This window comes from Glycine soja, chromosome 18 (genome assembly GCF_004193775.1).
Source record: "Glycine soja cultivar W05 chromosome 18, ASM419377v2, whole genome shotgun sequence".
Taxonomy (NCBI): Eukaryota; Viridiplantae; Streptophyta; class Magnoliopsida; order Fabales; family Fabaceae; genus Glycine; species Glycine soja.
This window is the reverse complement of record NC_041019.1, coordinates 50,433,715-50,577,893: the sequence shown is the minus strand read 5'-3', so window position 1 is coordinate 50,577,893 and position 144,179 is coordinate 50,433,715. Positions and strand designations below refer to the sequence as shown.

Here is a 144,179-nt window from a genome sequence, read left to right as displayed (position 1 = left end):
CAACAACGACCACAACAATGATTGGGGTGGTGGCAACAATAATAGCAAAGAAATGGTGATGGTGATGGTGGGTGGAATAGTGGTAGTAGCGATGGCAACAACGATAGAAGTGGCGATGAAAATGGTGGTAGCAACAATGGTGGTGTGATGGTCATGGAGGTGGAAAGGTGAGGTGCGATGGTAGTGGTTGAATAATGGAATGGTGATCGGGCAATAGTGGTAGTGGCAATGCAATGGTTGTAACAACCATGCCTTTTGGGTTTTTCATTTAAATAAAATAAATAAATAGATCAATAAATTAATTAGGTCATCAATTCCCTCGTTATATAAATTAACTTTTAACCCAGATTAACTTTTACAAAAACATCTTCTATTCTTTTTTTTCTTCTCATGCACAAGAACCCTAACAGAGCAACCGAAGGAGGAGTTCTAGAGAGCACTAGAAACGTCACTATTGTTAACGAAGAACGCTTGAGCGACTACATCGAGATAAGGGATGAATTACTCACGCTTGGGTATTAGAATGAACATGTATATGAATCTCTAGAGGATCAATTTTAGGTTGTTTTTATAAATTTTTAATTCATGAACCCTTTTCAATTGAATATTTCATATGCTAAATTGAGTGTGATATCTATTATCATAAACTTCTATGATTTTGTTTGTTTAGTATATATTGACATAATATTTTTATTGAAGCTGGTGAATTGTCAAATTGTTATTACTTGATTTTTGTGTATATTAACGTTTATGATTTTTTTTTTTTTTGTTTTAAGCTTGTGCATTTACCACTATTTTCAAATTGTTAGTAAAATGATCACTTGAATTCAAGGTTTGGCCCAAACCATTGTATTCGCTTGGCTTGCAATCAAAATTTACTGTACCAGTTTGCTGAAATACAATATATTTCTCGCTTATGAAACTGACCACATACGGTTCTTTTGTATATATATATATATATATATATATATATATTCTAAAAACATATACAATAATATTAATAAATAAAATAAAGTTATAAAAGTTATTGCTTAATAGTGATTATTTTTGCTACATTTTAAATTAATTGTTGTAGAAGTTCTTTTTAATTGAAAATAATATAGTTCGATTTAATTTATACATGTTTTGCGCCATGTAAATATTACTACTAAGTGATATGTGTATGATTATTGAGATGTGAAATTGTTTTATTGAGATTATGAAATTGTGATTGAGATTATGTGTAAGTGGTAACCATTTGGTATGTAATGAATTGTGAATTACACGGGTGTTGAGATGTTGTATGTATTGAGTTGTGAGCTATGAATTATACAATTACACAATTGTAAGACCCTTTAAGGAAGACGAGTTAATACGCGATGAGTTGTGATGGGCTCCACGGTGGGAACCCGACGAGTTTAATCACTTGGGGCACGATGAGTTAAAATAATTTTAAAAAATAATTGAGATTTTGTAAACAATTGAGTAGTTGTGTGTATTACATAATTCATATGTAGAGTCTGTGTGTTAAAATATTTTATAGGTTAAACGTGAATCAGGAGGGAGAGGCTCAAATGAACTCCTCGGAGTCTAGGCCTTGGGGGCAAATACACTCGGTTTAAGTGCTTCTTTAAGCATGTGTTGATCCCACATGGTTGGAGCATTCTCGCAGTGACCCTAACTGGTCTCCCTATGATTTCACTTAGTGAGAGTGACTTGACTTATCCATTGTGAGGCATGTCCCGTCATGTACTCCTATGCGTCCGACGAGATTTTTTACTAAAAAATGGTATCACATTACATGTAGACAAATGTGATAACTCATTTCCGATGAAAAGTCTCGTCAGAAAAAGTCTCGTCAGACGCCTAGGAGTACATGCAATACTTAAATTAATCTCGGTGAAAAACCTCATTGCATGTAATACTTATTTAAATGTGTTTTAAAAATTTCAATTAATTTTGTATTCTTATCCTTTTATTATATATATGTGTGGGGGGGGGGGGGCGGTGGGAGGGGGTAAAGGGTGTCACAGTGGTAGAGGTGACAATGACAATGGTGTGGTGGCGGTGATGGAGGCAGGGGCAAAGGCGATGGTGGTGATTAGAATGTGTTTTTAAAAATTAAAAATCAAATTCCGCATTCTTATTAAAATCATATACACTTATTAAAACTAAACTTTTTAAAATTTTCAATTAATTCTGCATTCTTATCCTTTTATTATTTTATTATATATATATGTGTGTGGGGGGGGGGGGTGGGGGGGGGGAGGGGGTAAAGGGTGTTACAGTGGTAGAGGTGACAATGACGATGGTGTGGTGGCGGTGATGGAAGCATGGGCAAAGGCGATGATAATGGTTGTGATTAGCATGCGTTTTTAAAAATTAAAAATCAAATTTACATAACTTTTTTTTTATAATAATTTTAAAACTATTTTATAATTGAGTTAAAAACCAATTCTGTTTCATTTTTACAGATCATATTTTTGTTTTGAAAATTATATTTGAGAACTGAAAATAAAAAAACTCACAATCATCCCAAATAAAGTTAAACTGTTCAATTGATGTTAAAATTATACTATCATATTTCAAATGCATGTTTGGAGTGTATTTAAATTTTGAAAATAATATATATATATATATATATATATATATATATATTTAAAACTAATTTTTGATGATATTTGGTTACAACTTATAAAATCGTTTGACTGATATTAAAAACATAAATGGAGATATATCATGCATTTAAGGAGTGTGAAGTTCATTATTTCATAAGAGAAGATTATTCAAATGAAAAGGAATGTGAGAGACTGAAACAATAAGAGTACATATACACTTATTAAATTTACTTACATATGAGGATACAAGGGATTATAAACCTTTAGTACGTAATGTATTTTCTTTCAGTTATATAATATATTTTTATCAACAAAGTTCGAATTTTGAAACCTTGCATAAATTTTTTTAGCCTAATTCCAGTCAAAGGAATGTAATGTTGGTAACAATTTTTAGAAGAAGGGGGTAAGCCCCCCCCCCCCCCACACACACACACACACATGGACTTTTGTTTACTTGGTCGTGTCTACGTACGTTGTAATTTTTGTTCACCAACACGAAACGCGTTGTCTGCCTCGTACACTTCATCAAAGACGACTTAGTTGGTAAAATCTGCTGTCTTAAATTGTCGATCGATCTCAGTATGAATGAGCTGTAAACAAAGTTTTCCTGCAAAGTCAATTTCTGGAGACGAATTTACAATGTTTTCCATTTAACAAATGGATATGCAATCTTTTAAGAGGCAAAAATCGCCGCAGCTTCTGAAAGCAGGAAGATAATAAATTAATAAGTACTCGTGGGTTGAATTAATTGTGCAATAAAACTACCACTTTGTCTATGAATGGTGTACGTGCCCTTGTCTTCTCTTTTACAGCACACTTTTTCTCCGCAACCAATTACAAAAGAATATTAATATATGGACCATGCATACCTTATTTGTCGACTTAACTTAAAAGTTAAAAGATGATCACACCACTGGCAATTAGACTATACACCAGAAGAGAATTTAATGTAAAAAGTGTAACCACCAAATACCCGTGTTGACAATATTTTTTGTTAAACTATAATAGAAGTTTGTCAACTCATGCATTTAATTTGCTATTGAAAATTGGTTTCTGTTGTAGCTAGGATTGCTAATTAGGCTTCAATGTATAATGTATACTTAAAAATTCTTTATATATATATATATCATACCTTAATTAGTAACTATAAAATCATATTTATCCTGTAATTCCTATATATAAGTGCTAGCCGAGCCTTTGTAGAGATGTAAATTGATTCTTGAGCTCTCCTATTACTATGTTTGTTAGATTAGACTTCTAATCCGTACGAAACTATAAATCGTGTATCGCGTGTATATCTAGAAAGGATTCTTGTTCAAATTTTTCAATCAGTTTTATAATTTCAACATCTAAGAGTTGACATTATATGTAATACTATATGAAATTTCTTCTATATTTCTCTGACTTTTTATCCTTTTCATATATATACATCTTAAAATACATCTCCAGGTCAAAATGAGCGACATTTTACTCTCCATTTTTTAGGTTTTGAAATACATTTTCCTTTTCCAATCCGATAGGTGCTTCTTTGAAAGTGCTTAATCTTTTTAGTTTGTCGTGTAGCTTTCTCGTTGGCTCAACGGTTGGTGTTCAAGAAAATTTTCTTTTGTCAATCTTAAAAAAGATTTTAAATAAATAATTGGCACTTTAATCGCGTTTTCCAATCGTACGAAATGTAGAGAGTGAGAGTGTATCTCGGACAAGGTATTTTTGTGTGCAACAATCTCTATTCAGTCTTTAGTCTCTAATGCCACAAGCTTCTTACACGGTTTCTCATGCAATTTTTCTGGATAGTTTCTGACTGGATTGCACTTTCATATTGTGGAAATAACTTGTAAGTATTAAACGAAAATAATATAAATAGAAATATACGCGGACAAAACACGATATTTGACCGTGGATTAATCAATAATAATTAAATATATGTTTAATATTATATTGTAGTTGAATAATAAAATCATAAAAATCAAGTTAGATAAAATCATAAACAACGTAAACCAATCAAATTATATATTTTGTAAGATAAAACTGGTTGATTATCATTTTAATTAGAGTTTATTTGGATATAAAGTTATAAGTTCTTTTGAGAATTTCTCAACTAAATTTTTTTTTATATTTTTAGTAGAGAAATTCTTAAAAATACTTATGACTTATATTCACAGAGATTCTGACTCTTAAAATCTTTATATTTATAATAGAGAAACTGTTAAAAATACTTGGCAGCAAAACTCTTGTTAAAATATTAAGTTGTAATAGTGGTTATACCTAATTATTTCACTCCCCTAATTAAAAAAAACTAATTATATCACATCACTTCTTTTGAAAAGGAGTTTCCTTTAATTATTTAATTTTATTCTTTCTTACATCACTTAATGATTTATCCCATTAAAAGGGGTACAGATAGTTTGAAAATAATGTGACTGAACATTCTGTACGAGTTTGTAACCATCTTTTCCAAAGGATTTTTTAGGTATAGAAGAAATCAGCCTTCCGAACAATTTGATACAAGCCCAACTCACAATAGAAAAACAGAATGAGGATCATAGAGTTTCCAACCAAAGCAGCAAATAAGCCCACCAAAAGTGTACCTAAATTAAATGAGCCCATAAAGAAAAGTATTAGGCTGCTGTTTCCAAAGCATTATCACTACTGTTTCATGCATTTCCTATTGTGTTATGAATGCATGAAGCAATAATTGAAGTCTAGGAAGTTTTACCCAAAGTATTAAAGTACATCACACCGAAGAGCTCACCAAAAAAGAAAAAAAACACGGAAGGGTTATATGCAATCACTGATCAAGGTAGCTAGTCATCATTTAATTAATGCGATATAATACACTAATAAAAAGGGGAAGGATATCCGCATGAGATAGATTAGCAATAAGATATTATTCGCTTCAAGAAATTTATAAATTTAGAAGTGCAGTCATTTCTCTTGTTTTTCCATTCTTCTTAATCTAGAAGAAATATATCAATTTGGCTTATGGTCTTGGAAATTTTGGAAGATTTTCTTGAATTTGTAGTTGCTACATATCATAGGATATTTAGGTGAGTCCCAATAAGTAAGGACCATCTAGAAACAACGTTCTTCTAAGAAATTGAAGTTACTAAATGATCCAGAAAATTCATACAAACTGCATCAGATTAGTTTGAATTCACACTCTAGCTATTAATACATCTGCAATCTCCATAAGTCTATCTTGAACCAACACTAATATAGATATATATATATACACACACAGCATTGCACATGAAAATTGAAATTGCTTATTACCTCCACAAACAATTTTCGTATTCCATGAAATGGTATTCTAAAATATTCTCAAGCATCAATTATTACAGAATATGCATTATCTACCGATATATAAATCTGAGTATTGATAAACAAAAAGTGCAGCTGGTGGATGAAGCATACCAAATACACATCCAAGCACATATTAAGAATACGATACAACCCAAATTCTAATACATGACAGCAAATAGAGTAAGCCAAATTACCCCATTACAGAATGACGTGTATATTATGTGTCAATGCCATGTGACTGGTCATAGAAGGGGACATTATGTGACAATGTATCCTTCAACACAAAATCACCCTCATTCCAAAGTTTACCTGACTCACTCCACATTTGAAATCTCTACCATACAAAACCGCAATTTTCCAAATCAAATTCCAAATACATAATGGTATTCGTACCCGCTGACAAGGTAGTACAACTGTTCAACACAACACATTTAAATATATAAACACCTTTTAGGCGGCAACGATGTACTAGAGCAAATTATCTCAAAGAATAATATGACATATAAGAGATTCAACCAACAAGTTACTATGAATATTTCATACTGATGTCATGCTTACAAAAGAATATGAGATTCAAAATTCATATATACCTAGTGCAACATTGTTGTTGTGCACGTCTATATACATTCCACGTATAACTTTTTTTTTGAAAGGCTACATTCCATGTACATAATCGGTCACTATAAAAGTAGTGAAACTTAAATTTTAGATGCAAAAACAACGAAATGAAGGACGAGAAAACGAATAAAACGAGGAACAAATTGATGGCCAAAGTATAACTTTATATATGGACATTATATTGCATTTCCCCTATAACATATGCATGAACCAAATACTAAAGAACCGACCGTACCGGAGCTAAAAATTCACTAAGGGACCACTGAATCAGTTACGGAAAGAGATAAAAGAGAGGTTCTAGGCCTCTATCGCGCGCCTTTGGCATGCACATGGCGGTCTCTTCCAATAACTTCTTTTCAGCAAAAGTGAATGCGAGTCCTTTGATTCTTGAAAATATCCTTAAGCCATGCAAATGGCCAAGCCAAAACTATCTTAATCTTTTTTCATCACTATTATTCACGGCAGAAGAGGACAACAGGATACATGCATGAGGTAAAATGGCAGTGCTCCTTTGATCTTGTATTCTGATTCAAAAGCTTATAAATGTTGTTTAAGTAAAAGCTTATATTTAAGATAGAGATAAAACACTATGCATTTACACATCCAATCATAATCACAAACTATTATGTGTATCATTGATTTTCAGGTGAAAAAATATTTTTAATATAAAAAAATTGCTGGATCAAGATCTTTGTTTTTATTTTGATCATTTTACTGTTATCCATTGAATTTACATTGAAATGTATGTACAACATTTCTAACTCCATTCCAAACATGTATATTATACACGATAAGTTTATTTATTTTTACAATAATTATTTTAAAAATTATATAAATATAATATGTGATTGGATTACAGAGTAAATCTAGTAATTATTTTACATTGTTAATGCCTAGTGTATATATAACTATTTTCTAAAGCCATATGATCTGCATCAACGTCTATTTTATATATTTTAATTCATAAGGGTCAATTTGGTAGTCAAATTAAATAGGATAGAATAACTCTCGTCATGTTTTTAATCAAATGTTGGAAGTTCTCTTATTTACATAATTAACTATCTAATTTGATAAAAAAAAATATTACCTGATTTGATGGAAAAAAAGTAATATTGTCATTTACACAGAGTTATTGATTTTTTTTAAGAAAATATTTTGCAATAAAATTTATTTTATTCTCTCTTAAATTTTAACTTTAATTGCTATAAAGTTTAGTTTTCTTTGCCAATATGGTAGATTTGTATAGGATTGTTGTGCAAATGCTTCTTATTGATGTGCGGGACTATACTCGATCCCTTCACACATATTACAATGAAGATGCATAAGACTGCAAATTAAGGTGAACTAACAATATTTATAATGTATGATTATTTAATGAGTTATTTATCTTAAATTTATGAGTATTATAATGTCACAGATTTAAAAATTTTACATAAGAATTGACTTCAATACTAAAATTATTAAAATGAGTATTTAATTTGAGTCATGCTAATTTTTGAAATTGAAAAATAATTATTTAATTAATAAGAATAAATTAAACAATGACTATTTATATAAACAACACTCACTTAGGCAAGCGCTCTCAAATAATTTGTTCCTATAATAAAAATTTGTTAAGTAATTCATGAAGCACTCATTAAAAATATCCTAAGAGTGTCTGCAATTAAGAATAGCTCAACATTTCGTGATAATTGTAAAAATAATAATGATAAAAATAACATCAATAGGTACCATGACACCTGTGATGATAATACCATAAGTGTAAACATGAGTCTTTTGAAAAAAAAAATGAAAAGATTAATTAATCTTTTTATAACTAAAAAAATTTATGTAAATTAAAAATTAATTCAACTCTTTTATTTAAACACATTTTATTTTAAAAATCTACATATAAAAACCAAAAGATGAAAATATGCAATGCTCAAACAGACCCTATTGTCCAAGAAGGATAAGAAAAAATAGAAACAACCATTTACTTTGCCTGTTGGATAATGTGTCAATCAGCTTCCACCTGGAAAAGTTATGTGAACTAGCAGATGCAAATAAAGCATTAGTTCCATCCAAATTCCTTTAGTTTATGTGGTCCACCACACGCATGATCTTTGGATAAGTGGCATCTTGATTCGCAGATTAGCTTCAAAATGGCCAACCTCTCTACCTTATATATTTGCGTTGTTATCCTAATCCTACCCTTACCAGATCTTTTCACTTCCACCTAATCAAATCCAAATCCCGGTTGTTTTCGGTTGCTTACTTCATCATTAAAAGTATAATTTCTAAATGAAAATGATATCTAAAGCCTTACCATCTTGAAAAGTTGCTTTGCTCAATATTTTGTGGGTCCGAAATCGTCCAATAAGATGGCTAAGAATCTGGATTATGCTATAGATGAAACTAAAAGAACTGAGAATGTACGGTTAAAATGAGCTGTCGAAAAGAGAAACTCAAATTAAAATATTTATGATACAACAACTTATTGGAATCAATTAGCGAATATTTATATTTATACAAAAATATTTTACTAAAGTCACATAAAAAACTTTTATCATTCTTTTTTCTTATATTGATTAGTTTTTGAAATCGAATTCTACTTTAAAAGATATATATATATATATATATATATATATATATATATATATAAAATAGTAGGAACGTACGTACTACGTAGGAAAAGATACATGCATGCCTCCACTCTTTCGGAAAATAGTAATAATATAATTAACGCTAAAAGGTGCTGATAACGGAGGACAAGATGCTGCGTAAGCATACGTTAAGTTGAAACAAATATAATTTATCAAATGGAGTAAACCATTGCGTTCGATTCTTTTCTATCCATTAACAACTAACGCCACCGTGTTTTTTAAGATCTGTGCTCATTAAGAAAAACAAAGCAACTTGCTGAAACCTTTTATCCACATACATATATGGTTAGTTAACCTTAATCCCCATTGCTCAAGCAGATATTAAATATTCTTTGTGAGCACTGAGCAGCCCTCATATGTTTATGTACTGAAAGATCAATATTACTTGTTAGTGATAAAGACTACGTAAGGGATAAGAATGAACATAGCTGCAGGAATATTCTTGGTTTTTTTTAGTACTGCACAATTAATTCTGTATTTATGTCTCTCTTTAGTCTTTTTCGGCTTTCCATCATGCATATATCTAATATTTACTTTAAATTTATTGGTATCTTTTTTTTTTTACTCTTCCTGAATTTTATATTTCATACATTCTTTTAATTAAAAAATGTCTGACAAAATTACTTCTTTAATTCGATAACATAAGGAAACAAATTTACGCGTCGTCAATTATTTTTTCAAAGCAATTTCTAGGAAGTTGACATAACCATGGGAAATGGCTTTATTAAAAGTTCAAGTTATGCAAATTTAATTAAACTACATATGGTTATAAGTTGCATGAAGAGTCTAGTATACTTAAACTGTCAGATATAGAGTGCATTTAATTAAATACACTTATATAATAAGCTTTTATTAAATGAGGCTTTATTCATAAACTTAACTATAAAACTTACTGTTGTAAAAAAATATAAAACTTAATGAACTAAAATAAAAACAACACATTTTACTTAATTTCTTCATAAAATTACACATTAAAATATAATAAAAAATTAAAAAAGGTAATGAATAATTTTTATAAGCAAAAAAAAGAATTTTAAATATTCCCATTATGTATGAGTAATTTTACCATTTCTTAATAAACTTCCGCTATAATTTTGAAAACAATAGTATACTTCTTTTTTGAAGAAAAACATAATAGTATATTTTTTCAATTGTGTATAAACGTTAAATTACAATAACCAGTTTCCTAAAATCAAATTGATTAAAAGACAGATTCTAAAGTATGTAAGAAAACAAATACGAAGTGTTCCAGTTGATTAAAATTTTAAATAAAAAGTGCTATTATAATGTTTTTTTTTTCCTTTTCCAGAGATATTTCAGCGTGTTTTAAAAAGTATAAATTAAATAATTTATATATTTTCATTTTCTAATATCTAATTATGATCATTTTTAGTTAGTTTAAAATATATTATTTTTATCAAGAAAACCATAAGAAATGCCCCAAGGTCTCATCCCCCTCTCCATTGTATAGTCCAATATTAACGTAAATGATTAGGGTAGAAATAAGTCAAATCAGGTACCTAAACCTAACATGCTTCAAAATTTTGTGGCCAAGCTTGGCATGGCCTATCTTCATAGCTTGTTTATTGAGGTTTAAAATTAGTCAATGAACATTTTCTTAAATAAATTAGTAGGGTTACAGGCTACAGAATCTATCACTCAATAGACCAATAAATTTATAAATAATAAATTATCACTAAACATATCAGTGAACTTATAGCTAACGTACCGCGGTACTATCACAGTAAAAACCCTTAAAATTCACAGAAACGTATTATATGTTATAGATATTGAAAATTTAAAACTAGCTCAAATTAAAAACTTAATGTTTTTGTTGTTAATATAATAATATAAATATTATACATGTCTAAATATGTTTAAGATTTCTAATGAATTAATAAATTTTATTTTAGTTTCTTAATATATTTTTTATTTTATGTTAAGTCTCTAATAAAATAAAAAATTATTAATTTTTTATTTTTTTTATTTTTTTTAATCCTTCTAATATTTTTAATTTTGTCCCTAAAATATGAACATCATTGTTATTAATCCATATTAAATATTTATCAAAGGAGCTAATACAAAATGAACAAAATATTATAAAAATAGATATATTTAAAGAATTAAGACAAAATAAGAATTAAAAATAAAATTTTATTTTATTAAGAACTCAACAAAAAAAATTATTAGTGACTTAATAAAATTTATTAATTTACCAGAGACTCAATATAATTAAGTTTATTATATATTAATTATTAATATTTCAATTATAAATTATATTATTTCTAAATAAGTCCGTCTATTAAGCCCTCTGGACTTTTCCATAAGCCCATAGTTTAGCCTACTTTCCTATAAATTTTTTTGTTAAAAAAAGTCTGAATTCTTCACTGAATAGATTAAGTCAAATCAGATTTATCTTTAAATAATCTAGGTTGTAAGTAAGTTTTGACGAGGAAGAGCATATTGTATTTTCTTTCCTAAATGTAATAAATAGAAATAAAAAAATTCTAAAAATATTATATGCATTTTGGTGGAGATTTTATCAATTTGGTGCATTCCACAAAATAATTTTTCAATTCATGAAAATTGACTGTAAAAAGAAAAATATAAGGGGTATGACATACAACAATAAGCTTTACGATTAAATTTTTGTATAGGGTTTAACTTCGGTTAATTATTTTATCAATTTTAGCTAAAAAATTAACTTTTAAATATTAATTGGTATTAGTTTCCATTTTGTTTTTTAAGTAACGCTAATGCTTGAGACATATACTTTGACGCTTGAGTCTTGAGCAGTCCACTATTCTCTCATAGTCTCATGACTTTCACCTAACGCGGCTAGCCCCTATGCCAAAAGCGCAGTCAGATACTTTTCAATTTATTTATTTTTTATATTACCTTATGTCTTTCTTTATAGTTATGGAATAATTTGGAGAATTTTTCTTTCGGTGTCCTTTTTCAATAGAAAATACATAAAATATACCATTTGCTTTTCCATCTCATTTCGATCTATTATTTTCTTTCTTTTTCATACATCACTAACTATATTCACTGTTTTGTTTTTTCACATTTTCTTTTCTTTTCTTCTAAACCCACCTTATGTGAACATTTCTGATTATCTTTCAAAAAAAAATAAAGAAAAATTGTAAATAACTTTATGCGAAAAGAAAATCCGTGACCGAGTAGCAAGACTAGTGACACACACGTACCTCCTTTAGGCTGGGCAGAATTTAAAACATTTATGTTTTCAGTACAAGGATATATATATTATATATAAATCAAAGTCGTTTTTAGGTCCCACTAGCTGCATCAAAATCTTCTTAAACTTTCATGTCCAACTCTCAATCATTTCTTTATTCCCATCAATCACTTCACTCACCCATAGTCACGCAGCCATTTTTCAGTTACCCAAATCACAAACCTCTCTCCCGAGATCCCTTTTCCACCACCGTCCATTTCCTTCACTTTCTCCTCGTATAAATGCCATGCAAACCCCAAACATTAGTTGTGAGAAAAAAAACACGCACACACACCTATACAGACAAGTGAAGAATATATCCCAATTACACAACACAAGTGTCTCTATAGCAATGACACTCTCTATAAGCCCAACCACCCAACCACACACTTCACCTTGTTCCGTCTCCAAACCCAACGTTAACCCAACTTTCTCACACGCCACCACCCCAAGCTTACCCTTCAACAAGTCCCAACTCGCTTGGGATCGCATCAAGCATGACTCAGTGCAATGCAACTCGCCCAAGCTCGGCCACAAGTGGACACAATACCAAGGAATCAACCAATGGGATGGTTTGCTAGACCCTCTCGACGACAACCTACGCATGGAAATCCTAAGATACGGCCAATTCGTCGAATCCACCTATCGCGCATTCGACTTCGACACCAATTCTCCCACTTACGCCACATGTCGCTACCCGAAAACATCGCTACTCGCTCGAACCGGACCGAGAAAATCCGGTTACCGAGTAACGAAGAACTTACATGCAACATGTGGGGTAGAATTACCCAACTGGGTTTCCTCTTTGTCTCAGCTGCCACGTGTTCAATCTAGTTGGATTGGTTACGTGGCAGTATGCGAAGACAGGGAGGAAATCGCACGTCTGGGGAGACGCGATGTGGTAATTGCTCTAAGGGGAACTGCCACGTGTCTCGAGTGGTTGGAGAATCTTCGTGTAACCTTGACGAAATTGCCCAGCCATATGGGCTGTGGATACGAAGACTGCATGGTGGAAAACGGTTTTTTGAGTCTCTATGTCTCCAAAACGGGCGCGTGTCCGAGTTTGCAAGACATGGTTCGCGAAGAGGTGGCGAGAGTGATCGAATCGTACGGCGATGAGCCACTCAGCATAACTATAACCGGGCACAGCCTTGGAGCCGCACTCGCGATTCTCAGCGCGTACGATATAACCGCCACGTTGAAGAACGCGCCGATGGTCACTGTGGTTTCCTTCGGTGCGCCCCGCGTGGGCAACGAAAAGTTCAGGAGTCAGTTGGAGAAGAGTGGGACCCGCATACTAAGAATCGTAAACTCCGATGATGTCATCACAAAAGTTCCTGGACTCGTGGTTCGAGATGATGACGTGGCGTGCAGTGGCGGTGTCCACGCGGCGGGATTCCAGAGTTGGTTCCGTAAGGTTGTTGATGACATGCAGCTTGTGTACGCTGACGTTGGACAAGAGTTGAGAGTGAGTAGCAGGGAATCGCAGTATCTGAAGAAAGGAGATGTCGCCACGTGTCATGATCTCAAGACGTATCTTCATCTGGTGAATGGTTTTGTTAGTTCCTCGTGTCCGTACACGACCAAAACGACACAGTATCCAGCGGAAGCTTGGCTATGATTTTTATTTTGGTCTTTTAAATCACGACGCTGTGTATAACTCTCACAGTATCAGCCTATTTTAACTGTGAATAATTAATTATGACTAATTTAATATCTATTCTTTCTCAAGAGCATGAAAAGTTACGTAACTGTCTCTATTTCTTCTCGCCTACTAAGCACAGCGTTAGTATGATTTTGCTCAGATTAATGAAATAAGGTAGAATGGAAATTAAAGAATGAAGTGAATCAATTGTTATAAAGTAATTTTAAGTTAACTAATGATTTTTAGTTAAAATATAAGATATACAGTTATATTTAATATTTAATATTGGATATGAGAGTTAGTTACTCATAATAATGGTATAAGACTCAAATATCTGTGATTTAGAAAGAAAAAAATGGAATCATACTCTATTTTATTTAGTTGAATTTAAACCTTCACATGCGTCTTCCAGCTGCATTAGTCACTCACTCTCAAATCTCATCGGATTATGATTTCCATAAAGAGACATTGTACAGAGTACTGCACTACTGTCTACTATTTATCACTATGACATGATGCACAGAAAATTTGATGCAAACTTGTTTGTTTTTTCTCCTTCATGGTCACTGTATACGACTTTATTTGTGGCACGTACAATTTCAAGTCAATGTAACACTTGTTAGTGCCTATCATATATTCTTGAGTCAATTAATTTACTGCATTGGTATTCAAGTTAATGATATAATTTGAGTTTTGATAGAGTTAGAATATGACCTTTTCTGTATTATTCCTCTTATTTATAATGTTGTTGTGCATGAGATGGGTAATTCTCTGTCTGATGAGTTAGTGAGATAGGTAATTACCTATCATTTATTAAGGATAGTTGTGATATGTTAAGTTGTGCTGGTATTATCTTTTCTCGGATAGCACAACAACACTTGTCATTTTATTTCAAGTAACGACTGATGAAAATTCATTTCATTACATAAAATCTTAATTATAAAATAATAACTTTATTTCAATCCATGTCATATAATCATATTCCTCAGTGAGATATATCCAACTTCAACCCAATTTTAATTTATAGATTACTTAATTATCTCATTTCTTTGAAGAAAAATATATCTTTCAGACTGAAGCACCGATTTGGCTGCATCATGGATTGTATGTTAATTTTGATCACTCCTGTTTGTCTTTTACTTTGTTTACACTTCTTTAAATTTCTCTCTTTTTTTTCCTTGTTATGTGTGGAGTGGCTAAAAATATTAACCACGTGTATAACATGTAATATAAGAGTGGTGTAAAAACAATGATATGGCAAATAATTTTTTATCCCCGATGGAGAAGAAGTTGACCCAATTGTAAAAGTGTTAAACAGGGTCATCTTGGAGTGCGAAGATAACTTATATTTGACTCAATATACTTTTTATGCTTTTTTATTTTGTTTTTCATCAACAAAAAGACTATATATGTCTTTTATTTTCTTAACAATTTTAATGTGCTCGTTCAAAATATTTATAGAAAAAAGTTATTCCCATTTGCACGTTAATCACGATTCGATACATCTATAACGCATTTAACTATTGGAATTTATGTTTATTTTGAGATGATTGATGGCCAAATATTTGTAAATGTTCTTAACATAGATTGTGACTTGAGAAATATAACCTCCTCTGGAAAAATACTCATGGACAAATTTTAATTTACTATTTGCTTTCTGTTGGTTTTAAATTGTTTAGATTGAGTTGCATAATCAGTTCTGGTAAAACGAATTGAAATTCTGTAATTAGTTAAATTTTTATTTTATTAATTTTAAAACCATTATTTTCCATCCTTATTTTTTAAAAATATCCAAATTCCAGTCATTAAAACTAACACTTTTTCTCCCTCTATAAAGTTTTAAGTTTGTATATTTCAAAAAAATTAACTACACAGCAAGCAGTCTTTATATTTATGAATGAAAGTTACTATTAATTAATTAATTCCAATGGGGTCGGTACTGGTGATTGGACTGATGGTATAAGCCAAGTTCCTTGTTTGTTATGCAAGTTATGATTGGTCACAGTAATGGAATTGACCTGGGAATGATAGTGACAAAATTAAGTGAGAAGGTAATGATGATAATGCTGAAAGAGGTCCAGAGGAGGGTAACGTATACAATAGGTTTGAGCTAAACTCATAAAAAAATATGGATATCTGCTTTTCAATTTGAATGCAGTTTGAAGTTAATGACTTTTATTAACTGAACACAATTAATAAACATTTTTAAATAAAACAGATTTAATATATTAAGTGTCAACATTTAATATATCGTTTGGTTCCGTAACAAATCAAATTATCATCATTAGAAATGATATACATGTACTTGACGAAATCATGGACTTGACGTTACGAATTACCAATAATAGTCTGGAAAAAGGGAGGAAAAGAATGAACATGCAGCCGTACGACCCATCTACGCATAAACAATTTGCACGCCATAGAAACCCTTAGTATTTATTATTATTGTTTTTTTTTACTTGCATGACCTTTTCTTTTATCTCTTTCTTCATATTTTTTTCACATCTTTAGTTTTTTTTTTCTCTTTTATGTTTTTAACTCTCTTCTTTTCACTACATCCCAAAAATTGAGTATATGTGTAACATTTTCTATTTTCCTCACAGTGATATAACCGACTCTTCAAATTGGGATGTTTCTCTAAATTAATATATATATATATATATATATATAGAGAGAGAGAGAGAGAGAGAGAGAGAACTTCTAACTTTGATTAGTTAGTGTGTATGTCTCTTTGTGTGTTGATTGTTACTAATAGCCATTGTTTCCATATATAATTAAGCAGACTCTCTTTCGCTTTAAACTAATCAAGAAAATCAAACAAAATAAATTCACAATATGCCAAAGAAGTAGATATGTCACCAACTCTCTTTTTGGGTATGATCATAAATATAAAAATATAAATTTCTTTCAATGATGTTTATGTTGTTTTCATGTTATATTTTCCTTTTGTCCAATTATTTAAGTTGAACATTTTAGCAAATGAATAAATACCAGCGTGTTTTAGATTTTCTTTTATGGCAAAAGAATATATGAGAAAGGGTACGTAGGTGCAACGAACATTGTTTTTTTTTTTTTTCCTTTTGTTTGAAAGAGTTATAACAATGAAATCCATTTACATTCATATAATGATGAGTTCTATTTTTTTGGAAAGATCGTTGAGGGTACTCTTGACAGAAAAATTGCTAATTAAACACCGTACCTGAATCATACATGGGATATGCAACGAACATTGCTTGTTTCTTTTTGAAAGAGCATTTACCATCAAACATCAAATAAGTTCATGAGATTTTTCTTTTTATTCTATTTGTTGGAAAGATCAATGCATGAGTGTTTGACATTCTAGGCAATGAAAAAGGTGGGGAGTAATCATCTACTGCAAAAGAAATGAAACGCAGATAAAGAGTTATTCTATTGACTTTTACCGAGATAAAGACAAATAAATTGAATATACATTAGAACAAAACGATCCAAAGATTATACAGATATAAAATTTTATGATTAAAGCTGATAACTCAAAAAAAAATAAGTAATACTAATATTATTTAAATTAACTCTTTTCTTCTTATTTTCTCTTTATTCTTTATATATATAAAAAAAACACATTAAACGAGTAAACTCGCAAGAGTTTGAAGAAAGGAAAGGATTGGAATTAAACGCGGACGGTTGAGTGGGTGTGTATCTAGAGTCATTATGGGAGGAAATCTTAGCACAAGTTATTGAAGTTGCTCCATAGAAGGATAAAATTCACCCAAGAAATGATGCAGAGTCATATTCAAGGAATAAAAACAATGTGTAACATGCCACAATTGATAGACAGATATGGGATAAGATGACTTTCAAAAAGAAGTGGCTAAATTTTGCTGTACCAAAATATTTTCAGTGGACTTGGTCGTACAATATTCCATTGTGCATATTCTTCCCCTCAATCATTGTCAGAATATCGTGGCACTTATTACCGGCCAATTGAACAGAAGATAATTTTGTTATAGGCAATACATTTATATGCTTTTGATTCATGCAAATTTGTATCTTTTTTTTTTAATTTTGATTTCTGCAAAAGAAATTATTTATTTTTAGTCTTTATAAATTTGTATTTTTTTAATTTTAGTTTTCATTTTTTCATTTTTAATCTCTTTAAATTTTTGTTTTTCTAATTTTAGTTCATATAAGTGCAAACATACGGAAATGAAAAAAAATAAAAACCTTAAAAAGATTAAAATTAAAAAAATAAATAAAAACTTATAGAAATCAAAATTAAAAAATATAAACTTATCAAACTAAAAATAATAAAAACACTTACAGGAGAACCAACATTAAAAAATAAATTTATAGAAATAAAAAATATATTTAATCCTCAATAATAATTTTAGCGTTTGTTTTGAAAAGCATATATATATATAAAAGAACTACTAGTAATAAAGTACATTAATAACCAATGTAGAGTCTTCATAATCCATGTTATCCTACTAATCCATCCTTGTCCAAAGCAAATTCTAATATTTTCAAATTTTAAAAATTAAACTTAATGTATTTTGAAGAATTCAAGTATATTTTAATTGTCTCAAATTGGTTTGATGCTTTTTTAAAATTTACACTTTTCATAACAATTATATATTAATAATAAAACTTCATCACTTAATTAACATATCATTGATTCGAACAGATTTGATCTCTAATTTTTTAAACAAAGTTTTACATTGAAGTTTTGTGAATAAAAAAAAACTATTTTAAAAAAATTAGTTTATACACAAGAAAAATAATAGTCACACCAATTTCATTTAATTACCAAAAATGAAACACCTAAAAAATTTGTTCACGAATCAGAATTAGATTCGAAGGTCGACTATGAATTGTTTATTCGAAAAATTGAGTCCATTATACCATTGAACCTTCTTGCATCCACACTGAGGCGGTTAACGTTTTTTTAATTTTATAAATTAAAAAATCCAATATTTATTTTACTCCATTTAAAATGAACAGATAAAAAATATGAAAATTTAATTTTGATTTGATACGTTAGAAATCATCCATGTGCATATATCTCGAAGGATAATAGAAACTCAAAAGCCAACATTAATGTTATTTCTATACAATAAGGTTAAAATGTAATTTTCATTATTTTTTAAAATTTATAATTTTTATCATCCTATTTTACAAATAGAAACATTTAGTTCTATTACATTTTTAATATTCATAATTTTAGTCTCCCTATTTTAAAATAGAAACATTTAATCTTTCTATTTTGTAAAATATACAATTTTGGTCCTTTCACCAAATTTGAAAAATATTATTAGTAAGAAATTAATTTAATGTAACTCAAAGTTAATGACATAAAATAAAATTATTTGTTTAATCTACATAATTAACATTAATTTCTTAATGTCTAACACTTTCAGTTTAATGGAAAAACCAAAATAGTAAATTTTAGACAAGTGAAAGATTAATAATCTTTATTTTAAAATAAGAGGATCAAAATTTCAGATTTTAAAAAAATAAGGTAACCAAAAATCCATTTAAGCCAAAAAAAATTTAAATGATTAATTTTAGTATATTTTATTTTTTAAAGATTTTTTTCAATTATTTCTTATTATATTTTATTGTTTTAAAATTTCATTTATTTTAATTTTGAATTTTTTTTTTATTTTTTTTGTATATTTCCCAATGATTATGTTTATTTAAAATACAATTTTTAATAAATTAAAAATGAACAAGCTATTTAGATTGAAAACTTGTATCACTTCTTTTAAAAGAAACAATATTTTAGTTTTTCAGAACCTTTTTTACATTTTAAAGGTATGTTTATTTTTTGTTGTTATTTGTTTGAATTTTTTTATCTCTCATCGTGCTATTTATAAATGAATTTTGTTATATTTTTTCAGTTTTTATTTTTATATTTTTATCATCCTATAACAAACTATTTAAAATTAACCCCCCCCCCCCCTACAGATTAATTCTACAAACAATTAAATGTTATGAGAGAAAGGAATTAATTCAAGATGAGAGATCAAATTGCACTAATGTAATTTTAATAAATATTATATTATTTTATAACTTGATATAGAATGTGATTTTTATTGAATCAAATATTCAATAATATTTATATATTACCAAGATTGTTCGTGTCAAAATTTATCAAAATTGAACAATAATAAGAAGATAATAAATGTATCATATTTTAGTATATTACGAAAAGTTTATATGATGTTGATTTTAATCTGTGTAAATGAGATAGTAAATAATTTTGAATTCATATATGAAATTTTATATATATGATTTATGTGAAATAAATTTTCAATCCAAAAGAAAATATTATTCAATTGAAAGTGATTAAATTATGTGACATTTGGACAAAATTACATGGATGTAATTTGATCTCTCCTCTCAATTTAATCATTCATTAAACTCTAAACATTGATAAAGCATCCAAATGAAAGTAGATTATTTCTAATAACATCAAATAAATTAAAGAAAGTATATTTACTTCTCATAGATTTAAATGATGAAAATCAATAAATTGCATCTTGACCAACAAAGATTAGATACCCAATGTGGTGTTTGAAAATAAGTAGTCCTAGACTAAAAATAATCCATTAAAGTCAATCCTTATATAATCATCTTTATTAATATCCCCCCCCCCCTGCTTTTCTTTGCTCATTCCAAAACAATTCTTTTTCATTCCTTTTGTTTTATCTCAAGTTTGCTTATTCATTTTTTTTCTTGATTTTCCTATATTTTTTTATCCTTTTTTCTTACTTTGCTTTTGATATTATTTTGAAATCTCTTCTCTCCAACTTTGAAATGAATTTCTTCTTTAAAAATCCCAATTGAACTAAACATATTTTATCCAAAATAAATTGTTATTCATTTATATTAAAACTTTTGCTTATGTTGCCTTTGCAAGTTTGTATCCAGATTAACAAGCCATTTTCCCTTTCTTCTCCTCCTTTCTCTCTCTCTCTCTCTTTTTCTTTTCATAGGTATGAAATCAAAATTTGAAAATTATATATGATGTGTTTTTGTTTTTTAGTTTTAAAATTTAATTTAGAAAATATTTTTCAAAAATTAATTTTCAAAGAGTAGAAACATTTGGGAGTACAACAAAAGAATAAGTAGTAGAAAATTGGAAGTAAAAAATAAAATAATTTAAAAGAATTATAGTTTTTATTTTAAATACTTAAAAGATATATTAATTTTGAAATCAATTCTAAAGCAACAAAACACATAAAAGGTTGAGCTTCCCTTCCCTTGTTAGGTTCCAAGCTTGGATTTCCTTAAATAGAGAGAAGGAAAGGAGGGCACTTTTAGTCAGAAGGAGAAGCTTTTTTTCAACAATCACTCTCTCACTACAAAGGCACAAAATACTCCTAAAGAAACCTCAATTAGATTTTGAACCAAACATCTCTCATTTGCCCGGGTTAGCTCATAGAAGGATGAAGGAAAAGTCAAAAAGGAAAAAACTTGCTATTACAATTGAGTCACCAAGAACCCAATGGTTAAGGAAAACAATTAGATTGTGAGGAGGCTCCACAATCTTCTATAGAGGAATGGGGGTGATTGAAAGAGATCAGAGAATGACTTGGGGAGGAAGAGTGTTTTTCAGATTTTGTGCCTTGGGGCAAGGTTTTAGGAAGGTTTAAGGGCTTTTCTTCAAGGTTCTACTAACCACATCCCTTCCTCACAACTCTCTCTGAGGCCCAAAAAAACAGCCCAACACAATACATTTAATTTCTCCTGTAATTTAATTAATTTCACTTAGTCATGCATTAAGAAAATTACAGTGTTATAATTTAAATTAGATCGGTTTTCAACATAGGGTCTGAAATTTAATATAATCTAATCTAATATGAAAATCACCATTTTCTGGTTTAGTTTTTTTTTTTTGCTTGTTGATTATTAGTAATTCAGTTTGATTATCGTGATTTTTATTAGATTAAATTAGAATAGTTGATAAATACCCCACCCCTAAGAAAGAGAAAAGAGAATAGACTAACATGTTTCAAAATTGAAGAGTATAAGATTAACTAATGCAAAAAATATATTTTTTTCATTAAAAACTTTTCCTTTTACTTTTTTTAAACTTTTCTAACATTGTTGACTTGTTGTCCTCATTCCTTCAAATTTCTTCCTCCTTTTGGTAGCCTTTTTTTTTCTTTTCTATTTATCTCTACATCAGTTCAATTTGTCTTTCTCTGCTTCAACTCCATTTATATTAGACAAGCTTTAACATGTCTTCCCATTCCAAGAATTGAAGTCATAAATTCTAGTCATTCTTAAGGAAGACTTGCGACATTCAATACACCAAATATCACAACAAGTACAAAATTTCTTTCAACAATTCTTTCTGAGGTTACATTCATATGCATGGTGCCAACACCTGAATAAAACAAAAATAAGTACAATAGCAACACGATGGATTTCCAACATTATCATCACCCAAGATACCTAACTCCAAATGAGTTGGACCGAGGCTGATTGAGCTACTACCAACTCTTGGCTGTTGTTTTCTGTACTTCCCAAGTTACTTCCTACACTCTTTCCGGAATGATTTTTTTTTTGCCTTCCAGATTCGTCATTCCCTGAAGCCAAAAAGGAATTGCATTCTGGAATGTAATTTTACAGTTTGCATTGGTCATTCTGAGAGACAAAAAAAGGAGTGCAGGAAGCAACTGGTAAGTGCAGAAAGCAATAGTGACATATTTCAAGTGTTTATTTATTTCAATCAAAGACAAGATTCGAGAGACTCCAGTTTCCATTTGATCGCACTATATAGGCTTTGGGGTACTGAATAATATAGTCCTACCATTATAATTAAGAAATAATGTACTCAAATAAGATATAACAAGTAGAGCTTTGCCAAATAAACAAACCGATTAAGCAGAGTCTTGACCCCGAATAACTCGTAACTGGTTGTAAGGATGCCACTAATAACCAACCAATGCCATGTGTTTTCTTGAAGGATTTATGCTATTTTACAAGTCCAAGTCACACATATACAAATAACAACATACAGTTTATCACAGAAATATATAACAAATGCATACCAAAGTTCATGCATGCATACATTATTGTTCAATGAGGAGAGATTTGTTAGAGAAAAACACCTCTATACAATTGGTTCTATTCAGGGTTACTTCATCTTGATTAGTCTCAAATTTCACTATCCTTAGGAATAGACAGAGTGTTAATATTGGCCCCAACAAAATTGTTGTTGGCCTTTCAATCAAAAAGAAATTACCAAACTATCTTTCTCCACCCCACCCTAGCCTGTACTCACGCTGCTAGTTTTTTTTTTTCTTGTCGTTTTCATGGTCAAATGGAACCATAATTTTGTTGTGAAATTTCGCAAAGCAAAATCACAATTTCATTATTTTTTGTGTTGTTGATGCACGGTGGAATTGTGATTCCATTTATGCGAAATTTCACACTTTTATTGTATATTTTTTCTTCAAAAAAATACTAAATGGAAGTGTGATTTCGTTGTATACATTATACCACGGCGTCATACTTCTGTCTAGTATTTCTTTTGGAGAAAAAAATGTACATTGGAATTATACTTCCGTTGTAATGTCATGTTTTAACCCCCCCTCCCTTCTACAACAAAATCATGATTTTGTTGAATATTTTTTCCTCTTTGAAAAATGTTATGACATCGTATTTTCGCTGCACAAAGAAGGTGAGTTTTCTATAGAACAAAATCATGATTCCATTGCGCATTGCACAATTAAATCACAATTTCATTACGCAGAAAATTTGTACCCCTTTTGTGCAACAGAAATACAATGCTATAATGTTTTTGGTAGAGGGATAATCTTGAAATTTGGAGGATTTTAGGAAACAATAGCAACTCCCTATTTAAGTATTCAGGTTAATTAAACATGTATTCAGATAACTATTAATGAGAGCTTATTTTTACGATATATGTTTAATTGTAAAACTAAAATAAGTTTTTAAAGAACTTTGATAAGCTTTCCTGCAAAACTTATAAAAAGAATCATAAACTATCTTCATAAAACTAAAGTTCTGTTAAATGATTGCCAATTCGTAAACAATGATCTAAATTAACAAACATGAGCACTAATTTGGCGTTCCCCACAAATGTCTACTAACAATGTATTTGGATTGATGACGATAGAACAAACAAGCTCTCTGGGTTGCTTTAAAACTTTCCAAACGACGTCTTATACTATAATGATGTCGTGCCTTGTCACAATTTCTTTATCCTCATTCTCAACCTCGTTTCTCATGTGACAATGCAAAATAAGATGACATCGTAATTGTTGTCATTGTCAACCTCGTGTATGTCGTGATAATGCATGTTAGTCTAAGAATTTAATACCTGTAATATATCAAAAATTAATTCATATAATGCTATGGAACATTCTAAATAACAATAATAGGCACTTGAAGGAATAACACAACAAATGACATAAGCTTAATGAGAAATATCTAGATTTTGTATTGAGACTCTAGATCATGGATTATCTATAAGAATTCTTGTATTAGACAAGGGCCTTACACTCTGAATATGACGTGTATCATTCCCAACTGAAATGGAAGTCTGCTAACTGTGTCTAAACCGAAATATAACATGATAATGTAGCTTTCATCTCTTGTAAAATTAACTGAAGATGGAAAATACAATACAAAGTAGATTGAGGAATCCAAACTTAAAAGAACTCAAAGTCCAGATATTTACCCCCAGACTTCATGTCATTATTATTACCCACCATCCTCTTACTACTATTGTTGTTGTTGTTGTTGCCAACCCCAACAGTATCAACTGGTTCAAACTTTGCCGGTGGATCACATTCAACTGGTCTTGGAACTTCGGGTGGTGTGCTGCACCTAATCAATGCCCAGTTCACGCCTTCAAAGAAGGGGTGTTGTTTGATCTCAGTCGCGCCTCTCTTCACCCCGAGACGGTGCTGCGGCTCCTTCACCAGCAAGCCCCGGATCAGATCACGGCTGGCATAACTCGTGGCCGGCGATTCAGGAAATCTGAGCTGCTGGCCCACTACATTGAACAGTGTTGCACGGTTTCCTGATCCTTTGAAAGGAGTTTTACCATATAATAGCTCATGCAAGAAAATTCCAAATGTCCACCAATCAACTGCACTTCCATGACCTTCTCCTTTGATGATTTCAGGGGCAAGGTATTCGTGAGTGCCAACAAAAGACATCGACCGAGCTGTTGTTGGTTCTGCAACAAGCTCAGGAAGCGTGCTGGATGGCAAGCCAGGATCGCCTTTAGGCTTTCGTGACTTCTTATTTTTCTGAGCAAAGAGGCGAGGCATAAAACATGAAGGCTGGATGCATACTGATGAAGGCTCGATACATGCCGGCTGGACACAGAATGCACCACCACCTCGTTTTGAGGGGTCGCTGTCAAAATTTCTAATAAGGGTAGGTGAAACAGCACATCTGAGAGAAAGATCGAAATCTGAGAGCATTATGTGACCATCATCTCGGACCAGTACATTTTCAGGTTTAAGGTCTCGATACACAACTCCAAGCATGTGAAGATATTCAAGTGCCAACAGGACCTCTGCAGCATAAAAGCTACATACAGAGAATGGCAAGAATTTTATTACTTGACATGGGAAACAAAAAGTACATTTTCCAAAACACACCATGTATGTAGAAAATTACATATTTGTCAATTCAACTATATAATAAATAGGATTGTTTTGACATCTCCCTCTTGTTTCAGATTTTAAAGAGAAGCCACTCTCCATGTTATTAAACCACCCAGCATTTCTTGTAAAGCCCCCGACATAAAAATGTTAGAATCCCAAAAAGTCTTGCATCAGTACTTGGATTTCAATCTAAATTGGTTACGCATAAGAAATTTTCCATGACTTAACAGCCTCAATAAACACGTAGACATGTGATTTCATGGATGTCTCAACTCTGAATTGATCAATTAATTTTGACCATTAAATAATGCAGCTGTATTTCACCAAGTGAGACAAGGCTTTGTTGTTGTATTTCACCATGCACAATTTGAGCATATATTTAAGATCAATATGTGTTGGCTTCTGACATTATCATAGCCATTTTCAGACAGTTGTTTTAGCCCTTGATTAGACTAACCAAAAACCAATTATTGGCTTATAATCTCTTCCACGACTGGCATTTTCAATCCAAACAAACCCTTTTTTTTTCCTTTTCATCCTTAAATAATCCTTGATGACTCCATCTAGTTGATATTTATAGCACCATAACCCTTATAAAAATGTGAGGAATCAAACAATGTTCCTCTACTTCATAATTGTTAGGAAATATATAATCATCATGTGTAGTACCATCAATAACGCAAGTTATGTACAGAATAAGAAATTAGAAAAAAATGTTCCTCTACTTCATAATGGTTAAGAAAAATAGCTCATACTCGTAAAATTTTAGAATCTCTCTCCTTCTGGTGCAAGAGTTTAAGAAACATTACATAAGCAAGAAGTCACAAAAGCAGCTCAATTAAACATCCATACTTCCTTCTTTTGTTCATCTTCTTTAACTTAAAGAAAAAATTCTCCGCAAAACTCATAATTGTAAAGGTGTGGAACATAAAAAACATCATCTATGGAATGCATGTAAAGGAAAAGCATTTACATCACACTTGAATATGTTAATCAGATATGAACACATAAAGATCACAGACTAGGAAAAGGTGAACTTCATACTGGAAAGCAATTAAAAAATAGTTTTGGTAAATTACTGCATATTGCAAAATACAAACATACCGTGCAGCATACTCTGAGAAATGTTTCCCAGGTTGCCGTTGCCTTAAAGTGTGTAGATCACCCCCAGGACAGTATTCCATTACCAAACAGCAGAATCTGTCAGTCTCAAAATGTGTATACAAAGTAGGTAGAAATGGATGATCCAGCAACTGCAATATCTCTCTTTCTGTCTGTGCCCTAGTCAGCTTATTTCTGCTTGCTAAGGATGCCTTGTCCATAACTTTCATTGCAAAAAAGCACCGAGTTGCACTCAGCTCTGAGAGATATACACTTCCAATATCACCACAACCAAGCCGTTTGAGTAACCTAAAATGACTCATGCCCAAAATTCCATCCCGGGCTCGGATGGCAAGGATAGCCTTCCACCTAGGATCATTTCCTTTGTGGGGCTTATTGGCACTGCCAGTAATGTTACTCCAGTTGCTGTCATCACTGAGGCCACTGCTGTCACTTGCTCGACTAGCACTAGTTTTTGCACTCTCAAGTGAATCCCCTCTTACACTTCCTTTAGTGCTATCACAATTCCTGTCCAAACTAAGCATTCCATCACTAGTAACTGCATCACTCCGGTATGTACTTGCACAACTATTAACAATGCTCATTGTTCTGACAACACTAGTACTATCAATACTACTATGAGGACTGACATTGCCACTTGGAGGCAATGATGCATCCCAAACACATTCTTTCTCATCAGAGTCTGGGGCAAGGGGAGAGTTCTCAGTATTCTGTGATGCACGAGCACCTGAAAATGGTGAGGATAAGTTACCCATCTCATTTGATTCCTCAGCCATGATTTCTGCAGGAGAAACAACAGCCAGGCTTGGTTTCTTTGCAAGAACACGAATTGAAAGATCTTCTAAGAAAGGACCCTTCAAGGACACGCTCTTCATTAAGCATCCAGCTTCAGATTTAGTTTGACCTATTGGTACAAAAACTGTTCTCATAAGATCAGTATCAACAGGTTCTGGGGGATGACTAGCACCAGCAAATGAACTTGGACCAGTTTCCACAAAAGAATCATTGCTACCCTTCAATTTCTCAATATCAGACACAAGTTCTACAGCTTCTGGTAAAGAGCCCTTTCCTTTCCATGTTCTTGTAGGCACAGGCACAGGGGAGGGAGGCTCTTGACAGCGTGTATCGAATCCCATATCCTCTCTTACCAAAACTATTCGTGCATTCGATAACTGAGCCACTTCTCTGATGGAGGCAAGACGTGCCATAGGGCCATCCCGTGATTTTGAAAACTGATTCCCTTCTCTTGCTGGAATCCCACACACACTCGAAACATCCTGCCCATTTAGTCTTTGACCAGCTTCTCTTATTGCAGCGGTGTGTCCATTAGATACCTCAACTAGAACAGGCAAGGACCGAGGAAGTACCTTTGGCTCTGCAACCCTCTCCATATCCCAATATCACATATCATTAAATGAAGGCTTCTAATTAAGAAAACGCTGCAAATAGAGCAAAGAATTAATTAAAAAGAAGCTTCACTCGATTTGAATTGTGAGCTTTTAATATATAACCAATTATCAATTAAGTTATGAATATAAAAAAACATCAATTAAAGACAGGATGTATTTCAAACAAGTGAAAAAGCCGGGAACTAAGTAACAGAAGAAGAATACGGAATGAAAGAATAAAGTAGCCATATTTTTCTTAGTAGTCACTAGTGATAGCTGCTGAAAGCACAAACACCATTATAAATTTAACCAACATAGAAACGACAAATGGAGAAAGCTCAATTAAAAAGATTGAAGTATCAGGCATCAGAAATCACAGACACAATCAACTTCAAAACATTGTGTAAAATTTATTCCCCAATTCTGAGCATAGCACTGCACACAAAAGAGCTTAAATTATTAAAGTTTGAAAATTGACTTGAAATGGGCAAACATACAACATAGTTAATCGGAGCAAATATCATTAAATGGTGAAAATTGAAATGGATGCTAGCAGATATAATCAGTCAAAGCCTCACCAACCCGTCAATCAGACAACCTCAAAGTACAAACCTTTGAGCAAGAAACCTCAACTTCAGAGGAAATAAGAAACATACAGAGAGAGAGAGCGAGAGAGAGGAGAGGAACAAAAAAAAAAAAAACAAGGCAACAAGAGCTCGAGAAATGCCAAAATGCAAAAACTCCCTACATTCTGTTTTGTCTCCATTGGAAAATTATCACCTTAAACACTTCAAACAAAACAAAGAGGGAACAAACTGATGAAACAAAGGGAGATCTAGACACCCAAAAGGAGAATAAGAAGGAAAAAACAAAGCAGCATAATAGAAAGAAGGAACAGAGACCCACCATTGAAATGAAGAAGAGAAAAAATGGGTATCCCTTGGTTTCCCTTCTTCTTCACTAAGTTGTCTTTTTTCAGAACTCAACTCAGAGCTTCTTCAGTGTTCCCTCCAGACTGGAAAACACACACAATAGTACAATACTCTCTCTCTCTCTCTCTCTCTCTCTCCCTCTCTCTTCACATAGAAGGTGTGAAACCAAACCACAATGGGGAGAGAAGATTGGAAGATGAAGCAAGCAAGAACAGAAAAACAAAAAAGCTTGAAGAGGAGTGCTTTTCTTTTCGTTTCTCTCACTAGAAGTGAGTTAGTTTCTCTGTCTAGGGAAGGAGCTGTGACTGACTGGGGAACTAAAGTGGTGTTGGAGAGAGATAGATAGTTATGGTTAGCTTTTGCTTTCTCCTTTTTTGATTTTTGGTATTTGAATGATAGCAGTAGTACTGTGATTGTTGTACACTTTGTTCAGCGGGACAGAGAGAAAAAGTGGGGCCATGCATGTTCCTTCTTTGAGCTACACTGCTTTTCAAAGGTGGGACTGAATGAAAGAAAGAAAGTGAATGCCCAACTCTAACCTATTTATGTTTTTTTTTTTAGGATCTGGTTTTTTAGAGTGTGGTATTGGCACGTGCCAATCACTCGCGTCAATTGGCTTAATTTTCTTTTCTTTTTCCTCTGATGAGTAGTAGTAGTTAATTAGATATATTGGGATGCACCATAAAATTAGTCATTTTAAAAGTACTATGCAACTATTTTATTCTCATATTGATTATGATTTATAATTAAATATAATATAAAATTATTTTATATTATTAAACTCTTTATTTAATTAGATTTTTAACTCAAATTTTGTGCTGTACTAAAATAGTTTAGTTTTAACATATTATTATAAATATTTTTTATGTTTAACAAAATTGTCTCTCATTAAATTAAAAAATACTTCATTATTGTTGCTAAACACACAAATTAATTAATATGAAATTATTTTAGGTTAATCAATAAGATTAAATTTTAATCTTAAACATATATACTACTATATTTAGAAGAAACAAATTTATCATCCATAATTATCTAATCCAGCTTTATCGTTATTGTATTATTTCAAAGATACTTATAGATAAAAAAACACCCCAATGATTGAAAACTGATTTAATATAATTATTATTATTTTTGAAAGAGAGTTAGATATAATTATTAGGATTTCCAAGTACTCAAACACTAAATTAGTGCTCTAGCTAAAATAGCTTATTTTAACTTAATCCGGCAATAACTGACTAATATAATTATATGTTTAGTACAAATAATTTCTTTAGAAAATAATTTTTCGTTGATTAATTTTATTTTGAAAACAACAAATATTAAATAATTAAACAAGTTGTTCTCAAATGTCCACTAAAATTTAAATATACAAATGATATAATTAACAAATAGTTCGTGTACTATACGCATACTTTTAAATTTAGATAGAATTTAAAAATGTACGATACAATTTTTAAATTATAAATAACTATAAATAATGAATTTAAATAAATAATTAAAACTATAAATAAATTTAGACATTCAAATAAATTTAAAATGTTGGAATAAATAGTTTATAAAAAAATCATTTAAGAGCTCAAAGATAACATGTTTTTGGTTCGTGTAAAATTTTTGAAGTTTGGTATTAATTCCTCTAAAGGAAATTATTTTTTTTTCGTCTGTATAATTTTTAAAATGCATCACTTTTAATCTCTCAAGCATTATCTAAACCACTTTTCATTCCTCTATAAAATATTATCTAAACTACTTTCACAATAAAAAAAGTGGTGCATTTTAAAATTAAAAGATAAAAGATAGGTAATTTTTTTTAGAGAGACTAAAATTAAACTTAAAAAAATTTGAGGGACCAAAATATATTTTGTAAAAATAGATAAACAATTTATGTGTTTAAATTAAGATATTATAAATAATGTTAAACAATCCATTTATTGAGGAGGTTCTAGAGATTTTGTCTAGTGAGTTAAACGGTTGCTGTTGGATGTTATTTATTTTGGTCAAGATGGATATTGGGATGCTGAAGAGCTGAGGTTTTAAATCCTCTCCTTGGCTTAGGTTCGTTGCTGCCCATGGATACTTTTTGGGAATCATGTTCTTTTGTTGATGTCCTTAATCTCTTTTCTTTTGTCTTATTTCTAACTCTTAATTAACAAATATTATAGATTATTATAAGGTACTGATGAGAGCAAATTTATCCCTAAAATTATGATGGCTGTTTGTATTGGGTTCACTCTTCAACAACGTAGAAAAGACATTTTGCTTGTTTATGAGACTCACCTTATACTTCATGAGTTGTTGCTTTAGAATGTAATAAGAGTTTGATGTGAAGAATTAACTCGTTTCTCTCAAAAATAAAGTAAAATGTATTAAAGTGGTTAGTATGAATAAAAGAAATCCCATTGAGTTGAAATAAGCTAAGCAATAATATTTATAATAAGAAGGACTTACATGTCTAATATCATAAGATTTTGGAATAGATACAATATCAAATTTATTTGTTCAATTTGTTCATGTCTAATAATAATAATAATAACTCCTCAATGTTTTACCTCAATCACTATTTCCCAATATTGATATCGCTAAAAATGTGGGGGTTGGGCTCATATTCTCCAGCAAGATGTGTGCGTTGAAGCAAGTATATTTACAAATTTTAATTTATAAATTTAAATATTAAAAGTAAATCTATAGTAAATTTTAGTAAAAACAACAACAACCACAACAACAACTCAAACACACGTTATAATTTATTGCATCTACTCAAACTAGAATTTAAAGATTAATTTTAGTTCAAATTAACAAAACATGTTAATACAATAATCAAAAGTGGTTTACACTAGGCATAAGTGTTCAAGGATATGAGTATATTAGAGATCTAATTTAATTCAATTATATTGAATTAAATTTTTTAAGTATTCTGCTTGAATCTTATTTAATTTAATTATGATTTGATTATAAAGGGGTTGAATAACGGATTTTATTTTAATTTGACTAAACTCATACTATATAATTAAATTTATTATTATATACAAATCAATTCACAAATACAAAACACATTAATTTTTACCTCACATAATTTATTAAATTATTAAATTAAATCACTCATTATTTTTTCTTTTTTAAGTTGTTTTTATTTATATCTTGATTTATTTATATTTCTCATGTTAATATAATATTTTATTTTTATCTAAAATAAAAAATATTGTATTAACATTGAAATTATTAATTCTATTAATCAAATATCATCATAATTTAATATTTTTAGGATATTTAATCATTATATACTTATAAAATTTTAAATAAAAATAAATTATTGTTTTAAAATATTTTTTTCTTAAATATTCAAACTCAATTAACCAAACCCATGTAGATAATCATGTTGGATTAAGTTGGATCTATTAAAAAAATTGCACCACAAATTTAATCAAATTTAACATGTAAAATTTTGATCAGATTTAATAATAAATTTAATTAAATTCAATCCAATTCATCAGGCAACATCCCTAATTATAGGTGAAAGGCACACAAAGATGGTCTAATGTGGGTTAAATAACCTTATAATTGTATTTTCTGAAACAAAATCTTAAGCGAAAAAAGTGTAACTTGAAATCAAAATAAAACAGGCCCAATAATCGATTACAATCGAGGCTGACAAAACTAGATGGGGTAGTACCAAATTAGGTGATGAGAAAATAGATGCAGTGGATTGAAACCCCACCATGTGAGTTACGTTACACCCGTCATTTTTGTTGTACACTGACAATGTAGGTTGGTGTGTTATGTAAAAAATAAAAAATGTCAAATATGAAATTTGAAAAGAAACCATTTTTAATGCATATTTATTGCGTACGTGTTTCCTTATGCTTATTTAAAAATATATTTATTGTTCTGTACTTTTTTTTTTTATTCTAACGCCGTTATTTAAACCATAAGTCGTAAATCATTAATTTAAGATTAAATTATGCTGACACTCTTACATATAATGCTCTTGCTCATTCCGTATTAGAATTCTAAGTTATTTTACATAAAAAAAAATTATAACTAAAAAAACTGAAATTATACTTATTATATTGACATTATATTAAAAAATTAAAATAAAACTTATTAAGAGTATTAAAGAAAAAATAATTAATATCACGTTAAAAAGTTAACATAACACTTATTTAAAACAATTTTTTCTTTAAATGTAACACTTATTTTGAGATGAAAAAAATATTTTTTTTTAACATTTATGACAACCTTACTCAAAGGAGGATATAATAATACTTTTAAATGATTAATGAATGGATATAATATATAAAAAATACTGATATAACATTTTTCAATCAAACATATTCAAATAAAAACTAATTTTAATTGTAATTGATTATTCATATAATTGATTATTAAAATAATCTAATTTTCGAAACTCTTTGAATCCTACACCTTGGAGGATAGAAAAATAGGAGAGATTTGTATAATTTTACCAAAGTTTAGGGAGTATTGGTGTATTTGATTCTAAACTTAAAATAAATTCTGCAATTATGTCTTTCTCTCTCTCTCTCTCTCTCTATTATGAGAGTTTAGTATTTTTTTTTATTACATGGAAAGTTTAGTTTTAAAAATTAAAATTTCACTACTATTATTTTGTCTCCATAATTTAATTATTTAAGTAGAAAGTAATTAAATAATATAGTTATTTGCAATAATTTTAAGAATAATTTTATAAAATATTACAACCACATATGAATTTAATTAAGTAACTTTCTTAATAAATATGAATTAGTTATAAGTGTCTTGTAATTAGGAACAGAAAAACTACATATATAATTCAATTCAATTATTTTTTTTAGGTAAGGATATTTAATTCAAATATATGAAAATTAACGTAATGCTTATTGTTAAAACATATGAAAATAATATTCATTTGATTATATTATTTAATTTCCAAAAAAATGTAACATAAATAATTTAGGTAATATAGTAATTATAATTTAATGTTATACAAACAAAACTGTATTTTATACCAAATTATTGATATTGCAAAAAAAATCAATTTACATAATTTTTTTTCTTCTATCTTCTAAAGGCAAAACATAACTTATATTCTATTATTAGCTTTGCGAGACGAAATTCACATTTAAGTTCACACGCGTTGGCACGCACACACCTAGCTTATTAGTAGCCTTATAAATGTGGGAATCAATTTCTAAGTTAATGATTTTTATAGATTAACGCCTAAAGAGATCAATACTTTCATTGAAACAAAAGAGTTAGGTACAAGAAATGTAACAAAACAAATCACGCTCACCCATAGATCAATAACCCCTCCTTTTTCCTTCGAGTAATGAGTCACACTATGATGGCATGCAATTTCCTTATTCATTCTCCTTTAATTTCTTTAATTTTGTTCTTATACTAAAAAGAAAATTGAAACCAGGAATCAACAACAAGAATAACTTGATTAGAATAATTGATGTCCTAAAGGTAAAAATTTAGGGAGTAAACAAATGATGAGTGGCAGAGCACGTACCATGATGTTTACACAAAAAGATGCGATGTGAAGTCCACCAAAGTGGCTGCATGGTGTTGCCATGCTTAAATTTTAATTCCAAATCCCTCTTTGAGGGAATTCTTTTTCTGTACCACAATAAAGTTGGCCTTATTACTTTGACCGTAGTGTCTTTTTTTTTGTTGTACGTAGAATTACAGACGCTTAATTGATGAATGACTATAGCATGAAAACGAACATGGAGGGTCGTTATTTGCCATAGGAAGAAAAACAAAGTGTTTAGAGAATTAGCCACAAATTTTATCTCAAAATAATATAGTTAACTTTCAAAAAGTTATGTTAGTTTTAAAACCCTTTTACAATGAATTGGGGATCATATTTAATGAAAGTATTATTTTTTATTAATAATTCTATGGTCGAATTTTTTTCAGTGACAATTTTTTTAAATGTCATATAAATTGTTCTGACATGAATTTTAATTTTTCTTCCAGTAGTGTGTTTGATTGTACATCTTAAATCACTAGACACACATCCATTCAAAGCTACAAAAGAATAACTTTCATGTTATTTCATTATTTGATGTGAAAATGTGACAGAAAATGTTAGTTTCATCCAGTTCAGGCTAACCAAAAGGTAGAACAATTATGTCCCTTATAATTTTAGGAGAATGAACATGATCTTCAATGATGTCTCTAGTACTGTTCCACATCAAGGAAAGTGTAATTGCAAGGACTTCAATGTTAAAATCAGTATACGTCAGAATGATCACATGAGGTAGAGTGATAGTGTACCTTTTAAGAGACTAAATTTAGAGTTTTAATATCCTTTTATCTTTACTCAGTCACTATAATAATGAAGAACAAGCTATTAAGCCTTTGTTAGGCCGTATAATATTCTAGAAAAAGTATAAATTCACATATCAAACATTTACTACAATTAATTTAGTGAATCGAACAATCCAAGTAACCGAAATTGATAAAGTTAAAAATCATGAATCTCAAGTAATGGAATGTGAATTTTAATTATAGAAGTAACTAACTATATTAATTGAAGGAATAGGATCACGCTGATCTATATATATACCTTATTTATAAAGCCAAGGCTATACACAATTAAGTAGCAATTACAAGTACAGCTTGCTAACCTAACCTAACTATATGCTAATCAACTAACTCTAACGGCTACGCGGCAATTCGATTACTACTAGCGCATACACTAAACAGCCAATAAACAACCTTTATTTGTCTGGTTTCTATTAATATTTCCATTATGTTTTAGTAGATTTTACAATATTATTATCCAATCAAATATCAAATATGTATATTTTAAATTATCTGGTAAATATTTTCTCTTTTATTATTTGGATAAAAGATAATTATTACTTTTATTTTATAATCAGAAAGAAATTAAAAATATAGTAATTATATAAACTATTTTTTTAATATGATGATATAAATAAATAATTTTGTTATTTTAGTAAAATTTCAATTTTCTCTCTCTCTATTTTTCTTTCTCTACTTAAAAAGAATCTTCTTTTAAAACTATTTTAATCTCTTTTCCCCCCTCACTTTCCCTTCTCTTATTGTTTTTCTTCTCAATTTCTCTGTCCCAAAATTGCAGAAGATTTTCACGGCTTGTGACACCTCCTTCCACCTTCGTCAGCTCTCCAAATAATAGAATTCCCCTCTAATCATTACTGTGCTAAATGGAATTCCTCCAAGTATGATCGAGTATCATTTCTATTTCCGTAAATAGTAATCTGCTAATTACTTTGTATTGCCACTTATGGTGGACAATATAGATTCTCTTCCCATTGTTGGGGAAGGAATTATATATTGCAACACAGTGTTCAAAATTCAATTGTTTATTTAGAGGTTTTTTTCCAAACCTTTTTCCGAACAAGAAAATATCCTTCCCTAACTCAATTCAATCCATAGTTAATTTTGATAAATTGAATTTTAGAAACTAAGCTAGATGTATTTTAAGGATAGATTTGAATTATACTTCAAGTTGTCTCAGCTTCATCTAATATCCTATATTGTTTTAAAAGTATAGTTTTTTTAAAACAATTGTATATGTATTAATATTAAAATTTCTTAAAACTTAGTAAATAATATTTTATATAACAAGATATTTTATTTATATTAATATTATATTCTAAAAATATATCTTAATTATATATATATATATATATATATATATATAATTTTATAATTTAACTATATATAATTAACATTGGTATATCATGTCATCAGATCAAGTGAGCCTTCACCCATCTATTACTGGGTTTTCATAGAGTAGAATTCAAATTAGATCAGAAAAATGATATAAAAAGAACAAATTACTAGTACATCAGAAAAATGTTGACTTGTGTGGTATGGTGGTGCAAGGAGCTGGATGGTTCTGGTGGTTGAGCTTGGCCTTTTGTTACCTATGGTAGCGATGGGTCTATGGTTGTGGGGCCCAACTTCGTTGAGGATGCGATGGTTATGGAAGGACAACAATGGTTACAAGTTGTGTTATGCAAAGCTAGAACCTCTTGTCCCTTTTATCATCGTAATGCAAAGGAAGAGAAGCCTCAACTAAAAGTGTGTAAGACCAACTTTTATGTGACATGTCTATGTTTTCATTCAGCAGCATTACTTTGTTCATGAGTATGAAGACATGTGTGTTTGTGGACAATACCATTAATTTGTAGTGAGATATGGGATGAAATTGAGATATTCTCGAGTTAAATTTTAATTCTCTAATATTTGTTCCCAATGTTGATACTCAACAAATGATTTAAAGTGAAGAAAAGAGCTTGGAGTAAGTAATTCCAAGGGAATTTTAGAGTAAGCATCAAGGAACGAAATTCAGTAACTTGATGTATTTGATGATTTTATAGGGGTTAGACCCCAAATGTCAGTGTACTTGAGTTCTATGGAGAAGTGTACATTGTATCAAAGTTTTGAAATGGCTTGCAACTGGTGGAATTTTCTCATATAGCATGAGACACAGACAAATATGATTTAATTACACATCGTATAAGACTGAAGTACATTTTATACAACTTTAGTTGAAGGATAACCTAATCGTAGATGTCTTAATCTAAGTTTTTATGATGTATTGACTTTTTTGAGATTTTTTTTTTATCTAACCAAAGATATTTTTTTGAAATTTCTTATTTAATATTTATTTAATCTTCTTTCATCAAGTCAATCTATATTAAGATAAAATGGTATCTTATAACTCAATATCGAAAATCAAATCTCAAACTTTAATAAAGAAAAAAAATCATATTTTGAGCTAGAATTCTTTTTTACTTAATGAAATATTAATTTTATTGATAACTATTAAAAAAATTATTTGTCTTATATTTTTTTTACATAAGAGGACTTAAATCTAAAACTCATTTAAAGAATCTAAGTTTAGTTTTATTCGGACAAATGATATAGTAGTATTTTCTGAGAGGGATATAAGCTGAGGTAAAGACATGATCCTAAGACCGAAACCAAAGAAAATCGGATTCCATCCTTAAGTGTACCTTGGAGGATGATCTCCTTATTCTATATATGTTTTAACAACACAATGATATATTAGGATGGGACTCAAAGAACACAGCATTCGATATCTTCTGCAAATTTTGACAATAAGTTTTTATGATCACTGGAACATGGAGTAAATTATTAAGGACAAAATGACTAGAAAGATAAGGATTAGAAAACTTGGAAAGTCATACATGTTTAATAGACAAATCTGAACCGTTATAGTGACATGATGTGTTCTTCCTGAATGAGGGTACCACAATGGGTCAATAATAGTGGCAGGTGTAGCTACCATTGTATGGTCGGTAATTCTGAACTTCGTACTCACTGTTGCTGGCTTGATCGAATAGGACCATTGAAGTCACCATCAAATCTATACCAAAAATTATCTGCACTGTGACCAAATTTACCACATAGTTGACTCTGGTTCATTTTGGATCCAATCTTTGTCTTTCCCCTTTTATTTTTTACTAAAGATATATCCTTTAACCGATAAATGGCGACTAATTCTTTCGAAACCTAAAAATCACTTTAAGTTTTGTCTTTCTTAATAAATTTTTCTCCATTTATATAATCAGAGACACAAACGTTTAACAACGTATTTAAAAATCTAACTATTTACCAAATTAAATGTGCTGAAATCTGCCACTACCGTTTTGAACATTTTCCTCGAAAACCTGATATATACTTACCATGCACGTCCTGCAGACTTCTGTAAACGAATTATATTGGTACAATTGTTCTTTCTATGCCGACAATGGTGCTTCGATGAGTTAGTCATCTAAAATCTTTAATTACCTGATGGTTTTTCTTCTCGAAAACTTGATGTGTTATTAGTACCATAAAGTATTACGTGATAAATTTTATTTTGATAATTTTTGTTATTTTTTTTATACTTTTATGTCACTTTAAATAAATTTATTATAAATATAATAGTTGCTACTCTTTCTCGAAACTTTCTTATTTATCTAATTTCTTAAAAACTAGTATTCTTTTAAAAAAATTACTAAATTATATCAAAATATTATATTTTTTAAAAATGTATGTATTACTTATTAAGGATACGTACGTGTAACTATTGTCATTTTTAGAAAAAAAAATTTCGATAATACAATTTCTTTAATATGATTTGATATTAACTATATGTACATAGTAAGATTCATCAAATAAATTAATTTATTATCTATTAAAAGTGAAATGATATAACAAATAAATGAAATGCTAAAATTATTGGGTTGTAAACTCTAATCGTTAATTATACATCTCATATATAAAGTTAAAATATAAATTAAGACGACTGTAATGATTTATATTGTATTAAATTCTACATATAAATTATGGCTAGCTATGACTATATATAAAACTTTGAAACAGCACCCATGACTGGTGACTAGATAACAAAACAAAGAGAATAGCTACTGACATTAATCATATACATAAGGTTGAGGCTGCTGAAGCACCTACACTTGAAATTTATGCCTAGTAGCAACTAGATTTTATAACAACAATATATTTAATGAATATGAGTGAAGGTGAAAAGGACATTGGACAGAAGTGGACGTATGCACGTGCATGATGGCACGGTCAAGTGGCAATGCAGATTTGCAGTCAATAATTGAGATATAAGAAAAGGAATAGGAACAAATCAGAGAGTGAGAAACATATGGATATGGTGAAAGAAGAACAAGAAGACCAAGAAGAAACCAAACGAGTGCCCAGCTTCTTCAATTTTCGTCTGCAAAAACTGGTCCCCTGCATGCTGTATGCTGTTGCCGCTTCATCACTTTATTCTAACTAATTAAATCACCAATCAATTAATATTACATAAATTTGTTTCATCTATATATAAAAAAAACGGATATTATTAGTCAAAGTGAGAATCGGTAGAACCGGTGATAATTTGGTGTTGAACTGGTCCTTTTCAATTTTTTTAATCTAATTTAAAATATTTTTAAAATAAATAAAAACACATACTTAAATATTCAACGTAAGTATCAATTATTTTCTCAATTATTAATTTTTACCTTATAAAATATATAATTTAATCATTTATATTAATTTATAATTTTTTAGATCCTAATTTTTAATAATTATATATTAGTTTATTATTAAAAATATTTAAAAATATAAAATAGATTCACGTTCAACTAAGGTTGAATTATTGAACTTTGAATTCATGGTTCAATCACCGAACTAATTTTAAAAATATTGATTTAAATATTTGCGAAGAAAGTTATTGAAGGTACCAATAAAGGAATTGGATATCATGATTTTTTAGTTTTGTAAAAACGGATAAAAGAAGAATTTTAGGAAAATTATTTTAAAAAAACACATAATAAACATCCTTAACAAGTTACCATTTTATTTCTAAACAAAAAACAAGTAACTACCTTATGGGTGTTATATCTAATTTTTCTAAGTACACCCATTTCTCCATCACATTTTTTATTTACACTATATAATAATAGATGAAATTGATAGTAAATTATCTTGAAATACAATGTCACGTCAAGAAAAATGCATAATATAACATATAATATTGATAGAAAACAATATTATATACTGAATATGGGTAAGGACGAGGTTCAAATTTTGGGTTTAAATAACAAAATGAAAATAAAATTTTAAAGACTAATGACAAACATGGGATAGATAAGGGTTTAAAAGATTAAATTTTGGGCTTAAATAGCAAGTACCATTTTTCTTTTTGCCTCAAGGGCCAAATTAAAGGTTTTCAACTCCGAGAAGCCCAAACCCTCCACCAGGTGCAAAATGAAATTTTTAGCAAATAATGACCTCCATTTTATGTCACGTTTTATTTTCTTTCTTTCTATCCTTTTTATGAATGGGGCAAGTCTTCCCTCTTTATATCTATCAGGACATATAAAATGCTCTTTATAGCATATATAGTATATAATATATAATATATAATATATAATTGTTTAAATAAGTTATTTATCTTAATTTTATGAATCTTATAATTCTACATAAATTTAAATATTTAACATAAAAGTTCATTCTACTCAATCCAATGTTAAGGTTAATAAAATGAGTATTTAATTTAATTGTGTGGAAGCTATAAAACTTGAAAAATACATTATTTAAGGAATAAATTTGGTTAAACAATTATAATTATATAAACAATTCCATATCATTTATTTTAATAAAAAATAAAATTAAATAATATTACTTAAAGTTAAATAACTCATAGTTAGTCAAAATCCTCAATGTCATAGCAGAATAGTAGTTAAAGTGGCAGTTATGATGCTAAGAGGCTAACTTTTTTGGTGTATAGTATTTATATGACCAGAATATGAATTGGATTATAGAAAGAATACACGTTGCGTTCAAATGATGTATTCCAATCCCATGAAGGCACTCATAGTGATGAAAATTATTAGTTCATGCTTTTTTATCATTGAAAAAAAGAGTGTGTGGTTTGCACTTGGTTGCTCCTTGCTTTTTGAAAAGTTAGGAAATTAGAGTTCTGAAAGTGAAGGTTGGACTTAGGGTATTAGGAAAAGGAAGACGAAAGTATTCAAAGATTTTGGCTCTTGTTTCCTTTTTTTTTAATATGAAATTTGGTCCCCTGAGGGGACTTTTCTCTCAGGCCCTGTTCTCGAATATTTACCAGTTATAATTAATGACGCATTCAATATGTAAGATAGGTTAACTTCTTTGTTTGTTTTTTTTTTAATTTTTTTTATCAGCAACTCCTTTGTTTTCTTTTAATAAAAAATATTTACTTTATTTTTCTTGGTTGAGTAAAAGAAGAACAAAGATCGATAGTTGTGGTAATCGTTATCATGAGGAAAGTAAAAGTATTTAAAAATAAGAATTATCATCAAAGTTTGTTGAAATAAAACATATTTTAAAAAATTAAACAAAACAAATAAAATCTGTGAAAATCATGTAATTAGTTCCCCCATACATTTAATTATATTTTTCATGCATATATTAAGCTAATTAGTGTTAGGCATGACAACGGGCGGATTCAAAGCAAGTTTAGTTCTCTCATCCCTATATGCAGTTGTGAGGAATATAATAGACAATTTTTTTTTATGGAACTATATAATAGACCAATTTCATTAAAGCCAAATTGTTAACATTGCAAGTCCTATAAACCCTTGTGCAGTGGTCAAAATGTGACTGCCAAGAGCACAAGAATTGTGATAATTAACTTTTGCAAACATCATTCTGCTACCAATATGAAATTCCCAACAACAGAAATTTTGCATCATGGCCGAGACAGTGCAGCTTTCCCCTCCTTGGCACTCTTTGTAGCAGAGATCGATCTCCTTGCAACACACCAAAATACCAACATTCCAACAACACAAGCAACACATTCAAATCAGTGAAAATTATAAGAGCAAGTTAGTTTCATTTGATGTTCCCTTGACCCCAAATACGTTTCTGTGCATAACATGAACTTGTATTCATGTGCAAGGTTATTCAAAAAACGAAAATGATAAAAGCTAGGTTCCAAATTAAATATATTGCACGACTTTTACGAATCAAACCTACTAGAGTTCTATTGGAAATAACTTTTAACTTCTCCCTCCTAAATAGTCATGCATCTTTTCTTCTGTCAAGTTTTATTTCATTATTTTGGTGTCAATTACTATATAGCATAATTGTTCAAAAAACCATAATAATGGCAAAGAGATACTTAGGAGAAGCTATATATATATATAAGATGTGCGCATAGACATAAGCATAAACTTCATATTTCATTTCTATGTAACAAAGGCGCACTAATCCAAATATCCAAATAATTCTAATGAAAATATGCAAAAAAAATAAATTCTCAGACCTTGGCTGCATTCAAGGTAGGAACTGGGGTTTGGGCATTCAGTGAGAACAAGAGACATAACATTACTCCATGAGTGAAAATCTTCACCCACTGCAGTGTACACACTCTCCAGCTTTGGATTTTCACGATCCTTCAAGAAAATACCTTCCTTTGAGTGAAAATATTGCATATGTTCGCAATGAGGGTGAAAATGTTATCAGTGAACTAATAAAACAAAAACCGTACAACACTTTCACAGCGGAAGCGAAAATGAGAGAGAGAAAAATTACTCTCAATACTCACGCACTTAACAGAGGAAAGAGGCTTTGATTTCACTCAAGCGCACTACATAGAGAGCCTTTTATAGGCAACACGTAAACCCTTAATAATCACATGCCTATGTATCCACATAAAAGTGAATTAATTGGAAACCTAACTACAAGATATCGGAGGAGGATTTACTACATAGCAACCATGTAATAGCTAAGTACGTAAAAACTTAACACCTACAAGTTTAAAACGTAAGGTTGGTGTTGTCATGCCTCGGGTGCAAAAAATAACCTGTTGCTTGATTTAATTACCAACAGAAAAGCCAACTAGTTCATATTGTTGATACTAACTTCTCTATCAATATAGTAACGATTGTTTGACCATTTTTGTCCTTCCTCAAAATTCACAAGTTCATGAACTTTATATTCCGAACTTGTCGCCCATTGCATATCCCATAGTATATATCATGATTTCCTCTTAGAACCAAATAATCATAAGGAATGCGCATGTCCATTACTCACCACGTGGAATCCCTTCCAATGAAGGGATCACACAAGAAATCGATCCTTTATTGAGTGATTATTTTTTTTACAGTAAAAAATTTCAAACACCTAATTTACAATTTTTTTTATTATACTATATTGTCAATCAAATCAATCATTTTTTTCTCTCTCTCAAAGTTATAAACAATTCATGGTTGTCCAACAAATATTTTTCATCTTTTATCCACTCACAAACTTTTCATCATAGATAAGAATGTTCCTAAATGCACCAAGTTGACATTACAGTTCCACGTGGGACGGTAACGTTAGAAGCACCCCATTTACCTGTCTCGGAGGAAAACATGTTCACTTGAAAGCTTTCAGCCATAGCCATGGAGATGTGTGCACGACCCAAAACCTTGAACGAGAGTGGTCACACATGAAATCTACACGTGCCGATTCTAGTTCATGACGCTTACGTAATGGTGGCAAAACAACGAATTGTTTTGTAAAAGGGTTGCACACGAAATAGTGAATGTAACAATGGCTGAGTGCTGCATAGGATAAGATCGTGGTGCGTGGTTTTCACTCTAACTCGATCACGATCTTGAGGCTAAGAAAAAGGGAGAAAATTCAACCCTTTTAGTATATTAGTTTCTTTTTATTGGAATCCATGGAGAAAAGCATCTTCTTATATATCGTAATTAGAACCCGAACGAAAGTGAAAGAGGAGGAATTGAACAATGTGTGCGTTTCAAACACACGAGGGGATAATTGGTGATGAGTTAGACGTGAGTGAAGGTAGCGTAGATCAGAAATCGCACTTTGGAAATTTGTTAAGGGATTTGCATTGAAGAAGAAGTGAAGGTTAATCGGTGAAGAATTTCAAAAAGTAGGTCTTCGCTCAGTTCCTTCTATGGTTGTGGGTTTTGAATAAATGGTAAATTATGCTGACGTTGAAGCCTAATCCGTGCTTCGTGCTTCTATATATAATAGGGTTATTAGCTAGTGATTGAATTTGTTTAAGTTACCAAATTTCTGAGTTTTGATTGATATATTAGCTACTTAAGTGATTAAATTTGTTTCAATTTCTGATTTCTAAAAAGAATGCTAGCTATATACATACGAAAATGTTATAAGCAATAAATTGATTTAAAATTAAAAAAAATAATTACACATGACATTCTTAACAGCAAAAATAGAAACAATTTGATTGAAATATTCACTTAATAAAAGATATGAATAAATTGATTTGAAAATTAAAAAAAGTTACGCATAACATTCTTAACAGCAAAAATGGAAACAATTTGATTGAATTTTTTACTTAATAAAAGATATAAATCTAAACATTATAATATGCTTTAAAATACAATTAATATGTGGATTTCATTATCCAATTATAATCTTGGATTTCATAGAATTTGTTCAATTTCTCAATCTATACTTATATTAATTTATTTCTCTATACTCTATATTATACACACAAGAAAATATTTATCTTTATCTTTTTATATATATAAATAAAAATAAGAGTATATATGTAATTTAAATTTTCCGCTCATAACATTATGGTAAATATATAATTTTCATTTTCTCGCTCATTTTAAAGCTAAGAAAGTATACTAACAATGTCTAATTGAGACATTGGATCGGAGATTTTCTTTCTCGAAGTTGTGTATCCTAGATATTTAATCTAATTTTACTTTATATTTGATATGACCTTATATATGATCTAAAAAAAATAGATGTTAAATATATATATATATATATATATATATATATATAAGAAAAAGAGAGAGAGAAAAACACCTTTGAGGTACTAAATATATATCTTATGGAAAGAATTAGGCAAATTTTACTTATATCATATTTATTCAAATCTAAATTTGTAGTAAAGAGGTGAAATTATAAGAGCAAAGATTCAATGTTCCCTTGATTCCCAAAGGCTACAATACATGTCAGCATGAAACTGTATTTATGTGCAAGGTTATTCAAAAAAACGAAAATGGTAAAAGGTGGAAATTATACTGCACATTTGATACGAATCAAACTTGTTAGAATTGAGTAATTGATATTGTTATACATTAAACTCTCTCATAAACAAATATAATTTTTTTCACTCTTAATTACTTCCTATCATTTCATATCATATATCGTATTTGTACAGTTGTATTTCACTTTTTTTTCTTCTCTAGAGTCAATTAACAATTAGAAATAACTTTTAACTTGTCTCTCTTCCTAAGTAGCCAGGCATGCATTTTTTATTTTCTTAAGTTTGATTTCATTATTTTGGTGTGATGTACTATAGCTAGCATATACTGTTTAGAAAAACTTAACAATAATTAAAAATAAAGGCAAAAGCGATACGTTGGAGATGCAACATAAGAGCACATAAACTGATAAACACAAGTACAAACATTCCAACTAGCTATGACCTTTCTCTGGAACAAAGGTGCACTAATCCAAATATCCAAACAACCCTCTTATGAAAATAAACAAATAATCAATTGGTTAAACTTTGATTACAAATATAATAAGATCCCATACAAAATAATCATTCTCAGAGCTTGGCTGCATTCAAGGTAGGAAGGGGTTGGCCATTCAGGTAGAGGAAGGGACATAACACTACCCCATGCGTGTATATATTCGTCATCAGCTGCAGTGTAGATAGATTCCAGTTTCAATTCTTGATATTTATAATCACACAAGAAAATACAGGTCTTTGATTTTGAATAAAGGTATATCATAAATTTGCAATGAGGGTGAATAGCGAACAACTTCATATCCTTCATACTAACTTCTCTCAGAATGTAAGCACGCCATAAACCTTCCTCAAAATTCATGAAATAAACTGCACATACTGAATTTAAGCTTGATAATGCACAGGTCTTTAACTCTCCCATTGCATATCCCAGTACACACATCCCATTGCAATGCAGTATCAATTGTCTGTATGTGACTCGCCCAATCAATTGCTCCTGGGTGTTATTTTTCGCGCTTCTTCTATCACTTGTCTATTTGTGACTTGTGCATTGTCTATCGGTTAAATATAACATACAAATTGTAAATAATTTATCGTATGTTAAAAGTGTAAAACATACACAAATGTGTAATTTAATAGTATAACTGTATCTATATTTTTGCAGTAAAAAAACTGTATATTTTAAATAACATGTTCATGTGTTAAAATAAAATATTGCAATGTATACATGTGTATTTTAATATTATAAATTCATTTAATATGTTAAAAAATACAAGTATATACATTAAAATAAAAATAAATAAAATATCAATTAAATTTTTAACTATGTAAGATTTAATATTCTTAATTTACTTAAAAGAGATTGAATGGGTCTCTACCAAGAAAGAAAAAAGCGTTTGAATAGAACCCTTCGCGTGGGATAAAATTTCCCATTTCCCATTTCCCTGTACCACAAGGATAATTGGCCATTTAAAGAAAGGAAAAAAAAGTAATAATAAAGCATGGATGAATCTGGATCTGAATGTGAAAGGTAAGTGAGGGGAGTTTCCATATGGAGAATGTCTACCTGATAGAGGAGCACATTTCCAATTGAACAAAAACCATAATAAGATATGTATATAATAATAAATATCAATAGTAGGGAAGATCATGACTTTGCATTTTGCAACTTGCACATATCTATTCTTCCACACATGCCATGTGCTGGGTGGAACTTTCCACTTTCAATTGAGGCCCGTTCGTGTCCATTCATGTCCATATTAGCTGTCAGCCTCAACTAGCACACTCACCTCCTTTTGAGGAAATGAAGATAAAGGGAAATTGACGTTGTGAAAATATTTCACAGGAACTAAGTCATCTGATTCTGACCCACTAAGTGTTTTAATATCCTGAACTATTTAGTGCACATATGAAAAACAAGTTAATAGTTATTGGTTAAAATTCATGTGAATCATTTCCGATTAATTGACTGAATAAATTTTTAGACCAAAAATATACACAATTATACAAGTTTAATGAATCATCCAAATTCCAAATATCTCCTTGGTCCCCACACAACACAATAAGATACACAAGTATACATACAACCTCAATGGGTAAAGGGGTAAAGAAAAAGTGAAAAACAAACATATACACACAATTTATAGGGGGGAAGAATTCATAAATGGAACATGAAAGCACAATGCGTATAATTTATTGATATACTAAAAATTGCAATCCTCTGATACAATAAACCAAGAAATTTCCCTGTACAATAAGAAAATTCCCTTTTCCATCAAAATAGGTGGAACCCCAAAATTCTTCATATTTACATTTCAAAATATAACTCAAAATAGTGAGAGCAATAAGAGCTTGCCGCCAAAAAATCCCCCAGCCCTTATGAAGAACTTAGATCCCATGCAGAACAAATGAATTACCTCACCTACTTGATGGCATATGAACGGGTACACACTGATTCAAGAGCCTCTGTGAACAAGGAAGAGAAACTGGTCAGTGCCTGAAACACTCCAGGCAAGCCCGTTTGCAAATTGTTGAGGGTCATGGCTCTTGTTACCTCCACAGCTTTTGAATGCCTCAGCATTTCATCTTCAACACGCCTTTGGCAGGTTGCCAGTTCCAGTTTTTTCTCAGCAAGTGGGTCGCGTGCATCCAAAACTTGTCCATTGTCAGGTGCAGAATCAGGAAGGCTAATGCCTACCATAGAATATGAGCTGTAGAACTTCCTCTCAAGGTTTCTCAGAGAGGAAGCCTTTTTCTCAAGTTCCTTGGATGCAGTCTCGGTTCGTTTTTTGATCTTCAGCTCTTCCACTTGCTTGGAAGATATCACGTGGACAACATTGATAAAGCTCTTGATGGCTTCAGATGCAACAGTGTCAGGGACACGGTCAAGTGCAAGTTTCCATTCATCGAAAAATTGGTATGTATCAGAGGTTTCCCTACTGTTGATGTTATCATTGTGGACTGGAACAAGGCTGAGCTTGAACCAGCCATGCAAGGACAGGATGAAATCACGCTGAAATTTTATAAGGCGACAAAAACTGGAGTGCCAAGCTGACACAGCTGATTCAAGGTCCCGAGTTGCCTGCCTGTGGAGTTCAGAAGTGGAGTCACCTCTTGATGATCTGTTCACAAGGCCACGGACTTGCTGCACTATATTGCTTTGAATTTCATGGTAGTGGTGCATTGATCTCCACATGTACATGAATCTACATTTAACAAAAATATCACAAATTCACAAACATAACAAGACAACGCCGTTATCTGTGAACAGGCCATCCCCATTTTAAATTCAAATTCAAATACATAAGAGATAAGTAATTGCTGCACAGAAACAAATTCTTAAGGTAAAATTCTGGCAACTCCGTACTTAGATGTTTCAAAAGGGAGCAAACAAAATCTCAGCTTCAGTACAAAATAAGCAAACACTATCGAATGATACATAATTCCATTCCCATCCTCAGAGTTGCAATTGTCAAGACTTATTATTCTCATTCCATGATCCTATTTTTTATATGCATTGACTCTGCTCAATAATCTTCTACTATGAAGATTTACCCCGAATGTGGAAACATTTGCCATCACGAGGTTAAGGTAGTTGACAATGACAGCAAAGTTTATATCATTCATATCAAGCTCATAAAATTTCACACTAAATCAAGATCACTTTTCTATGACATTAAATGTTTAAAAATTAAGGTATAATATAATTTTAAATTTTCTAGAATTTTAAATGCAAAATCTGTAGTCTGTTTGGATGAAGTATTTAAAACAAGAAAAATAATTTAAACAGGAATTTAAAATTCTTTAAGATAAAATTTGGTGTTTGGATATTTTATTTGGAAGATTTTAAAATTCAAGAAATTTTAAACAAAAATTTCAATTAACTAAAATTAAGGAATTCTAATTTCTGACTAAAAGGAGAGAATTTGAAAATTCTCGCTATTCTCGTTCACTCATTCCTAAGACCTTTCCTCACACTCTCGCTCGACCCTCTCTCACACTCTCTCGCTCGATCCTCACACACTCTCACTAGTCTCACCTTCACTATCACTTTCGCAGTTCCGTTGCTCTCTATAGTTTGTTAATTTCTCATCTTTGCTTTTTTTTCTTCTCTAATCTAGGATTAACATGGCTCTTCCTCTTCACAGATCGATCCGGTTGCCGACGGTGGTGCTGCATCGACGAGCAGAGACAGCATCAGATTTCACTCCATTGTTTACTTAGTAAAAATCATTCTCTTCATCTTCAAAACCCAAATCCAATGAAACCCACTCCAGATCTTGTAGATCTCGCAACCTCAAAAAGGGCAAGAGAGCTGAAGTTGACAAGCTGGCTGCACTGGAAGCTGCTGAGCTGCTATCCTCGAATCGGAGTCAGGTGAACTCGCAAGCCGTGGAGGCAAAATCAAGTGCAGTGAAGGAGCAGGATAGTTACGAGGAGGTGGCAAACCTTTTGAAGACAAAGGGGACCTTTGTTTGTTAATTTTGTTTGTGCAGAGGAGATGTTTGTGTTGTGCCTGCAAACGCAAGAATGATGAATAGTATTGTGCAGACTACTTGCACAGGTTAGTTTGAATTTGATTCAAGTTTGAGGGTTGTGTTGTTACCAAAAAAAAATATAAAGTTTGTGCTTAAGAAATATTATTGATTCAAGTTTGAATTTTGAAATGAAAGAATTTCAATTGAAGCATTTAAAATTCTTAAAATTTAAAATTCTTAGAATTTAAAATTGTCTCATCCAAACACACTCTTAGTTATATTTCAACGGTGTATTACCATAATCAATTTTTATAAAAAGTTATTTGAGCGGCAGAAGTGTGACAAATCTTACACTATCAATTGATCCCCACCTAGCATAAAGTTAAATTACAACTACAAGAATCAGTAACAACCAAAGAGCCTTCATCAGAATCATATTATATATACACACCTATGGTTTCATATCAGTAACAATAAAGTAAAACAGATTAATATCAGTAACATCAATCATTTTTTACAACATATAGAACCCACCAGTCAAAATAGCTTGAATCAGTTAACGAGGGTTATACCACCCTACAATAGTTGCTTTAACATACCAAACTCCATCAATAAATTATTTTTGCACAAAGGGAGCCTAAAAGAGACAAAATAACATTTTGACAGGTAAAGTGGTGGGCCAAGGTTTGATAATAAGAGGTAGGCAGTAGTTGGACAGTTTGGTACAAAGAAGCACATGCAATTACACAGAGATGATAAAGCAAGTTGCATACGAGGGCAGTAAGCCATAATGTTTTCAACTACCACTCAAGATTTTCTTGACCCATACTAGGCAGCATATTCACACGAGATGAATGACGGGAATTTGAAAGAAAAAAAAGAAGCATTTCAATTGTTTACAGGTAAACTTAAAACTTCTTTCAGAGGGTTGGTTATTTGATACAGCTCAAAGCCTTCACATTCCAAAGGATCTGCATTTACAAAATTGGGAGTAAATATCCTATGTGCAAGCCACAGCATGATCCTAAATTATGGCCACACAACAAGCTGCACAGTATTCAAAGTGCATTTGATCATGAAGTCTCAAATATCACATTTAATTTGTAAATGGACACAAAAATATCTAAACACATTGAATTTTCATTAGTCCAAAATACTAGACAACTTTGGGACCCAATGAATTTATTAAAGTTCATTTATTTACAGTAGTACAAATGGGCAGATCAGTGGGCTCCCATATGCCAGATTTATTGTCAAATTGAATTGATTGTTGATCAACAAAGTTCTTCACTTCTTTGTTGATTAATGATGTAATGATCTAATCTCATTGTACTAGAACTTGATTATTTAGCTATTCCCCACATTTAGAGCTACCAAAACAGTAAAGCTATTGCAGAAGAAGAGACATACCCATGAATGAGATCAACAAGCTGAGGGACAAGATCAGAGTCCCTAAGGCCAATAGTGGCAGTTGAGGTGGTAGACACAGCCTGAGATGTAACAGCTATTAGTGACTGCAGCCTATTTATGGAAGCCTTGGTTTTGAATATCTTAGCTTCATCCTCTCCTTTGTATTCCTGAGTCTGCAGCGCTGATAATTTCTTTTCATGTTCAATCTTCACACCTTCTCTAGCCTAAATTCAAGCACAATTTGTAGAAAGTGTTAGCATAGCACACCTCGTTTCCAAACCACATGGTTTTAGGCTTTTAGCTAAAAATAAATGCAACAGAACCACCTGACTTCAGTTTGGTAAAAAAGCAGTCAAGTTGGACACACAACATTTATGGTGATTTCAAACATTCATAACAATATCCTAGGCATTACTTTTTTTCTTCTTTTTGTGCCGTATGCCCAAAGAAACGTGTGCCTTTTTCAGTAAGTAAACCTACACACACAAGTGTATGTGACAGAAAATGTTTGCCCTTCATACACAGTTTGCAGACAACAAAAAATAGTAAGATAGACCCAATTGTGTGTAAACAATAAATCACATGTAGGACAAAATATGAAGAAACAGGCAAGTGCTAAGTAACTCAAATCTGTTAATTACTTTGTTCTTCATTCCTTCATTGCTATTTTTCCCTTCTAGTCAGTTTGTCTCATTGGGGTAAAGAGTTAAAGGGTGAAGGGTACTTTAGTCATTTCACACAATAAATCATCATTATCATATTAACACCTCCAAATTTACCAAAATTCATGCCAAAATGAGGAAATTATCTTCTTAGGCTAACCGTAAGACCTAACATACACTTAAATCATTACTCGACATGTGTAAAAAGCATTTTCTGGATAAGTATGTTCCTATCATGGAGCATTATTTGTACCACAATAATAAAGGTTGGTCCCAACAACCGAGGCTATTTTGGTCAATTCATAAGGAGAAAAAAAGGAAAAAGAGGTCATTTTCACTATTAACAGTCAAATTCTGCTGTGACCTTACGCTACCAAAGCCCAACATAACCTACTCCGCATACCCTCACTCGTTTTCCTTTTTCCCTTCACCTTTTTATCGTCTCGAAAAATATAATTAAATTCTCTTAAAAGGGAACCGTCATATTATCCCAAATAACAAGAAACAAAACACCCCAAAAGAAAAAAATGAAGCTAAAATTACCTTAACCTCCTCGTAGAGCTTCTTCTCCCACGCCAAAAGGCGTTCCAAAGTGGAGCAGAGACTCTTTGGACCGCCCGGTTCATCCAGCGAACCGGTGTCGAGCCGGTACTTAACCGCCAGCGGCGGTTTCGAGGTCCAACTCGAGCTTAAGTTGCTCAATATGCTACTCGAGTGATACACAGTTTCTGCAAAATCAAAATCAAAATTCAATTCAAACCTACCCACAATTTCCAATCCACTGTTTCAAAATCAAAAAGCATAATCTTCATCCGAAATTGACGCGAAGAAGAAAAAATAAACTCCCCCAATAATCAATCTCAAACCCCAATTAAATAATAAATACTTTCAACACCCCATAAGACAAATTAAAATTGCGCAATTTAAACATGAAAAAAATAAATAAAAAGAATTTCTCAAAAGGCTGCTTTCTCGATTAAAACTAGTGTTTTGTAATAAAACTTTGCATTAGGAAAAAACTTAAATGCAATTTCATAGATACCTTTGATACTATTCTCCAACTAAAATTAAAGTTTCACCATGACAATCTATGTTATGCAGATTCTTGGGGATGAAATTCCAATTCTGCTATATCTAAGTTTTGATAGCAAAAGTAATGCATAAGCTATATCAAGATAAGATAAAACTCAGATTCTGATAGAAGAACACTAGCAGCAAAAACAAGTGTGTTGAGAAATTTCAAAAAGGGGAATTTGGTTGAAAACATACTCCTCAATTGCTTGAAGCTCCGATCAAGCTGCGCCCTACTGATCTCAAGCATCTCAGAAACCTGATCCCCAGCGGAAGCCGCGTTATCGAAATTCTCCTTAATAGCCTCCACGATTTCCCTCAAGTCCCTATGTCTCACCACCATCTTCATCTCCGCCGCCGCCACCGACGACGCCGCATCGAATCGCTTCGCGCCACCGCCACCGCCAACGCCAACCACCGACTCTGCCCGCACCGACGACCCGAAATTCGACCGGGTTCCGATCTCGGAGCGCGATTCCACATCCCCCTCCACCCCATCATCATCAGAGGAACTCGTGGTACTGTAATGATCCCCCCACTCACTACACTGAACCTCTTCCCTCTCAGTTTCAGTATACTCCTCTGGAAGATGATGAGAATCAGTTTTCTCATTCTCGGTCTCGAGTTTTCCGTCGAAGAAATCGTATTCAGATCTCTCGGAATCGGTGTCGTGGATTTGGGGATTGGTGCGTTGTTGTGTCTTGTGAGAGTAGTGCGAAGGTGTTTGAGTTTTGTGAGAGTAGTGAGAAGGTGTTTGAGTTTGCGTGTGTGAGAATTTTTGTGGTTGTTCGGGGAAGTAATCGGAAGCGGGAGGGGGTGGAGGAGGGTAGAAATTTTCCCAGTTCCAAACGGAGGAGGTTTGGGAAGGGGTGGAGGAGTAGGTGGAATGTGCGGTGGGGAAGAAGCTTGAAGGAAAATTTGACACGTGGCTTCTTGGGGTGGAGGAGGGGCTTGAGTCGGAGAGGATGTGCGGGAGCTTCGGCGGCGGCGGTTTGCGGCGGCGGGGGTTGGTGGTGGCGAGTTTTGGCGGTGGCGGAGGAGAAGGTGAAGGGTTGAACAACGGTGGTGGTGGAGGAGAAGGAGACGGAGAAGGCTGGTGTTGGGGGGGTGGGGGGTGGTGTTGGGAGTTGTTGAGGAAGACGGCGGGAGTGTGGTCGGAGACGGAGAGGGGTTCGCCGGCGGAGAAGGTGGAGAGGGCGGAGCCGGTGAGGCGGAGGGACCGGCAGTAGTCGGAGTGGGCAGCAGCGAGGTGGTGGCGCGCGTAGACCGCCTCCTTCATGAGGCGGCGCCGCTCCTTGCACCGCCGCACCGTGTCCTCGTTTTCCAGCTTCGACGCCGTGCAACCCATGGGTGGTGGTGGTGGCGCGTGGGGGAACTGAAAGTGAAAAAACAAAGTGTTTTGAGTTTTAACTAAGTGAAGGGAGTTAGTGAGACTGAGAGTGAGAGGGTCATAGTGTTGTTGGCCTTTGGAGTTGCGTTTTAGGGACGAACAAGTGCCGGTTTATTAGTTGTTTTCTGTTTTGTTTGTATTGTCTTGGGAATTTATTTATTCAAGGTATAACTAATCAGTGTCCTAATTATATTAATTAAAGAATTTTTAAAAATATTTATTGTATAAATTATAAGAGAGTTAAAAAAAATTAGAATAACATAACTTTTCATCTTTTAATAAAAAAAATATTTTAAATTCTTTAATTATATTCTTAGAATGGTGATTAATATTTATCCTTTATTTATTAACAACCACTGTTTTTTTTTTTAGAAAAGAAAGTCATTCAAAGGTAATGATGGGGTTTAATACTGGTTCAATGCTGTAATTAATTGTTTTGGGGTGGTCGGTCTATTTTTTTAATTGAAAATTTTTAACTGATGATGTGGAAAGGGTTACATTATTACAGTTTAAAAGGATGCAGGGATTTGGGTTTGCTGTGTTCTTATTACATGTAGAGGTACAGTTAAATAAGTAATATTTTTAGAATTGGACAGCTAATTAGGTGAAAATGTTAGTTTTTAATTTTCATAAGGGCATATGATAATCAGATTAATCCAGTGTTAGAATTGGACAGCTAATTACAGTCTAGAATCCTAGTATGGAATCATATATGATAATAAGATTAATTTGATGATTAAAATTTATGATTCAATGTGGATTACCTATCAAGGTGGTTTATTGCAATTTCATCCAAAAATACTAAATAAACTTAGTATAAAAAAGAAGAAAAAACATATTAGAATGATATTTTATATATATATATATATATATATATATATATATATATATATATATATATACTGTAAAGATTATAATGAGTAAGAGATAATTTTATTTGAATTAAATAAAATTATTATAAGTAGTAAAAATAAATTCTTTAAAATTTTAGTATAATTAAATACCTAAGGATTAAGGTTCAAACTTAAGATTTTGTGTTTGATAAAATATTTTAATTAATTTTTAATTTTTTTTATTAGCAAAAAAAATTGTTTAATTACTTGATAAATCAATTTTTTAGCAATTTTTTGAAACATTACTTATACTAACCTTTTTTTAGATGGTTGAAGTAATATTTTTAAAATGTTACTTTCTAACATTTTATATTTATTCTCTTTTTATCTTTGAATATTTATTGGATTTCTTTTAAAAAAATTAATATGTAAGAAAAAAAATATTATTATTTTTTTAGTTACTTCAACACAGATAATATTATTAAATACTTATAATTTAATAAGATAAATTTCAAATTTTAATTACATTTTAGTTACTAATTAATTTTTCAGTTTACAATTAAGAAGTTTTATGAAACATATCCTATCCTAGTTAAATTAAAATAATTACATATCAATCCATATGTTCAATAATAAGAATAAGAATGTAAATTTAAAGCATAGGAGTAAACTTTGAATTATTTACCATCTTCATAAGAAAATAATAAACGTGTTCTGGATTTGATAAAAGCTAGTTTATCTTGTTCTAAAATACACATTGGTTCAAAGGTTATAAGAGCAAATAATTCAAAGTCCATAACAAAACTCAGTTATAAAGTAAACCGGTAGCATTATTTTACTTCTCCCCTTTTCTTTTATAAGAGCAAATAATTCAAAGTTCATAACTTTTATGCTGGATTACAAGATGCAATCTGTCAAAATGTCATTTCATTTTGTTCACTAACCCGTGTGGAGGGAGTTGATATATACTTGGATGGATTTTATTAGAACAAAAGCTGTGCAATTATTATTAGTTAATAAAAAAAAGTTGATTGCCCTAGTTGTTCGTTGAGCATTATCTTCATATTTTCATAATCCAATTAAGATATGGTTCAATAACAAACTACATGTTAGCTTTCTCAAAGAAAAATAAAAACTATGAAATTGTTGAATGCCTTTCGAATCCCATGTGTCGGAGATGGCTTGTTACATCAGAAAGTCAGCTATACATTGAATATTTTTAATCAAATTTAGTTTTCATTCAAATGTCTTGCATAATTTGCTTTTTTATTTCAAGCTGTCAGAGATTATTATTAAAAACAAGACGCATCAACGCCAAATATTTTTTTAATCGAGTTTAAGTAAGAAAAGAAAACGATAAGTGAACATTCAAACTTGAGTTGATATGCAAAGAGATTATATATATATATATATATATATATATATATATATATATATATATATATATATATATATATATAAGTAAAATAAGTAGTAATAGAATATAATAAAAAAATGGCATGCAAATAATTGAGTATCCACAAATCAATTCTAACTAAAAATAACACCCTCATTGAAACTAAATATAAGCAAAAAAAAATATTTTTCCACTTAAATATAAATAAATTTGAACTACTTTCATCTTTGTTAATGATATCATTCCAAAAATATATTTTAACTAATTATGATTATAATTTTAATAACTCATTTTTATTCTTAATATCATGTTCTAATAAAATGCCATTAGAATAATTAAATTATATCAACCAGTTTTCTTAATTCCCATATAAAAATTAATTAAATTTATTTATATTTAGATCTAGATGTATTTCTTATAATAGCATTGAGTGAGCAATCTCTTAAATATGTAAAAAAAAAAAATGTTTTGCACTTTGGACATCTCCAATGTTTTGCACTTTGGAAATCAATGGCTTCTCAACTCGCTAAGTGAGTTATCCAATTTGCGAAATCTCCATTTCCTTCTTGGTGCATTCACACCCTACAAAAACCATTCAAAGATTAATAAAATTGGTAAAAAAAAAAAAAAACTTCAAGAGTCTAAAAACTACAGACACACTAAAACCTAACTTATTGGAATCAAACTAAGCATCAAATAAGAAGAAATAAGATAAGTATTGTGAAAAAATGTGCAAAATCTAAGTATGCGCAACAATTAACAAGGATGCACCAGAAAAACTCTAAAGTAATTCAAGAAGAAACTATGCATTATTGGTGCTCTTAAATGAGTATTTACAAAATTAACTTGCAATGACTTAAATTTCATAAGTTTATTGTCATTTGTTACAAAATTAACTTGAAATGACTTAAATTTTAAACCCTCTATTATTAGTTTGATCCTTTGATTTCGTTCATCTGGTTATTTTGAAAGGCCTTTAATTGGACGTTTGCACATTGTCCTTGAAAACCAAGGCATCAATTAATTTTTTCCACAAAATCTAGTCATCAAATTTGTTTTCTTTCAAAATAAAACGATAGATGCATTCGACTCCCATGAAAAGGCAAGAAATTTCTTAGGTTATAAGACAAAATAGTTACAAATCACTCAAAATCTTTATAGTAATCCTTCCCATTTTCCACCTATAGGAAGGCAACTTGTATCGCTATCGTGATTGCTTGGCAACCACATCCAACGAAACACCTTTATTTGTTTGATAATATTACTTCTCACCAACAATACAACAAAGGTGCCTTACTGTTCTAAGCTGTAGAGTCCCACATGTCTTGTGTAATTCATTTCTCTATAGGATGCTGCGGAATTTTCTGATCTCACTTTTGATACTTGTTCAGCTTGAGGACATTATGATAAAAGAAAATGACATTTTAAGGTTCCTTTTCATACTAGAAATTATCGTGTTTTGGGCCTTCATTTTAGACATATTTTAGGTCAGAATAATGGAGTAATATAGAGGCATATTACAAAGGGATATACACGTACGCTACAAGGCCAGTAAACTAGGGATGATAAAACTTAGCTTCAGCTTATTATCTTCCATTTTTTTTTATTATCACAGCATTATTATTATGAAATATTCATCACTGAAGTCTTAATTTTTTTTTAATACATAAAACTCAAATTCAAATCATAACTTAAAAAAATTGAATCATATTATATCACTTTACCAACAACTTATTGGTTATTATTATTATTATTATTATTATTATTATTATTATTATTATACGATCATTAGTGACATATTTTATAACACATTTTTATTATTTATTAAAATTTATTCGAATAATATTGAAACTATGAATGAAATTTATAGAAAAAAGAGTGAGACTCATTTATTTGTAAATCTAATAAATTTTAATTAATAATGTGTATTTATAAAAAAAAATTGTTGATGATATTTCTCTTAAAATAATAAAGAGTATCCTATATGAAAAAAAGCAATAAACAAAAAAAAGAAAGAAACAGGAAAGGGGACAATAAAGAAAATTTGAAGCAGGTGGAAAGTGTGAAATCAAGACCAACATCCACAACATAAAGTCAAAAGATTTTCTCGTACTCCTTAAGATGAATTAAGCATATGATTCCATATATAAGTTTAATCCTTATGTGGATAAAGTTGGAAGCCAAAAGTAATAACGTTTGTTGTTGAAGCTAGGCTTCACTTTCACTTCTTAAAACAACCTCTTGACTACGATTTTTCACGTTCAACTTTCTCTCATTGTTTTCCCACTTTTTTTTTTTTTTTTTTATCATCTCATTTCATCAAAAGATGAAATACGTGCACGACAAAGCATAGCAAGGCAGAAGGCTGAAGTGTTAGGCAACAACATGCATGAATATTCCACCAATAAGGTGAACCTTTTTGTAGTAAAGCAAACGATAAAAAAGAGAGTGAGAGAGGTGAAAGGCAGAAAATTCAAAACTAGTGAAAGAACCTTTCTTACTTATCCCCATCTTTCCTACTCACAAAATCTTGTTGCACCCCTACCTTTCACTTCAAGACATATGACATGCACACCTTTTTTTTTTCCCCCTTTTGTATATTTAATGCTTTAAAACTTATTTAAAATAATAAAAAAAAGGTATCATTGTTTTTGGCCTTCTACCGTTAATGTTAACTGTGCAAATTAAAGGGACTTTCTTTCTTCTTGGACTCCAATGGGAATAAGCTAGCATGGAACCCCACAGCTTTAGTCGCTTGGAAGAGTATCCAATTCTTCACAAATTTCAGTACAAGTGACAGTGACTTGAAATTCTTTAACCAAAATTTTAGATTTTAATCTTGTGAGTGAAAAGAATTCCATAATTAGAAAAAAAGACTTTAATAATTAGTAAATTTTTTGACAGATTAAATATTTGGGACCAACAGTCATAATTACATAAAAAGAGAAAAAAATATAAAGAAAGAGGAAGGAAATTTGCCTTAATTTCATTTCATCCTTAATTAATAATTACAGCTACTTTCTTCCTCCATTATAGTCATTGACTCATTCAATAAAAAGCTCCCTTGACCAATTCCACCCCCATCTTATTGCATTGCCTAGAGGCCCTCCCACACACAGCATACAGCTTGTTTGAAGGTCATCATCATTTGCATTTGCAGGCTAACTTCATTCTCTACTACATAGAGCTTGGGCACTGCTTTAAGATCTAATTTGGCTATTTTTTTTTTCTTTTTGTATTTGAGTAATTAGTGTGAGATTTTTTAATTTTTGATGGATTTGATGTATTGGTTGAGGATTGAGGAATTTTCAAGTGATCACCTTTTGTGTTATCCGTTTGAATTATGATTTCTTAAAATATTTTTTAATGTTTCAAAATCTAATACATATTTCCTAAAAAAGAAATAGATGGATATCCATATACCCATGTGGGTGTGGATTGAGTAAAGAACGGATTTCATGCGTGAGAGCAAGTAGGAGGAGGGGTGCTAGTACTAGCTCTGCTTAATTACTATACCTAATCAGCACAAAAATGCACTGGCCTTAAGTATATTTATTTATTTTTCTCAATTCAGAAATTCATTCTGTTAATTTAACAAATAAATTAATGGAGAGACTGAACCTAAATCAAGGTCAAAATGTGTTCTCTTCTCTGTTACTGACTTATACTTAATTTAATACAAGAGTTTATTGAATCAATTCGTATAATTTAAAAAATAATTAGGATGAAATGAAAGTTTAAGATACCTATCTAAAAAGGATAAACTTCAGCAATTTTTCTCTTTATTTTTAGATAGGTAGCCCTTCTATTAGACTTGTCAAAACATGTCATACTATTTTCAAATCGCATTAAATGTGGCCTAATATGATATGGGTCAATGTTTTGTCAACCCATTTCAGTGTACTATGGGTTGAAAGATTAGGCGCTATATAGGAGGATGGTTCTTTTTAATACCAAAGTCCCATAAAAAAATAGCAAATGAAAATATTTAAGAAATTTAATTAACCTAGCCAATATACATTTATTAATTGGGCCTCAATTCTTCAAATGAAAGATAGTGGTATGCTATTAGTTGATAAGTTAAAGAGTAAATCAAGATAATTAAAAGAAAAATGAATTACAAAGATAAGTTTTGCAGGAAGGTCTTTTAAAGGTAAAGCCACTTTGTTAGTAGCTCACTCTGGTCTTTTAAAAATAAAAGGAAACACTCTTCCATCTTCCAAAAAATTTTTGGACCAAGAAATGCAGTAAAAAGATTATTAACGTGTAAATTTCTCGTGGGATGAGATGGAGTAAAAAAATTGGAAAGAAGAAAATAAAAAGTATGAGGCAAAAAGATGAGGATATGGTGGTCTTTATTGAGACAGGGGTACTAGGGTGAGTAAGCAAAACGTGAAGCTTACAGACTCCACCACCACCCCACGCCACTCATCCAACTATTCTTTTACCTTATATCCAAAAGTTTCAAGAATTAATAAGTCATAAAGTGATATTGAATTCCCTCTTTTTAAATAAGATTTTAGATTTGAGTTTTATAAACTATTTTATACTAATAATATGATTATTTTTTTTCAAGAATTTGTTTTCAATTACTATGCTAATTACTACATAATAAAGTTTTGTGCTTCACTTTTTCTTTTCTTTTTTTTAATCTAAAATAGCCGATATTGAATTTTTTTTATTATTAAAGGTTAATTTAAATGAGATGTTTTATTGAGTTTGAAACTTTCTTAATCTTGAGTCGGATGGGAGGAAACAATTGGTTTTGGAAAGGAAAATTCTATTATATTAGATTGTCTTCAATTTTTGTTTGTTTGTTTGTTACACCATGGATATAGAACTCACCTTTTTTTTTCTTCCTTTGTACATCAAAAAACAATAATCTTTATAAAATGTCGCCTCAGTAGAAAAAAAAAAAGGTAATTAAAAAACCCCTACTTTCTTCTTGTTCATATATTTAAACTATGAAATCATATCCTGGAAACTGGAAAATGACAATATTGTTTAAATAAAAAATATTTACACTACATTAGGACTAACCTCCCAACGAAAATTTGGCTCTTTATTTGACAATGAGTATACATAAACCTAATATGAAAAGATTTAAATATAAACAATTTGATTTTGCTGTATCATTAGCGTAATGTTTTTAGTATATTACTCAATTATTTTTTATAAAAGATAATTTCTTATAGACCTATGACTGCGAGATATCAATGCAAGAAAATGGACCAGTTTCTGAAACATAAAACAAAACAAACAAAATCTTGTTGTACAAATTAATTCAACATACAGTATGTGGTGGCCATATCTGTCACACAATTTAGTGCAGGGACCTTTAAACATGGCATTGAAAACTTCCTGAAAGTACTTTGGGAAGATATATGCTTCTCTACTTTGGAGATATTCATAAGTAATACGAACTATCACCTCATTTATTTTTTATCTACACAAATTATTACTAGTATTTTATAAGTGAGAAAAAAAATAGATACTATGCATTGGATCGGGTTAAATTGGGCTTAACACACTTTAGGCCAACATTTTGTCAGCCCATTTCGATTTACTGTGAACTAAAATTCTTTTTTTCTTAATGTAATAAATTTAAGTTCTTGAAAAAATAATTTAACAAAAATTAAGAAATTAGACGAGCACATTTTTTAATCGAGCTTTAACTCTTTTAATAAAAAAAGTGATAAACGTTAGTTGATTTTTTTGGTAATATTATAATCTAGGTGGTATTTTATAAAACAAAAAATAATTATATTTCAGGTGATCATAAGTCTTAACTGTTTATAAACTCAATCAACATCAAACTAAACAAAAGTCAGGTTTTGATTTTGTTATTCTAGCTTTCATAGTCGATTGGGTGCATTAAATTCAACCTTGAATTAGACATATTTTGACAAGATTAATTTTTATGGTACTTTATAATTTTATACTACCTCTTGTCCTTACTACTTTTAATTACTACCTAAACATATGTATGCTGATTAATTAATTATAGATAATGCTATTAACAACCACAAATGTGGCATTCAATTCAAGACTATGATTTAAGTACAAGTGTTCATGAATACGGCTCATTTGTAAATTTAAATTGACTCAAATCAATATAAACATTTTGAGTTTAATCATTTATGTATTTGGATCAAAATCGAATTAAATCGATCAAAATCATTTATGTACGAGTTGTGTTACAAGTTTAGATTTATAGATCTGATCAAAACCGAACCGAATCGATCAAATTTTTTAGAATTGTTTGATTTGACTTTAAATATTACTAATATTAAGACTCCAAGTGTTGACACTACTAGTGTTGAAACTTCTTAAGGTATTACTTTCTTGTACATTATTATTTGTTTAACTTTTTTTTTCATAATTATTTTTTCTGCCGGTGTTTAAAATATTAATTGATCATATTTTATTCATTTGTTTCAACAAATTTAGTTACAATAAAGCTTATTGTAAGAAATAATTGTGATTCAGATTATTATTATAGTAAATCTTGTTGAAGAACATTTTATTTGTATTAGTTTATTTTAAAATATTATATTAATGGTATTTAATGAATCAATTTTATTACTTTTGGACATTTGAAAATATTGTGTTAATTGTATTGAATATTTGGATGAATTATGATATAAAATAATAAAGATCAAATTTAAATGAATAACCCATTAGTCTGAACCTAATAAACCGTTAATAAATGAGTTGGGCTAAATTTTTAAAAAAAATTATGAAAACTAAACCAAACTAAATCAATCAAATTTGACTAAGTTAAATCTTCAATTACATCAAAACCGGTCCTCAAACACGGCTAATTTCAAGTTTGAATATTTTCAAGACTGAGATTTTGAGTTTGAATACTCTCCCGCTGCTTTATTCATACATTCATTATATCTCTTAAAACACAAACATATTTTGACATTGGCATGAAAGTTTATTTTATTAGTTGTTGTCGAACCTATATGATATCATCAGGTTATTACGAGAGCATTTACAAATATTCGGTCCTATAAATAATTTTACATTCTTCAAGATATCCAATTTACATGTGAGAGAGAATCAGGTTTAAAGATGTCACATTTTTTAATGATACACTAAGAAATAAATAATGTATATAAATGAAAAATCATCAACAACAAGTATTCTTTTATATGAGTGATAATGAATTCAGTTTTTAAATAATTTTATCAAGTTTGCATCTTATGAATAAAAAAAATACTCAAAATAAAAGATTTCATTGAAAATGCTCAACTCAATTTTTAGAATTCAAATTCTAAAACAATTTCTACCTGCAACCAAATCATTCTAAAAACGAGCTCTGAAGAAATTACTTAAAAGCTGCACTAATAAATCATTCTCCATAATTATAGGCGTTATTGAGCCAGCAGGCAGGGCATGAAAAGCTGATATGAAAGGGCAACTATGGTGGTGGGGCAACACACAGCAATCCAGAGAAAATGATGCATATGTTTACTTCTAAAAAGCCACACACGGGACCCCTTATTTCAACCCCACCTCCACATTAAGGTCCATCTTTCTGAATGCCACTATTTATATAAATTCCACACCAACTAATTTTTCTTCTAGTGGACCCAATTTATCTATACTTGTTCACGTACACATGCCTCCCTTACTTGTATTTCATTATTATTTCTAAGAAAATAATTGTGTGTATTTCTCAATGTCATAAATAAATAAAACCATTTAAAGGAAGATGCTGACTTAGGGATGAGCATCATGTAGGAAAGATACTACTAATTGGCATCGTTGTGTGGTTAGAGTAGCGTACGTCATGCAAATATCCATAATTTGACCTATTATTAATCGATTATAAAGACAACGACAAAACTTGTTTATGCTACCTCTACGTACAACTTTTCGCAAATGTAATCATGTTGCATGATTGCGGCACTAGTTTCATAATCTTTTAGTTTAAATTATTACTCCCTCATTTAAATACTAATTATTGTATAAGAAAAATAAATTTATCTTAAAATGATTATTATTTTAACTTTTTAATGTAATATTAATTTTTTTATAATATTAATAATATGGATTAAAAAAATTAAAAATAAATTAATAATTATAAGATTAATTTTGTAAAATTATTTTTATTGATTTAAAATAATTTAGAACGATAGTTATTATAAAACGGAAGGAAGTGGTATATATGTGTTTGTGTTAAAAATTATTTAATAATGAACATAAAAAAGAAGCTATTTAACAATCTGAGAGTCAGTATAGATGGGAGCCAAAGGGACGAAAATCCTCATAGAAATAAAAATTGAATTTAGTCCCCTGGAATTCATTTTGATACAACATTAGTTGTTTGCTCTATTATATGTACAATTTTATGTTTGTACTTATTTAGTTAGAGCCTTGCTTAGTTGCCTTCTGTTTATACTTTGTATGCAATGGCTGACTTTCGATCGATAATAGTGCCTTATTAGTGTGATTGAATCAATCCTAATCCAAATCCAGCTACAATAGTTAAAATAATAGTTTATATATTCACGCACAAAAAAGTAGTTAATTGTATATACTAAATAGTTTATGTTCTAAGCAGTATAATCATTTTCTTACATTATTATCCATGAATTGTTGTATATAGTAAAATTACTTATTTTTGTTATAAATATTTTACAAGCCTTGTAAAATAATTTTTACTAATTAACAGTACAAATTATTTTACAGTGGTAATGTACTAAAGTTAAATACAACTAAAAATACGCATACTTTATTATTCTACCTAGTTTCACGTTAAGAACTCATCCTAAACTATTTAAATTGTATTTAATAATTCTAAAATGTGGTGGAAAAAATAGAGTAATGATTTACAACAGTCCCATGGTACAAGATTTTTGTGTGCATATCATAATCCGATAGAAACCCAAGAAAGGGTAATTGAATTGTACGTCTGTACAATTGAACAGTAAAGGGCACTGATCTGAGACAGTACTAATAAACAATGCACCATTGCTGCAAATGACGAACGATAAAATTTTACACCATTGTTGCTAAGAAATTGTTAAAAACTGATTTGGGTATAGATAACATGTATCTTTATAGAAGACAAACTAAAATTGAATAAAATTATCATGAATGATAAAATTTTATTTTCAAACATTTAACACAATTGAGTACACACACCTTAAACTCGATATTTCCAATTAAACTAAAATAATTTCTTACTAATTAATTCATGTGATAAATGATTATTAAAACCTATGCTCCTAAACAAAAGCAGGGGTGAAAAAAATTATTGTTTTTGGTCAAATGGGGTGCAAAAAAATTCTATACTTCACCATTGTCTTCTGCTTCATCTGCTATAAATCACGTTTTGACCAACCCATCAAACGAAAGGAGGTACCATATCTCATACAAAACACAGCCATTGATCAGGCTCAGCCATATATTCCAATACAACACCTTTAGTTCAACCCGAGAAAGAGGAAACAAAAAGGGGCATGCAAAAGAATGCCAAAATATTGATGTTTTAAAAACTGACCTAATATTAAACAAATAAAAGTACTAGTTGATAATTTATTGATTCATCTATGATTGAATATTAATCAAATCAATAGTAATTAAATTTATATATTATTAACATTATATACTATTTCAAACAATAAAATAGTATAAACTATACTATTAAGATAAAAATTATAAATTAATATAAATAACTAAATTATATATTTTATAAGATAAAAGAATTAATAATTACCAAGACAATTTATACCGATGTGTAATTCTTAAATATGTACTTTTATTTATATTAAAAATGTTTTAGATTCTGTAAAAAAAAAGTTTTAAATTAAAAATAATATTCTAAAAAATACCTCTTCAAACTGATTTTCACAAGTAGCTCACTCTATTCTTTACCAATTCTCATTGATTCCAGTTCAGTGTTTAAAGCAATGCAAAGCATAGAAAAACCGTATGTGTTGAAAAGCAGAAACAATACACACTATGTTCATATTTCTTTCACATGGACATCCCCACACAGGCCTAGAGTATAATGTGACTTTAACAGTTGGTGCTGTGTGGGAGCCACCACGTTTTCTTTGCCAAACAGCTAGCAGAAAATGGGAAGTATCTATGCTTTGTGTCAAACAAACAATTTCTCAAGGGATCTATACAAAAATACTAATCATCCATATGCTTGAATTCTCATACAATAACCAACAAGTTGCTTTACTGAGAAAACCTTTTTCACCAGACAACATCCCCTGCAGTGAGCTGGCAGGTGCCACCGTCATACTTGCTGTATTAACAGTTACAGCCAAGGACGATACTTAGCAAGAGTGATATATAATATAAATATATATGCTATTGGAGTGTATCCCCGTGTTTCATGAGGAAGGAAGCCCACTGTTTTCATTAACAAAACCAAAATCCCCAAAAAGACCCTGCATCATGGATGAAAAATCAGAGTCAATGCTAGTCCACTATAGTTCCTCAAAACCATAAGTACAAAAAGAAATAGGATATATGGAATAAATATAGTCCCAGCCACCACAATCATATTATATTTTCATGTTTGGAATCATCTTCAGAAACAGAATCCTATTCCCCACCTCATCCTTATTCCAAATTATTATCTTGTCATCACTCATCATGATGATAATCTAAGATTGCTAGAAATGGTACAGTAAAAGTAATGTGGTCTCTAATTTCAATTCAATGCAGGCAAGATATTATAAAGAATACACATGGTCACTTTATTCATGGATTGATTTAAATGATGTGCTGTCCTATACTCCTATTCCCTTTCCATACAATAAATGAAGAAACTTTTATTAATTTGCTGCATACGACAGAACAAGTATGATCAAGATCATACCATGGCATCATTGATTGCATAAGCCACACAGTAGTGCTCCTGAAAATCAATAGAAAGAAAAGAAAATTAATATTGTAATAGTGGAATAAACAAAAGAGGAACTCTTCATAATGGATGACAAGCAGCACATTGGTAAATTGTGGGTCATGTAACCACCAATTACTTGCATTCAACTGACGATTGGTTACATCATGAATTCTTATTTACTTTTAGTCTCTGACCAATGAATAAAAAAAAAAAAGAGAAGAAATAAGAACAAACAATTCACATCCCCACTTGAAATGAGAGACGATAAACAATGGCCTAGACCCCCGCCCCCATTCAAGGCCCCAGCAAAATGAGAGTAGCAGTATTCAGACACTTTTTATAGCAAACAATTAACAACAGAACAATAATAAAAAGCTGACTTGCCTGCATCATGTACCACTCTTCAAATTCATCAAACAATTCCAGCCGTTCAATCCTAAACGATAAAGTATTACAAATTAGTATCTTTAGAGAAAATTTACTAAAGAAACAGGCCACCAACCATAAAGTAGATAGAAAGAACAGAGGGGATGGAGAATCAGGGAAGAAAGAACTGCCTTTCATATGAAGATATGAACTTTAGTATCTAATAGAAATCAAACAGTTCCATCATATGACAATCACAAGATATTGATAGAACGTAGTACCTTCTACAGATTAAAATGCTATAGGAATACAAAACCAGGAAAAATGCTTCCTTAAAAGAGAAGCCAAGAAATCGAAGCACCAAGAAAAAGCAATTATTACCGATGCTTACTTAGGCAGAGCTGATGTGGGACCACTACCCTTCCCACCCTAAGAAATTTGGTTTTTCTATCATTATGTTTCTACACCATGACTTTTACAGCAATAGAAGTTATAGAACCTAATCAAAATAATCTTTTTGTGCATAATATATTATTATACTGTTGAACCAGACACAACAAAAGGACCATGATGACTACAGAAGGGTACCATAAATTTGTTTTATAAAATTTACTCTACTTTAATCTCTGCAGGCCCCAAGGTTATTGCTGTTGCAAACAACTAGTATCATCCTAGTTTAAGATAAATTAGCCTGTTGTTATTATTCAGCTTATTGCCTTTAGCATTAAAACATCAGAAAACACTAAAGAATTTGTAAATTTAATGCATAAACTTCCAGATCTAATTCAGCAACAGAAAAAAAGAAGAAAAAATACCTGCGTCTTTCTTGGGCATCAATAAAATCATTATAAACTCTCATCATGTCCCAGGCAACAGACTTCTGATACCCAGAAAAAATAAAAGGCATAAGAATATTAATATGTTAGTGATAGAATAAATACACATTAATACTACACGATGAACCATATCTGATGATGTTGATAGTAATTATGATAGCAAGAATGTAGACTCTGAACCATTTCTAGTTTAGTCTGCTATGTTCTTAGACTATTCATGCCTAGATGACTCTCCATCATTATTTAGAAGGTTTTCCAGAAATGTAAATTGAATCACATACCAGATGCATGGTAATATTTAAAAAAATAAATAAACACAAAAACTTCTTTTCTAGCAAAAATTACATGATCTACCTGCCATCCTTGGTCCAGAAATAATTTTTCCTTTGCAAGTAAAGTTGGCGTAGCATAAATACCCAACAGATCACAACCTCGATACTGATGCAAAACAGGAAAGTCAAATCATATTATGATTTCATTTCATATACATCAATGTATTTAGACACAACTTTTATGCACCAGAGATGGATATCTTTAATAGAAATAAATTAAACAGTTCTTTTTTCAACTCAAACCAGAAACTTTTCCTCATAAACAATGGATGCATGACTTTCCATTATAGGATAGCTCCAAGCAAAAATGACTGACAAACTCAAAGCAATGCACTAAAATAAAATAAAAAATTGAAAATAGTTCTAATTTTACACAGTATGATGCTCTTGCAGTAAAATGGGACATTTTTATGGAAGCAGTTTTTCTAGTCATTGAAAAATTATGTCAGGTAAAAGGAAGTCCACGAGGCACAAATTTGGGGAAAAAAAGTAAAAATTCATTTCATTAGACATTATATTCTTATCCATGAAAAACACAATGTTTATTGGCCAAAATATGCATTGTATTAACCCTCAATCTGAAATTCAAGGTAGAGTGGTTATAAACAAAGACTAAGAAATTTTCCACTCCAAATTTTCAGTCAAAGTAAAAGTTTGTGAGGCTCAATTCATATGACTCAAGTAATACCTTTTTTTACACTCCCTTTCTATCTTCCCTTTCCCCTTCTTTATAATACTCAAGTAATACCAAACGGGATTGTAGTTCACTACTCACTATCACTCAGATATCTGGGAATGAAAGTTCCAATTTGATAAATGATCCCAGAATAGAATGAAAGTGACTAATATACTCATTCTGCATGAAGACAGATCATAAAACCCAAAACTTTACATAAGTGCCATCGCCTGAATGGAAAGAATCCTGGGGTGTAAAAAAAAAGTGTCCTAGGGAAATAAACTTCAAAAGACTAATCTGTGTAGCAGTGATTGCTGGGTAAGAAATAAAATTGATGTTACAAAGAGCAGATAATAAGATATCCTTCTAGAAGAAACTAAAAACCAAAATTAACAGGAAAAGAAAATCCAGTAAGAATACCATTATGGGCACAAAAATAGTATAATGAACAAAAACAAATGTACAACAATTAGAAATTCCATTTTTGAGATAAGACATTTCCAATGGTAAGGGTAATCTGAAATGAACCAATTGAAATCCAAAAACCACAGTATAAAACAATTTTTTTACATCCATACCTCCAAATTCCGTATCATTTGTTGTCCAAAAGCATCATCTGGGTGGATCTGTTAGCAAAAAACCATATAATGCAAAGGTCCTATTTTCTTCACATAAAAGTAGAAAAAGAAACTTTGAAGGCTCTAACCTGCTCATAAAGAAAAAATATTGCTGTTGAAAATGTTTGGGAAGCCCAACCAACAATTGCACGAGTTGAATCAGGATCCAAGTAGATCAGAACACATTCTGCAATTATAAAAGTTGGCAGACTGATAACAATATCAGAATAAATCAAATCAATTTATCAAGATTTGGTCATGAAAGAAATGGAGTTTAATTTAAACCAAATGCACATTCACCTTTATATACACACACACACACACATATGATGAGGAAGGATCAAATTACACTGGTGTAAATTTGACAACTATTACACCATTTTATAACTTTCAGACTAGATAATGTTTTCTTAAAACTCATTATTGGATTGAAAGTTTTTTTTACATAGATCACATATGCAATATTTCATATTAATCTAAAATCATTTGTTACCTCGTTCATATAATTAAAATCGACGCAATATAAACATTTCAAAATATACTAAAATATAGATTATTTGATTATCTTCTTGTTGTTCAATTTTGACACAGAATATGTGGATATAATTTAACGGTTGGATCAACAAAAATCACATTCTATATCAAGTTATAAAAATGGTGTAATAGTTGTCAAAAATTACACAGGTGTAATTTGATCCCTCTCTTATATGTAGGTATAAAGTAGCTAAAGATTAATCAACAAGTAATAAGCATTAAATCCTCCAGCATGTGAATCTGTTTAGCAGATATAAGAACAGAATTCAATAACTATATATAAACAGTAAGCACATGAAGCCATACAAAGAAAATGGAAATTAAGAATTCTTATGCTTAAACTTGATTTCTTCCCGTCATTTTCCATTATGTTAAATATGTAATTATAAATTGTGTCTTAGAAAGTGAGTTTGGGCCTAACTTAACCCCAGAAATTATCCCATATGGTGAGGTTGTCCTCCACTTCTATACTATATTTTGGCACTATTTCTAGTCGATGTGGGGGTTTTCCCAATATAAAAGGAGCATATTATCACTTTCCAATTATAAAATTAAGATGTATTTCCTTCAAAATCATTTTAAAACTTCTAGCTGCATATTCTGTTGTAAGCTGTGTAAAGAAACACAATAATGCTGTTCGTTGTCCAATTATTAAAATCAGAATTATTGTCTTTTAATGAAAACTATTAGTCATGAAATTAACTAGAGAATAAAAAGAACAGAAGCACAGGATAAGATATCGTTACTATCTTTAAAAACCCTTTTTGAATTAGAATTTTCTGATTCTAAGAGGTTTCAAAATTATTCTTCTATTTTCCTAGAAGTGATTGATGCCTTCTAACAAATAAATTATATGTGAATGGTAACAGAATTTCACAACTGTACACAAAAGAATGAGAGATAGAAAGAGAGGTGACTCCCAATACATACCTTGGATCCAAACCAGCATGAGTAATAATAGCACTTAATTGTTGCACATCACGCAAATCTGCAGGGAGTAGTTTATAGTGAGCACTGAACACTTCTCCTTTTTCTGGCAAAGAATGAAACATTACAATTTACTAGCATTAGTTTAGATCAGCAGTAATCATGCATGTTAGTTTTCAGAATTAATGTCCAACAATCACAGCAAAAAGATCAAATTGATTTTATTCTACAATGCTACAAGTCAAATGAATTCTGAGATTAGGCCTAGTGGCAGAATCAAAGTTTCTCTAATCTTTTGACACTCAGCTTTCAGTTTAACCAAGCAAAACTTTTGATGAAGTTTTAATGCATACATTTGAAGGGCCACAGATTAAAGTATCATGAGATTTATTTTCTCAATTTATACTGAGATTACTTGATGGGTCTAGATCCCAGTTCCAGCTTTACTCACAAATATTCAGATAATTAATTTAGGCACTTTCAAACATAGCAAGCAATCATTAAATAAAATGTTTTAAGAATTTATAAATAATTCATTCTATCTTTTAAGAAACTATAATACCCTCTAAAGTATCATCATCACTCCTCACAACCCAGCTTCACATCCATTTACTACATCTAAAATGCCCAAAATTAATTCTTAACACTAGCATATGCATTTAAATGGTGGAACAGATTTTATTAACGGACATAAAGACTGTCACTTTTTGGTAAAGTTGTAAAGTTGTGCTTTGGTGACTTGTTGGTCATGGGTTCGAATCCGAAAACAGCCTCTTTGCATATGCAAGGGTAAGGCTGCGTACAACATCCCTCCCCCATACCTTCGCATAGCGAAGAGCCTCTGGGCAATGGGGTACGAAGTTTTTTTTTTTTTTATAAAGACTGTCACTTTTTTTATAACATTCTGTATGGCTAGATTAATATGTCAAATGACATGGAACAATAACATATTCCTTAAAATTTGTAATCGAAGCTTTCAATGTCATACGTGCGTAGACACCATGTGTAGGGCTAGAGGAATAATAGAAGGTAAAATTTTGGGAAGATTTGGAGGAGGAAAATCCACAGGAATAAAAGATTTTCATAGGGAGGTGATCTGAACAGAGTTGCCGGGGGAATGATGGTCCATGCCATAGCACCTACTATCACTAGTCCCTTTTCCATTTGTTTCTATTTTTTATGAACATCAGCTTTTCATGTTTGCAAGCAGAATTGACTGGGCCTCTGATTATGCCATTGAAATCCACTTTGGGGGAATTACTTGACATGCTTGGCTCTGATCCTGGTATAAAAGATTGCTGCAGGAATCTTAGATAAAGCCACAACAAACCAGAAATTTCACTTAGCATCAATATGCTTTTTCCTTTCTCTATTGTTCGGCTAAACAATCGATGAGGGAAGGGGCTGCAACACTAGAGGGACTAGATGTGTAGAGTCTGAAAACTTTAAATATACTCTTAAATAATGTTTGCACTCTTGAACAATGCACCACCACAAAAGGAAAGGATCATAAAAAAATGAGAATAAAAACCAGTGGAGAACATCCCTTCGGTTTAAAGCATCAGACTCAGTATTGCTTACCTCTTGATATGGCTGCTGTCTCGTCAACTTTATTCCTCAATGGGCTGCAAGTTTCAATAAGTGCTGCCTTTTTACTAGTTACCTAGATTACAAATACAATAGTGGTTTAACTTTCATTATCAATAATGGCAATAAAGCTAAAGATTTAAAAACTATAAACAGCTTTGTTCCTCTTCATTTTGAAATTAGATAAGTATTTGGTTAAACTCAATCTTATTAATCATGACAAAGCATCTATAAATCAATCCAACTCAAAACCCATAACCAACAAGATGAAAGGCTGCATTGGCAACTAAAACCTTTAAAAGGTATTCAAATTTCTACCTCCTTAAAATCCACTTCCACATATAAATAAGGTGCTTTCCCCTCATCCTGCCAAGAAAAGATATTAACATTTAAGTTACAGCTGTAAGTAGGCACACATCACAGATTAGTGAAACTAAGAAATAAGATTACAAGGAGAATTGGAATTAGTGGTAACAAAGTACAAAGTTTCAGACTTTCTGTTCACATGCACAATCCCATCTAAACAATAGGATGGAGGCTACCAGAAGATGGCATCAGGCTCAAATGAAGCTACATATAAAATATATTTTGCATCTTTAATGTGCATGGGTTAATTGGTGAAAGAAGGAACCAATTTTCCTCACCAACCGGCAAAAATAGTCCTATAACAACCTGATTAAAAATAATAGGAAAAAATGTGCACATAAGCTTTTGGCAAGTTGTACAACTGATTCAGTTTAGGTGAACAACAAAGAACAAGAACAGAACCAGGAGAGAAAGCAAAAGTCTCGGTCACAAAAATTTCACAAGGCATGGATACTGGATAGAGTCTTACATATCTATATACACAACAACAACAATAGCCTTATCCCACTAATTCAAATATTCTACCACTCACTTGAATTTATTAAGAGTTAATCAGTAATTTAACATTATTATTCAGCCACAATTCCAATCATGCACCTACTCACCCTTTGTCCATTTTTCTTAAACTTAAATAACCAATCCACACAATTTTGCTAGGAAGTTACATTCCACCTCCAAAAAAAAAAGATTTTGAGCTAAAAACACATTTGAGCTGAAGTTACAAAATAATCCTTGCTCCCAATGTCTTTGTAAAGTGTTGCACAAGAAATGATATTCTGTCTCATAAAGATTAAGATTAAAACAAACAGCAGCCAGCAGGCAATTAGCACAGGAGCACCAACAAGTACTACAGAATGAAAAGTGCTCTCATAGCATGTCAAAACACAAAATAAATTTTCACCAAGATTGAAATGCAAAATCTTTGGATGAATATGAATTTCAATCCAAACCTTCACTCAATCCACATGGCTCCACAACATAACAAATCTATATTTTTATAGGCAAAAGTAGATTGGCTCTTAAGTACAACTTGTGCAGTACATATAAGAACTCACAAGGAAACCCAAGCACCTGCAACTGAAAATATGTTGTGTCAAAACCTGCTCCAAGTGATAATATCTGCTTCTTTATAGGGGGATCTTCATCTGACTTCTTCTCAACATCAAGAAACTGATATAGAAGTTTCCGAATAGCAGCCCAGCGAGCAAAGTAACCTATATACTCACAAACAATTCAAAAAGCACCAAGTAACTACTAAGTTGAAGTGCCGGTACTTAAACAAGTCAATTCCTTAAAGAAGGTGAATCCTACCTCGATTAATTATTGGAGATCTCCTAACAGGTCTTCTCACGAACAAATGAATGTAATCATCTTTCATGTATCCCTTTTTCACACATGACCTACAACCAGTTTATGGAGATTAAAAATTCATCATACAATACTAATCACCAAAAAAAGAATTATTAATTGTATAAAAATGACATTATAATTCATTTAAACTCTGATAAAAGCTGAATACAAGATGAAATTTTGAAACAAAAAATAAGAAAGAAGGAGCTAGTTTTTGGGGTAGAGTTAAGCCCAAACCCAGATTCTAAGATGGTATCGAAACCTATCCTAGATCCATTCAAAGGATCACCCACCATGTTATCTACACACCAAGCCCAAGAGTGTTGGGTGAGGAGTATTGAAAAAAACCCAAGTTCCACATTGGTTAGAGATGAGGGCAAGATAGAGTATATAAGTGAGGGGCAACTCTCACCTTATGAGTTAACTTTTGGGGTTGAGTTAGACCCAAACTCACATTCTAAGAAAAAAATCAAGTATCAACATTACCAAACCAATGTTACATGGATTGTCATATGTACATGGTGCATGCCTTTTCCCAGTACACAGAACAGAGGGATAGACTGAATCAGATTGCTATCCGGGATCAAAATTCATTTAGAATTGAATCAGTATGCATGAACTTCAATCAGTATTATTATTATGAGAACTGGGATGGAAAAAAATTTGGATAGTGATAGTCTCATTTTTCCATTTTAGAAACCAGGTGCACCTTGTCTCTTCTATCTGTCAACTTTGCAGCTGGCTGCTATGGGAGGTTTTTCAATTCGTTGAGTCATCAACCCACATTGTAGTATTTACCAATACCATAAAGTATACAAAACTGAAATGTAATCATGGTTTTAAATTGCAGTCCGCAACTGCATCGTGACCGCATCAGCTGCATTTTCCCTCAATTGCCTGCAACACGAAGGGTTTTTTGACCAGCACAACCGCAATTTAAAACCATGAATGTAATTTTTCCAGCCAATGTTTCCTCAAAACCATGTTTTAACTTTCAAGCATGGAATCATGGCATGCCATGACTAAACAACATTCTCTTTACATTTGTTGCATTTCATCAGAAACCAAAAGCATTTTATTCCACTAAAGAGCCATTCAGTACTACTGAGACAAGATTCAGCTACATTAGTGCTTATGCTAAACCACACTGGAATCCCCAAAAGGAACCATCTAAGTTAACTAACCTTCTACAATATTCATTTTACATGTGTGAATGCAACCAAAGCAAGTAATACAGAAGTAGAACAAAAAATATATAAAAAATGTTAAAATTTCCAGAAAGAATAAATGACGGAAAATTCACTACTTTTAAAAATCTAAAATAATAGCACAAGAAAAAAATAGGTGGAAGGATGAAGCAATTTAGCAATTACCATAAATTAATCAAATCAGACCAAAATATCTCATTTTATAATTCAATTTTGCAGTGGTCTAAGACACAAAAAGAGAGAGAGAGAGAGAGAGGAGATGTTCGAACAATTTGCTGGCGGAGGCGTCATCGTTGGTGGCTTGCACCGCTGCAGTGTTGCTGTGTGAATCTTCCATCAAACGTGATCGAACTCTCGCTTGTTAGGTTTTGCAATGGAGAAAGAGAATCGCAACACCACTAGGTTCTGGCGCCGAGAGAGAAAAAATACCCCACCACCTAAGCTCTGCAACTACATAAAAGAAAATTGCAAATATTTATATGATGAATAAAATATAATTATAATTTATTATAAATAAATACAAAAAGCAGTTTTAAATTCACAAATTATGTCAATTTTAAAATATATAATAAGTAAATATTTTTAAATATATAAATAATATTTGAAATTTTTAATAAATATTTATTTACTGACAATAATATTAATAAGAAATTGTCCAACCAGATACATAGACTAATCTTTAGAAGACAAATATCATCTCCCAATTTAAATTATAATATTTTAGTTATTTTTAAATTAAAATAAATAAACAATTACAGTTATCCTGTAATTTATCTGGGACTGGATTTATTGTTTGAATTTAATTTTGTTAATGTTGTATTGAAAAATGATGTTAATTTCTCTAAATATGTAAAAAATTGATTTTAATTTTTTTTTTAAATATGAAACATAAGAATTCATGTAACACTATTATTATTATTATTAATTGTAAAATTTGTTTTACAACTTATTATATAAATAACATTTTTCTTAACAATACGATCCTCTAATTCTAATGGAAGAACAATAGAATAATTCTGTTCAAAAAATACCAGTTAAGTAACAGTAGGTAATTATTCGTTTAAACACATTCAATTATTTCAGATATTAAACACTTTATACATTTTACCTTCACTAAATACTTGTATTAAGTACAACTACGTTTGATTTAATTGTTTTGATTTCCTTGAAAGGCGAGCCATTTTTTATTTGAATATTTGCAGCATCAGTAGTGAGTAATTAGCAAAAAAAAGATTAACAGCATGAATGGGATGGTATATAAGGAGAACTATAGAGGCAAAGAAGAGAGTAGTGATGAGCGCGAAATTGAAACGCTAAAGATGGAGAAGAAGCAATCGGAGGTGATGGAGCAGTTGGTGAAGCAAGCCTCTGCTTCCCCCAACGCTAACGCACTCACTTCCATCCTCGTCCAAGCCACTTCTCACCCCAACGTCTTCTCTTTCTCTCAATTTCTCGCCCTCCCTAACCTTCTACAGGTTCTTCTTTCCTCATCCTCTCTCTACGCTTCTTCTCAAATATAAGGATTTAACATCTCCACTAATGAAATGACGATGGATCAAACATATAAGTGAACTTGATACTCCACTTATAAAAAAAATAAAAATAAATTTAAGGCCATGTTTATGGATCTTATCTATGGGGCTCTACACTTTAAAGGCTTTTCTTGATTTCTTTATCCAATCATGATCGTCTTTTATTATTATTATTATTATTATTATTATTATTATTAGTGCAGTATTTAGTTTCGGCGATTTCTGTTGCCGATTTTTTTGAGGTAACATGAAAAATTGTGAGTGAGCATGCTGTTTTTGCCAAATCAATTTTGTGAATAGTTCCTCAATTGGTCATGTATTCATGTTTTATGGCGAGCATTTTTATTATAATACGAAAGTTTATGCATGACATGAGAATTGAGAACGCTGTTTTTGCTGATTCAATTTTGTGAATCAGTTCCTGCATGTCTGCTGTAATTTTTTGAGTCGTGATTTTTTGCAGCTTGAAGCAACTGAGAATTCTACTTATCTTGATATGCTTCGGTTGTTTGCACACGGAACATGGAGTGATTACAAGAGTAAGCCTATAGATTCACCTTTTATGTTTTGTTTTTTTTTTTCTCCATACATTTATATCCAGTAGGTGTTTTCCTGCCTTCATTGATTGTTTTTCTTTTCCAGTAGAATGTGGTTGATGTACTGGATGAGTATTTGTAGCAACCATCTGTTACTATGAGATGACATATTCATGGTGAATTATGACTTTTGAATTTATTATTCTTAATGCGACTGCTGGATGTTAGCAACATGAGATGGAAAGTTGTAAGTTTTAATTTCTGTAAGGAGGTTGATTGGGTGATTGAAAAATGAGGAGAACCTATAGGGTAAGTGGGTAACCATTTTATTGTTTTGGCTTTTTTAGTTGTTTTTATTTGTTTGCCTATAGTGACTATTGGTTTTAGATTTTTATTATTTGATTGTTTAAGAATTTCTGTGTCTTTTCTTTATATAAATAATGTATTGATTTTTTAATTTGTGCTACTTTCGTTGAGTTTATATTTTTTATTCTTGATATTAATTGGTAATTTTTTTTCATTAAAAATCTGCAGGACATTGTAGTTTATATATTACAGTTTTTTAACATCACTGCCATGTTTCTGCACTTGGCTGCAGCACCATCCACCATCAAATATGGTGTATTTTTAGCTCGTTGCCTTGAACTACTATTCATTATTGACATCACTAGTTTTATAATGCTTCTCGTAGCTATTGTAATATTACGGGTTTACTTAATTTAAAGTATGCATGCTGGAATAGAAGATTATTTTCATTTTGTGATTTCTCATAGCCCACTATTATTGTGCCCTATAATACAAGAAGCCTATAGACACCTCACATTATTTTCTACTTTGCAGTTTGCAACAATATAATAAGGAAAATTCGTACATTTATATTCATTTAATTATTTTTGTATTTTTTTCTTGTATCTTTGTTTCTTTACAACTTTGTACATAAATAAATAAATAAAATAACTGTGTTATTTAAAAGTTTAAGTTGCTTGTAGGTAATGCTGATTGCTTTCCTCAATTGATACCTGATCAGATCCTCAAGCTTAAGCAACTCACTGTTCTTACACTGGCTGAGACATACAAGGCATTACCTATTAGACCCGCTGTTATTGACTGTCTTGTATATATGTGTGTGTGTGTGTTATTTGAGTTTGGGTGAAAAATGAATTCTTTCTGCTCTGTCCTGTGGTTCTGCAATCCCACCCCTTTGCGATAGTGCAATGTCTTGAATCGAGGTGCTTATGCCCTGATTTGCATTTGTTAGATTGTCAACCAATGTGCATACAATTACTTGCTTGTAGTTCTTGTACAAATATAATATAAAAAATACGTCTTATAAGGAGGGTAAATTTCAGTGGAAGTGTGCTGCTTTTACATCTGGTACATTTTGAAACACTCACATCTTTTATTGGTGCTGTCCTTTTGCTTTTAGATCTGTTATGGGATAAGGTTTTCCATGGTGTTTGGCTCAGGGTTGTTTGAGAAATAAGTTCTCTTCTAATTACACTTTAGAGGATATCTTATCCTCCCTTTATCCCTCTTCTTCTTCTTGCTTGGAATCTATTCCTTGATTTTGTATAGGATTGTTTGGTCGAAGTCATTTTAATCAATAACACACTAAAGTTTCTTCCTGGTATTGCCGTTTGAGGCTGAGTGTCTTTATATTTTGACATTTGTAATCAATTTTTAAAAGTGCGTTTTATTTTTCTTTAGGTACTACCCTATAACCAACTGATGCAGGAGTTAGACATGACAAATGTTCGTGAACTTGAAGATTTTCTAATTAGTGAATGCATGTACTCGGTAGGGATCATTCTCTTCAAGAGAATATATTTCTGCTCAAACTCAAATGTGGCAAAATTAATGGAATGTGCATTTACACAATTGTTATTATGATTATTTGTTCATTGCTATTGTAATAAAATAATTCATTCAAAAAGAGAGGGGAGTTTGAGGGTATAATAACATCCAATCTTTCTAATGGAAGCAGGAGACAGAATATAATATATCTATTCTGCTGCTATTCAATTCTTGTGCAAGAAAACATCAGCAAAAACTGTAGTAAATTTCATAAATCACCCAAAATCTGCTAAAGGAAATAATGGAAATGTTTGGGGATTATTCTTACAAGATCTTTGCATATAAAGCAAATCATTTGTGTTAATACTATTTGGTATCACAATCCAAACAACAACTACTCTTAGGGATCTGGGAACATTGTTGTAATTATTGTGATTGATCTGTTAATGCTAATGCCTATAGATATTGAATAAAATGTTCTTTTATTTATTTATAATTTTCATTTAGTCCTCTGCTAACTCATTAATTTTTATTTGCTATAATGATAAAAATGCATTATAAATAAGAAATAAATTTTAAAATAAATATATTTATCATTAGTTTATGCCGCTTGTTTTTTTTTCTCTAATTTTTATTTGCTGGCTTTGTGCTATTTTCTTTTATAACATTTTTTAATAGTCATTATGCAGAAGAAGTTAGATTCTCAAATTAATAAATTGGTTTTCTAAGTTTTCTTGCTTTCATTAGGGAATAGTAAGAGGAAAGTTGGATCATCTGCGGCAATGCTTTCAGGTCCTAGCCCATCATCATGTGTTATTTTTTAAAAATTGTGCTTTGGATCCCTTTCTACCTTTTAATTTAACAAGTCCTCTATAAGGAATTTAATTGATCTTTGAGGGTCATTTCAGGTCCAGTTTGCAGCATGTAGGGACTTGAGGCATGCTCAACTAGGGAGTATGATACAAACACTCTCTAACTGGTAATGCATCTTTTTATCAAGTAGGAGCTTGAATAACCTGTACTCTTATGTCTGATTATTAGTAAATCAACTGCCTGTATGTGGAAAAAAGTACTTGGATTGCCTCGTGTGATGGTAAACATGGCTAGTGAGACTGGATAGTGGTAATATCAGTGTAAAATTGTAATTTCTTTGCCTCATTACTTCAGAGCTTTGAATTTTTGAACTATGGAATATTTTGAAAATAGGCTGTATTTAGTTTGCTCAGCATCCGAGCTCTATTGGAGTTGGTTTGATCTTCCAATTATCAACTTGTCTCAATTTTTTTATTTTATAGAAAGCTTTTGATTCTTAGGTTTTTGCTTTCCATTTCTGTTTGTCTTGTTTGTGGTTCAGAACTTTTCAAAATGGTATATATCTATGTTCTGCTATTTTTTAGGATTTGATCGAGTTTCTCTCCAAAATACTGTTGAAATTTAATTCATGACTTTGAAACATAGGTTGTCTACATCAGAAAATCTGCTTGTTTCAATTCAAGAGAAAATAAAATGGGCTGATGCTATGAGTGAAATTGAGAAGAAGCACAGGAAGGATGTGGAAGAGAAGGTACAAGAAGTAAAGTCTCTTATCAAGGTCGGTTGAATTTATTTTCTTCCTTTCTTTTAACAGCATCCCTCCCCCCTCCCCATTACAAATGAGAAAATGTCCAATAAAAAATTGCTTGTGTGCATATAATTCTGATCTTGTATATAACTTGTGGCTTTGTGCCAGAATAGATGTATCTACCCTTTGCTTCTGTGGGAATCACGATTATTTGGTGTAAAGGGTTTGTACTGATTATGTGGAAGTTTTCAATTTGCCTTTTGTGCATTTGTGTGTTTTGGGGTTGGTGTTGGATGATCTGGTGGATGAATAATGCAAGCTGGAATTCTTATGTCAGCACTATTTACCAACTTGAAATAAATATTATGCAAATTATCAACTTAAAATGATTAAAATATGAGGACTTTGATTATCTTCATGTGAAAAGTTTCATGTTCTTTCTTCCATCCTCTCTCCTATCCTTTCTAAACTCGAGAATTTATTGTTTGGAGTTATATCTGAGCTAATTAATGTGGTCACTTTGCTTTGAAGGAGTGGAAGCCAAATCCATATTGTCTTTCCTTTTAGCTCTCAGCAACTGATGCCTAGTACATTTTTTTTTTTATCTTAATTATGGCAATAACAGAATCCTACCAAGATACTGTATGTATACGATCATGGCCAAAAGCTATCATATCAACAATCTAGGAAAACTGCTATTAACAACTTCTGGATAGCTTCGGTGCTTTAATCTAACTCAATTAGCAAACTGAGGGTCAAACCATTAAGTGTGATACAGTAATACCCACATATCCTTCTATTATTTAACGTCCCACTTTTATTCTGGTGATTGCCTAGAAGCTAAATCATGATACATCCTTTTTTCATTTATGCTGATTGTCAGTACCTACTTGGGGCATTCATGGGTGGGATTCTGACAACTGAATCAGAAATAGTAAGAAAATATGGAAAATTTATTCAAATCAATCCCCTCATTGTAGCTCAATAGCAAGATGGATTCATAAACAGAAATGGTTATGAAAAATTGCTGAAAAAAGAAAATATGATTCAGGTATTCGAGACCTGGACTCTCCCATTTTCTTATTTATTCCAGCCTTCTCCTTATTAGAAATTATTGTCTACTGGATAGTTACAAACTCTTTCTTCACATTTATTCCTACCCTCTTTATTACAACTATTTTCCCACTAAACAGTTACAACTTATGACTCTAATATTCTATTACCACTCTTCCTCTTCCTGCTATAAACCTTCTCAATGGGTGATTTACTAACACATTCTTAATTTCGTATATTTGAATGGAACCAGTCAGTATCTGTTAAATATTACAAAATAATTTAATAGAATTTTCTTTGTTAATTGGCTGTTATCTTTTATTGTTGGGATATATTTGTCGATGTGTCTTTCTCATTTCATGGCAGAAGTTACACATTGTAAACAGGCCAACATTAACTTTGGGGGCAATGAGGATATTTGCTCTGAATCTCTTAGTGTGATGGATTATGAAGATTTTGGCCGACTGAAGAGGTATTTTGGGACAACTTTGTATATACCAGAGTCAAGTATTAAATTAATGGGTAAAATATATATTAGGTCCCTTAATTTTCAGTCAAAATTAATCTTAGTCCCAATATTTTAAAAACAAAGATTTTGGTTGTCACATTTTTATAATTGGTGAATTTCGTTTCGTCCCCCTTTGATGAACTTATGATACTAGGATGAGAGACAAAATTCACCAATTACAAAATGTACAAGGACCAAATATCATTACTTTTAAAGTATAGGAACTAAAATGAGGACGAGCCCTGGTGCTACGGTAAAGTTGCATATTTGTCGGTTGGTCATGGACTTGAATCCAGAACTAGTCTCTTTGTATATGTAAGGAGAAGGCTGTGAACTATTATCCTCTCCCATACCTTCGCGAAGCAAGGAGCTTGCACCAGGGTATGCTAATTTTTATAAGAACTAAGATTAATTTTGACCGAAAATTGTGAGACCTAAAACACATTTTAGCCTTGATTAATTATCTTCTATGATCAAACTAATCTTGAAATCACCTGACTGCAATACTAAAAATATATTTGCTTCTTGACTGGTCTACCATCTTCAATATGTGAATGAAACTGGGTTTTCTTGAATATTGCTATGTATAAATATTTAGCGACGTAAATCTCCACATACATTATAATAAGTGACTGTCCCTTTCTCCCCCTTCCCCTTTCTTTTGATCTGTATGGCATTGTAAAGAAAGTTGGATATGAATGTTTTCTGTAGCATATATTTCAAACTAGAATCTGATTGAGCTTGGGAAATTTGCAGGAGGCGGAAAATACTATTTTGAACATTGTAATAGATGAAGACGCCCATTGGATGGGTAATTTAGTAGCTTTAGCTTACCTGATTTTCACTTGGCATGCTGCAACTGACAATACAGCTTTTGGATCTCATCGATATTGAACTCCTGTCACACCACAATGAAAGATAAAAACAAGGGAAAAGAGGAGAAAACATGTTATTTCTTCAGGGTTGTACTTTGGAAATTGATGGTAATTGTTGAACCAATGTTAGTCATACATATTGAGTTGGCAAGAACAAGCTAAGATGGTAGTGTGTGATCTTTTCTTTTTTTGTTGGAAAATGATATGCTGTTTTTCAAATGGTAAAGTAATTTTAGCTGTTGATAAGAACAATTAATGATTAGTATTATGTGCACATGCATAATAAATCATGTACATGTTAGAATATTAATTGTTAATTTTCTAATTAACTATAGAGCTTATTTACTTTGCACTTATTTACTTTAGAAAGCCAAATTTTTTTAATACTAGATATAATCTAGGTAAAAGGGAATGCCTCCAGCATAATTGACCTGAACAAACTTTCGTGCTATAAGATCCATTTTAGGGTGTGACGAGGGGAGGGAAGATTTTGCCTTAGCACTATGTCTCTAAAGATTGTAATAACCTAGCATCCAATGACTTCTTTGGATAGGCTGTGCGAGTGACCAAAAAGAATGATATTTTCATAAGCCCTAACAAAACAATTACTTTTAACCCTTTTCAATAATTTATTTATTACTTGATGTATCAATTTAATTCAACCTGATTTAATTAATTAATTATGCTAATTTGGTCCAACTAAATTATATCGATTGAATTGTTATGAAATTGCATTTAATGTTGTACATTTTTCTTTTTATTGCAATGGTGATAATGAAGTTATAGCTTATAACTTCATATCTTATTTCATATATTATATTAAATAAAAGCTTCATGTATATTATCAAAATTCCTCACATTAAGTTGATCCTAATGAGTGTATTTAATGTTATATATCCTACGTGAAGAACATTGTATCCATTGTTACACATTAGCATGTTGTAGATACAATTTTATTGTACGTAAAACACTCAAAACTCTGTTTGTTTAAACTTATTTAAAAAATATTTTTTTTGATAAAATAGACATTTTTTGTGTTTGTTTTTTTTTAAAAAAAGAAGAAGCAATTTTCTTTTTCTTTTTAAGTAGAAAATCTTATTTGCATATTTACTTCTTAAAATAGTGTTGTTTTAAAAAAGCAAATTTCTTATTTTTTTCTTTTTCAATTTTAAACAAGTTGGTCAAGTGTTATTTATAAAGTACTAACACGTGAACGTGATGATACATACTTGTTTTTATTTTTTAATTAAGATTAATGCTAATTTATATGGTATTAGACATAACAACGGGTGGGGATGAATATGTGATTTTCATCTCCATTGAGGTTCATATATACCTGTCCCTCAGTCTATTATCTTAAAAACAAAAATTATGGCAAGGAAAACATAAAAATTAACTTTAAGAAAAAAAATTTGAATAAAAACAAATATATATTATTATTTATTTAAGGAAGTACAATAAGTATAAAATAAAAGGCTTCACGCTTCAGAAAGAATAGAGATCAAGTATAAAAGTTTAAAGATAATTAAGTAATATATAATATAAAATAATTATAATTTAATCATTATACGAGTTTGGGACGACCATACAAGTACGAAATATGTCCGTACATATTCATTCTCATACCCCTATCCATTTAAAAAAAATTGAATATTACTCATATTCATCTCCAATTAAAATGAATATTTTTCGTCAAAATTAAAACTATTTTGATATCCACAAAATACAGATTTATTTGTATGTCTATATCCTACCTTCGGCACAGCTATATATACTCCTAGACTAATGATTTTTTAAACTACAATTGTGCCACCATATCTAAATTCACCTAAACTAATTAATAGTCATGGATAGAATTTAATCATGAATTACTATTGTTAATATTTTTTAAGATAATTATTATAAAAATTAATAAATTTATCATATTTAATAAATTGTAATTGGACAATAATATGAAATTATTTTCTCCTTTAATTATATGACTTTTTTCTCATTGTTTATAAGTATTTTTTAAATATCCTTTATATTGTACTATTTTGGTCAAAATGTCCCTCATGTGTTTCTTCTTTCTCACGTTTTCACTCCACCATCTGCGGCTTCCTTGACTTACTATTTGGTGTGGCAAGATTGTGTTTGAGAGACAATAGTTTATGAGAACTTGCTCTTGTTTCTCCCAAGGTCAACAATTGCCACGTGAATGGATATGGCGAGCTGTACTCTCACATGCCAATTTACTGCATTGAAAGATTTTTTCTTTCACTAATTTATTTATAAAAATATATAATATCTAATTTAGCAATGGTTATAATATTTTAACAAAAGAGTTATACGTAGGGTACCATAATTATTTAATCATAAATTATCATATGATAAATTTATTAATTTTTAAGATAATTATTTTAAAATAATTTAAATGATAATTTATTATTTTTATAATAAATTTTTAAAGTCATATTTAAAATATATTTAATTGATTCACAATATAAAAATATTTAAATTGACAGTTACCAAAATTAAAATTCATAAGGTTTATATCATGCATACACAATTGTCAATGGTATGAAGAATAGTTTGTATTTTTTTTTTGCAACAAAAAAAATTGTGAATTTATTTTTTATTCATAAAAAATACATTTTTTATATTTGATAATAATCTTTCTCGTGTCACTATTATTATTATCATCATTATTATTATCATTATCATTATTATCATCTACTATCTTAAATATAAAGTTGATAAAATAGGACATTTATGGATCACCAAATAATAACCCTTCCCAAAACTTTTGGTTTCGGCGTAATTTAATTATAAAAAATAACTCAATGGCCTATAGACAGGATGAGAGTTACAGTTATATATATTATATTTTGATCATATTAATTAATACAAGATGTCCAAGTAGTTAACATAATCTTAAGTTTAAACCATATTAGATGTTGTGAGTTAAAAAAAGATTAGAAAAAAATTATGCACACACGTACATTTATAAATAATAAACAAATGCATTTATTTTACGAAAAAAATAGTGTATATATTTATAATGTAACACTGACATTTAATCAAGTTAGGCAAGTTTATTAATTTTTATAATATATTTTTAAAAATTATACTTATATTGATCAATAATAATGTATTGAAACTCTTTTGCAAATGTAATTTCAAAGTTTAATATAAAATAATTAAAAGGCACTTTCTTTAGAATGTTTCAAATACTATATCGACAGATGTTTTGTAGGACAATCAGTGGACTGTTAGTTAATTAAATAATCAGGATTACCCCAATCTATTTATTTGACGATTAAACATGTCATTTAAAAAAAACGTAAATGGGTTAATTTTATAAATTCATGTTGATTATAATAAATTGGTTCATAAAGATAATTTATAATTGGGTGGTAGTGTAAAAGCTTTTACACAACGTTAATGAAAATCAATTAAACTCAGAAATCAATGAGATCATCACCAAACTATAACAAAAATAAAATACAGTACACTGTTAATATTTATATAGCCGTTAGGAAAGATCTGGAGAACTTTGACTATTAATAATACTCGTGAATTGCTTCGATGTTGTTTATCAAACTGCAATTCTTCATACGACCGACAATGGTCTATGCGTGATATAAACCTTTTGATTTTTAATTTTGATAATTGTCAATTTAAATATTTTTATATTGGGAATCAATTAAAAATATTTTAAATATGACTTTAAAACAATCATCATAAAAGATGATATTAATGTAAATGGTGATTGAGGTGTTGGGATGATAGTGGTTATAACGATGCTAATAATAATAAAAAAGATTATTTTTAAAGATAGGGAGTGTCTCTTTTTAAAATTAAAAATTAAATTTACAAATTATTTTTTAAAATAATTTTAAAAATAAATGTAAAAATATTTTGAAATAAAGTTAAAAATTATTTTAATTGCATGTAAAAAACAAAATAAAAAATTCACAATCATTCCAAATGATGAGTAACTAATACTCTTATTTTTTTGTTAAATTTTGAAGTTAAGTTAAAACTAAGTGTGATTTATTTTTTCGTCTCTATTCATAAAACTATATAAGTCTTATCAATGTATGTCTTTTATTACAAATTAATTAAAATCGTTTGAACACTTATACTAATGCCTAACATAATAATTATTTTGCTAATAGGCCGACATAAGAAAAAGTTTTACCCAAATATACTATCTATAGGTAAAAATTATACCTACACTAAATTGTATATGTCACTATAGATGTGTCGGTATAAGTAACTTCTTTTGTAGTGAGTGCATAAGCAGGGATTTATTTGTTGATTTTTGGTGCCACTGGTACCTTATAATATAATTATTTGCCTTCCAAAAAAAAAACTTAGACCAATGTCTTAAGTAATAAAGACTTTGATTCCTTTTCATATGATTTCGGTTTGAATTCTATGTAGAGAGATATGCGCCATGGAGAGCTTTCCCATCTTACGTAAATGTATTCAATTGGACTACAACTAACTAAAATTCAAAGATACTTTCAGATATTAGCAGTTCAAAGTAAAAAAAAAAAAAAAGTACACTTTCCAAACAAAATGCCCCATTTGGAACTCGTTTTTTGTTTACTAAATATGCATTCATACAAACAGAACATGTTTTTCCAAATTTTCGTTTCCAGCACAAGTCAACAAGTCAACAACTCAACATGAATATATACATAAAATAATATAACATGGTCTGCAAATTAATGACTGAGCATGCATGTGTCGATCGAGAACAACATCACACATATAGTATACTATCTATTTATACATTGTGCATGCATGAGTTCCTTAGAACGTTGTAGTAACAACAACAAACTTATCTCCAAATTCAGACACTGTATACCTTCAGCAATATTAAGAAGATGGATAATTATTGTGATGCTACTACTGCTACTACTGAATCCGACATGACACTTTCGGACCTTATTCAACATTACATGCATGATGATGAAGCCAATGCTTTGAACAATAATGTGGAAGGTGCTAAAGCACAAAAAGAAGTTCCGAAATGGACGAGGTACAAAGGAGTGAGGCGTAGGGCACATGGAAAGTTTGCTGCTGAGATAACAGACCCAAACAAAAATGGTAGGGTTTGGCTTGGGACTTATGACACTGAAGAGGAAGCTGCTTTGGCCTATGACAATGCTGCTTTCAAGATCAGAGGCTCCAAAGCCAAGCTCAATTTTCCTCACCTCATTCCACCCAAGCTGCCATTGGATGCTTCAATTGCAAGTAGCCAGATGAGTGACCCTCCTTCTTCATCATCCACATTTGAGGATGGTTTAGAAGGATCCAAGAAAACGAAGGGGATAGCTGGTTTGCTAAATAAATTAGCCCATGAACGAAATAGAGTTTGAAGGTATGTTCTTATTTTGATCAAACGAAAGTTATATTAATTGCTACATTTATAATTGATAATATGAAACAATGTGATATAACAACTTACTGTATCAAAAAATAGGTGATGCGCTATATTATCATTCTATTACAAATCATTGTGTAATAAATTTGATGATATATTTTTATATATCAATAACAATTTTAAATTGACTAACATTGTAAAACTGTTTAATATCTTCTTTCTCCCCTTCCCCTTCTTTCTCATTTGTTGCAAAACGGTGAATATGTGATGTTAATATTAGTTAAAAAGAATTAACTGCTGGATATTGAACCCCAAGTGCTACTGGCCTACGACTATTAAACTTGTATGAAGATGATATCCTTGTTATTTCATGCACATACACTTAGCCTTGTAAAGAAAATTTTCTGTCAGCAGACTAGTTTTGACTCATTTGTGATGCCAATTTGACATTTGAAGCAAGTGGGACTGAGGGAGGAACGAGGGTGGCTTACAGTGGAAACTCAAGAACTTGCTTCACGTGTCCTATGATTTGTTACCGATGGTTCAGCACATTGGTGGTAGTATTTTTTGTGTTTGTTTTAGTATCTATCTTGAGAGGGAGAGCAAAAAGGCATGTGAGTTTTTTTTAATTGAATTTTAATCCCATCCATTAAAATTGTTTAATTGTGATATAAAGGTTAAAAATAATTATTTTCGTTTTCTCATTTTTAAAAAGTTTTCTCATTTGAAATATCCTTTGTGTATATATAATTATTACATTGAAAATTAAGTCTCCGGCATTGAAGCTAATCATATCACTTCCTTTAATTAATATTAAGCTAAAAAATAATGTTTCCTTGTAAAAGTAATTTATGAGTTATTGAGTTGTTTTAAGCTTTCTCCCAAACTAGTAGAGTCAACTTTTTTGTCTTTAAAATGTAACTTCTTTCTCTACGCCAATAATTCCATTCTGAGATCCCATTTTACACTTTCCTTTTTTTTTTTTTTTTCCTTTGAAGATGGGATGATGCTAGGATGATAATGTTTCCCACCATGAGAAATAATTTTGAGCGCTATGATATATTAATTTCTAAATGAAAGGCTAGGATATTTTCAATTTACAATAACTAGTTTTGAAACCAAAATTTTCACACACGCACACACACAATAGACTCATTCTACTTGTCATTGTGTAGAAAAAGATAACACTTTACTAGTATTGATGCAGGTGTTTTTACGTTAACGCACATTCTACCCGAGGGTTGTGAATTTTACAATACACAAGGAAAATTAGTTTTTTGTTGTTTATTGTAATACAATACACAATATAAACTAGCTAGTTTCCACTGTTACTACACAACAAAAACTTATTTGTATTGTGTATTACAAAGTGACACCTCCCTACATCAACTTACTACACAACAAAAACTTATTTTCTTAGGATAATTTGATCTAGATACACAATAAAAACAAGTTTCTAGTTTATATTTTCTCTACATATATTGTGAAAACCTGTTTTCATCAAAGATATTTTTGTAAGAAAAAAAAAACTGGGGTTAGAAGACCATACACGGGTGCAAAAATCATGGGCTTGTGTGTGTAATTTGGTACATGATTGACCATTGAGCTGTTTATTTTATTGAAGGATGTTATTTGGGCCGAGCATTTTGGGCTATGCAGACTAAGTTCAGGATATCTATAAATAAATAAAAAGTGGGTGTTGCTAGGTGCACCCAGCAGAATTGCTGGTGCACCCAGCATTTTATCACCTTTCCAATTTTGCCCCTTACACAATCTTACGGAAGAACTTCTTCTATAAGAGTTTTTCCCTCTTACAGAAGAACTTCTTTCATAAGAAGTTCTTTCCTCTTACAGAAGAAGTTCTTCTGTAAGTGACCTCCAGGTTATTAACTCAGCACTCTAACCAGCTAAGCTAATGAGTCAATTACGTTGTAAAATAAATAATGTTGCTATACATAACATTAAAATTTTTTATGTATATTTAATGCGCATGTAAATTTAAATAATAAATTTTGTGATAATTAATTTTGATATAAATCATACGGATTATTTAATCCGTATATTTTTTTTAAAATAAAAAATATTTACTATTATAAAATTTAATATATATTAAATTTTGTAATAGTAAAAAAAACTTAATGCACAAATGAGTAATTTAACATATTAATAATTATAAAAATAAATATTAAATTTAATATATATTTACTATTACAAAATTTAATATATATTAAATTTTGTAATAGTAAATATTTTTTTATTTTTAAAAAATATACGGAGTAAATAATTCGTATGATTTATATTAAAATTAATTGTTGCAAAATTTATTATTTAAATTTACATGCGCATTAAATATACATCGAAAATTTTAATATTATATATAACAACATTATTTATTTTACAACGTAATTGGCTCGTTAACTTAGTTGGTTCAAGTTTTGCTTAGACCATTAATTTTAAATTAATTTGTCAAAAATTTTTTTAAAAAAAATTAAAAAAAAACTCTTACGAAAGAAATTTTTTGGTAAAATTGTGTAAGGGGCAAAATTGGCAATATGATAAAATGTTGGATACACCTAACAACACCTATAAAAAGTTTAAGACAAAGCTTACGTTTCAATTAAGGAATGGGTTTGTACAAGTGGGGGTTAATGAGTTGAGTTTTTTTTTTTTTTGACTGGAAATGGATTGCGTTTTATTTGAATCATCATATTCTGGAAAATTAGATAATATAGTGATTTTCTTTCCTTTAAAAATTAAAAAAAATATTGAGTTTTTCATGTTATAACAAAAAAATAGCACTTTTAGTTTAATTCTTTATCAAATTATTTGACCAATGCAATTTTTTTTGTTTATTTACTTTGCCTTACCATGGGTGTCTTTTTTAATTGTATTATTGATGTCGACTTTTTATAACCGATCTCTCACAAATCAAAAAAGAAAACAAGTAAAAAGAACTGAAAATTATTTTTTCTTCTAAAAAACAAAGGATCTAGTTATGGAATTGTTAAAATTAAATCTCACTATATTTTAAATTATATCTAATGATATATGTGTGGTTATAACATGTCTTGTACCAAGTTTTTAGTTGATTAATGAGATAATACTCTTGAAAATACATAATGATATATCGTATGTATTCAAATAAAACTCAGTACAACTAACGCCTGACTTATATGAATAAAATTTGACGGAGTTCTTCCTCGTTTATTTTTTTCTTGGGTCGTTGAGAGGTTGATGATCATCTTTGTTCTATACATCATCATGTTTTATTTAAAAAGGAAAGAATTTTGTTGTGTTTATAATATATATATATATATATATATATATATATATATATATATATATATATATATATATATATATATATCAGACAAACTTTAGGTAGTTCTACGAAAGTGATTGCCATGTGGGTGGGCTGAAGTCTATCTGGTCACTTGCTAAAAGTTGTTATTCCCTTCATTTTTTTATAATTCATTTATCGATATGATTACGTTTTTTTATCACATATATGCATTTTTTTAATGTAACATATATTCATAGTCTAAATGTATATTCAGTCATGAGCGTGACGTATTGCGCCTGATAATAGCAAAGTTTCATCACTCAAACCCATGCCCGTTTAATATTTTAATTAATTTCTTTTATATACAATAATATTTAGCAACTTAATCCTGCCCATAAAATTTTCATTATATATGAGAGAGAATCTTGCTAAGTGGAATACAGGCTACAGCCTTTTTAACTTTAATATTTAAAAAAGTTGACATATTTGGTCTTTTTTTAATAAACAAATATCATTACAGATTTTCTAATTCCAACGGATACATGACAAGGGACCTAAAAATAAAATATTTGGATTAAGAAATAGTATTTATTACATTAAAAAGACAAAAGTCATATAATGCATACTCTTATTGGTAGTTAAAGTCATTTAATAGAAGACTAAAGTGAATTTTTTTCTCTAGTTAAAATTGAAGACAAATATAAAAAAACTTACAAAATTTCATATATTTTACTTAATCAATTAAATTAGACTCTCGCCCAGTCTAAAACGAGCCCATGAATACATATTAGAAAAATCATATCACGTTTTGCTTCTCAGTTTTTCTAATATAATATTTACAGATAGACCGGATAAAATAGAATTGAAGATAATATATTAATTAACAACGAGGCTATGGTGATCAGAGACTAGTGATGAAGGACAGCCTTTGAGTTGCTCCAAGGACAAAGGAATAATTAAATGATAAGGGTAACACTGGCTTACATTATGCCAAATTTATCTTATAACTAATAGGTTAATAAATAAAAAAAAAACAGTATGTAAAAAAGAAACCTCTTTTTTCCCTACCAGGCTACCATATTATATATCCTTGTCGTTGGTTCTCTTAACATTCTCAGCTTTGAATTCTTAGGCCTTTAGCCAATCATGACCACCACATACACCTGATAGAAAACTCTAGATAAGTATGGCCACTAATAATAGTGAAGAGTCAAATTAAGTATGCACATTAAATAAAGATCGGGAACCTAAAAGAAAAAAAAAAGATTATTTTTATATACAATATTCCATCTATATGCTAGGAATATCATGAAGGGAAAAAGACAATTTTTTTAAAAAAAATACTATATAACGAATATATGTGGTAGAATTGTCATATTTTAAAACCAAATCAGCTATCCACTCATTTGATTTGGCAATAGTAGAGGCTAAGCTCACCAGAAAAGAAAGGTAAGTAATAGATCTGACAATCAGGTAATGGACATTGAAATCGAGAATTACTAGCAAACACATGATGCACTAAACTCATACAATAGGTTTATTTTATGTAAATATTCACCTCTAAATTAATGTGATTATAATTAATCATGAGATATAAAAAACACTGGTGTAATATTTGTGCGAAATCTACTTTTTTTTTTTAATTAAAAAGCGAAATAAATGTGCATGCTGAAGGGCTCTAACTAAGAAAAAATATAACGATAATGGTTCTAGCCAAGGGCTATATATATTAACAAAAAATATTTTAGTAAATAATTATATCAGGTCTTTAAATAAAGCTAAAGACAAATTCTCAAATATTTAAACCGGAAATAGGCTAACTTATAAATAGTTAAGTTAAATACATGGTGGGTGTTTGGTTAGTTAGATGAGGTGCATGTGACTGATGATATAATCAAAATAATTCAATATTTAACGCCATAAACTTATTGTTAAAAGCTTATACAAATAGAGTTTTGCAATTAGTAATATTTAAAGTGAACAAACAGGTGACGACAAATATTGACACTTCAAAATTCAAAATTCAATAAGCACGATGCCAAAATCTATGGAACTTTCAAAGAAGCAACCATTACAATAATATTATTATAAACCACTACAGGATGATTCTACATCGGTTAGATAAGACGTGCCACAGTAGTTATCAGAAAAATGCAATTATTTAAACAAACTTCGATGCTATATATGATACACTGCACCATATAGTTCAAGGCACACACACATTGGTGTTTCCACCAAATACAGTGAGCAAAGTTAGCTGAAAATTAAAACATGGTTTCCGCCACCGTGGATTCCGATTTTGCATTCTTGGAATCTGTTCAACAATACCTACTTGGACATGATTCCATCAATCTCATGTCTGAAACCCACCAAGCTGCATCTCATGATCCATTTTCAGACCCTAATAAATGTGATGGTGATTCAGGGAACATTGCTTTCCGAAGTGAGGATGCAACGGCTGTGGTGGCGCGTGATCATGCGCCACCAACATGGAAGCATTACAGAGGGGTGAGGCGTAGACCGTGGGGAAAGTTTGCGGCCGAGATTAGGGATCCAAAGAAGAACGGAGCTAGGGTTTGGCTTGGCACGTATGATACCGAAGAGAAGGCGGCTTTGGCATATGACAAAGCCGCTTTCAAAATGCGAGGCCAAAAGGCCAAGCTGAATTTTCCTCATCTTATTGATTCTGACAATTCCGATGAATTGTCGGAGCCAGTAATGATGACAACTTCCAAGCGAAGTTTGTTAGAAATTTCATCACCGTCGTCCTCCTGTTCAGATGATAGCTCAGAATCACAAGGGACAAAGAGGAGGAAGAGCCTGGCTGAACTACTGAATAAATTAGCCAAGAATAGAAGCCAAGTCAAGGTGGAATGTTGAAGTGGCTAGAGGAATATGCATGTTGTACAATTTGATCAATCATTAATATGAGACTTCAACGATTGTAATGTAATCTGGTGTTCATAGAATTAATGCAATTTTGTTCACCATAATATTGTGCACTTTTCAAGTTTGATGAAATTATTTGCATACTATTGGTGAAGTTCAAGTTGTGATGTTTTACAATATGGGTGATAATCAATCCTGAAACATCAATAAAACCAAGAAATCTTCATAAAAAAACGATAGAGATATCATTATGCAATTAATACTTCTTTTTTTTTTTTGGTTAGCTCCACCCTCCGGTGGTTACAAAGCTATCTTCAGCAAGTGATGAAACATAGCCGACAGAGGAGATTGAGTGTACAAAAAGTAGAGGGGGAAGGTTTGGTAACATATGGTATGTATTGTTGGTGTTTGGAGGCTTAATTTGAGATTGAGTTTAAGTTGAAGAGAAGCAGGGGAAGAGGAAAGGTGATAAAAATCAACAATTAAAGAAGGAAAAAGGAAGTGATGGGAAAGAAAAAGGAAGAGAGTGGTGAGAATGAAATTAAAGGAATGCCTTTAATTTTCCCTTTTTGATCAAGTTGGTTTGATTGAATTAGTGTGTAAAATTTCCTAATTTAAACAAATTAACGTATTTTGTTTGGCTCATATTTGCACTTCTGTTTTTAAGCCTAAACCATTTTAATTGGAGCCCACTCCTATTCTCCGGCCCCACAACCAACCCTACCTTTGCATCGCCGCCAGCTACTGAGGGGAACCCTTGTCCTTCGTTTCCTACCTACTTTCATTTCTTTAATAATTACTTTTATCAAAATAGATATGTTTACTTAATTATAGTTATTTTGCATATGCCTGACTTTGAAGTTATATATTACACACCATTCTAATTTTGATAATTATTTGTATAATTTGATATAGAATATGATTATTATTTATCCCATCATTGAATTATACTTAAATATTATCAAAATTATTTGTATTAAATTTTGTCAAAATTGAACCATAAAAGGTAATTAAAATAATTCATATTTTAGTATATTTTAAAATGTTTATATTATGTTGATTTTAATCTATACGAAAGAGATAAAAAATGATTTTGGATTGATATGAAATTTTGTATATGTAATCTACGTGAAAGAGACTTTCAATTCAACATTGAATTTTAACAAAATATTATCCTATTGAAATTTATAAAATAATGTAATAGTTATCTTTATACCAATGTAAATTTGATCCTTCCTTATATATGAAAAGAAATCAAATTACACCGCGCTGGTGTAATTTTAAAAATTATTATATTCTTTTTATAAATTCATATAATGTACATTTTATTGATTCAATAGTTGAATTATATCCACATATTAATCAAGATCATTTATGTTAATTTTTGTCAAAATTGAACAATAACAAAAGGATAATCAAATAATTTATATTTTAATATATTTTAAAATATTTATATTGGGTCGATTTTAATATTTATAACCGAGATAACAAATAATTTTAGATTAATATATATATATGATTTATGTGAAAGGATTTTTTTTTAATTCGGCAGTGAATATAATTTTGATTAAGAAAATATTATTTAATTAAAAATTATAAAATACTATAATACTTTTTAGAGTTACTCCACTATAATTTGATTTTCTTTAATGTTGTGTAGGATTAATTTGGACACATAATCATGAGGACATTAATGGTGATAAACTAATAGAGTGAATAAACTTATAAAATTGAATTATAAAGTATGATTTATGATGCTTATATACAAGATCGAACTAACTAACTAATTTCGTGCCCAAACTTTTATTTTAACTAATATGACAAAATACTCAACTAACTTTTGTATCCTCTAATAAATGGTGACCAGGGAAATAGCTTTAAACATACAATTAGAAATATATATATATATATATATATATATATATATATATATATATAATTTGGATTATAATCTCCTGAGTTATTCGATTGCATCAAGACCTAAAACAGTTCATCTTATGCTACTTAAAAGAAATCAATAAACAGGTATAGTAAAATGAAAAGAAAAATCATCAACCTAGAGAAGGTGAAGAAGAAGAGTTTTTTCTCCCAAAAAATGAAAACCCAGTACACATTAAGTTTAGTCTGACACACTAATTAAGGTTTTGGTGCCCTCTAATTTTGGGTTTCTCGTACGTACTTCCAGCACTTAGGCGTTGCCTTCCTATAATGATTATGCTTGAAATACACTAAATAGTAAATACACCTTCAAATGAATGTTGGCCATTAAGATGGAAAAATATGACTAGAAGATTTAACTCGCAATTACAATTAAGCTGACTTAAATACAGATATACGAAAACAATTTTATTATTTGAACATAAAATATTTATAGTAACGTACGTATTTGACATTAATGTACGTAGTTATTTCTATCTCTCATATTTTTTTTATATTAAATATACTCTCTAATATAAAAATGTAATAACTTTTTGCTGTCCCAAATTTATGTTCTCCAAACATTTTTCATACAAAAATATTTTAAGCTATATTTTATATTTTCCATATGAAGTAAAAAAAAATTCACACAAAAACCATCTTTGAAACGGATAGGCTAGCATGCTTTTGACCTAGCTACAATACAAACATTATTCATGTTAAGAAATTAAAGTTATTTTAAGTATGTGTCTCCACTTTTTATTTTGTGATATATATATATATATATATATATATATATATATATATATATATATATATATATATATATATATATATGAGAATAAAATACAAAGCAATAATATAAAATATAAGTTTAATGTTTAAATAGTAGGACTCAACTTAGCTTGCTTGTTTCCCCCAAAAATATGAGGGTCATTTTTTTGCTTTTGGTAAGCGGGCCCAATTTCGCACTGAAACATTATGCAAAGCAGTAAATACTAAATATATAGAGGATGCTTTCTTTGATGCTAACATATCTGCTGAATATTGTACTTGAACCGTTAGCCCCTTATTTATTACTGTCTCGTTACTTTTCATATGTCATCTAAGGTTGTTTTTACAAATCAAGAAATATAATAATTTTTTAATTTTATTAAAATAATTGTGTGATTTTATTTTATCTTTTTTCATTTTATAATAAATGTATGTATGAGTTAATTAAAGATATGAGATAAAATAAGGATATAATTGATAAATAATAATTAATATGATCGATTTTAAATTTTACAAACAACTTACAAATAATTTTTTTTTCATAATCCGATAATTAAAGGCAAACGGAGTAAGTATACTTTAAAGCTTTTTTTAAAGGTTGTTGGGGGAATGAATTTATTAATTTGACATTGATGTATAATATATTAAGGGGTCATACTTATCCGACCGGTTGTGTTGCAGTCATGATCCGCGTCTTTTTTTTTTTTTTTTTGCTTTTTCTATATATATATATATATAAATTAATGCTACTGTCTCATTATTAGTTTTACATAGAGAATGAATTTTACCAACCCAACCATTCAATTATAACTATTGTGTCAAATTTTTTAAAAATTAAAATACAGTAATAAAAAAGTCATCAAATAATTTATATTTTAAAAATATATGTTATGTTGATTTTAGCTTATATGAATAGAGTATTAAATAATTTTATGTTGATATAAAATATTGTAAATATAATTTATTATTTGAAAGAAAGTGAGAATATCATTAAAAGTTATTGAATAATATAGTAATCGTGTAAATTATAATGATATAATTTGATTTATGTAGAACGAGATTAAAAAAATAGTCAATGATCTTATAAATACACAAATTTATAATTCTGAAAATATTAATTACTCTTATACTCATCAGTATAGGAATTTGGTTCAAGCTTTCCTCCTCTCCCAACTTCAAGAAATTAGTATATGATATTTCTTTCTATAAAAACTTCAATAATGACACATGTCTAAAAAAACTAAAACTATAATTTTTTTTGCCAAGAAACAAAAGATTAAAAATTTCACTCACAGAAGCACTTCATCAAAAAAAGAAATCACAGTAATCAGGCCTTGCTATTAATTTATTTAAGAAATTTTACAAATCGCACGTGACCACAACTGGTGTCGCTCCAAAATCCATTGAACTTGCATAGAAACAACCTTTAAACGAATATTTAAGGAAATAACCTAAGTACATGGTAGCACAGTTCAAGGCTCATTAAGTTGTTTCACAGCCAGCAAGCAAACTTCAGCTCAACACCCTCGTTCCCTTTCGGCTCCAAAACATGTCATCCACAACCACGGATTCAGATTGTTCATATTTGGAACAAATTCAACAATATCTCCTTCACAATGATTCAACAATTCTAACACCACCTCAAGCTTTTCCAAGCCCTAGCCATGATAGTAGTTCGGATGCAAGTGTCCACTTTGAGCACCCTTCGGAAGCGCATGACGTGAACGCGCCACCCAAATGGAGGCGCTACCGGGGTGTGAGGCGTAGGCCATGGGGGAAGTTCGCAGCAGAGATAAGAGATCCAAAGAAAAATGGTTCTAGGGTTTGGCTCGGAACTTATGTTAACGAGGAGGAAGCAGCTTTGGCTTACGACAAAGCTGCTTTCAACATGCGTGGCCAAAAGGCTAAGCTGAATTTTCCTCACCTCATTGGCTCTGCTGTGCAGCCGGAACCACCGTGTCTGGCGGTTTCTAAGAGGAGCTTACCAGAGTCTTCTCCCCCAACATCACCATATGATAGTTGTGAGTCAAAAGGGTCTAAGAGGAGGAAGAGCCTAGTTGATTTGCTCAATAACTTAGCCAAGAACAAAAGCCAAGCCAAGGTGGTAGAAATGGCCTTGGAGGCAAATGAGGTTGAGCAATGGGTGAATGAATTGAATGATTGCACTCTATTCTGGTGCTCCTAGTGTTGTTGTGTTTTTTTTTTAAAAATTTTGTTTGTGTAGTTCCAAGTTCTTTGTTTTTTTGCTGTGCCAACAATGCAGTTCCTAAATAAGTTTGTAATAATGATTTTTGCCCACCACGGAAGAAATTCAAGTGCTGATTTTAATTTGTTAACATTAATTATGAGATAGCTATAATTAATGAAACTAAGAATGTTGACATATTTCCAAAGAACAATTTCTTTGGCTATCTGATGGTATTAGTTGAAAAACATAGTTAAGCATGGTATAATTTAATTGAGTTATGATCACTTCAAATTTGGTCGAAGAAAATATTATTACAAAATTTTATTCAAAATATAAATATTAACAGTTGCTCAATATATATATGAAATTAAAAATCATGAGATAAATGGAAATTATGATTTGTTTTCTCCTCGAGATACATAATTTTCAAGTTGAACAATTTATTTCCAAGTAGAAGACCTTCTGAGTTAGTACTACTGTATATAGTTTTAAATGTTTGTTTGAAAGAAATGGAGATTAATCATTAATTTTCTTCCATATATTGAGTTTTAAAAAGTGAAGCAACAATTGATGTGTTGGTAAGCTCCTGATTACTAGCTTGTTCGAATTTTATCTGTTTTCTATGCTAACTATAATTAAAGTTAGGTTATGATCTAGGATATCCTTGCAAATCCCTAGATTTCGGCGCAGATGACTTTTCTATTAGCTGGAGTATGCACCCAAATGACTTTTTAAATCAATGTTTTAAAATCTGATAAAAAAATTAATGTTTTAGAAGGTAGACAGTAACAACAGGGTTGTACGTGTTTAGCAGAGGAAAAAATTATATATTAATATCTCAATAAAATGATGCATTGTGATTCAAAATTTTATTAAGAGAGAGACCTACTATAAAAGATCCATAATAAAAATGTAAATTACAAGGATCAACATGAACTGTGATTAAGAGATCCTACAGTTCAATTTTCAATGGGTAAATTTAAATCAGTAATTAGTATTTCAAATCATTTTATGGCATTCCTGCGAATAATGTTTGTAATTTGTTCTTTATTATAATCAAACAAAGAGCTGTAAGCTAACAGAAATATCAAGGGTTTGCTTAAAGCATGGTGATCGAAAACAAGAATATGGTATATGTGTGGTTAAAGTCATATACATTTGAATAGCATTGACTTTGTACATTAATTTCTTTATTACCCTCGGACATAAGAATCTTTTTTTTAGACGTTGAAAATATATTTTGCTTCAAATTTTGTTCATATGGAATTCATTTTACAACTTAACAATAACCTCGAAATTTTACTTCCATGTGTCTCCGCGTGTAACCATATATATTATGTTATATAAGAGTTTTCTGTTTTCAAAACCAAGGATCCTTGATGCTTATAAATCATGACTATACATCTGAGAATACGTGTAAATTAGTCGGCTAATAATTAATTTTATATAAACAAACTCCTGATTCGAATGGATTCCCCTTCAGAAAAGTATAAAAGGAAAGGTGTGTGCGCATGTGCTGTTAGTAAGTATAAAATGCCATTGCTCTGTCCCATATATAGATGTCATCAATAACTATATATTATACTAATAACACGTGAAAATGCCCCTTTCATTTTTCTATTCAAGTTTGAAGTTCAGTTGACAGGCTCAACTGCTATATTCCAATAATTTATGCGTGTTTTTGCACATCAGAATCTGCATAACAAGATTTGATTCCTTTTGTTATTGAGGAAATTAGTGCAACGCGTCAATTATTATATTGCTAGAATTTGGTTCTCAGCCAAAAACAAAATTGTTATCTCTGGTCAATTTGATTTTAGCCTTCAACATTTAGCAACACATGCAGTAAATTAAACAAACGACGAGGGGAAGGAAAAAATACTAGCAGATCATCAATTTTTCCTTTTATACTGGAGGTGAAGGATTTATGAGAGAGGGTAAAAATTGTTTTACGTATGGTGATTCAATTTTTCTTTTTCTATTTCATAAATTTCACTTATAAAGTTTAATGCAAATTGCGCAAGAGAAACTCTTAAAAATAAAAAATATTTTAATAAATAAAACAAATCAAAATTGGCAAAATTAAACTCGTAGATTAAAGCTATTTGGAAGAGTCTTTACTTTTAAAGAGAATGGAAAGAAGAAAAAAAAACAGACTAACCACTATCTAATTTCCTTCAAGTTTGAATGAAAGTAAAAAAAAATACTACATGCATTTATCTTCTTTTTTTTTTACACAAAATTCATTTATCTTAATTTGCGTAATTCAATTACATGTTTTGGCTTATTAATCACCGTTAAAATTGCAATCATAACATTTTTTACTTTAACTGATCAATTTTTATAAGGATTTAGTGACAAGAAAACTTTATAATAGTATAAATTGAAAAACGATAGACGTTAGACTGTATATAAGAAAATAAAGTATAATTTACCTTCTCTTTATAAAGAGGGCAAAATCGTATTCGACTAAAACAACAATATTATAAATGAGATAAACACTAATTAAATCATGAGACAGAAAGTGTGTTTGCATACAATTGGGTAGAGTGTCAATCAAGTATAATCCCATGTGAAGATTGAGAGTATACTCACAAATATATAACTAGTTGGCAGCCTGACTTCCCTCACTGATCAGACCGAGTGAAATTTTACAGAATTGCAAATAATTATAGGATAAAATCGTGGTTAATGTTTGGTATTATAGTAAACAACAAACTCGTTTTACAAGAAAGCCTCTAATAAGATAAATACTTATCATATTTCTAAGATCATAGTGAGATCTCCGTCAAAAACAAGTCACACTAATTAATATATATATATATATATATATATATATGGTACACCTACTTAGGTCATATAATTAATTTGTATGAGATTTCAAATTTAAACTTTAATGTGTGTACAAAACACATGAGAATTTTTTGTCAAAAAAACACACACACATTAGAAATGAAATCAATTAATTAATCTTGAGTATACTAAATTCAAGGTTACTTATCCCCTATGTTAAATAGGGAAGGCTGACATTCCTATGTTAACGAAGATCTCACAAGAGTACTGCCTATACTTATTTCATAAATAGGGTTGGGATGGATCATAATACCATCTCATTCATTCCTGCAAATTAATATATTTTTTGTTATAATATTTGATACATATTTTGTCTTTGTCTTTTTTAAAGTTGGGATAAAAATTTATATTTTATTATTATTTTATTAATATCTTGTGGTGAATAAGCCCATGATTAATGATAAAAAAATATGAAAAATAATTATAACATTTAAATAATGATTATTAGTGTGAATAGCATATTACATAATGAAAAATACTGAATCCTTATGGCTACTTTAATTTGAAAAAAAATTCTAATTCTAATTTTTATAAATAATTATAAAATATCATTTTTTTTTACTTCCCTTTAAAAGTTTAAATAAAAAAAATAAAAACAGGTGTACGGATTAAAGAATCTGTGACAAAGAAAGAAAAAATGGTCCAAAACACTTATTTTATTTATTTACAAATTTTGATCGAGTTTGAGATCTAAGAAAAACCAAGTTCTTTATCCCTTAAAATAACATGAATTAATTACTATGACACACCAAGATTATCAATTATATATTCATTATTATTTGGAAATACAATTTGAAGATTTCTATAGGAAAGAAAGAAAAAAAGAGAGGCATATTCAAGGTCATTTACTACCTTTAGACCATTAATCAAGTTGGTTCATCTAAAACTCTCAATTACTTAAGGCTCGCATAAAACATTTGTTATTAATTCAGATGAAAATTTTATTATGATTGTTTTTTTAATATATTTTTTGTCATTTTTAAATAAATTCATCATTAGCATGATAATTATTATCACTTTCCAATCTTATATTGGGTGACTGTTATAATTTTCGTAATAGTTCTATCTATTAGTAATTGTATTATTGATTACTTTTTTATTCTAACTATATATTTATCCATAACTTTGTTATCTATTTAACGTTTTAACTTTTAATTGGTCTATCTCTCCCCTTTTGGAATTTTATTTGAATCTAAAAAATTTAAACTTTGGATGAAGATGAATTGAAAACATATTATTTAAATCTTGAAAAGCCTTCAAGTTTTTAATTTTGGAGAATTTTGACAATAATGATCTTGACTAATTTTTAACATCGTAGGTATTGAAAGAAGTGCGAACAATACAAATTAATATCCTATTAAAAATATTAAATTATATCAAAAGGTTATATTCTTTTTTATTTCCAAATGAATAAAAAAAGATTGCATTCTTTTATGAATGCATGCATTCTTTATAAAATATTATTAATAATATTTGACCATTGATGAAAGATGTTTTCTAAATTAAATTTATTTAATCGTATATAAAATTATCTATATTGCAAGATGATTGAATATATTAGACATCTTATTTATCGAGAATCAAGTGTTTGAATTTTTTGATGATAAAACCTTGATTAATAATTTATAATTCAAAAGGCGAAAAGGATAAACTCAAGATGGATGACTTATTTAACTAAATGTCAAAAATCCATTTTGGTTAAAATCCTAAACATGACATTGACTTACTCTATCATTCATCTCACTGAAAAGTTGGTATTAAAGAACATAAACTCTTGGTATTGAAGTTACTTTTTATTTTGCTTCATTTAAATGCTAGATGCTTTTTTATATACATATATACAACAAGGATATTATTAGCCGATAGTTGAACACTAATCCTTTTTAAGGCATAAATATTTTAAGTAAATTTTACCTCAACAATTTTTTAAAGCATACAGCCTCTCCCATCAAGTAGGCTTCAGTGATAGATATACTTGAGTGCTAAAATTAATTTTTCATTTATTTAGATGGAATGGCAGAGCCGAATGGATAGACCTATTGTTGTTAGGAAGGGCATTTCTTTCAAGTCATGCTCATGGCTAACGTTGGATTTTTCATTGTTGACTAAAACAACATCAAAGCAGAATGATACTATTATAAAAGCTCTGGCTATGTGAGGGACTAGGGAAGGTCAAACCTATTCTGAGTCTACAATATGCAACCTTGCCTTAGCGTTTTATGACGCCATGAGACCTTACATGTTGCTAAAATTGAAATGCAACAATTGTGTACTTTATCCAAAATTATCACTTTCAAGAATTATATTATATATTGATAAGTTTGCTAAGGGTCGCTAGAAGAAATAGTAATATATTGTTGACTCAAAGTTGTCCTCTACTTTTATGGATTGAACTAATTTTCTTATGTGCTTATTTGCAAGTTTGAATTAATATCTATCAATTATTAAGTTTTTTTTGCCTGTTAGTAGGTTTGTTTGCTTTAATATAAATTTTTGGTAAGCATTTAGTTGAAGAGAAACTATGAGATGTTCATAGAGTATTGAATCTGGGTACCCATTAAAAAAATCATGTTTTAGGGTCAAAATGCTGGAAGAGGTATCATTTTCATTTGATCAAGCATCTTACAAATTTTTGGCTTCGAATTTTGAAAATCACCCTTTGGGAGAACTATTGGCTTAATTGCTACATATTTAATACTCAGATTTTCAAATCCTTAATGCTTATAGGCCACAAACCTCTCCACAAAGGTTTCAGTAATCTAAATATATCACCAAAATTTTCCACAAAGGCAAAACCCTGCAGATATTATTTTAATAGAATATCAAAATCAACAAAGATAACTCTGCCTATAGTCTAGTAACAAGTCCTAAATTCTGATAATGGAGGAAAATTGTATTAGATCCTTGATAGCCAACGAAAACGAAAACTCGTCAAAACCTCAAACAAGGATCACTCACGACATATTACGACATTAATAAGCTATACAATACATGTATGTACGAGGGTGCAACTCTTGGAAGTGAAACTCAAGACTTTCTTACAAGGATAGGTTTACACCATCACAATGCCACACGTGGAATCCAAGCTGGGTGGTTAAATACGAGGGAAAACATCAAGGATTATTTCTGACTGTAAACTACTTACTAAAATCAAGTTTCATGGCATGGTTATATAACTAGTTATACTTTATGGTAGCAAGAATATTGGGCTTTAAAAGGACAACACAAAAAAAAAAGTTGTAGGAGTAAAAAAGAAAACATTAAGATGAAGATGTGGACATATAAGAAAGGATAAAATATGGGATGCATATGAGAAGATATTGGTGTGACACCTATCAAAGAGAACAAGAAAGAAAACAGTTAAGGTAGTTTGAACTTTGAACATGTGCTAAGGAAGTCACTGCAGACACCAGGGAAAAGAGTATATTACATGGTTTTTAAACTTAAAAAGAGATAGAGAGAACAAGAAGGATATTAGAAGGAATTATTAAAATGAATCTCTTGATAAATACTATACCTAAGAATGTCATCATGTAATCCATGTAGTCAATTCTACCTAGTGAAATACGACTATTGTTTGTCAAAATCAATAAGGATGACAGCATTAACTTTATATTTTCTTTGTCCATCACTCTAATCCATCTTCGTATATACAGGATTCCTGGCAAGATTGAACACAACACAAACTTACAGAAAAATTGGGTATTTCTCTCCCTTCTTGGTTATTTTCTTCTTTATTGAATAAATTTAGTTCATAAAAAAATAAAGAAAGGAAGATACAATGTCTTGCATGTTAGCACAACAGAAGTAAATAAAATAAATAAATAAAAGAATAGCAACCTGGAATGGAGGTTGTAGACACTGTAATAGCAATGCTTTTTCTTTTTTATACAAACTGTAATAGCAATGCTATAAACAACTGGGAGAAAAATACAGGAAAAAAAGAGTGCTGGTAAAATAGATGTAATATATTATAATATACTTACTCTTCACATTTGACGTTACAAGAGATTGTGATACTGTTTGAAATCCACACTCCCTATGAAGAATTTCAGCAATATCCTCCTTTACATAAGCAAATCAGCTAGCACTTTCCTTAACAAATTTGCACACTGTACACCTGCCAGCAGAAGATGGTATGTTTGTCTTGAGACTCTTGACACTGGTACAACAACAGCATGTTACTGAGTTCTAATAAACTGCCACCTGTGGTCCAGTATCAGATTACCATTAATTGAACTGGCAAAGACCATATGAACAGTCATGACATGATATCTCTCTTCATTTGTTTTTCATCTGGTAGGAGATGCTTAGATTTTAGTAGTTGTATATATTACTGTAGACCAAAATTTTTCTTCAACATTGAATCAATTTTCGTACAGAATTGTTTCTGAATTTGCAAATCAGCACTGGAGTTGAACGAAATATGGTCTTCTTATTGATAGAAAGTGAGAGGTCGTTGTGATAAAGGGTGAGCGACACTTCCATTTAAACAAGCCAAAAGAGAGCGCCATTTCCCTATAATTCAATTGAGACAGCCATTTCCTAAATACATATTGGATTCACAGGTGACAAGCCAACAAGACTTTCCACATTATCAAAGTTAACTGTCTCATGCAGGATGTAGGTAATTATAATCATCAAAAGAATAATATAATAACCTTCCCATTACTGCTTACTTCTGTTCAACCACAGATGTCCATGCTTTGACACATCTGAGTGATAGGTAAGCTCATCCAAGGAAATCTGAAACTTGTAAAAAATCATGGACAAACTTAACTTGGCTGTTGCATCTGTTGTTCCAGTTATACAAACACAAGAAATCTGAAACTTGTAAGAAATCATGGACAAACTTAACTTGGCTGTTGCATCTGTTGTTCCACTTATACAAAAACAAGAAATAAGGGAAGGAAAACAGAAAACTAAATCAAATAAGCATTAAAAATTTGAAATGAAATTCACGAGGATTTCAAACTTTCTAGAACTTGAATGGGAAGAGGCAAATGTAAGGTTACCTGATAAATTACAGAATCTGTGCCATTCATAACCCCAAATGTTGATCACATTAACATAGTAATCGAATGCAGAATTAAGTATCAAGATGCCAAAATCTCACACCATCTCCAGCAAGTATATTTTTTACCCCAATGATCCGATAACAAAATCCAACTAGTTACTGATCCAGATGTAACCAGCCTTAGAAAGCGTCAAATCACATCATTAATTTTGTTACTTAGTGACTTTGATTGCTCAATGGTTTTCCTTGTATATTCTTGCGGACAAATCAGAAATAAGAGCATACTTATAGCTTTCATAGCATCCAATCATAAATGCCGCTATTGTTACATGATTGACATTAGGGTCCATGTCTAGTAACTTATGAAAGAACGGCGCTGCCATACCTACTTTCCTCTCACTACATAGCTTCCTGACCAGGGTATTAATATTAACTGTCCAGACCCAGGGTTTCTTTTCCAGCCTTTCAAGAACAACCATAGCAGGGCAACCATCATCTATCTTGCAATATTCATAAGCCAAAGTTACTTGAGTAACTTCACATGGAGTAAGTCCCTTTTCTATCATGGCATCATGCAACCGACCAGCCTCATCCAATTTTGACTGTTTGCACAGCCCACTTATAAGAGCACCATAAGTAATAGAATCCGGAGCACAACCATGGTCACTCATCCTATGGAAAAACTTGAAAGCGAAACTCAAATTACCTTATCAGCAATAACCACATATCATCGACATGTAAGTTTTGTTCGTAGGAACAAGTCCAAATCTCACAGCTTCCTCAAAAAAATCTCACTTTCTTTCATTCTTTTTTCCCTACAGAACACTGCAATCAATGTAGTGTATGAATGAAAGTCAGGTTGAATACCACTCTTGACCATCTTATTGAACAACACCAAGGCTTGCTTAATCTCCACCTGTTTGCAATGTTATGAGAATAGTATAAGTAACTTTATCAGCTTGCAACCCATTACCAAACCCACTCTTAAGCACCTTGTAAGCCTCTTATTACAAAGGCCGTCGACAATAGCATTATAGGTACAAACATTGGGACTGGAACCTTCCTCATTCATCAACTCATACACCCTTTCAAAATTCCCCGCTTTGCAGTGCCCATCAACGAGAGTCGTGTATGTGTTCGTGTTTGGCACTAATCCCTGCTCCTTCATCCGGCTCAGCAGCATTTCAGCACGGTTCATTTTCTCATCCCTGCAATACCCACTAATCATGGCAGTATACATAAGCACATTTGGTTTATGATTCTCGCTTCGAACAAGCATAAGAAACAATCTAAACGCCTTGTCGGTCCACCTTTTCTTACACAGACCATCAATCAAAGCCGTATGAGTGTACACATTCGGCTTCCACCCTCTCCCAACCATCTCCTCCAACATCTCAAACGCCTGTTTCATGCTACCCCTCTTGCACAACCCCTCAATCATACACGTGAAGTTAATCAAATTAGGCCCCAACCCCATCTCACAAAACCTCCGAAAATACTACAACGCCCTCACAAAACCTTTCTCGCAGAACTCCCTCACTATAAACTCAACGTCGCGTTATCAACCACAAAACCCCTCTCTCAATCATCGCACCCAACCACCTATCCGCCTCCAAAACATCACCCATTTTACAATAACCAACAACCATGACCTGTAGCTGACACAATTCGATTGCACCCCTCTCGCACACATTTCACCAAACAGGTTCTCTGCATACTCAACCAAACCCATTTCAGTCACAATCTTAACGACCCAGTTCAGCGTTTTGGTACTGGGAGCCAACCCAATGCCACCATTGAACCAGCATCGGAAGCGAGTGAAGCGACAACGGTGACGACATGGTCGTGGGTTAGGGAATTGAGGTCCACGTCGAGGTGGGGCGTTGGAGGGAAAAATCTTGTGTGGTTGTGATGGTGATCGTGGTGGTAAGAATCCTATACCAGTGAGCACACGCGTGTTACCGTGAACTGCACACATGATGATGATGATGATGTGGTGTGGGTGATTGTTTTTGTGCGGAGGATGAAGAGTGAGGTGAATTTGTGTGGAGAAGCATGAGTAATGAGAATGACATAGGACAACATGAAAAGAGTGTTCACTGCAACTCTGCAAATTTAAAGCCAAGTGTGGTGATTGAGGCCTCACAACGAAGCAGTGTGCTCTAGTCTTTAAACTCGTAAATGTCTCGTTTTTTAAATTTTGTTACATGAATTCTATGTAAACGACGAAGGTAAAAGAAAAAAGGTCAAAGTAAATTATTTGATAAGCACTTTTAATTTTAAAATTAATCACCAATAAATTTCAGCTTTCTCATCCCGTGAGAATCCTATTGTATTAGCATTCAAAATTGAACTAAAGGTTAAGGAACAATTAGAGATATTCACATATACCAGTGAAATTCTTAAATTTATGATAGACAACAAACCCAAAAATTGGGGACTTGAAGACTATTAAATACCATCCTAGTCTCAATTGACAAAAAATAATTTATGAGAAATCATTGTGAATTGAAAAAAAAAATTAAAAATTATATTAAATTTCATCAAGTTTTCTGACAAAAAATAGTAATTAACAAACAATACCATAATTACAAAAGAAAAAATATATATATATTTACTTTTGAAATATTCAATCTAAATATACAAACATTCCATGCACCTCGTCAAATGATAAAAAAAAAAGTTGCATGCACGTCGAGAATTGCAAAAAAAAAAATTAAAAATATCAATACATGACGGGTTATCATGAAGTTGTGACCTAATTTGAAAGTTTTTTTCACAATTGCAATGTTGCCAAAATTTGCTATTTCATTACCAAAAGCAAAAGCAAAATTTGCTCTTTAATGTGATTTCTCACAATTAATTTAAAGTTACGAGTTGTAACTTTTGTGTCTTTGATTAATTTAACGTGATTTATTACCTTCTCCTTGCATTTCCAAACACTTAAGAGGCGTGGTCTCGTTCGGGGAATAAAGGGAAGCCTCCTTTCCCATCCTATTGGTCAGTCACATTCACAGTAGTTTTAGATGTTATTTAACGCCACATGAATTTGTTTATGTTTGAGCAACAACAACAAACACTTGTTCAATGGCGTTTCTTGGACATTATAAATGCCTTTTCTAAAAAAACACTTGTTTAGCAACCTCCTCAGTATAACGAGTTTAAGCTTGCATGGTGCCGTAGCATCCAATGATCATAAAGTAGTTTGCAATGGAATAATTTGAGACTATCTAGATGCTCCCCTGTGGGTCTTCTCTCATAACATGGCTCATACTTTGTGATCATGGTGTAATTATGGGTCATTTTTCTTGGTTTTTAGTTGATTCTCTGAAGGAATTAAGTTACTTAAACTCATTATGGGTCAATTTTGAATTATATATAATGAATTTTGTTGCTCCAGTCATGGTAGTGAATTATTATGATATATTTTACAAATCTAATCAAGTTACAGATATATTTGAGAAAAGAGGTTTATTCATAAACAATATGATTTATATTTCTAAGGAAACTCAAGTCTGGATTCAAATCCAATTGCTTGCTGATCATTCTTAATTATCCACTTTTGTTATATTTTTTAGTTTGAGTTTTTAGCCTCATTTTATATATATAAAATTCATAATTTAGAGAGTCATCATTACCTTCTTAATTAAATATTCTCACTATGATACTTTTTCACTCTTGATATGTATTTGGTATATTATCTTACATCAATCACAAAATTTTTCTCTTATGTCAAATTAAATCACATTTGTTTCCCATTACCTATTATCTCTTTCAATTTACTTTTCTTTAATTAACTCTATCTTTAAATTGCATTTCAATAATTTAAAAAAATACAGTTTATACCATAATTTAAATTATCTATTTAAATTTAAAATATAATTTAATGTTCAAAATATTCATTTATCATAAATTATATAGCATATAAATTATATAGCATATATTTATATTATATAAAAAATATTTATCTACTAAAAATTTAATGATATATACTGTATGTATATAAATTATACTATAATTGAAATTTGTAATAAAATAATTTGTATAGCATATAAATTATAATTTAAATTTATGAGATATTTTGTATTGTCATAAAAATAATAAATATTGTCCATTTTGTATTGTCATAAAAATAATAAATATTGTCCATATATGATTTTGGTACATATACTTAATAATTAACTTATAATAAAATAATTAATATTAATTTTTCTTTACTTATAATTTAGACGTAACGGTGCAAATCATTGTCTTCGTCTCACTCGTCTCTCTCTGACAATTTCCGAGTCCTTCTATATTCCAATGGCTTCTACAAAGGTGGGTTTGCTTCAATCTCTATGCAATGTTCCATATTTATCTCATTCGTACTAAAGCTTTGTTTTTTTCTTTGTATTACTGTGTGGGTTTCGTGTACCCTTGCTCTCAGGTCAACAATCGAGGTTCGCCTGGATCAAAAAGGTTTCGAAACGACGGTAAATATATGATCTTTATGGTGCTTTATACTGCAAGTAGCTTCTTTTTCTTTCTCCGTGTCTTGTTCTATTATCTGGGGTTGCAACAAAGGTCTTTTCTTGACTGCATGAAGAGGAATTAGCACTATTCCTTTTGTATTCTGGACCGTGTAAATTCAAATTTATGAGGTGAAATGTGTTTTTGGTTCGGCACACAATGTGGTGTAGTCAAAGGAGAGACTTTTTGTTTTCTGACAGAGCATACTTCAATGTGTAGAGCAGATTGTTGGTTATGGACATGTTACTTTATTTTTATTTTTTTATCGGCGAAATTATTTGTTTTTTTAGAATGTTAGTGGGAGAGATTCAACCCACGACCTCTCCTTCCCCCTTACTCCCTTCAACCATCAAGCCAACCTTATAACACCCTATGTTACTTGAATGTGGAACAGTGGAAGTGTGTAAATTGATTTTAACTTAGAAAAAAGTTTAATTCATCTGATTATTTTCTTCTTCTATGAAACTTGCTGAAAAGTTTATACAAATAGGACCATAGACTAGTGTCTCAGAACAAAGTGTGCTTCCTATGATGTTATTCATTTAGAGGTTGAAGCTTGGTTTTGTTGTCAAGGGGGAAACCTGAGAGCCTGTTTTATTGATTGGGAGAAGCTGTTTTACATTTAAAGGTGGATTTTGTTTGCCAAGGGAAGTTTTCTTGATGAGAGAGGTCAAAAAAGGGAAAAGAAAACATTCTCTTCCAAAATAAATGTAAAGGGGAAAACATTTGCACTAAAATGGCTTGCAATTTGATAGGCAATTTGATTTGACAGTGATTAAAGAGTGCGATGGGAATGACAATTGCAAACTACTTTGCTTGATTTGTTTTTGGTTTTAACCATGAAATCCATATTCCTTTGCATTGCTCTGTGTGCTAGTTAAATTGTTGCCATGCAGCGGAGTGTAAGAGAGACCTTCTTTTTAGCTTATCTGAAAAGCATTGATACTGCCCCTTTTGATGACCCTTATTTTCTCTCGGGGATGATCTCATGCATAGACCTAGTGAAAGTCTACATATTTACGTTAATGCAATGCTCCTGGCATATGAATTTTCAAATGTTTATGATGCTGATAGATTGTTCTTTTTTTCTTTATTGAAATCAGCTTCACGTAAAGATGGAGATTGGACCTGTCCTAATTGTGGGAACTTAAACTTTTCTTTTAGAACTGTTTGCAACCAGGGACGCTGTGGTGCCCCAAGACCACCCCTAACTCCAGTATGTGCATGCTTGTTTTAGATTGTCATTTGAGGTTCTCGTGTCTTGGTGAATGACTAATTTTATCTGAAAAGGCATGCAATGGGCAAACTCCTGAACTGGATATGTACAAATAGATGACCTATATGACCAAAATAATAAAAGAGAACCAACTTTGAATGAAACTACAGTGGACTCTATTTCATATTATGTTTCTTTTTTTCTTCTCAGTTTTTGAATTTTGTTTGTAGAAGCAAATATATTTATCTTATTTTTCTTGTAACTTGATTACTTGAATAGTGAAAGATCCAAATCTCCTGTAAATCTGTGATACTTCATATTATAGTTTCTTGCTGAAAAATTAAAGGGATGGGTATATATGTATAAATTAATATATCCAAGTATACGATGTTATTATGAACATAGATTTTCCTTAGTGTATAATTCTTGATTAAGATTAGCCCAAAGTGACAACAATGAATTAAAAATTTGTATAATTCTTGTGTTATGCTTGGTAAAACTTTTCATTTTTCATGGTGTTTGATTGACTGGGATCTGCAGCCTGCCCCAATTATAAGCCCGTATAGAAACAGTCATCCCTTCTACTATGGTGGTGTCGGCATTCCTCCTCCATCATATGGAATGCCAAGTCAGTTTGGATCCCCAATACCTCATCCTGGCATACAGTATGATTATGGTCTGTATGCTAGGGCTCGTGCTCCATACAGTCCATTGCCCATGTTCCCACCTGCAAGCTTTGGAGGTACTCTCCTAGTAATTGTATCAGCATTTTCGTGCCCATGCTAGCTAGAATTGTTTAAAGCATTATGATCATATTCAAGATTGGTATTGTATTCTTTGATACTTGTAAATGCCAATACTTTATTTATTAATTAACTATAGGAAAATTTGAAGTAGGAATGAGGTAACCAGGGTTCTAGAGTCTTATACAAATCTTTGAACACAACAAGAAAAAATGAAAATTAGGTGAAAATTTTGTAATTATTTGTGAAAACAGGAAATAAAAATAGGAAATGTCTTCTCAAATCAAACAGGCCCTTAATTTTAATGTTTTTAGGTAATTAGTTATAGTTATTGACTAGGATATTGTATTTGAACAACATTTGACTGGGATTTTGACTACTTATGCTATAAATGCCTCTTTAGTTGCCTATGTTATTTAGCTTTGATATTGATTGTTAAGACTATTGAGTTTTGAATCTAGAGGATTGTGTTTTTGTTCTTGTTCAAATCACAAAAATATCCAATTCATGTTGGTTCTTGGTTCATTCCGCATGGGTGTTTCTTTAGTTGTGCACCTATAATTATTTAAGTTACCATCGAATCAGGTATTAATTATGGTCCAAGGCCTAGAATTGATGGCTATGGCTATGGCTATGGTTTTCAAAGTCCTCCTCCTCCATGGGTTGAAGGATTAATAGCTGATAATTTTGCATCTCGAAAACGCAGAGGAGGTATTTTCAGGATCTGTTACTTTTTTATTTATCTGTATATCATGATATCTTTGTGTGTTGTTTCATATATCAATTCACCTTAAGAATTTTCTTGCTCTTTGATTGGTTGTCCTTTGCAAAAGGTTAGCTCAATAGTCTTTTAAAATATTGAACTTGGCTTGGTAAGGTTTTTGGGGAGCTTATAGGCTCCTTTGATTTGTTTATAAGCTACTTTGACCAAAATAGCTTGTGAAAAAGAAAAAATAAAACTTACAAATAAGTGTTGTTTGTTGAAGAATTTTAGTTTAAGAAGCAAATTTTGTGGACACAGAGGAAAGAAGTTTCGATGTAAATGCTCACTTTTCACCATATTTTATAAAGATATATTGAAAATATGTACTATAAACAAAAAAGGGTTTAGAAATCTATTGGAGTGTGAAATTTACTAATTACCTATTGTCTCAGCTACTACGTGCTCTTTGTAGTTCATACCTGATTGTCTATGGTCCATAATAAACTTTCAAAACTGAGGCTCTAATGTCTGTGAGTGAAATACGTTCAGCACCCGCGTGCCACACTCAGACAACATACAAAATCAAAGTGTATGTTACATTTTGCATTTATATGAAGCTTTACAGTAGAATCATTAACATGATATCTTAATTGTCTTAATACATTAAGCAAGAAAAAATAAATATGAAAGAAATAAACCATGTTGCATTGTCTATGCAGGACCAGATGGTTTATTTGAAGGGGACTGGATTTGTCCGAAGTGTGACAATGTTAACTTTTCCTTTAGAACCACTTGCAACATCAAACACTGTGGAGTTGTCAAACCTGTAAGTGTTTTCATCTTTGTTGCTGTTGCAATGCTCAAATGATCGCATTGCTCTTACATTCAAAATCGAGTTTATTTCTTCACTGCATTTATAAGCTTCAAATATAAAAGCCCAACAATGGAACTATTAAATATTAAAACATGATTCTGATATCAATGCTTTTTTCCCCTTCTTCTATATGTGTCAAATAATAGTCCCTGTTCTATGAGCCTAGGAAATGATGAATTTAGGGGGCAACCAGGGGTCTCAGCGCCCTACACCCTTCTCCCCTCTCCTCCTCCGCCTCCCTCCCTCCCTCAAGATGGTTTGTTTATTTGTTTAGTATAAAAAAAATATAGTATAATCATGTAACTATATAACTTCATATGGTCTATCTCAGCAAAAAAGAAAAAAAACTCCATATGGTCTTACGGTGTTTAAAATTACATTGCCTTACGGCACTTGTAAAGTTTTTGTATCTCAATCAATTGCGTACTATGATTTTAATTATAAATGACTGTATATACAATGTGAATGTTGCTTTTTTAAAAAAGTAAAAATATGAGATATTCTCAACTAATTAGACTTAGCTCAATGCCATACCCTTCAAGTTTTACCTGTTAGTCTGGATGATTTTTCTACTTAGCAACTTAATTTTTTACCATGTTATAGTGTGTACTTATGTTGCTTTTATCCCTTCTTTTAATAGATTTTTTTTAGGGTGGGGGTATTTTCTTTCCTTGTTTAGAATGTAACATTATTTACTGATTTTTACTTTTCCATGTTTTATTGAAGAACTCAAACAAACCAAATGCAGCAGTTGTTCCTGAAGGTAGTTGGACTTGTGAAAAATGCAGTAACCTCAACTATCCCTTTCGAAATGTATGCAACCGCAAAGACTGTAGAACTGAGAAAACAGTTTCTGCCTAGTGACATCTCTATATTGTAAATTGAGGCTTCAGTGCATTTGTCTCCTTTTATAAAAGAAAATTACTCTTAAGTGAACATGAATTAGATAGCCGGAAATCTTAAGGGATAGGTTTCCCCTACAGATAATTTTGCCTTGATTATTGATGGCAATTCTTTTTTGGTTAATTTAATATGACAATTTATATTGAACTGATTATTAGATGGTAAATAATATCTCTGGATATTTAGTTTTTATCAAGTTAAATGGCAGTGTAGTCGATTACTCGATTTTATATGGTGGAATAAAGTTCTTGTTGTCCTTGTCCTTGTTATATTAAAAATACTGACTGCATATATGCCTTGTGATTTTCTTTGAGCTAAATTTTGAAAATAACATCTTGATATGAATGGAATTAGGATGATACTTTCTTTCAAACCCCTTTTTCTGGTGTCACTTGCACAATTGCATGCTAGTTAGAAATTTGAGTAAATTACATGTCTTTCTCCTACATATTTTTTCTTTTGTTTTTTAAAACTTACACAAATTTTCTATAAATATTGTCTAAACATTTAACAATAATAAATCATGTATATTGATAATTTTGATTAGAAAAGGCTTTAAAATATTTTTATTCTCGTAAATACGAAAATATTCAGAATTTATTACTGCAAAAAATAATTAATTTTTGTACTTGAAAAATTTAAATTTGTAATTTTTTGTTTGAAGCTAAGTTTGGCTACATTCAAATCTATATGTATGGTGTTGTATTTTCAATTTTTTTACATTATCTTTTTTAGTCTTTTTTAATTAAAATTGTAAACGTACATGACTTTGTTACTTTCAAAAATGTTTTTTCAAAAGAAGAAAGATACGCATAATTTACTCTAAAAACTTATGTGTTGATCTTATAGTAATTTGTTATTGCGTTGATAATTTCTTGTATCGCTTTCTAAAGTCAGGTTATCGTTTTTTTTTTTAATTCTGATAAAATAGAAAATTATTACCAGATAATTGTTAAATTAACCTTGATAACATGTACTGGGAAAGTTAAGAAAACGCTTTACACAAATTAACGTGGGTTGATCCTACGCGTGTCTATATTCACGGATAAGAAGAGTTCAAAGAAATACAAAGAGAAATTAAAAATTAACAAGGTCCAGTACAGTATAATTAGTAGATGTCTGTTTTCTTTGAACATGTTTACGGGAGGAGTTTGAATCCTAATGTGCGTATTAAGAAAATTTTGTTAGAAGAGATAAAATTTATTTTGATGATTTTTATGCTTTAAAGATTAATCTTATAACTTATGATTACGAGTATATCTTATTTTTAATAAAAAAAGAGAGAGAGAAATATATAGTGGGCGTGTAAATTAAAACGACAAAATGTCATATTAAGATGACTGAAAATAACATACGATTACTACTTAGTTGCATTCAACCGTCGCCTCGTAGGATCTGTAAATCTACCATATATTAAAGTGTAAGTCGCCAATTACAAAAATATAATCCCTTGAAATATTTTCTATTTTAAGTTTTTAACTCTTTCCTTATATTTTCCTACAACAATGGTAAATTACAATCCTCGTTTTTGAAATATAAAAAACTTTTAACTCATTTAATGTCGATCCTAACTAATTTTGAGTATCTCTTTATTGATTTTAAGACTTTAGAAAGGTGAGATGAAATCGTAAATATCTCTATTATTCATTTCGGACTTCTACCCAAAATTTTGGCTTCCATAAATAAAATATTATTTTGAAAATTATAGTAATATTACATTGAGAATCACAGTAAGGTGTCTTAGTAAGTTATTTTTGTTTTATTCGACTCATCAATCCAAAATATGATATTAATTGCCTAATGCTTAGGGCGACTTTTTCACGAACTCTAGATTATTATGATAACATAAGAACAAACAATAATAATATTTGAATTAAGATAAAATAATAAATTATTTTGATATTAAAATCTAATTATAAATACCTTTTATAATTCACCAATGTTGTTGTTAGTATTGTGACCCTATCACCTTCCTTTGTGGTAGCAGTGATGATGTGATAATATTATTATAACAATAATAATCTTATAAAAGGGATTTATAATCTCTTACTATTATCTATTATCAGTAATTTTAATCTAAGACTATTTATTATTTGTTTTCATATTTTCACATTTCACATATCACAGTAATATATATATATATATATATATATATATATATATATATATATATATATATATATATATATATATATATATATAGTGTGTGTGTGTGAATGCCGATAGATTAATATAAGCTGCATTGTTCAAAAAAGTTATATTCTACTTTTAAGTATAGTCGCAAGCTATTCCACGCCAAGAATCAGATAAATAATCAATAGTTAAACAATGGATATTATATTAGTATTTGAAGTGTATAGAGAAAGTCATCCTTTTCTTTAACGGAAGTTATAGATACCATTAACCCACTTCCGTATCACCTCCTACCTTGTGTTGAGTTCTAAATCTTTGTTGAACTATACAGCTTTTGTGTTTTAAGCTTTGACAACAACAAAAAGAATTATTGCGATGAGCTTCATGGGAGGAAAAGGTCATTCATTAATATTCTCTTTCCCTACATATATAATAATATTGGTGATATACTAATGCCACATTTTGATTTTGCACCTTCAGGACTATCAACAACCCACTTGTTGAACTTGATAGTGAATACATTGTATAATAAATTTGTTGGGAAGGATATTAAGGAATTTGACGGATTCAAAGATGGCATTCTTGATACCTTCAAGTAAGTATGTAATTCAATTCCATTGAAAATGTTATCTTGTCTACCATTATTGCCTTTGAATGATAAGTAATTAAATGAAGACAATGAAAATGAAAGTTTCATAGGACTGTAATGATTAAGACTGTTATGATTTGGATATGGACTTCCATCATGGAAATATTTTTATGATTTAATCAGGACTATGATCTCCACTAATCTCTATATATATAACACAATTATATTTTTTTAATTAATGGGAAAAGGTCATATAATAGTTTCTCCTCATTGCTCATACGCATGGCATCATTTGTTAACATTGTTGTCCAAACTCTCAAACTTAAAGGTGGTTTATATTTGTCACTCATATTTGCTAATAAATTTAATGCAGCACTATCAACATGGCCTTACCCGGCAAGCATTATGTTGCACCATCATATAAGGATGTAAAGGTTAGTTATCCTCTGGGATAACGTGTACTTCATTTACATGAATCGTATTTATATTAAGTTAATTAAGGCTATAGTTTAATTTTTTTCATTAACATAATAGTATTAAATTCTCTGACAGAGAGACAAAATCCAATAACTACCATTTTGAACTTTGAAGGGTTTGATATTAATTCGGTCCAAAAGATGTTTAAAACTTCACCTTAGTTTCTAAAATATAAAAAAGTTACATGACGTTGATCCTTCTGTCACACGTTATAACACCACATGTTTATGGATAGGTTTTTCATCTTCCATCTTTAAACCAAGCTTCTAATTAGCTCTCTTCATTGGCAGACACCAATACACATCTCTCTTGTAAAACTAAATACAGGTCATGCTATCTTCTATCATAAGCTTATCACTATTATATCTCATAAACCGTATTCTAACTTCTCACCTCCACATAGATTAGTTATTGACACTCCACACTTATAACATAGTAAAAAAAATACATGAATTAGAACGTACACCTCTTGAAAACATGATTCTTGACTTAAATTTGAGTGTCTTGATCTGTCTTGCAAACATCTAATATTAATCTCTAATTAATGCACACGTGACACATGTATATTGGAAAAATAAGATCTTCCCTTCTTCTCAAGATTTGATAGTAATTAAACTATTGTCAAAAGGTTTATATTATAATCATGTATCCTAAAACACATTTACTGAAAAAGTGGAGAGGAAACCACCATTTCATGATACGTGTTAAAAGGGTTTATATTATACTCATTTACGAAGAGTTATAATATATATTTTAATCTATCATGGATGTAATATAAATAAAGGTTACACTATTCAAGTACACTTTTACATTTGATATCAAATATCCACCCATCACAAAAGAGCGTGATGTGGTAAAGATGCAATTAAGGGTCCAAAGTGCATACCTTAGTTGTTGTGCGAGATTGTCATTTATAGACGCAACTCAAGTGGGAATCTGGTCCAAGATGAATATCTAGTGCATATTTGATTTGCAGTTGAAAATGATGTAACACGTGTTTTAATGCAAATCTAATTGTTAAAAACAAAATGAATGTAAAAGTAAAGATCTTAATCGGTTGACAGTATTATTTTTACCTCAAACATAATTTTGGAATGGATTCCCAAATATGTTTCTATTCGGTTTGAACAAGGCCATATATATATATATATAGAATTTGAGGAGTGGTTGAACGATTGTGGCTTTTGAGTGAGATCAATGACAGGAGAATGTCTCATGTCCTTTGTTGTCCATAAGATGTGATGTGAATAATAGGATTCATTGCAAAATCTTTACCAAAAAACAAGAAAAAGTAGTAGGACTTCATTGTGTTCAACTTAAACAAGGAACAAGAGGAGATCCTAATTTCCTTGGGGGAAAAACTTCATACCAGATCATGTTTTTCATTCAAACTTTTGCATTAAGCTACAAGATTTTCAGCTTAATGTACTCAAACTTTCATTGTCCAGGACTTGTTCGAAAAATGGAAAGAAACCAATAAGGAAGACCAAAAGAAGATGTTCACTAAATTCATCAATGAGAATGTGAATCTCAACAAAGCAGATGAATCTATGTTAATCACTGCAATAGTGGCACCACCAGCAGCCATGATGGCTAAGAAAGCAGGACAAGTAGTGCCTCAACTTGCACTTATGAATGCCATACCTGATGTTGTGTTTGTGCCCTCTGCTACACTTTTGGCTCTCATTGCTATTAAGATCATAAAATTAACCTTCATTGGAAATACAACATCCAAGGATACAGAGTCAAATGTTCAACCTACACCTAAACAAAAACTTCCAACTACAACAGCATTTGAAAAAGAACCTCAAATTGCAACTGCACCTACAACTGAACAAGAACCTCAGCCTACAACTGCAATTGAAGCAGAACCTCAAATTGCAACTAAACAAGAACCTCAGACTACAACTACAATTGAAGAACCTCGAATTGCAACTGAACAAGAACCTCAGACTACAACAGCACCTGCTATTGAAGAAGAACCTCAAACTACAGCTTTAGCTGCAACTCCTGTTGAAGAAGAACCTCAAACTACAACCGCACCTTCATATATACCTCGACATGTCCACAAGGACAACATCATTTGCCCCTTATGTAATAAATACCACTGAGTAACTAACATTCAAATACCTTTACCTCAATATTAAGTATATATTATGAGTTTAATTCAAATGTGTGAATATGTTGTTTCTTTACATTTTTCAATCTCTATAGATCTTCTGATAGAATTCTCGATCATTAGATTACCAACTTGTGAACTGATTGTGTGTTTTGGTTGTTTAGGTGAAGAGCTAATTGCTAAGGCTAAGAAGGAAGCAAAAAGGTCTGATGCTGTAGCATTGAAGACTTAATGCCAAGCATTAAAAATGAAGTTGGAAGCCTCCTCAAGATGCCTAACGTCATGGTGCTTGAAACTAGCCAAAAATTTGTTCCCTGTACACATAGTGCTTGAGCATAGGAATTGTAATAGCATGGCATTAGGCTTGGAAAAGGAAAAAGAGTATGGCATACTCGGCAATTTTAGACTTTGTCATCTACCAATACATGTGATTAATTTGGATATATCATATTAAGATTACAATCAAATTTGTAAGATTAATTAAAAGATATAATAATCTTAAAATTTAATTTATGTAAAACAGAAAGCTATCTTTAAATCGGTGCCATATATCCATTTTCAAAAGTTTGAATAATCTTAAGGTAAAATTGTATTTTTGGTCCTTCAATTTATCTCCAATTTTGATTTTGGTCTCCCTTTAAAATTATTGACGAATTTTGTCTTCTTATTTCATCTAATCATGCAATCTTGGCCCCTGGACCTTGCTGTTACAAAGAAATATTGACTATCACTTGTCACGTTCTTATTGATTGACCAATGACAACTACAATGCATTTCATCTTTTGTGGATTCGACATCTAATTCTGGATTGGAAGACCAAGATTGCTTAATTGGATAAAATAGGAGGACAAAATTCGTCAATGATTTTAAAGGGGATCAAAATCAAAATTGGAGACAAATTGGGATACAAAAAATACAATTTTGCCTAATCTTAAATGTGAAAAAAAAAATTAAAAAAAAAAGAATTTGAAAGTGGTAAAAGTTATAAATAAAAAATTGTTATATCTAAAAACACGTTATTTATGAACAAAATCAGAAATAATATCTAATTTAACCTAAACATGCTTAAATTTAAAAATATACATAATATTTGTATTACACAAATATCTCGTTTATTTATAATTTTAAATCTTTTATCTCTTAAATATTATCATTCCTTATTTACATTTTTTGAGTGGTTCAATTGTCCTTGTATGGTCCCGTCTAAATCGAAATTGTCTCCATGAAAGATACCTATGTTTAGTTTCAGCACAACTTACTAATATTTCCATTCTTATTTTATCTTCCTCTGTCTTGATTTTATTTATCTGCAGAGTTTATGATCATGGGACAGTGAAATTGTGGGCTAGAGTAATCAAGAGCAGATAAAGACATGAATCATTCATATCAGCAAACCAACTTAAATGAAAGATCTAATTTCATGTTAATGAATTAGCTGGCCTTGATTATCTAGATGCTTGTTTCTCCGAAAGTTCATAATTGTGGACATATATAGTTTATATTTTTATATTATGCACACAAGATTTGTACACTACAATATCCAAGTAGAAACTCCACTCTCATGAGAATTTCCAATTACTAACTTCAATCTACAGAATTGAACTTCAGAGTTCAGGTCACTCTAACTCTTGTTAACCATCTTGAAATCCCTCAGTGCATGGCGATACAAAGCTACATACCATACTCAAGCTAAAATTCTTAGATCCACAAGGAGGTTGATGGCCAGAACTGGTAAAAATATGATCCCAGAACATTCTAAGAAGGAGAAAAAGAACTCCTTTGTAAATAATACCAATGTCAGTTTTTGTGTTTTTATTTTCAAGAAAAGGAACATTAAATATCAGGACCGATCTTTGAACTTAACCATAATTTTTGGTTCATTTATTATAAACTTAAAGCAGGAGATATAGATTTTCAGAAAAAAAATATATTGAAAATCTACAAATTACAGATGACATTATTAAACAAGACAACTATAAAATGTTTCAGAAGTAAGGAACAAAGCTTCTGAAGTAAGCAATTCAAATGAGACTGCAAGATAAAATTTAGCATCAGCAATTAAATTATTAACAGATAGAGAAATGTTTCTGCGGGAATAACAGGTTGACTTATTTCAATAATGTAGAATGTCAAGATCAGATAAGCTAGTAGTCTACTGGAGTCTATGCAGGTCAAATTTTTGAAGTGACTAAACAAAATTCAAAAAAATATGCAGGTTCAACTGTTTAATTGTAAGAAATTAGGAATTAGGAACTAAGAGATTCTAAAAGTACAAAAGGCGTAAATAGAAATTGTTTTCTTATATTTGAAGGTAGAAATGATGTATTTTGAGATTAAAGTCATGATTAAAGAGATCATATTTATGTAAGGATCTTAGTCGTCAGCGTTGGAACAATCACTAAAAGAGTGTTAGTAAGAAAAAAGGGTTGATGAACTCCAAGCAAATATTTCCTTAAACACTTGAATGACATAGGCATCAGATTTTTAACGGCGACCAATAGTTCTTAGAGAGTGTCTGTATAATTCAAATCATTTTCCTTCTGTTTCTTTTGGAGTGATCTATAACAACACATTTGTAAATAACGTGTTCAAGCTAAGAATTTTTCTTTTTGCTTCTTGTCATGCCATTGCTTGATATCGGCATTTACCATTTGTCTTGAATCCAGGATATGGTTCATATCCAACACAAGATTGGAGGACCTGCGAAAGGCAACAACATCAAATCCACCTTGTTTCAATTGTTAAAGAGACCAAGTCCACTTACCCTTAACAAAAAATTACCTCAAGCAACACAAAGGAAGGAGACAACAGAAAAGCTTGCACGTTTCTAGCAGGGGCAAATAAAGGTTAAAACATAATCGAAACAATGAACCAACTCATTGGGTTCAACAAAGTGAATGTGCTTAAGGATGAATTGTTTGGTATTATTTGAGTTTGATCTTTAGTGAAAATGATTCTTGATCAAGTTATATTTATTTTTCCGTCCAACTCGAATTTAATCAGAATATTTTTTTCTTGATAAACCAAAAGGACAAAAGAAGAAAAAAACAATGTAAAACCTCTCCATCATGCATAATAGTAATGGAAATAAATCCCTTATCTCAAGCACACCATGAACAATAAACTGAGGTAACGCCTAATAAAAAAATTTGTCCCTTTGAAAAAATTTGGATAATTAATTATTTTAGTCCTCAAAAAGTGTAAAGTAGGGATAGATTTATTTAAAAAAAATTTAAATTTAAATTTAGACTCTAAATGTTTAAGAATTATGACTGATTAATCCTATCATTAGATTTGTAAAATTATTTTCTCCTTCAATTATAATATTCAAAGATTAATTTGATAATAAATTATATTTTTCGGTGATTAATTTGATATTAAGTTAAAAAATTTAAAAATCAATTTATCAAAACTAATTTGATATATTTTTTTCACATAAATAAATTAAATTAAAATTTTCATCTCTTTTAAATTTGTCACTAGTCCACATTTTGATGTACCGAAATCACTATTTACCCATCATTTTTTTAAAACTTTTTTTGTCCTTGATAATTTTTTTAATTTATTTTTAGTCCCTCACATAAAATGTTTTTTTTTATTAAGTCTCTGAAATTTTCTTAGAAAACGAAGAGATGGGGTAGTTGATGAAGAGGAAGAAGGAACACTGATGGGAGAGGAGTCCCAACCACAACGAACCCTATGGAGCAACGCAGAGAGAACGTGCTTACACCTTCTCCAATGCAGAACAAAGAGCATCCCCACGCTTCTCCAAATCCACGCCTTCATCCTCCGACACTCTCTCCACAGCAACCTCAACCTCCTCACCGCTTTCGTCACAACTTGTGCCTCCCTCGCCGCCTCCGCCAAGCGCCCTCTCGCAATCATTAACCACGCGCGCCGCTTCTTCAATGCCACCCACACCCGCGACACCTTCCTCTGCAACTCCATGATCGCCGCCCACTTCGCCGCTCGCCAGTTTTCGCAACCCTTCACCCTCTTCCGAGACCTTCGCCGCCAAGCACCACCTTTTACGCCCGATGGGTACACCTTCACCGCGCTCGTGAAGGGTTGCGCGACGCGTGTGGCCACTGGTGAGGGCACGCTGCTTCATGGGATGGTTTTGAAAAATGGGGTTTGCTTTGATTTGTACGTGGCTACTGCGTTGGTTGATATGTATGTGAAGTTTGGGGTTTTAGGTAGTGCGAGGAAGGTATTTGATGAAATGTCTGTGAGAAGCAAGGTTTCGTGGACTGCTGTTATCGTGGGCTATGCGAGGTGTGGGGATATGAGTGAGGCTAGGAGGCTTTTTGATGAGATGGAGGATCGGGATATTGTGGCTTTTAACGCAATGATTGATGGGTATGTGAAGATGGGGTGTGTGGGTTTGGCGAGAGAGTTGTTTAATGAGATGAAGGAGAGAAATGTGGTTTCTTGGACTAGTATGGTTTCTGGGTATTGTGGGAATGGTGATGTTGAGAATGCTAAGTTGATGTTTGATCTTATGCCGGAGAAGAATGTGTTTACTTGGAATGCCATGATTGGGGGGTATTGCCAGAATAGAAGGTCTCATGACGCGTTGGAGTTGTTTCGTGAGATGCAGACAGCATCGGTGGAGCCAAATGAGGTGACTGTTGTGTGTGTTCTTCCTGCTGTGGCTGATTTGGGTGCTTTGGATTTGGGGAGATGGATTCACAGGTTTGCCCTAAGGAAGAAGCTTGATAGGTCTGCTCGCATTGGGACTGCTTTGATCGATATGTATGCGAAATGTGGTGAAATCACAAAAGCAAAATTGGCTTTTGAGGGGATGACTGAGAGGGAAACAGCTTCGTGGAATGCTTTGATAAATGGTTTTGCAGTTAATGGCTGTGTGAAGGAAGCGTTGGAGGTGTTTGCGAGGATGATTGAGGAAGGGTTTGGACCAAATGAGGTGACTATGATTGGCGTGTTATCTGCTTGCAACCATTGTGGTCTGGTAGAGGAAGGAAGAAGATGGTTCAATGCAATGGAGAGATTTGGAATTGCGCCTCAGGTTGAGCATTATGGTTGCATGGTTGACCTTCTTGGAAGGGCTGGATGCTTGGATGAGGCTGAAAATTTGATTCAGACCATGCCTTATGATGCTAATGGGATAATATTGAGTTCTTTTCTGTTTGCTTGTGGTTACTTTAATGATGTTTTGCGGGCAGAGAGAGTGCTGAAAGAGGTGGTGAAAATGGATGAAGACGTTGCAGGAAACTATGTGATGTTGAGAAATCTGTATGCGACCAGGCAAAGGTGGACAGATGTGGAAGATGTTAAACAAATGATGAAGAAAAGAGGAACAAGTAAAGAAGTTGCTTGCAGTGTTATTGAGATTGGTGGAAGTTTTATAGAGTTTGCGGCTGGGGATTACTTGCATTCACATCTGGAGGTTATTCAGTTAACCTTGGGGCAGTTAAGTAAGCACATGAAAGTTGAAATAATCTAATAATCTATTGACAATGGAAACACAAGAAAGCTGAAAGGAGAGATCAAAAGTAGTTGAATGAAAATTGGATAAGCCACAGGCTCACAGCACATGTGTATTTCAGTGCCCTAATGCCCCTTCCAAAATTTGAAGTCCATTCAGAATCAGGCTCCTAACTCCAGTAAACGGTAGGGAGATTGGAACACAACTTTATTAGAAGGCAACTTTAAAACTTAAAACATGTAACTGGAATTGGCGCCCAAATTTATGCGTAAATTGTGGGTCTTCTATCCTAGAATTATGGCTCTTCCCTAAGGTTTTAAACAATGATTTGCAACTGCAATGTCAAGATTTGTGGGGTTTCTATGACTGCATCGTGGCCACATCAATCGCATTTGCTTGTACTTTTGCGATATCAAGGATTGCAACCAAGTTGCAACTACGACAATTTAAAACCGTCCCCTTCGCTATGTGCAATGTTGCATCTGCACCTCACCAGCGTGAAGCCTTTCTACATATATGTTAAAGTTCTCTCATTCTAGTTCCCATGATTACTCCACTCAGCTTTTTTGCACTGCGAAGGAAATTTTGCCGAGAAATAGCACGACATATCAATTGTGGGATGCTATTTAATTTGTGAATTGTGATCAGTGACCAGATATGACCTTTCACATGGTTTATTTGTGAGGGATGAATGGTTTGATTAATTATATTCTGCAGGGAATTCTTCGGCTGAATTTCTGTTGTCGATGTTTTTTATTCTCGCTAGAAGATACTAGAGAAATGTATTTTAAAGGGAGGAAAACTAGGTACATGTACAGATCAGGAATTCAACCAGATCACAATAGGTCCATTATCATATTTGATCTTAAGAAGTTTTCTACAATTTATTTTTGTCCCTTTAAAATTTTCTTTCCTCCGTCCTTTTTCCAATCCAACCCTGTTACTACATGTTAAGATTAGATATTATGCTGTTATTTATGATTAGTTAGTAATTAGTAATTTAATCCTTATTACTCATTATTAAATTGATTCTACGTAATTAATATTGGTCATATTTAAAGACTTAGTATGGTCATCCAAGATACACAACACATAGTAAAATATTGTTATATGGTATCAGAGTCCAAATTATCCTTGCCAGAGGAATAACAAAAATTGTTCTCTTGGGGATAGTAGGTTCTTGGTGGACCTCTGTGCTTGTAGTCCTACTTCTGGCAACCTATTTTCACATTCTAGTGGACCTTTATGCTTGCCTCTCGTCTTTTGGTGATCTATTTTCGTATTCCGGTAGACTTTTTTACTCATTGTCCCTTTTCCCGATGTATTTTTCGGCAACCGCCTTCATCCACCATCAAACCTTTGGCGACTTTTTCGTTCAATGATCTCATCACTAGCATCGTTGTCCACCGATCTACATGATGGTGGTGACAGGGACCTTATTAGAGCTTTGACGCTTTCTCTCACTCCTTTCCTTTGCGCGCCAAACAACATTTGAATGCCCCACTACTCTAGTCTGTCTTACCATGTTTTCAACCTTTGTTTCTAATTCAAGGCTCCTTGAATTGAGGCGCACAAAGCATTATTAGTTTCGAGTCATTCTGAGACGATTTGTCAGGCCTTATTTTTCGCACTTTGTTTTAATCGCATGTTGTGTTTATGCTTTCTTTAATCATTGATTCTCTATCCTCTTTTGCCAGACTTCTTGACACATTTTCATTGGAGCTCCCTTTTGACCACTATCGCATATTGCCGAAGAGTGTCACGTCTACGTACGCAACCAATTCAAACCATTGTCGCACATGACCCCATGCAGGACCCTGACATGTGAAGTTCATGCACACACGCATGATGTATCTCCGACTAGCATTATACTAATCTTCTCTCCCTTTGTCTCAAGGCACCCCCGGTGAACCTTTTTGCTTTTTTCAAGAGTGAACAATACCCATTATCATCGTTGAAGACGGTCATGCCATCCATGTGCATAGGCAACTCCAAACACCACCGCATGCAACCCCACAGAGGGCCCTGACACGTGAAGTTCACACACACGACGTGTGACATATTTCCAGCAAACCACCTTTAGTTTCTATTGGATTGACCACCTTTATTACAAGTTCAATTCATGACATATATGCTCGAGCTTGAGGAAGAGTGTTAAGATTACATATTATTTTATTATTTATGATTAGATAGTAATTAATGATTTAGTCCTTGTTACTCTTTTTATAAAATTGATCTTATGTAATCAATATTGATCTATTTGTTCATTACAAATAAAGGTTTAGTATGGTCATCCAAGACAAAAACACAACGGCAAAACACTGTTATACTACACATCCTCTTCTTCCTTTTCAATACTCCCAGCAGTACAAGAGAGAAGCTGAGGGACAGTGACAGTCAACACCATGGACTACAATTGATTTTAAAACAGAGTCTAAAAGCAATAACAATGCACCATGTTTTATCTTTCAATATGCTTGCATAATTAACGTGTACGGAATCAACACTTAAGAGAAACAGATAAGGCAAAATAAATAAGTAAAAAGAAAAATAGAAAGAACACGATCACTTCTGTCAAACAGCATCAAAGGATATGTAGTTAATATATTAGGCAACGAGAGAAGAGACTCATTAATTCCTGACACAATAATCCCCAAGCAAATCAAGAAACAGCATTGCTTTAAACAAGAATTCTCCAGTAACAAAAAACAAAAGCTTCCTCTAAAGATAGAGGTGAGCATGCTATCCTTATTCACGTCATATACAATTGAACTCATTTCTCGATGTAAGAAAAGTATGCACAACATAACTACAATTTACACATTACGATTGACATATTATCAGCTCCTGCAGTTGTCAAAAGAAACAACAATCATTGCATCCAGATTCAGCTTTAACCAGATTATCTGCGTTTCCATCTCTTTGAACCAGGCTTCTTCCTTCTCCTATTTGTTATCCTACGAAAATTTGAGTTCGATGTAGAACCGGCTTTCAAAGTAGGAACAGCATTCTCAGTGTCCATGACAGATTCTGAGACTTGAGCAGCGGAAATGGGTTTCTGCTCTTCAACTGATTTCTTGGTTTTCTCCACAAACTGATTTCTAACACTCTCAAAATCATGCAACTCTTCCTTGGCTGCCTGATTTTGTATAAGAATTTCATCCTTGGTCTGCATGCAAGGATAGGACATTAGAAATTTACAATGTTTGTAACAATACTAAAACATACAGAGAGAATGGAACAAAGTTTGCCCTTCCAACATATAACCTTAGTAGATGGGTTGTAGGGTCCGTGACTATCAAAATTTGTGTTATCAGATCAAAATTTCAAATAATAATACACATCAAAGAACACAGCATTAACTGAACAAAGTACTTGCAAGAAGCAATTATAAATAAGGGATGATATACACATCTGTCATGGAAGCTATGGCCAGGAGGAGGAGGATATGTCAAACTTTAAAAACCTTGAACATTAGACAGCAGGTCAAGAGTAATTACATACATATATTTTACTATACACATGCATAAGAAAAATTTAAAATCAAGTCACAAAGACATTTATCTGAAAAATAAAATAAAAACATGTACATCTCAATTTTCTGCTGTAAACTGGATGGCAAGAAATGGGAACAATCATAAACTGGAATATTGAAGTTCTATGGCATCTCAATTCTTGTGAACAACTTTATTTATGGATTGACAGTGTAACAGAAACTAAACAAAACCACAGCATGGTGTAAGCATTGGAAAACTCCCTTGTCACAACAATAGCCAATACCCAATTACCAATATCAAGCACAACCACAAATTTATGCAAGCAAAATAGAAAATATAATAACATACAAGTTGAAATTCCTTGTGTAAAAAAAAAAAAAAACCCTTACATTTTCCTGGAGAAACTCAAGCTGGGGCTTAATAGTCGTTTCGATAAAGGAAGTTATCCTGTCCTGGGATGGTAATGGATTTTCAGTCAAAAGTAGATCTTCTGTGTTTAACTCAGATTTAAGCTGTGATGAAGCATGAACAAAACTAACCGGAAATGTGTTGTCATTTCCAACAAAAGAAGCAGAATTATGGCGAGAATGATTAAATCCATCAGATGATCCAATCATGCTCAATTGAGTTACAGAACAGAACTTTCCTGGATTTTCACTAACCACATTATCAATCCGAGTTTTCAATTTCCCAACTTGTGACTGTAGTTCTTCAATCCTCTGAATGATGTCTTTGATGGCTTTATCATTATCTTCAAGATCAACAGAAGGCAGCTTATCATTAAACTTTAACTCCTCAATATTAATCTCTGCATTACCTCCTGATATCAATGAAACAAAACATAGAATAAATTTTAGACCCTCATGGAAAGTGGAAGCAAATAACAATTGATTAAAACCTGTTTCACAAAAATGGTCATACTCATACCAATAAACACATGAAAATAAAGATAAAAACCTGTGTATATAATTTTTTCACCTTCTATGATTCACAATTTAACTAGAAGATGGATTTTAATAGTCAAATAAATAACAATAGCAGCATTGTGTACACTACTGTCACTCACTCAAGGCATCACCACGAAAATCTTCAATACAAGCGCCACGGTTTTTGTTCTCTGGAATGGGACAGAAAAAGAGCAAAGATTAGAGAGGAGCATCACATGGGCCAAAAATACTACAACCAACCAAGAAATGTCATACCGTAGTAAGAGAATATACTATGATTAGACACATATGATGATAAATCACTTTCTTCAGCTTTTTTCCGTTTCTTTCTCTTCATAACTTTATTTGTGTGAATGCCATCATATATAGGTACTGACTTGACATTAAGATCATCTATTGAGAACTTTGAAAACTCAAGCTGCTTTCTATGATCGTATGCCGCGAGCTCTTTATCATATTTCAGTGCTACAGAGTTAAGTTTCTTCACTTGCAATTCTAGCCACTTACAGCGCCACCTAACAGGGTGAATGAACCTCCTCCAATGTGATGTTGTCGTCTTGTTCTTCCTGAATGGTTAATAGTGTAAATTGTGAAACACATGCAATTGATATTCTAATCAAACACATAGCAGCCAAGACAAAGTAACATGGGAATGAAAACATGATACGTCACAACTTTTGTCGTGACAATAAAGAAGGAATCTGCTTTACAGTTATCATTCAATCTTTTTTGCTATCAATTTTTGTCCCTTTGCCCCTAATAAAAGGCTTTTTTTAGGGTTACTTTCTAGGTAGATATCACAGAAGAACCATTTGCTTTTATTCCCTTTATTCTGATTTTGATATACAAGTATTATATGATATAGGTTTCTTTTGCCTTCTTTTTGTGTGTTCAGTTATGTTTTATTGCCTTCTACAGACACGACAAGAAGAACTGAAACTGAGTCGGAAACATACCTACATAGAGAAGTCTTACTTTGATCACCATCACACATAGGCGATTCCACTTCCGTATTGGTGAACGCCGAGGCTGAGGCATCCTCTAAGCCAGAATCTGTATCACCAAAAGAACTGGAACTGCAAGGCGTGGCATCAGTGACATCCTCAGAAGCATCTTCCACTGCCTTGCCACCAGAAATTATGGACCCACTCCCAGTTATATTAACTAGCACATCCTCTTCATTTTCCCCAGACAAAGGAATCTGCTCAATTCCCTTGCAGTTACTTCCAGCCTTCTGCTCTTTTGGTTCTGAAATTTCAGGGACAGGAACACCTACATTCTCCTTTTCTAGGGCTTCTTCTTCTGGCTTCACATTGCCAGAACTCATTTTTCCAAATCATTCAACCTTCCCTATTCAGATATCCCATAAAAAAAAAGAAAAAAAAAAAACAAACAAACAAACCACAATGTCATGATTAGAATTGGAAGCAGTGAAATCCCCCTAACTTGCCCCATAAACCCTTATGGAGAAATTGCAAGCGACAAGCTGTAAAATTATTAACAATTTCGAAAGAAAACAGAAATAACACAAATAAAACTAGTGAAATCCAATCTTTATAGAACTAGGTTAGCACAAGAACGTCTGTTATCTTAAAAAGGGATTGTTATGATTAACACAAAAAAACTAACACAAACCCGAAGAATCAACAATCTCAGGAGAAAACAGTGAGAGAGAGAGAGAGAGAGAAGAACTTACTAGGGAAGAGAGAAGATTTTCCTTTCCTTTGTGAAGTGAAAATTGGGATTGTTGTTGAAAGCTTATTTATTTGGTGGTGCAGAACAGAACACACAAGCAAGCGTTAACAATCTGAACATATTCTGTGATTTTGTGACAGTTGTCGAGTTTTCGCTATGCTTCTCGGCCAAATTATTAAAATCCTTGCAATTATTTATTTTCAATAACAGCATTGATTGATTTACATTATTAGACACGTTTGACTTTATTAGCCATGGTTGACTGCTATAAACTTAATAATATTAATTTCACATATCACATAAATATATACTATTTCTTTTTACATAAGAAATAAACAATTACTTATTAATATCAATAAAAAATAGATAATTTCAATTAATAATATTTTTTGTTTTTTAATGTTTATAAATTAAACATTTAAAGTAATTTTTGTATTTAATGACAATACTTATATTTCACAAGAGATAATTTTTTGCCACCAAAGAATATGACTTATATTGTTAATAAGGTAATAAATATATCCACTTGAGAATAAGTTACTGTCTTATTGATAAGTTTTACAATAAAGAGTATAAAAAATTAGTAGTCAATACATTTAAAAATAGGTCTAATAATAACAATACCTTCTTCATTTCTTGTTAAGTGTTAGATCTTTAACCAAAAATTGTTCATATTTATTTGTCTTTTCTAAAATTCAAGATAACATCACTTTTTTTTCAACTATATAGACCTTTATTCCCATTAATTATTTTACATTTTTTTATAAAATTAAATAATAAATAATTAAAAACTTCAAAAATAAATGAATCAACTATTAGTAAAAAAATGAAGTGGAGTATATATGCTTACAACATGTTCCTGTCTTCTCGTCTAATCCAAAAAATAAAAAATGGATACTTTATTTCAAGAAAATAGAGAAATCAATGTAATGATCAACCAATATGAAAAACACCATAATTACGGAAGCAGAGAGAGATAAATACACTAGATGTGGTTAATTTATGGAAAAAGTAGGAATCTACTCCCAGAATAATTCTAAAAGACTTCTTCTTTATATTCACATTCGGTAAACCTATTTTAAGAAAATAAATAATAAGAATGAATAATAAATTTAAAAAAATTATTCTTAAAATAAGTTGATTTCTTCTCATTGGTTATTGAAATTAACACATAGATATCTATAAAAAAATCCATATTAAATATCATTTTATAAAATTAATGAAGCATTAAATTTTTTTATGGAATATCTTTAGTGGGAGTAGTTATTATTGTGCAATAAATGATAAAATATATAGTTAATTAAAAAATATAGGATACTTCCTATGGACTCATATATAGTAAGTAAAAATAATTAATTTAAAACTAATTAAAAAAATTAGTTGACACTTGACATCATTTACATAAGAAATAAACAATTACTTATTAATATCAATAAAAAATAGATAATTTCAATTTGTTTTTTAATGTTTATAAATTAAACATTTAAAGTAATTTTTATATTTAATGACACTACTTATATTTCACAAGAGATAATTTTTTGCCACCAAAGAATATGACTTATATTGTTAATAAGGTAATAAATATATCCACTTGAAAATAAGTTAGTGTCTTATTGATAAGTTTTACAATAAAGAGTATAAAAAATTAGTAGTCAATGCATTTAAAAATGGGTCTAATGATAACAATACCTTCTTCATTTCTTGTTAAGTGTCAAATTTTTAACCAAAAATTGTTCATATTTATTTGTCTTTTCTAAAATTCAAGATAACATTACTTTTTTTTTGTCAACTATATATACCTTTATTCCTATTAATTATTTTACATTTTTTATAAAATTGAATAGTAAATAATTAAAAACTTCAAAAATAAATGAATCAGCTATTAGTAAAAAAATGAAGTGGAGTATATATGCTTACAACATGTTCCTGTCTTCTCGTCTAATCCAAAAAATAAAAAATGGATACTTTGTTTTAAGGAAACAGAGAAATCAATGTAATGGTCAACCAATATGAAAAACACCATAATTACGGAAGCAGAGAGAGATAAATACACTAAATGCAATTAATTTATGGAAAGAGTAGGAATCTACTCCCAGGGTAATTCTAAAAGACTTTTTCTTTATATTCACACTCGGCAAACCTATTTTAAGAAAATAAATAATAAGAATGAATAATAAATTTTAAAAAATTATTCTTAAAATAAGTTTATTACTTCTCATTGGTTATTGAAATTAACACATAGATATTTATAAAGAAAATCCATATTAAATATCATTTTATAAAATTAATGAAGTATTAAATTTTTTTATGGAATATCTTTAGTGGGAGTAGTTATTATTGTGCAATAAATGATAAAATATTTAGTTAATTAAAAAATATAAGATACTTCCTATGGACTCATATATAGTAAGTAAAAATAATTAATTTAATACTAATTATAAAAATTAGTTGACTCTTGGCACCATTTAGTTTTATTAATCACAAGTAAAAAAAAATTATTCCTATAATATCATTTATTGGAACTTATTATCATAAATAAATAAAAATTCATTAAAAATAGAGTTACAATAAAATAAAGTGTGTTTTAGAAATGATATCATTAAATAGGAGAAAATTAGTTAAATTTATTTATATTTAAATCCAAAATTCAAGATAACTTTTTTACTTATATATTAGTCAAAAAGGAGTATATTATAAATAAATTTCATGAAATTCAAAATATTAAACATTTTAACAACCTTGTGATATTACTCTCTCTATTCCACTTTATATGATGTTTTGACAAAAAAAAGGTTTCAAATTAGTTATTGTATTACAAAATTAATGAAAGATGAAATACTTTTAATTTTTAAGGAGAAATTGATTTAATAATTCTACTAATTACAATTATCAGTTAATAATTGAATAGATGAACCAAAATTGTTAATTTATAAAATTAGAAAATTAAATTTTATAATTAAAAATTAAGAGAAAAAACTATAATTTAGCATAATAATAATAATAGTAATATAATCTCTTTAATATTCATAATACCTAAATATGTAGTTATTATGAATTTAGTGCAACAATGTGACTCCATTGCATTCACGTGTGAAGAAAATATTTATTTAATAAGAAAATTTACATTTAATTATTTTCTTATATAAAATTTTATTGAACCAAGACACTCATAACTAAATAAGACTTCATAGCTTTCTATTAGCATTTAAATAAGCATTTATTACATTTATTAGTATTTATTACATATTTATATTCTTAGTATTAAATACTGTATTAATTTTAATAAATATAATATATGTTTATTAAATACTCGACTTTAAGACTTTTCACATCAATAATTACAAATATTTAGATCATAAATATATTATTAATTAGTTGAATAAAAATTAGTGTGTGGTTTAGGGATTATTTTAATAACATTTATAAAGAAAATATTATATTGAATAAATTATTTTAATAACATTTATAAAAAAAAGGTTTCAAATTAGTTATTGTATTACAAAATTAATGAAAGATCAAATGCTTTTAATTTTTAAGGAGAAATTAATTTAATATTTCTACTAATCACAATTAAAATTATTAGTTAATAATTGAATAAATGAATCAAAATTGTTAATTTATAAAATTAGAAGATTAAATGTTATAATTAAAAATCAAGAGAATAAATTTATAATTTAACATAATAATAATAATAATATAATCTCTTTAATATTCATAATACTGTAGGTATTATGAATTTAGTGCAACAATGTGACTCCATTTGTGTTTACGTGTGGAGAAAATATTTATTTAATAAGAAAATTTGTATTTAGGTATTTTTTTATATAAAATTTCATTGAACCAACAAAACTCATATATTACATTGGAGTTAATTTCTTATTTTGGACAAAAAATATTCATAATAACTAAATAAGACTTCATAGCTTTCTATTAGCATTTAAATAAGCATTTATTACATTTATTAGTATTTATTACATATTTATATTCTTAGCATTAAATATTATATTAATTTTAATAAATATAATGTATGTTTATTAAATACTCGACTTTAAGACTTTTCACATCAATAATTACAAATATTTAGATCATAAATATATTATTAATTAGTTGAATAAAAAGTAGTGTGTGGTTTAGGGATTAGTTTAATAACATTTAATAAACCATAAATTTATCATTTATTATTTTTATGCAATAAACTAAGAAATAAACTATTGTATATGTATATTTGTGGATATTCATTTATTTTATTTTTAATTTAGTTTCTCTAAAATGTTTTATAAGCAGTACTAGTAATAATTTAAATTAATAATTTTATATATATTTAGTGAAATTTATAATGATACATTAATAAGTTATTTATTCAAATAAAACTAGACTAGTTTTCTTTATTATGTTGTGTCTCTGTGGGCATAAAAAAACTGGCTTGCAAAAACCACGTCCACATCCCAGTGATAAAACTTCAGCGGAGACTACTAACTCGGGTCCTCTGCCCAACGTTTTCATACAGTAAATATGAAGTTGTGATCTGAGCCGTTGAATGAATTATTACACAGTAATCAAAGAGGAAAGAGAATAAAATCAACGGTCAAAAAGTTAGATGCAAAGAAGTTATACATAACGGACAGAAGAGGATTCTAGCTTACCTAGCCAGCGAAGCAAATGAAAATATCCCTTATTTTCAGGGAACAGAAGTTTCGTGAACGAGGAAAGTGTGGGCCCGGAGTTACTATATTATAGTGCTATAAATAACGTTATCACACATTCACACACCATAGTCCATAGATTTTTATTTACTATGTAGTAATCTTTTTCTGCTTTGCTCAATATTTTGCTTGTTTGGTTTTGGGAAATTAGTTGCATTTTCAAATTCTGAGAAAAAAGATGTCATGGTTTATTTATCCTTTGGAAAGAAGATGAGTGATCTAGGTCAAGGTTACAACATCCTGAGACTTTCTCAGGTAATCAAGTAAATACTATGCATTAGTATTTTTTTTTATATATATTTTAGACATTTTTCTTGCTGCTGCTGTTGTGATAATTGTGTTGATTTGTCCTTTCATTTTATGTAACCAATAAATATTCCCATATGCTTTATCAAGGAATTTTGAAAAAGCTTGCAAAGATGCAATATTTACAGGTTAAATACACAGATATATGTATATATTTAGGTTTTATATATGTAGAAATTGCACTGATGTTATGTTGTTGTATTAATTCTTATTCTAAATTGAATTTCAATATAAATATTCCTTAATTTCTTCTCCTGTATGTTTTTCTTTTGTTTTATAACTTTGATATTTCGATTTTTTACTTAGTTATTCTTAACAGCATATTAATTAGTTCCTTTGATTATCAGGGAAAATTTCTTGGTAGAGGAGCTGTGGAATTTTGTGATGGACCCACCTTAGGTAAGAACTAACTTATGTTCTATGATATTGCACTTTTATTACTTCGATCTATATTTAGAAGAAATCCTGAATTGCATTTTGTGTTTCATCACACAGGAGGTTTATGTTGTTCTCTCACGAATTGATCCAACGTTGTTTGGATCAACGTTGGGAGAGTCGAGTTGTTTTTTTCTTCTTCATTAGGTGCGTCCGGATCTGTCATTGTGCATTGGAAAATACTTTCCAAACATCAAAATGCATGTTTGCTTCGCACTGGGTCTGTGCTACAATGCACATTTTAATGTAGATCCAATGGATGAACAGAGAAGTGATGAAGGGTGGAGATCAGTTAATGGTCAACCTACGTTTGCTGTCTCACCAACAGATTCCCCAACGTACATAAACATAGCCTTGGTTTAACTGAATTAGGGCTAGGCTAAGGCATAAGATACATTATCTGTTATCTACTATTATACAGCTTTTATATATGGCTGGACTTTGAAGGCATTATTATGCTTCCTTTATCAATATGAATCATGAGATTATGAATGGATTATAATGTTTCAGCTTTAAAAAAATCTTAGAATTTAGACTTTGGTTCTAACTTCTTAACCCAATAAAATTAGTTTGTATATGGTGAGTCGTCCAAATTTTATAAATGTTATTAAGTCATATAGAACTAAACACCAGCTTTGTCACTTCAATTAAAACAATTTTGTGAGAGGCTGTAACTAAGGCAAGCTAAAGATAATTGTCGTTAAGATGACTTTTCATTGAGTAATTTTTGAAATTAATCTCTTTCCTTGAATTGTAGCTCTTATATATTTGGTTAAATTAATTTGTAGGTCTCCAAAATATTTTATAATTAAAAATTATGTAAGTCCGTGAACTGTGTTTTTGAATTTAATTAAAAGATAAATATAAATTAGTATAGGTGAATTACATCCACCAGATGTTGGCTTTTTATATAAAAATGTTGATAATAATGAAACATTCTTTCAGAAAAATGTTTTATTAATAAGTGTAATAAATAAAGTTGGCAAACCAGATATATAAGTAGCAATTTTTTCAAATTATTCTATTTGTCCCAGACATTGCTATTAGTCAGGAAATTACATGTATGTCTAGACTTTATCTTAACGATTATGCTTGAAACGACAGAGAATGGGAGGATATAATTGTTTTCAATGTCCTTTGGAAGGATAAAATCAAATCATACTTTTGTGAACAACAAAAAGAGTGATGTTAATTTGACCGTTTGAGTGTGAGCATGTGGCTCTGATCCTGCATATTTTTGTTGAACTGCATTTGGTTGAATGATCATCAATAGTTGCTTTGGTTATTGCCATGTCTGCTTTATAAGCAAATCACTTTTTATATCTAATTTGTGAATTCTATCTCTTGAGATATATTTAAGAGATGAATTCACAAATATGTCTAATTTGTGATCATATATTTAAATTTATTATTTATTAAAAGTTAGATAAAAGTAAATTAATATATCTAATTTTTAAGAGATGAATTCACAAATTCATCTCTTGAAAATTGGATATATTAATTTTTAATCAAAGATAAAAGCAAATCACTTTTTTCTTTTCCCCTAATTTTACCCAAGTTGCCCCTCAGCCCACACCTCCCCGCGCAAGCCCCTTGTAATTTCCCCTCCTCCCCATGAAATCTCAATCTCATTTGCTCACTGCCATGACCAAGACCTCCTGAAAATCCATATCCATGGTTGTTTGATACCACTCCCAAAAACAATCACTTAATTCATTAGAATTAAGAAAAGTTGTTAATTTAATTTATAATAATTAATTTGTCTTAAATTAAAATATTTTTTCAAAATTATTGTTGTGAATGTTCTTCTCTCATATTTTCTCATACAACTTCTTTTTTCTTTTAATTAGAAATATTTTAATCTAAAGATAATTAATACAAAACACATTATGCACCGAATTTTACAAGAGAAAAATATCACTTTAAATTTGAATTTTACAAATAAAAACGAAAGTAATATTTAAATAAGACTTTATAGTATTTTATTGCAAGAGTATTTATTTAAATACCTGAATAATAATATTAAATATCATATTTATTAAATTTAATAAATATAATGTTTATTAAATGCATGACTTTAAGACTAACTCGGATCCTCTGCCGATTATTTTCATACAGTAAATATCCATCTGTGATCTGAGTCGTTGAATGAATGATTATGCAGTAATCAAAGTGGAAAGAGAATAAAATCAACGGCCAAAAGGTTAGATGCAGAGAAGTTTTACGTGACGGACAAGAGAGGATTTTAGCTTAATTACCTTTGCCAGCAAAGCAAATAAACGCCATCGACTGTTTATCACACACCATAGTCCATAGAGTTTTATCTGCTTGCTATGTAGTAATCTTTTTCTGACAACGGTGAGTAACAATTTATTATGATTTAATTAGTATATTTTTAGAATAGAATGTCTCTAAACTTTTGGAAATATAATATAATTCTCTCTATTTTCAAAGAGGGTAATCTTTCATTCGATCTCTTTGAACATGAACTTGATTGTTGGATATTTGTGAAGGGTTTCACAAATCTTCTTATTTATAGTAGAATAATGTGACTTCTTCCCAGAATGATTAATAGATACTAGTTATTGCTTACTTTAAGCACCTTGAAACTTCAAATTTCTAAATCGAATATCAAAGTCTCTAAGATAAAAAAAAAAATTCAAGACTTTGGATTGCTTGTTCTCTATTTTTCCATGCATTAAAATGATTAAAATTGTTTAAATATGGTGATCATTTAGTTATAGAAGGAATTTTAACGCTACCAATAAAATGGATGGATGTCTCAATTTTATCAAATGTTTGATTAAATGAGTGGAAATTGTGAAAGACTTTTACGATGATTCAAGGGTTATTAATTAATGAAAGTAAATTACCTCATACCCATATAAATTGCAGCAAGATCAACCATGCATATATAAAATCTCTTCCCTAATGAAATATTATATACTTAATGATAACCTAGGATAAAAAATTTAGAAATAAACATTAATATACAATGGACTAAATTTGTAATGCTCATAATGAGGGCACTTTTACAATAAAATCATTGAAACTTATTATATTTATTACATATCAAATTGTATGCAGATGTTAACTATTTGTTAATATTAGTTGGCCCCCCAAACGGGCCGGGAGAGTATATATAACTATAATAGATACTAGTAAATTCTTGTAAAATTTTAATAGGATTGCAAAAAGAAAAAATGGAAATGCTATTAAGAAGAATGAATTTTAATACAAATTAATTATTAAAGAAGTTGGTTCTGTAAAAATTTATATATTCAAATAAATTTTATTTTGTTAACATTAAGTATAATTTTGTTTGTCTGTTATTCAATTTAATACTCAAATTTTATTGAAGTGTTGAATTGAATTTTTGTATTTTAAAAAATTTCAATTGCATACTCAAATCTTAAAAAATGCATCAATATTTTTGTAGGATTAAATGTAATTTTGGTTCATTTATTTTACTTAATTTATAATTTTGATTTAGTCTCTAATTTTACCTATTTTATTTCATTTATTTCTTATTTTGTAATTAATTAAATTATTTTTTTATTAATATCTTATATGAATATGTTAGGTTTATGATTTAATTGGACTAAAATGAAAGAAATAAAATATATATATAAAATTAAAAAATTGATCAAAATTATGAATTTTTTAAAATAAAAGAATTAAAATCGGAATTTTTTTTAGATAAAATGATTAAATATCTCTATTTTGAAATGAAAAAATTAAATAAATTTTTTTTAATATAGGAGGATTAACCAAAATTAAAAAAAAAAATCCAAATTCCATTTAAACTTTTATTTTAATTTTGTTTATCTTCGATTCAGATTGACGGCGTGAGGATAGTTTCCAAGGAAGCAAACAGAATATCCGTTTTTGATAGTTTCCAAAAGGAAGGAAAGGAGTGCAGAGTCCAGCGTGAGCGTGGTAAAAAAGAATGGCAATTGGCAAGTTCCACGTTGGTGGGCCCGGACTTGTGCTGCTATAAATCATCGATTCCATCACACTCGCAAACATACCCTCAATCTTCCTTTCAAATGCCTAACGTCAGACTACTGTTCGCGCTTGCGCTATTCTTCGCCGGAGCACAATCTGTTCCATTCATCGTTTTGCATGGTAGCTACTTTTTCTAG

The 144,179-nt window shown here is 30.7% G+C and overlaps 13 protein-coding genes and 1 pseudogene across 17 annotated transcripts in view; 9 read left to right on the top strand and 5 right to left on the bottom strand.

The window, feature by feature from the left end:
- The first annotated feature begins 12,679 nt into the window (after positions 1 to 12,679).
- On the top strand, positions 12,680 to 14,119 carry LOC114396154 (phospholipase A(1) DAD1, chloroplastic-like). The gene has a single exon (XM_028358052.1). It carries the CDS (start codon positions 12,751 to 12,753, stop codon positions 14,017 to 14,019), a length of 1,269 nt encoding a protein of 422 aa, XP_028213853.1. The 5' UTR covers positions 12,680 to 12,750; the 3' UTR covers positions 14,020 to 14,119.
- Positions 14,120 to 24,150: 10,031 nt separating this feature from the next.
- LOC114397641 (serine/threonine-protein kinase D6PK-like) lies at positions 24,151 to 29,609 on the bottom strand. Of its 2 annotated transcripts, XR_003663372.1 has the most exons (4): positions 29,096 to 29,609; positions 26,784 to 28,240; positions 24,560 to 25,602; positions 24,151 to 24,379 (listed from the first exon to the last, which is right to left on the bottom strand). XR_003663372.1 is itself a non-coding variant. In XM_028359784.1 (3 exons), exons 2-3 carry the CDS (start codon positions 28,190 to 28,192, stop codon positions 24,711 to 24,713), a joined length of 2,301 nt encoding a protein of 766 aa, XP_028215585.1. In that variant the 5' UTR covers positions 28,193 to 28,240; positions 29,096 to 29,609; the 3' UTR covers positions 24,471 to 24,710. The 2 variants fall into 2 exon arrangements, 1 of the variants encoding a protein (XP_028215585.1); XM_028359784.1 differs by lacking the exon at positions 24,151 to 24,379 and having other exon boundaries at positions 24,471 to 25,602.
- An 18,217-nt stretch (positions 29,610 to 47,826) lies between these two features.
- Positions 47,827 to 54,781, bottom strand: LOC114396703 (nitrate regulatory gene2 protein-like). Its single transcript, XM_028358820.1, has 4 exons — positions 53,481 to 54,781; positions 52,755 to 52,939; positions 51,550 to 51,773; positions 47,827 to 48,867 (listed from the first exon to the last, which is right to left on the bottom strand). The coding sequence occupies exons 1-4, from the start codon at positions 54,628 to 54,630 to the stop codon at positions 48,084 to 48,086; spliced, it is 2,343 nt and encodes a 780-aa protein (XP_028214621.1). The 5' UTR covers positions 54,631 to 54,781; the 3' UTR covers positions 47,827 to 48,083.
- A 12,050-nt stretch (positions 54,782 to 66,831) lies between these two features.
- Positions 66,832 to 77,021, bottom strand: LOC114394441 (leucine carboxyl methyltransferase 1 homolog). Of its 2 annotated transcripts, none has more exons than XM_028356015.1 (13): positions 76,849 to 77,021; positions 75,333 to 75,421; positions 75,093 to 75,235; positions 73,974 to 74,021; positions 73,650 to 73,731; positions 72,072 to 72,174; positions 70,697 to 70,817; positions 70,569 to 70,616; positions 69,337 to 69,420; positions 68,962 to 69,026; positions 68,165 to 68,216; positions 67,754 to 67,792; positions 66,832 to 67,319 (listed from the first exon to the last, which is right to left on the bottom strand). In XM_028356015.1, exons 1-13 carry the CDS (start codon positions 76,914 to 76,916, stop codon positions 67,263 to 67,265), a joined length of 999 nt encoding a protein of 332 aa, XP_028211816.1. In that variant the 5' UTR covers positions 76,917 to 77,021; the 3' UTR covers positions 66,832 to 67,262. The 2 variants fall into 2 exon arrangements, with proteins under 2 accessions (XP_028211816.1, XP_028211817.1); XM_028356016.1 differs by having other exon boundaries at positions 72,072 to 72,129.
- Positions 77,022 to 77,781: 760 nt separating this feature from the next.
- Positions 77,782 to 84,747, top strand: LOC114395148 (COP9 signalosome complex subunit 7-like). Of its 2 annotated transcripts, none has more exons than XM_028356857.1 (9): positions 77,782 to 78,054; positions 78,575 to 78,650; positions 79,637 to 79,725; positions 80,355 to 80,444; positions 81,189 to 81,233; positions 81,350 to 81,420; positions 81,900 to 82,032; positions 83,422 to 83,527; positions 84,320 to 84,747. In XM_028356857.1, the coding sequence occupies exons 1-8, from the start codon at positions 77,821 to 77,823 to the stop codon at positions 83,494 to 83,496; spliced, it is 813 nt and encodes a 270-aa protein (XP_028212658.1). In that variant the 5' UTR covers positions 77,782 to 77,820; the 3' UTR covers positions 83,497 to 83,527; positions 84,320 to 84,747. The 2 variants fall into 2 exon arrangements, with proteins under 2 accessions (XP_028212658.1, XP_028212657.1); XM_028356856.1 differs by having other exon boundaries at positions 77,784 to 78,054; positions 83,442 to 83,527.
- Positions 84,748 to 89,315: 4,568 nt separating this feature from the next.
- Positions 89,316 to 89,810, top strand: LOC114397383 (ethylene-responsive transcription factor 2-like). Its single transcript, XM_028359438.1, has one exon. The coding sequence runs from the start codon at positions 89,316 to 89,318 to the stop codon at positions 89,808 to 89,810; it is 495 nt and encodes a 164-aa protein (XP_028215239.1).
- Positions 89,811 to 95,283: 5,473 nt separating this feature from the next.
- Positions 95,284 to 96,135, top strand: LOC114395424 (ethylene-responsive transcription factor 2-like). Its single transcript, XM_028357203.1, has one exon. The coding sequence runs from the start codon at positions 95,370 to 95,372 to the stop codon at positions 95,976 to 95,978; it is 609 nt and encodes a 202-aa protein (XP_028213004.1). The 5' UTR covers positions 95,284 to 95,369; the 3' UTR covers positions 95,979 to 96,135.
- Positions 96,136 to 100,120: 3,985 nt separating this feature from the next.
- On the top strand, positions 100,121 to 101,016 carry LOC114395759 (ethylene-responsive transcription factor 1-like). The gene has a single exon (XM_028357602.1). The coding sequence runs from the start codon at positions 100,228 to 100,230 to the stop codon at positions 100,861 to 100,863; it is 636 nt and encodes a 211-aa protein (XP_028213403.1). The 5' UTR covers positions 100,121 to 100,227; the 3' UTR covers positions 100,864 to 101,016.
- A 6,440-nt stretch (positions 101,017 to 107,456) lies between these two features.
- LOC114397752 lies at positions 107,457 to 110,944 on the bottom strand (annotated as a pseudogene).
- Positions 110,945 to 112,979: 2,035 nt separating this feature from the next.
- LOC114397753 (ranBP2-type zinc finger protein At1g67325-like) lies at positions 112,980 to 117,880 on the top strand. The gene is made up of 7 exons (XM_028359942.1): positions 112,980 to 113,053; positions 113,163 to 113,208; positions 114,349 to 114,461; positions 115,002 to 115,203; positions 115,790 to 115,915; positions 116,627 to 116,733; positions 117,508 to 117,880. The coding sequence occupies exons 1-7, from the start codon at positions 113,039 to 113,041 to the stop codon at positions 117,640 to 117,642; spliced, it is 744 nt and encodes a 247-aa protein (XP_028215743.1). The 5' UTR covers positions 112,980 to 113,038; the 3' UTR covers positions 117,643 to 117,880.
- Positions 117,881 to 120,104: 2,224 nt separating this feature from the next.
- On the top strand, positions 120,105 to 123,436 carry LOC114394735 (proteoglycan 4-like). Its single transcript, XM_028356413.1, has 5 exons — positions 120,105 to 120,214; positions 120,298 to 120,412; positions 120,780 to 120,840; positions 122,332 to 122,977; positions 123,167 to 123,436. The coding sequence occupies exons 1-5, from the start codon at positions 120,193 to 120,195 to the stop codon at positions 123,232 to 123,234; spliced, it is 912 nt and encodes a 303-aa protein (XP_028212214.1). The 5' UTR covers positions 120,105 to 120,192; the 3' UTR covers positions 123,235 to 123,436.
- Positions 123,437 to 126,626: 3,190 nt separating this feature from the next.
- On the top strand, positions 126,627 to 129,334 carry LOC114394719 (pentatricopeptide repeat-containing protein At2g44880). The gene has a single exon (XM_028356388.1). It carries the CDS (start codon positions 126,670 to 126,672, stop codon positions 128,467 to 128,469), a length of 1,800 nt encoding a protein of 599 aa, XP_028212189.1. The 5' UTR covers positions 126,627 to 126,669; the 3' UTR covers positions 128,470 to 129,334.
- A 1,689-nt stretch (positions 129,335 to 131,023) lies between these two features.
- LOC114396441 lies at positions 131,024 to 134,776 on the bottom strand. Of its 2 annotated transcripts, XM_028358419.1 has the most exons (7): positions 134,592 to 134,776; positions 133,852 to 134,245; positions 133,151 to 133,461; positions 133,015 to 133,065; positions 132,488 to 132,768; positions 132,338 to 132,400; positions 131,024 to 131,620 (listed from the first exon to the last, which is right to left on the bottom strand). In XM_028358419.1, the coding sequence occupies exons 2-7, from the start codon at positions 134,220 to 134,222 to the stop codon at positions 131,354 to 131,356; spliced, it is 1,344 nt and encodes a 447-aa protein (XP_028214220.1). In that variant the 5' UTR covers positions 134,223 to 134,245; positions 134,592 to 134,776; the 3' UTR covers positions 131,024 to 131,353. The 2 variants fall into 2 exon arrangements, with proteins under 2 accessions (XP_028214220.1, XP_028214219.1); XM_028358418.1 differs by having other exon boundaries at positions 132,338 to 132,768.
- A 4,572-nt stretch (positions 134,777 to 139,348) lies between these two features.
- Positions 139,349 to 144,179, top strand: part of LOC114395454 — an 11,097-nt gene continuing 6,266 nt past the window's right edge. The window contains exons 1-4 of the mRNA XM_028357240.1: positions 139,349 to 139,548; positions 139,947 to 139,998; positions 142,199 to 142,392; positions 143,874 to 144,162. Coding sequence (XP_028213041.1) covers positions 144,084 to 144,162 — 79 coding nt within the window. The 5' untranslated portion in view covers positions 139,349 to 139,548; positions 139,947 to 139,998; positions 142,199 to 142,392; positions 143,874 to 144,083. The remainder of the gene's footprint in view (positions 139,549 to 139,946; positions 139,999 to 142,198; positions 142,393 to 143,873; positions 144,163 to 144,179) is intronic.

Excerpts from the sequence above, each read along its gene's own strand:
- LOC114395424 (XM_028357203.1), top strand. The coding sequence starts at position 95,370 with ATGGTTTCCGCCACCGTGGATTCCGATTTTGCATTCTTGGAATCTGTT.
- LOC114394735 (XM_028356413.1), top strand. The coding sequence starts at position 120,193 with ATGAGCTTCATGGGAGGAAAAG. Across the intron at positions 120,215-120,297 it reads GAGCTTCATGGGAGGAAAAG|GACTATCAACAACCCACTTG; the intron begins GTCATTCATTAA and ends TTGCACCTTCAG. Across the intron at positions 120,841-122,331 it reads CATCATATAAGGATGTAAAG|GACTTGTTCGAAAAATGGAA; the intron begins GTTAGTTATCCT and ends TTCATTGTCCAG.
- LOC114396441 (XM_028358418.1), bottom strand. The coding sequence starts at position 134,222 with ATGAGTTCTGGCAATGTGAAGCCAGAAGAAGAAGCCCTAGAAAAGGAG. Across the intron at positions 133,462-133,851 it reads AGTAAGACTTCTCTATGTAG|GAAGAACAAGACGACAACAT; the intron begins GTATGTTTCCGA and ends TTAACCATTCAG. Across the intron at positions 133,066-133,150 it reads TAGTATATTCTCTTACTACG|AGAACAAAAACCGTGGCGCT; the intron begins GTATGACATTTC and ends GTCCCATTCCAG.
- LOC114396703 (XM_028358820.1), bottom strand. The coding sequence starts at position 54,630 with ATGGGTTGCACGGCGTCGAAGCTGGAAAACGAGGACACGGTGCGGCGG. Across the intron at positions 52,940-53,480 it reads GAGCTTCAAGCAATTGAGGA|AAACTGTGTATCACTCGAGT; the intron begins GTATGTTTTCAA and ends TTGATTTTGCAG. Across the intron at positions 48,868-51,549 it reads CTTGTTGATCTCATTCATGG|ATTCATGTACATGTGGAGAT; the intron begins GTATGTCTCTTC and ends TGTTAAATGTAG.
- LOC114397383 (XM_028359438.1), top strand. The coding sequence starts at position 89,316 with ATGGATAATTATTGTGATGCTACTACTGCTACTACTGAATCCGACATG.
- LOC114397753 (XM_028359942.1), top strand. Across the intron at positions 115,204-115,789 it reads CCCACCTGCAAGCTTTGGAG|GTATTAATTATGGTCCAAGG; the intron begins GTACTCTCCTAG and ends CCATCGAATCAG. Across the intron at positions 116,734-117,507 it reads ACTGTGGAGTTGTCAAACCT|AACTCAAACAAACCAAATGC; the intron begins GTAAGTGTTTTC and ends GTTTTATTGAAG.
- LOC114395759 (XM_028357602.1), top strand. The coding sequence starts at position 100,228 with ATGTCATCCACAACCACGGATTCAGATTGTTCATATTTGGAACAAATT.
- LOC114394719 (XM_028356388.1), top strand. The coding sequence starts at position 126,670 with ATGGGAGAGGAGTCCCAACCACAACGAACCCTATGGAGCAACGCAGAG.
- LOC114396154 (XM_028358052.1), top strand. The coding sequence starts at position 12,751 with ATGACACTCTCTATAAGCCCAACCACCCAACCACACACTTCACCTTGT.
- LOC114395148 (XM_028356856.1), top strand. The coding sequence starts at position 77,821 with ATGAATGGGATGGTATATAAGGAGAACTATAGAGGCAAAGAAGAGAGT. Across the intron at positions 81,421-81,899 it reads ATACAAACACTCTCTAACTG|GTTGTCTACATCAGAAAATC; the intron begins GTAATGCATCTT and ends TTTGAAACATAG. Across the intron at positions 83,528-84,319 it reads GATTTTGGCCGACTGAAGAG|GAGGCGGAAAATACTATTTT; the intron begins GTATTTTGGGAC and ends GGAAATTTGCAG.
- LOC114394441 (XM_028356015.1), bottom strand. The coding sequence starts at position 76,916 with ATGGAAGATTCACACAGCAACACTGCAGCGGTGCAAGCCACCAACGAT. Across the intron at positions 70,617-70,696 it reads TATTTTTTCTTTATGAGCAG|ATCCACCCAGATGATGCTTT; the intron begins GTTAGAGCCTTC and ends TTTTGCTAACAG. Across the intron at positions 69,421-70,568 it reads AAATGATACGGAATTTGGAG|TATCGAGGTTGTGATCTGTT; the intron begins GTATGGATGTAA and ends GTTTTGCATCAG.
- LOC114397641 (XM_028359784.1), bottom strand. The coding sequence starts at position 28,192 with ATGGAGAGGGTTGCAGAGCCAAAGGTACTTCCTCGGTCCTTGCCTGTT. Across the intron at positions 25,603-26,783 it reads TTCTCAGAGTATGCTGCACG|CTTTTATGCTGCAGAGGTCC; the intron begins GTATGTTTGTAT and ends CTCTGTATGTAG.